The 119,841-nt window shown below is 40.4% G+C and overlaps 1 protein-coding gene across 3 annotated transcripts; it reads left to right on the forward strand.

Annotated features, from left to right (window-relative positions):
- The first annotated feature begins 7,975 nt into the window (after nt 1-7,975).
- On the forward strand, nt 7,976-82,758 carry col5a1 (procollagen, type V, alpha 1). 3 transcript variants are annotated; one of them, XM_038732961.1, is made up of 66 exons: nt 7,976-8,385; nt 25,357-25,524; nt 31,771-31,984; nt 32,391-32,553; nt 43,295-43,426; nt 44,224-44,331; nt 44,448-44,858; nt 45,316-45,882; nt 46,004-46,060; nt 47,671-47,712; nt 48,240-48,302; nt 48,390-48,464; nt 50,317-50,409; nt 50,938-50,994; nt 51,144-51,197; nt 51,811-51,864; nt 52,053-52,106; nt 52,228-52,281; nt 52,388-52,441; nt 52,877-52,921; nt 53,658-53,711; nt 54,274-54,318; nt 55,172-55,225; nt 55,312-55,356; nt 56,100-56,153; nt 57,181-57,225; nt 57,444-57,497; nt 58,736-58,780; nt 59,179-59,232; nt 61,233-61,340; nt 62,583-62,636; nt 63,114-63,167; nt 63,970-64,014; nt 64,207-64,260; nt 64,342-64,386; nt 64,496-64,549; nt 64,657-64,710; nt 64,800-64,853; nt 65,516-65,623; nt 65,790-65,879; nt 66,437-66,490; nt 66,792-66,899; nt 66,996-67,103; nt 68,222-68,275; nt 68,430-68,483; nt 68,595-68,702; nt 68,790-68,843; nt 68,973-69,080; nt 71,343-71,396; nt 71,594-71,701; nt 71,897-71,950; nt 72,067-72,120; nt 72,249-72,302; nt 72,412-72,465; nt 72,581-72,688; nt 72,887-72,940; nt 73,055-73,108; nt 73,354-73,461; nt 73,711-73,764; nt 73,872-73,907; nt 74,025-74,078; nt 74,239-74,506; nt 75,529-75,641; nt 77,340-77,408; nt 79,757-79,990; nt 80,191-80,337. In XM_038732961.1, exons 1-66 carry the CDS (start codon nt 8,286-8,288, stop codon nt 80,335-80,337), a joined length of 6,060 nt encoding a protein of 2,019 aa, XP_038588889.1. In that variant the 5' UTR covers nt 7,976-8,285. The 3 variants fall into 3 exon arrangements, with proteins under 3 accessions (XP_038588889.1, XP_038588890.1, XP_038588888.1); XM_038732960.1 differs by lacking the exon at nt 77,340-77,408 and adding an exon at nt 77,206-77,274 and having other exon boundaries at nt 7,977-8,385; nt 80,191-82,758; XM_038732962.1 differs by lacking the exons at nt 68,595-68,702; nt 68,790-68,843; nt 68,973-69,080; ... (2 more) ...; nt 71,897-71,950; nt 77,340-77,408 and adding an exon at nt 77,206-77,274 and having other exon boundaries at nt 80,191-82,758.
- Nucleotides 82,759-119,841: the final 37,083 nt, after the last annotated feature.

A 119,841-nucleotide genomic window follows, 5' to 3' on the forward strand; every position in this document is an offset into this window, starting at 1 on the left:
CAAGCAGGAAGATGTTTGATGGAAAAAGGAAGGAAACTCAAGTGGACCTAAGAGAAAATAACAAGGTCTGATAGAGCTGTCATTCATCATGCTGATAGCAAGTCAAAGGTTACTTTCATTTGGGGTGTTTTAGTGCAGTTCTGAGCTCTAGTGCAAGATTAAAGGAGGTCACAGATTGTAAAAAGACTTCAGATGAGCTCACAAGGTCTTAATACTTTTTTCAGTGGAATAGAATGGAAAATGGTCTGAAGAATGAATATAATAGAAACTGGTCTACATTTTTCACATTCTCCAGGGTTGACTTCTCTAACAGAAATATGTGTATTTCCACAAGATCTCAGTTTCATAAACAGCTTGGAGTCTAAATTCACAATCAAGTACTCTACTGGGTGAATACCTATTTTAATCATTTTTCATCACCTTTGAATGTGGCAACATTTCACAAAAAGTATCCTGACATCTAAAGTAGATAGTGCTACAGAATCTCAGCTTAGACTCAGCAAACTCACCCACTCACTCTTTGTCAACCACTTATCCTGCGTACAGGGTCGCAGAGGGGCTGGAGCCAATCCCGGCTGGCATTGGGCGAAAGGCGGGGTACACCCTGGACAGGTCGCCAGCCCATCGCAGGACTCAGTAAACCTTTTGAGTCAATTGTGGAGTTGAGCTACTTAAAAAAGGATTTATTCTTAAATCAGCCCATCACTGTTCTGCTTTTACAAATGTGTTTTTCATTTATTTACATAAATATCATACTATTGCACCTGTAATAAAGTGAACTCAAGATCAAACCTCAGTGGACGTAGAATAGTAACTTGTTTGCGCATTATCACTCTTCAGACCTTTGCAATTATGTGACGAGTTGTCTTCACCACTGAGAGAAGAACATAACGAATGGGTCTTGTTAAAACACATGGGTAAGAACTGGCATCCGTAATTATAGTCACCACTACAAACAGCCGACAGGGTGGAGCTGGGCTCACAGGGGTGGGGAAGGAGACATGGTTAGTTAATTCTTTAGACGACAGGCGACAACTTTGGCACTTTTATTCTTGATGCTTTGGTTGAGAGATTAATTTAAGGGAGTTTTAGGTCTCTTCGCTGGAGAGGGGAACTGGGTCCGAACCCAAATCTGGACAATATGTGATTCAGCAGTTTAAGGAAAAAAGCTTAGCCTTCAAAAAGTTGTACAATGTATCTTTTATACTGATGTTTGTAATTTGGGAAAACCTTTGCAATTATATGTGAGATATTCCTCTTTACATTGTTATAACATTGTGTAATTAAGTCAACTAAGGAATAACCTTCTACATAGCAGTACATTCATGATGGCAGACACCCTCAGCTAATTAACATCTACATCAAAGCAAGTGTAATGACTCAAAGTGTAATTTGTGTAGGCCTAAGTGTTCCCCTCAACCTTCAGAGGAAAACATGTATAAGCTTGCTCTTTTTTCTCATTGTTTCTTCTTGAATGTTTTGGCAACTCTATTACTTCAATGGTTTATCCTTATGAACTCCATGTGCCAGTGCTCAAGGCTTTATTTGTGTAGTTAAACAGGTTTAGATTTTTACTTTTGCTGCTAAATTAAGAAACATTAGGAAAACCTGGTGGAGCCCAACAAAGTACTACGTCACTTAACGTTGTATGGTCACATCTTTGACATAACTCTGAGGAAAACTGAAAAATTAAATTGCAAAAAAATGTCCCCAGTTAAATTTCATTGTGGCTTTGCAAGTTACATTTGACACCTGTACATCTATGAATATATATTTGAAATAAAAATAAAAATTAACTCTCTCATTTGAGAGTGGTGAAAATTATAGAACACACTTATTATAGGAAATACGTTATGTTAAGTGTGTATGTTACATTTTATTCATACATGTATTTTATAAAAACATATAATATACACAATCTAAAATTTCATGACCCTTTTTTACCAAGAACATCAATGTGCAAAAGGTTTTATGAAAATTAGCCATAATTTTATAAGAAGAATATATGTAATAGCTCCACCTTAACAATGAAAAATAACTGGCTGATGAAAACATCAGTGAGTCCTCAGAAGCTAACACTTTCGAAGAGTGTAAGCAGATGTTCTGCATTTCTTGAATAGCACAAGTTGGATCAAGCTCAGTATTGTTAAACAGGAAGAAGGTTGCAGCCCTACTGAACTCAAGGCTTGTGGAGAACACAACAGTTTGCCACATGGGTTACAGTATAAACTTAACTCCTTGTTGCTCTCACCAAATCATGTTGGAACCTTTTGAGAAAAAGAGCAACAGTTCACTGTCAGTACAAACAATAATGCTCTCTTAGGTAAAATTATGCAGGACATATAGACATATAGTACAAGGCAGTACATGCATGGTTGTCTTATTTTGTTTAGTTAATACTCACTGATTGATTCATGTTTGGCATCAATATTTTTTTGGCCTGCTTCTTTGTACAAGATGGAATCTGTTCTTGCAAATCTTTTCCAATACAACATGTTGAAGAAAAGATGAGCTGCAGCTGGGAGCATGAGCAGACAGGTGATAGTGACTCATTAAACACCAGGGTGTTTTTCTTCTCTGATGACAGACCTTTAATTTTTTTGCTGTCATCCAAGTATACATATACAGGAAGTACTCTTAAGATTTTTTTTTCTTTCTAGACTTAACAGTCATGTCTCTTAATGCTCCAAAATGTCTTCACAGTGGGTGTAGGGATGTTTGCAATGATAAAATCTGGCACGCTATGGAGTCACACATTGTGGAATGGAAAATATGGTGTCCTGCCATGGTGCGGCATGCCAAATAGGCTTTAACAATGCAAAACAACACCAGTGTGCATCTGACGGAGAAGGGATTCATTTTCTGTCGAAAGGCTCTACTGCTTTCTTCAAGATTACAAAACCTACTTAAACACTATTTTCACAAAAGCTTGTTCTGCAAAGTCTTAACAATCTAATAAAGCAATGCAACACCACAGATTAAAATAACATGTGCAATTTGACCCAGAGACATTGCACATTTGTGTTTCAGATGGCTGTCTAAATTAATTACCCTTGATTGCGATTTTCTTTTTCTTTTTCTTCTTTCTTTTCATTTCTCTGATAGTGCAATTGCCTCCGTTGTATCCAGGACTTGCTTCTGTGCCAGAAACACAACAAACTCACACTGTGGAATTGTATTTTCAAATACTCCTTTTGTTACTCCCAGATTCTTGATCTACAGCACAACATCCTATATTGCGTAAAAATCTAATCTGTGTTTGGAGCTTCCAGGACCTGCTCAGTGCCAGGATCCACGATTTATTTGATCTTTGGTGTGCTGAATTTCCTCCTTCTGGCTCCTTAGCAATCTATCATTAAAGTGAAACCACAGAATCAACTCCATTCTGTTATTCATCTCCATCACAAAACTGGAGAATGATGTTTTGATGTAGTGTCTGTGAAAAATGATTGGGTGTCTGGGAAATGACTAAAAGGCAGACTTAAATATGTGTAATTCAGCTTGTACATAGTTTACAAGTTCTTGACAAATGAAATGCCTTGGTTTACAGGGAACATGAGGAGGAAGAAGACGTGCAGATGCAAGGTCCGGTCTGTGTAGACTTTTCCTTAAAGTTTTGACTATAAAGATGTCTTTCTAAAATCCTCCATGTATTTTAAGATGCTATACTGTCAGATTAAAACCTTGTGTATTTATAAATACACATCTTTAAATGCAGACAAAACACGATTTTTTTCAAGTAAAAATCTTGCTTGTGACAAGTATTCAAAGAATGTGTACCATATGATTGTGTCTTCAATGGTAGCTGTTCTGGATTCGGTTGCACAAACATTTTGATCTATTTGTACGTAAAGTCCGTCCTCAGGCTACGCCAATAAAAAGTAAGGAATGTCTTAGCTTGCAGTGACTTAAGAAATGTGCAAATTGGTTGATAGAAAACATTTGTAGCTCCATAATATCAAAAGCAATGAATCAAGGGCATTAAAGTAGCATCACAAGCCATAGCATAGCTCTTAGCAACAGCTTTAGGAAGCCAAACAATATATCAAATGTAACTACCAATCCTTTGTAATTAGGTATAAATTTGTTTTATTTATGTCTGCATCCATGGGAAAATATATCTGTTTCAGAGTTAGTAGTTTTTGGCACAGTTTAGAGAGAAATATCTGAGAATGCTGATCATGTAGTAATTATGCTCTACACTTTTGAACTACATTTCCCATAATTTGGGCGCTTTGGGGGCTGAAACAGGAACTACAATGTTGCCATGGAGCCAGAAACCTAGCTGTGGGCTGTTTGTTTACATTTTGGCAAATTGGAACCATTAAAAGTATGCCGAATTAGCTATTAGCAGTTCATGTTTGCAGTGTACCCATGGGTATACAGATAAATATCACTGAATTACTTTGATACTGAAGAAAACTTAAAAACACAATAATTCTGAGGCAAGTTCTGGAGTAATAAGGAGCGTCTTATTTGTGTGGTTTCTCAATGGATACATGGACGTTTATTCAAGATGGAGGTATGATATCTTCGGAAAGTAACTTATGTTGAATCTAAACATGTGTGTATTATGTCTGTGTGTTCAGATTTGACTGAGTTATGACTCCGAGAAAGAGTACAAGTAATTAGCGGCAAGTGTTTTGAACTTCCTTAATTCCATGAACTGTCACACTCACTGCTGCTGATCACGTTGGTGGTAACCATAGACTGTATGGTGGTAACATAACGCTGTTGTTAGAACCGGAATGTACCTGTCCCATTCACCCCATGGACTAACGTTATCTTCATAATACTTACCTGCCGGTTGTCTGCATAATTTCTAAACAGCGTTTTAAGCAAGTGTTAGATCGATGTGTCAACCATATTCCATTCATTTTTTTACTCTTCAGTCTAAGTGGGTGATGTATTATAGCAAGCTAAGATTAGCTTTGTCAATTGGTAAAGTTAGCTATTCAATGGTCTCCCATGGCAGTTAATGGGTGTAAATATTTATCAACCACTAATATATAACAACAATTTTATCTGGTGCAGCTGGTTTTAATTTAGTGATGTGTCCATCGGTACTCAGTAACACATTTATGTTTTAACAAGGCTAAGTTTAAACCTGCAAACAGCTGGTGCGACCTGCTCCTGGTGTGTGTATACTGACATAACTGTCAAGAGTCTCATCATCTGTAGGTGTTGCTTTAACAGTGGAGGACAGTGGATTGAATTAGGTTCTCTCTGGCTTTCAGATACAGCCTGAAACCCGGTGAAAGTGGATGTGGAAGATAGGACAAGAAGAGGGGACTGAAGAAATGGCTTGGAACAGAAAAACTTAAACTAAATCACTCTATCTATCTATGTATACTTCTCAATTTCAGACTGTATATATATATATACACACACGCACACACCATATTCTTTGCATCACAGGGATTTATTTTGTGAAAGATTAGTCTCTCTGGAAGTCTTCAAATCACACATAACTGTTTATGGACCAGTTTCAGATAAATTACCATGTTTTTGGTTAAGTTTAAGGGAGCAAGTGTAAAATGTGTACAGGAGTAGTTTGAGAGCTTTCAGATTAGTGTGGAGTAGGTGTAAAGTCACCCTAAATACAGGGCTCAGGCCATAATTTGAACCATATATCTGACCACATAACCATTACATGGCTAAGTGGTTAGTTTAGAAAGGTTAGTGTATCCTTGATGTAAATATATTTTCCTCTTTAAAAGACAAGCTATTCATGTGATACTATTTAATCAAAAATTTAACGCCTTTAATCCCAGGCTAAATAATAATAATAATAGGCTAAATATAAGGTAATAGGGATTACCTGAGTTAAAACTGCTGTGAAGGCAAAAGGTTGATATTCTTTGACATGGCTATACAGCACAAATAGTACAGTAATACAGTCTGTACACTGCTGACATCTGAAAGGGGATTCCAGGTGCGTACTTTTCCTTTTGAGTGTCACATAAGGTGTTACTTTCAGATGCGAATTTGGACCACTCATGTTAAAGATCGTCTACAGTTGGTCTTATTTTTTAACTTTATATCTTCCAAAGATTTTGAACAATGTTACTAACTAAACAGCAGGATATTAAAGCTGCTCCACTTGACAATAATTTATGTTAATCGTGTTTTATGTTGCAGACTGGACAGTTACTGTCCAGAGCATTGTCCATATCCAGTCTGTTTTAGAGATGATCTAATTTAACATTGACCCCTGCACATCCACATTCAAGCTCAATGTGACATGGTGTCAGATGGAAATAACCAACCTGCTGTTTCTTTTAAGCCCCTTACTGTGCTTAAAACCAGCTTTTACTGGGCAGTTAATGGAAGTCTGCCCCCCACTGGAGCAGCCAGACGACAGCTTATAAAAGACAGCTGACATTTGCGGCCGTTCTTGAGACAACTGCTGCACGAGCTTGTGTTTGAGAGTCATTGTGGCTCCTAAAAAGTTTTTTTGTGTCTTAATTTTCAATGTAGTACAGTAGCAATAGGTTTTTTGTGATTAGGTCACGTGAGCTATTTTTTTCAGTGACATCTCACATTATACAGTCTCCAGAAGTGTTTTGCTTTGAATGTTGGTGATAAACTGTTAAAATCTCCCTTTAAATTTTGTGTTATATTTCAAGAGACTAAGTACAGTGTTTCTAGCCCATACTGGATGAAATTGCTGTTACAGTTTTTTGGACTCCCCCTGTACAAAAAAAGATATGTGTGCAAAAGGGTGAAAATCACTTGGTACTTAAGCATATGTGACTGCTTCTATATACTGTAAATATTATTATATCTAAATATTAGATAACATTATATAACAGATAACATTATATTATATGTGGACTATAGAGCAGCAGCTATTAGGTTAATCCAGCTATGGCTGGATTAATCTGTTAGCAAAAACTTGCTGGTGGGCCCCTATTGACCCCTGCACCTGCCGCCCTCTGTGCATTGTGTACCCTGTCACCTCCAAGTTCCCATCAAGTACAGCTTTGTAATAGCTTGACATAAAAAAAAAATTAACTCAAGGTCCACTTAACAGTTCTAGATTTTTCCGGACCTTTAAACATTGGATGGAGTGAGTCAACTCCACAGAGTTTGAGCAATTTTCTGTGTCAGCTGATTTGTGGTAATTTAATTAAACATTATTTAGGAATATGCACCATAGTCCCATATTGGGCAAAATATAAATCATGATAAATCAAAAATAATTAAGGTTAACATTCTGACACAGGACTCATCTGACACAGGCCCCAGTGCAAGAAGTTGATGTCTGTTAAGTCAAGTCACTTTTATTAATATGCCTCAAAGGGGTGTTACAATTTGTATGGCATACAGCGCCCTCATTTGATTAAATACAACAATGTGAGCACAATATAATAGTGAGTTAAACCCTGATATGGCCACAAGAAAAGATAGGCCACAGTATTTTTGATATATTGACTAGTAGTGCACATTCTCAAAACAAAAATCCTGCTTTGTTGGGTTTTTTTTTTTTATAAATAAAATAAAATAATAAAGTTAAAGTTATTAAATAAATGAATAGTTGATTTTCCTGCTGTGTGTGGAATGTTAAATAGTGTAGTACTCTTCCACATCATCAAAATAATGTTCAGTATGATACTGGCTCAAACCTATATTGTAGGTATGGACAAAAGTGGTGTCTGTTGACACAACACAATTTCATCATGACTCCCAACTTTACACGCCTTTGTCTATTATTTGTCTCAGATGTAGTTTGTTTTTTCCCGCTATGACAATTTCCTCTGGAAAGAGTGGACTCCATGTAAAAGAATTCAGAGCGCAAGAAAGAGGCGTGAAACTTTCCCCTCAACTTTTCCTCCCACCCATAGCCAATAACAGGGCTGGCTCTAATGTATGGACTCCTCTGATTTGCCCGAGTCTCCTGTCCGCGGAGTGAGTGACAGCCTGGGGGAAAGACTTTTTTGTGTGTTGCCCTGTTGGACTTGAAGGGGCTTTACGTGACGACTCAGAGAGGGGGCAACACTTCTGAACGGAGGCGCAGCCGTGCAGGACAGTTCAGAAGAGCAGAGAGGAGAGGAGCTGTGCGGGAGAGACGGGTGCCCATCCGTCATATAGCTGGAGGAACGCACACTAACAAACCCTTATGGCTGCTTGAGAAATAACGATAAACCCCCCCTTCCCCTTTTTTTCTCTTTCTCTGGGACTTTTGGCTTTTTAGTATTGGCCTGACCAGAAGTTGTTGCACGTCTAATTAGTTGCTCCAAGTTGAAAAGTGAATCCACTTGCCGTGGACGTCTCTGGCGGTCATGGATACCCCTATAAGATGGAAAGTTAAACGGAGGATAAGGGATGCCCAAGTCACTTTAGCGGTGATTCTGCTTTTTGTCACATCGCAAACGAGTTCAGGTAAGATGCAGCTGAAAGATTTGTGGATACAGTTTGGAGCTGCGCTGCACTGAAACGTTTTTTTCTCTTTGGTAGTGGATCACTGTGGTGGCCGCCCCTCCTCCTAAACTCATCTTTGTGCCTTTTTAATGTATTCAGCTCGGTCTGCCGAAACTATGGGACTTGTCAAAGTATCAAAAGGCTGCACAATGTTTGAGAGAAAGCGTTTTCTTTTGAGAAAGACTGATATGGAAGTGGCCACTTATTCTGTCTATGATATGGAGGAGCTGGTGTGAAGTGAAGTTTTGCCACTGCAAAAAAATCTGATAGCTGATAATAAAATAAAAGGATATAGAATATATACATGAAGGCATGTTGTGACAGGGTTTATATGCATAAGATGGTTAAAGGATGTACTGTACAGTCTGTCCCTGAATTACAAATAAATGTATTTTTCAGATGTCACTTTTTGTCACAAGTTTTGCATTTTACAGACTTGTCACTATGTTGTGATAGCCCAGGAATGTTGCTGTTGTGCAATTCAAGAAAGTTTAAAAAGTTTTCTATAGCTTTTTCTTTCTTTCTTTTTTTAACTGATGAGAGGGATGAGCAAACTTTTTAGAAGAGGGAGGGGTTGGAGCTCCTGTGTTGTAGGGTGGAGCCGCCTTATGGACTCCAACATCAGAAGGCACAGTTTCTAAGGGACAGGGCTGTTTGCTAAGGCTCAAACCTCCATATATTTAACTAATTGCAGTTTGCAAATTCTCCTTATGCTTGTTAGTAACAGTTATAAAGCTCAGAGTATGAGAATTTTAATGTTTGGTAAAGTTTGGTATGCCACTTGAATATCAGTTAAAGGCAGTCCCTATATAGGCTTGAAGCAAGACATGATTTTTATCTCTCTTGTGTGGCACTGTTGTGTCCCATGGGTCTTCAGAGGTCATGAAGTGCTGTGGTAGTGGGGCTGGGGTCTGGCCTTCGTGTATTATTAGCACCTTAAGACTGCCTTGCATGGTTGGTGGTCTGCTGTCTGCTGTGAGGCTCTGACACAGGTCTTTGAGGTGAACAGGTGGCGTCTTCTGCTTCACGGACATTTAGAAAGTGTCCGGTATTGTGCTGATGGTACAAATATGATGTTGTGCCTGACCGAGCCAGACACTTGGTTTAAAGCTCAGGCCGTTGTAGAAAACATATTATGATAATGAAAAGCAGATGCAGTTGAAGTGGTTTTACATGCTCGTATGGGCCATACTGTTAAACATATAAAGGAATTACTGCACCCTGTTTATTTTCATGTTGCCTGTTAACACTGGTCGTTAACTGAACACAACTTAGGTCACTGTAGAATGGTTGGATCCAGATCTGGGTCATTTTTGATTACAGAGGAGGAGTAGGACTAGAGTTTTGCTAGGGTTGTTGGAGAGCATGGGACTGAATCCATTTTGATGCTGCAGGCTGGATTTAATCAGCTCCTAAATACCAACAGAGAGCAATCATAGTCTTGTAAGTAATCCTCAAAGGTGCCGTACAATTCCTGAAACGTGACCTGTGACACATGCTGAATGAGAAATACATGATGGCTTGGTGCTAACATGCCAACTACATGCAAGTTTTGTGAAAACTAATAATCTTGTTCTTCAAGTTTAGGATTTTTACTTGGATTCATCTTTATGCTCATTTATGTTCAGTTAAGCAATTAGTAAAGTATTGAATTTAATTCACACTAATGTCTGATTATGGTAAAATATTACATTTTAGCATGTGTCTTCCCCATCATCATAGACAAATGGTAATTACAGACAATTAGCCAGTTTTACAGCTGTAAAAGATCCATCTGACCCAAACCATATGACCTCTTAGCCTCAGGGAGGACCTGGATATACGTTCATCTGAAAACTTGCAGAGGCCTGCCCAGACACACCATTACTGGTTATCTGGGACTTATCAAGTCTATATCTATAATTTTTTTTTAAATTAATTTCATAGTCTTGAATAATACAATATTGAATATAATATCAATATTGTTTTATTAATATTTTATTTATATATTTCGATTTCCTTAAATTGTGTGATTTTTTACATCCCATTGAAATTAAAACGAAAGAGTGACTGGGCAACTGTAAAATCTTGCTTTAGGTATTCAAATGTAAAAATTTGAGTTTTAGTTTATAGAGCTGTATTCATTTTTTCACCACCTTGAGGCAGCAGAACAACCTGAAGTCACTGACATAACTTTATAAAGCTGTTGTGGTAAATCTGCTAGCAAACGCTTACCTATACATCCAGCAAACACAAAACAACATTAGCATGCCTTTGGTGTTGTGTTACTGTCCACCTGTAGAAAATATGTTTAATATTAACTACTTTTAGGTCAGTCTTAGTCTCCACTAACTCCTGATGAAAATACCCGGCTGTTTAGCTTATTAAATGTTACACCGTGCTAACAAGCTAACTAGTTGCTAACATTGTGTGCCATTGCATGCTGGGCAGGTAGCGTTCGGTTGGTATGCTACTAAAAAAAGCTTCCTGCTGCTGCTTGAAACAAGGCTAATGAGAAAGGTGACCGTGAACAAAACAATAAAGTTGCAGGCTTTAAAACGAAAACAGTTAATGGAAAGATGCTAAATGCTCAGTAGAGCTAAGGCAAACTGGTGATTATTTTCTGTGAGTTTGTCACACGAGGGATCCCTTTCACATTACACATAGTCATTTGTTAATATAAAAAATATTAGTGTAGCTTTAAGGTTGTACCGATGCTCTGAACCAACAAGGTCTGCATGTTAGCTTGTTAGCTTAAATTATGTAATTTATGTAATGTTATGTAATAGCATTTAATAATATCATGAAATAGCATTTTAGCCACTGACTAACCTTATAGTAAAGAAAGAAAGTAATGAAATAAGTCTCTATACTTGCAGCATGTAAAGTGTAGTGTATGTAAGTGTTGAAGTCAACACCAGCAACTTGTGGCCATAGAAAATCATGCGCAATGAATGTGAGTCAAGCTTTATTATAGAGAGTGAGTGAAGTCATATGGTCTGCATTTCTGAAGGGAGGTCATCTTGCCTTGACATTAATGAGGAAACCTTGCTTTTAACCCATGTGAAAAGTGGTAATAACAGAAGGCCTATAAGACATAAGGTTAAGAATGAGAAGAGGGGTCACAGGTCAAAGGTGAAGGTCAGGACTTTCAGATTGCCACTGCTGTCAGGTTTACGGTTTCACTGCCTGAAGAAAAGAATTCTTGCTGTTGAAGCTCCCTTGTTTACTTCAGTAAATTCTCCTCTGAATCTTGGAGGTCAAATAGAAAAGATAATGAGTAATGCTTTTTATGAATTGAATCTCCTTAGCAATTCCATTGCAGTTTTTAGCATGACAGGCAGAATTGAAACTCATTTAGGGAATAAAGGTGTTTTGTCTATCTAGCTTCTAGTTAGTGGATGTTTTCAGGTATAACACACATTCGAATGTAATAGAACACCCTGGCCTCCTAGCGTGGGACCTCATTTGTTTTGTAGTTTTATGATCACCATACCTGCTGTAGACCAAATCTAGCTTATTCTCCAAATGGTTTCCTTTGTGTTTGTGCAGAGTTGCTTTTCCTACTCAGTTTCCTCAATCAATGGACTCTTTTCACAAGTCTTAGAAAGTCTGTTTTGAATCTTTTCACTGTGGTTTGTTATTATTAATTAACCAAAGGGTTTTTTGGATGGTCTATGTCAGTTACAAACATCCACACATGACCAGAACCTACTTGCTCAGAGTACTTTAGTCATCAAAAATACTGAAATAACATTCTTTGAATACCTTGTGCAAATGAAAACAAGGATGGATTTTGGCCAAAACCACCTATAGTAGTAGATGACAGTATTAAAGGACAGTGGATATGCTAAGGAATCAGGAAATATGGTCATGATTCAAGAATTCTGTTGTATATTAGGAGCTGATATTGGTTTTATCATTATGTACATTTTAAAGGGGTAAACAGAAGAAGGCCTCGCTGTTTCACTAAGCGCCTTCACATCTGGAATCGATAAGGTCCATTGTGCTGTCTGCTAAGCCCTCCAAAAAGCAAGAAAAAATGTCTTCCAGATGTTTTCTTCCCATTTGTGGTGGAACAGGGTACCATGAAAAAATTACTGTTGTATTTTTCAAAAGAAAATACACTATTCTGTGCTGGTTTTAGAGAAAATTCCTAATCGAATAACATCTGCAGGCTTATAGCTGAGTTTGTAAAAATAATAGCAGTGTGCCTCACATTTCAGCCAGGTTTGCACACATCCAGGGTCATTAAAAGGTTCTTTTTGTTTAAACGAACCAACTTTATGACAGGGTTAAAGGTCGAATACAGCTGGTCTACAGCTGTTTTTCATTTATAGTCTCTTTATATTTGGACAACTTCTCTTCTAAAGGAATTTATATGGATAAGTAAATTTTGCCTTTTTGTCGCATTGTATAAAGTTCATGAGACCAATTAGAAAACCGCATAGAAATGATTGACCCCATGCAGAATTGAACAAATAGCATAACTTCCGGTGTTTTTTAATTTGTACATTTTATAGGATGCTAACAGCTGGTTGCCCTGACGGATGCTATAGAACTGAAATCCTTCTTATTTTGTTAATGTCATACCCATTTATAAGACTGAATGAAAGGACAAAGAGACAGTTGTGTGCTTATTTCCATTTAGAACAGTTGGTTTCATTGGGATCTATCAAAATTCAAGGTGAGAGGCAGTCACCAATGTGCCTTTGCATTATCACCATGGCATTATCAAGTCAGGAAATGACATCACTCGCTCACATTAGTATTGACCTTTCAGTCAGATATACTGTACACTAAAACATTTTCAGTCAGGGTTTGAGTGGGTTGTTTCTTACTCACCTTTAAGTGGCAATCCTGAGGTCTGTACACCTCAATCAGATAAGTGGCAGTGAGTGAAGTGGCTTCTTGTGTGTGCCTATTGCCATGGCACAGAGGAAGGAATCTGAGTTAGTTTGTGGACTGTGGAGAGAAGCAGTGACCCTGCAATTGCATGTTCCACTTAAGCCTGTAAATACATGCTTTGTGGAAAGGACTATACATCAGCCATAATTCCTGATAACAACCTGGGAGATAAAACGAAATATGCAAGACAAGTTTTTGACCCTCTGTCAGAGTTTAGGAGTTTTCTTTGATGCACAAGTAGTGCATTATTTGACATTGTCTGGGCAGTATATTGTCTATTCCTTTCCAGGCGAATCAAGGGTCAAATAATTGTTACGGCTAAATGGGGCTCTCTACTAATTGCACAGTGTTCTTGATTTAAAGCCAGATGCAGATTTTTCTCTAATGGTGTGTATCTGCTAAAACACATGGACAAAGATGGATCATTTCAGTTCAAAATTACAACTGAAAGGGAGGTCATGTTCTCTTCTCCCTGACAAACCAAAAAGGGAACAAAATGGAGGCAGTGGCGTTTAAACTATCAACACGAACACATCATTGATGTAAATGTTGGATGTGTTACCTCATGATGCCACTCCCACTTCTGTTTTAGATTTTTAACAGAATGCCTGGTTGCAGCATGTAGTGAGTGAAACGTTAAGTCTGGTCCAGCCTCACAAGCCGAGCATTCACTTCAGCTGGGAAACAGTGCTTTTCTCTGTAATGGGGTATTATAATCATTGAGCATGGAAAGCAATGTATGACTCATCCTTTCCAACCCCATTCCCCCTTCCCCAGCCCAAGCTTAGCCACAGCCTGGGCAGTAGAAATACTGAGTGTAAGCATTTCTTTCCAACTATGGGAAATACAATGGTCTCTGGTCACTCCAGAAACCTCACGGTCGTCAGATGTATTCTGTTTGTACTTTATTAGGTGATGAAATTAGTAAGAGCTGCAATGGAAAGGCAGCATTGAAGTTAGACATGTTTTTGCTTGTTTAGCAGTATTTTGCAATTAAGCCTTGGCCTTAATTAATTTGGTTTTGTTGCAACAAAGTACCAAGCTAGAGTCTGACCGCAAACACTATACTAGTATCTGCTGAAGCAAGTTGAAGGAGATGTTTTAGACAACTAAAGAAACAACTCAGTGGTGTTAGAGCAACACGGTCTCTTAGGAATTACATTAATATTTTACTAATGTGCAACAGTAAATTAAGTCAAAAATGCAATGTTGTCTGGATTAGGTTATCCACCAACATAATGAGCAAACATTGTTAATGAAAGTATCTGCCAAGTCGCATGCTTACTAACATGTAACCGAAATCACGATCCTTCCCAAACCTAAGCCAAAATGCTATTGTTGCGCAAAACTAACTGCACACAGGACTCTGCTAATCCATGGCCTCCTGCACAAAAAAAACAAAAAAGGAACATAATCTAGGCAGTAATTACAATTCCTCATGAAACATAATTGGCAAAACAATGTAAGTAGTAGCCTATATAGTTAGAAGTAACTAGTAATTACGGTAAGTTAGTAGTCATTTCCAGGAGACAGGGTTGGTGCATCAACTCTCCGTCTTCTCTTGAAAAATGTTTTCTCATTTTACAAAAATATTTCACTTAACCCGGGACTTAAAGTCTGAAGCCGACTTTGATCATTCTTAGTTGTTGATTCAGGTGAAGTAGCCTACTGTCAGTCAGGCAGTTTACTCTCTCACAGTGACTTCTGTTCACCCACAGGGTTGATGTTACTCAAGTACGACACTGGTTGAAGTGTCAGTAGGAGAATTTATGGCTGACTTGGCTGTCACTGCAGCAGGTTTGGCACTACGGGCAGCAAGCTTTCCCTACCCCAGGCTGCAATTACAGTGTGTGTGTGTTATTATCACTATCACAAGAACAATGATTGATAACCTAAATGTTCGATTTGTTTTTCCATTTTCAAGTTTCGTCACTCTTTCCACACCTCACTGAAGCTGTGCCATTACACTTTTTTAAAACTCCCATCCTCTCTCTGTGATTTCCTTTCCTTTTAGACATTGTTGACATGATTGGATGTGCATGGTGACAAGGTTGCTTTAAATGTATTACTTACATCAGCTACAAGTTGTCAGCATTCAGTGATGGCCTCTTCTAATGAAACATTATTTCTCTAGAAGCATTACTGGAATTTAATTAGGAGTTGTTATGCTTTTAGTCCTCGTAAATCATTTTTTAATGTTGTGTTTTCATCTACTGTTGTTGCTGTATATTGGTGTTCATATACTGGTCATGTGGACTGGGTGAAAACATTTCTTTGCAAATGTTTATGGGTCATTGAGTTCACTGATAATGATGGAACTCTTCCTTTGTGAGAAAACATTGCATATTTGGATTGATTCCCATCATTAGCTGAGAGGCACAGCACCTCATTGAAGTGATGGAAAATGTGCCTCTTAGATTTGATAGGCCTTAATGTGTGTCAGTTCTGCATAGTCCTTAATAAAGGGAAAGGCTTCACTGTTGTGCAGGATTTCATATTTATTAGATTCAGTTTCATTGTTTTGTGTCAGTGTGTTGGTGCTGGAATAATGGTTATGTGTGAGGCAGGGTGAGAGGAAATGGTTCTGTAATGTCAGAGCTGCAGGGCCCTAGTTTATCATAGATTTCTCTGCAGTCAGCCATCAAAACCATATCTGCTGTGGGTAAGACAGAATGAGGAAAAGGCTACAATTCAGGAAAAGATAAAATAGACAGAGGAAATAAAGTTGCTAATAGAGGTTAGAAAGTAAAACTGAATGAAGCTGGTGCAAAAGAGAACAAAAATACAGAGGGTGGAATTAGAAGAAGAGACAAAAAGACAGCCATTGGTCATCACACATGTGCCTCAGAAGCACTCCTGTTGTTACTTGCTGTAAAATGAGCATTCAGATGTGCACTGTGGAATCTTGACTAAGTTTTTCCATCTTAGTCTGTGGTGAACGGCAGACTGTGATTTATCTTCACTGCTGTGAGCTGCAGCATGGAGACAGTGAAGTAAACCATCTGGTATTCCCCCTGTTAAAGCAATAAGAGTGAGGCTAAAGCACTGAGCCTCTGAGTGCACAAGAGAAGCTCTGGTCAGAAAATCTCTCTGTGATCATCTTTCAGGTCTGTGTGCTCGTGTTTCTGTGTGTGAGTCAGTAGGTCTGTGGGTGTAGGAGAGAATAAGCAAGAAAATGTCTGCAGATTGTGGCTGGATTATTCTGACTGACCATGTGCTCCTCTCTCCACAAGTCGTTTCTTGTCTTCTAAATTCATCTTGCTTGTTGTTTCCCATTATTTTGTGATTAGATTAGAGGCTGGGGTTAATCTCTGACTAACTCATGATGAACATCAAAATGAGTTGACCATGACCAAGGGAATGAAGACAAAAAAAAAAGATCTCTCTCTTTTCATTTCCTCCTCCGCCTGTTCATCCCTGCTGCTGCCTGAACGTGCAGCTTTCAGCCAGGTCTCTGGGTCAGTGTCCTGAAAAGTCTGAATTAAAGCTGGCTAACTTAACTGTTGCTGCAATGTGAGGTCATTTACAGACTTAATTTTGCTCATGCTGGTGTAAACACTGTCCTTAGTTTCCTTTGAGACATGTCAAAAAGCACCCTGTCATATAGCCACCTACTGGCATCTATACTTCATCTTCATTCAAAACAAAGCAGCTGACAACATGATGACTGCTATTGCAAATGCTAACACTTTAGCATTCTAGTTATAACTTTTGCTGTACACTGCCTACTGTGGCCACAAGTGGTAATAGACAGGCCAGAATAGACACGAGTTGTAAAGTCAATGACCTATTACTGTCACTTACACAGTTACCAGGCCAAGTAAGGCTGTGGCAACAAAACCCATGTGTGCATTAAATTGAGAATGAGTGTGCTTTATTGCCTATGAATTCAACATTTCATTTTAAGAAAAAGAATGTGTTTTTTTTCAAAAGTTACAAAAGCTCACTTTACATCATCTCCTCCCATTGAATCATTTTCTCAGAGAGCCCTTTTAGCATAGAAATATTATTTTTTTGTTGTCTTTCACTTTATTGTCATTTATCAATATTAACATAAATGTTTCTTTCAACTTCTTTTTTTGTCGTAACAACCAGCTCTTGATAGGATTTTACTGCGAGTTGACAGCCACTAGCATGTCAAATTCACATTTGTATTCTAGCTCTGATCTCTAATTCTGATCTTGTCTTCACTTGCTTACGTGTGGAGGAGCAGTGATTGCCAAGAAATCTCTCTTGACCGTGGTTTGGTAGGTTTAATTAAGCTGCGGTGCAGAGGTGTGTGTGATTTCTCGCCATCTTGCTAACTGACATCCCATTTGGGTTTGTGCTGGCGTTCGTTTACTCATGAGTTGCACATGTGCAGTAATGTGTGTTCTCTCACCGGATGTCCATACAGTGTATGTAATGCGTTCAATCTAGCAAGCGTAATGCCTGCAGTATGATTCCCATGTCTGGTCACATGAAACCCAAAAGCAACAATTTAGTGTGTCTTAAGTTTTTTTCTTATCATATTCTTGGACCTGACATCCTTTAGTATTTTGCAGGAGTGGTTTTTTAATCGAGGTTTCACACTGTTTTTTATAGCAGAGGTGGGCTGCCTCACCTGAAACAAAGACCACTTTCCCAAACTTAATAAAAGTTAATAAACTTTTATGAGATAAAACTTGAGCCTTTAAGCCCTGGTTCCCAAAGCAAATATGATATATTTAATGAGTGTTAGTAGTGATTAGGCCTTGTGTCATGATCCAGGTGGATTACGATTTCAGCTAAACAATTTCCTGAGGGAACCCTCCTGATTTTTTTTAGACTTTAAAGCGAGCCTTTGGAACTTTTGCACAACAGCAGCTACTGGTGCCACAATTGGCAAATATGGTATAATGAGTAATCAACATATCCTCATACCTAAAAGACAAAATAGGTTGAATGACATAGATGGCCACGTTCCAAAATGACATATATCTCTATTGCAAAGTACAATGACATTTGTTAGGAAGTTGGTGAAATGTCCAACAACCTAAATGAATCGGCCGAAAATAACCAAAAAAATACTTTCGGTGTTTGGCCTAATAAGTCAAAAGACCGAATAAATTTTACTGAACAATTACATTGATATGTCGGCAGTGTGGAAGCATTTTAAAGTGTCAGAGAAAGACGCAAAAATCACTGTTTGCAGAAACTGTTCTGCTGAATTGTCTCCTAGCACATCGTGCTGACAGGCAGGTTAGAGATTCTATCCTGTCATTTTCTCTCTTTACAAAGACTAGTGTTGCAGTATGAGAGTCCTACCTGAAGAGAGGCTGTGAAGTCTTCATGTTACGCGATACGAGAACCACATACAACATTATTTATCAAATTGTGTTGGACTTGATGAATTTAGCGCAAGGATACACATGAGACAACATCCGGTTTTCAACATAAGGTGTCTATACAGTATGAAAATAGGATTAATTGGATTATATTCACAGAAAGTATAAAACATATTACATGTGTCCATTAACAGTAAATGGACACCTGTAATTTACTTTACTGGACCTTCGGACCCACCCACCATCATCTCTCCAAATCCTGTGGTAAACACTGAGTAAAAAGCACATTTTGACTATTTAATTTATGCAATGGTCAAAAAAGGAACAATTAATGGAAAAAAATTTGAAATACCTTGTTTGGTGTTCGATATTCGGGAATGTTTTTCATTATATTCGGTTTCTTTGATTTCGGTGGATCCCTAACATTTATGACTTACATTTACTAAGTGAGTCACATGACCAAAGTCACATGTTTTGGCAACAAAGTCGAGTCATAATAAGCAGCTGCATAATAAACCTATACGGCTGTGTTTCTGGTGACAACGGCCTGTGATAAGTGCTTAAATGAAGTTTAACTGTAGTACATGTAAAGAATAATTAGTTACACAGTCAAACACAGTAATCTAAAAATGTTTAAAAAAGCGTTAAGGCACTGGTTATGATATACCAAGTTAGTAAGCTGCAAAACCCCTAAATGTATTGAACAATAGTGTGTTTTATTGCTTATGAATTCTACTTTTAATTTATAAGAGAAAAAAAAGTGACTTGATCTTTCTTTATGTAATTAAAGTCAAGGCCTTAATTGTAACCTGCTGTATTCACAGTGAGGCTCCAGCTTCACAACAGTTGGCTTCAGTTTTATAACAGAATCAGGTGAAATAAAAAAAAAATTCACACCCTCCCTGTCTGTGATGCGCTCTAGGAGGGGGAAGTCTCTCATTGGGCATTCTTGTTTTTGGCTGTGCTGGTTTCCAAGAGAGGCAGGGTCCTCTTTATGGCTGCTAATTACTCTTTGTCCTCAGCGCCAGGTCAAGCATGTGCCTGGAGAGCTAGGCCTCACTTCAGGAAGGGCTGGAGAAGGAGGATAGGGGGCAGGGAAAGAAGGGAGGAATGTTAATCTCCCCCCATGAAAAAGTCCTAATTCACTGGTCCGGCACCCCTCCTCCTGTCAAATGAAATGGTGCCGTCTGGAGTCACTAAGTGTTGTTACAGAATGTGTGTGCTTGTGTCTGTATGTGTGCATTTGTGGAAATCAAGGGTAGATGGATAGGTTAGGGGGAATGGGATCCACCACAGGATTGGCACTGAACCAAGAGCAGGATCATAAATCTTGCACTCAAAGCTACTGTTCAGAGAAAGAGAGAGAAAAAAAGGTAGAAACAAGTTTAGTGAGGTAGGAAGGGGAAGATATTTGCAAACCACATCATACCCACTTTTCTCTGTAACAGTCGGCTGTAATGTTGTAAGTTTCACCACACATTTAAAAATAATTCACACATACACTTTTATGATTTCATTATCCTTTACTATGCTGCAACCTCATCCAACACATGTCTGACAAACAAACCCATAAAAGGCTGAAAACAAAGTTAACCACTCCTCTTTTAGCACATCACATCAAAGATACAGCGCTTTGTAAGGCACTAATTTGTACATTACACTTACAAGTTTCCATTGTATACATCGGAAGCCCGAACTGTGGGAGTAAATGCGGATACTTCACACTCCATCCAAGAGTTTTATTTTTCAGAAACAGTGAACATGAGTATTAAACATTTGAATTGTGTAGAGTTTGAGGAAGACAAGCTGGACTTGGATTGCAGTTTTCATCAACTAAGTAAGGATTAATTAATTTTGTGTGATTCTGTTGTTGACCTTTACACTTTAGAAACAGCCAAGCGCCCTTATTTTCAATGCTCCTTAAACATATTATGTCCTTGGTTGCATTTGCATCTTGTAATTGTGCTGTAAATGCATTTACTGGTGGACAGCAGAGGCCGTAGAGGCAGTGTACTGTATGGATAACACGAGAGGCGAAGGAAAGAAGAAGACATTTTCATTTACACATGAAAAAGCTTCGGCTTAATGGATGCACTGTATTTGCAGTATAGATTTTTTTTTGTGCCAGGCTTCGTTGCATGAAAATCCTTAAAGCAGCAGAAGAGGGAAAACAGACTGGCAAAGAGCAAAAGTACACAAGACTGTGTCATATGAACAATTTCTGTGTAAATGCAGAGAGCCTCGCTCTTGGATGTGAGGGGCTGTGGTCAGAGGGAAGTATTTTTAGCATCTAGCGCCAGAGGTGTTGGTCTCTCTAGGGATCTGCCATGCTAAGTGGGTAAACATCTCAGCTTAAGAAGGTGTGACTGAGACCCATACTTGTAGCTTAGGATGCGGTCAGGACAGCTTCCGCTGGCAGGTCGACTGCCAGTGACAGAAATTCATGAATGAAGGTGTGATCATTTTTTATTTCTCTCTTAGACTCTCTGCATCGAGTAAGTCATCACTTTATTGGAAAAGGTATTTGCTGTTTCTCAGATGGGTTTTCGATAGGCCTGTTATTTTGTAGTTTGGTGTCTGGACAGAGGTATATTATGCTATCCTTTCACCTTCCTCCTCTTTTCCTGTAAGCTGCTAATTGGCCCTGTCCACCTGGCTCACCTCCAGGTGACCCTGCAGAGGCGCTGTGGTCGCTTTTAGATCCATCAGGGGATCTAAAACCTTGAAAGAAAAAAGAAAGGCAAGGAAAAAGGAAACTGGGAAATGGAAGCAAGAGAGTGAAATAGCTTGATAATATAACAAACTGACTAATGGAAGGAAAGAGTGGTTAATAGATATATCTGATGAATTTTTTTGTTCCCAAAAAGCTGCTGATCTCAATGGGATTACTTTGTGCCAGTGTGGATTAGCAAAAGCAACACCCCTCAGCAGGGGTCGTGACACAGTTAGCATCGACTGGATGCTCCTTACAGACTTCCCCCTTTTCTTCTCTCCCTGTGGTGCTGAGCTAGCTGTTATAATGTTGCTCTTATTGTTTTTATGACAGCCATATTGTTCTGGTGCGCTGTGAGTGTAGACTGCTGTTGCCTGAAGGAACTTCTTTGAAGCATTTATCACCGTCTGTGTACTGTTGTCATCTGTAAACTAATAAAATGTACGTGGCTTGTTGGGAACATCTGATCAATGGAGGTAGTTTGCTAACAGTGACTGCGGATGTTTATCTGTCAGTGTTTAGTCTGGTGTGAAGAGAGACTTTACAAAAAATGTTATAAGCATGAACAGCATTCTGAGCACCTTTACGCACAGAGGCACTCACTATGCTAGCTAATATACTGCCATGTTGACAGAATGATCTTGAGGAAACACCTTTTTTAAATTTTACAGGCAGGGAAATAATTTTGTATCTTGATTATATGAGGTACAGTAAGATATGAAGTGAATGTTTGTAGTTGTCACCACCAGAGTCACTAGTGGCAGGGCATATTCAAGGTTGTGTCCATATAAGGAAATTGGGAGATGGTGTAAAGATGATGGAAAAGGCTGGTTGGACTCACCCACGTGAACGTGATCAACCATTAGCACATCTTAATATTGCAGCTTTTTATTCTGGCGTGTATCGACATTAGACAGCGGCGACTGTGTTCTCTATTGCTGTGAACAGTTATTTTAACACCTTGTATGGGCTCCTTCTGTGCAACCGCCAGCGAACGATTGATTTATCTCCCAACAGATACTGTGCAGGTTAAAGGGAATCACTGTCAGGCAGTTATGGCTTTCACAGGGAGCTTGTGGCTGTCTCAGAAAAGGGCAAAACCAGTGAGCTTTGCCTTTGGTGAAACATGCTCCTTGTTAAAAACAGTGTTAAATGAAAAAGGTTTGTGTGCCAATGTGTTTCATTTACTTCTCTTATATTAGTGGTTAGCTCCCCATGTATTTTCGCTGGAGCTGATTTTGAATTTAAGGAAGCTCTAGCAGGATTTTTGAATTGTTACAATACCCTATTACGTGTCTATGCAGCATTTATGCAAGTCTTTTTTCTGAATTCCCTGCATGTTTTTCTGAGGAGTTACAAAGACGTTGGTGAAAAAGCAGGTCTATGCTATTGTAAAAAACATGTAGGGATTGTTTTCTAATAATTGTACATGACTCTCTCAGCCAGCACCGGCCAACTAGACCAAATTATAAACAGAAGTTATAAGCTTTTAGCGTATGTCTATAATAAAATTTCAAAGGTTAGTATATTTATTATTTTATTTGTTTAGTCTGATAGTTATAAACTAATTTTATTTTACTTTTTTGTTGCCAAAAACATTAGGTGCATGCAAAAAACCTTCCAGGGCTAAATGTAGATGCTGTAATTAAGCAGATGTTAAATCATCATGCTTTGCTGGGTGCTCATTAGTACCACACCCCCCAAATGTTTCAAACCCTTCATTTCCGAATCATTTTGTTGGATTGATGGTCATTACTCATTTGAACACACAATCCCGTTGTTTCCCTGAATCAGAGTCCCTGTGCTTTCATCTTTATCTTCTGTCATCATGCTGACACTTTTGCTCTATTTCGTAGAAATTTATTGCAGGCATTCAGGACCCCTGAACGCCTCAGTTCCTAAGCCACCAGTGTAACAAGTTACATCAAGTGCATCACATTTTTTCATTTATCATATGATCACCTCTCACGATCTTCCGCTTAAAGACCAATGATTTGATGATGATGTTGAACACAGTTTTTGACAGATCAATCAGCATTCCATCACTACATTTCCCATCACTTTGACAGTCTGACATATTACCACACTGTTGGAGAGCACTGTGAGACGAGCTCATTAAATGAACCTCTGTCATCATGCTGAATGATAGCTGGTGAGTGAGCTTCTGTCTGTCTCTTCATTATGAGTTGATGATAGACAAAGCTGTCTTTTTGTTTAGACCCTTCACTTGCGTAGAGACTCTGCCATTCTGTGGTATGCACTTTCAGGAATATGAATGTAAGTTATCTTTTTGATGTGCAAAAATGCTGGCCTAGGTGGAACAGATGGGCGTGGTGCTTGGATTTGTATATTTCTCTTAGATGTGCTGCTGTTAAAGATCGGGGAACTGCTGCCTAAATACATCCTCCAGAGCAATGTCACCTTCTGCAGGGTTCCACATGCATGTGTGTAGAAATACAATTACAGAGTTTGGGATTGGATAACAGGCTTTCTACAAGACAGGGAGAGTGGGCTGGCTTAGGAGACAGTTAGGAAAGATTGAGATGAGATGTGAACATCCTGATCAGAACATCACCACAAACCAAACCATTCTGACTTAAAACCCACATTTTCTCCTGAAATGGACACAGACTCGTTCCAGGCTCTTGAGTGTAAATTTGTTTGTATAAACAGGTATAAACTGTTACAAGTGTGTTTATGTCTTATTTCATTTGTTGAGATATCAGAAAAGAGTTGCTCCATGACTGATGTCTGCGCTGCAAACTGATGTTCTTGTGAATGCGTTTTGTATTTGTTGTCAGGAAGATGGTTTGCAAATCAAAGACCTCAAGACTCTTGGTCTGGAATGCTCTCAGTAAGCTTTCTTTAGTCTGATCTTTGTGTTACTGATAATAAGATAATAGGCAGCATACAATCAGGTTTCAGCTACAGCTGTGGACGAACACATGCAGCCAAAGTGTTCTTAAATGAGTCCTCTGTTCAAGAATGTTTTTTTTTTTAATTGATCTGCATGAGTCATGGGTAATGACATCCAGCTGGAGGTTGTTGCAGGGTAACGCAGAATGTACAAACACTCGTTCTGCCTGCTCCCCTTTCCACCTTTCCCAGCATCCCTTTCACTCTCAGATGGATGGGGCTATTGAAAGTTTTTTTTTTCTGAACGGTGTGTGTGGTCTTTGTAGCCTGACACTAGGACTGCTGTACCTGTGTGTGGGTTGCCTTTGACATTCCACATACACATAATACCACAGAAATGCATCCATCAGAATACCCCAGCATACTTGCTTTTGTCTTACTTCTTAGACTCCTGTGTCATAAAATCCTTCTGTTGTCCCAGTTTGCTCCCTCACTTTAGTGTTTGCTCTCCTCTAAAGACATGACCCAGTGTACTTTTCTGTCCAGGCCTTTGCTGGATGGCTGGATCCTGATGGGTGTCATTGTGAAGCTTCTTGTGTGTGCATCTGGCTGTAGGAACAGCTGTTTGTCCTGGGTGGTTTTGGCATGCAAGGGTGCGGTCCAGGGTCAAACCTCATGTCACATTGTTCTGACCCAGTGTACTTCTGTGGTGGCCTGGTTACAGACGGGACGACCGGCCTGAAAGTGTGCTAATTGCATGGTTGTGGCGTAGGGAGGCAGTGGTAGACTTAGTATTGCAGGGAAATGGATGGAAGCATGGGTTTTGCTGCAGCTGTAACCCATGATCATGGTGATCTATAAATGGGCACGTCTCTGTTTAGCGCCTAAATGGATAACAGAGATCTTCTCTGAACCACAACACTAAAATCTTCTGCTGAGTAACTAGAGATTCTGAGTCAGCAAAAAACTGAAAATAGAGGGAATGATTAAAATAACGGCCATAATTAAGCCTTATTTGACATGCATAAACAATATGAAACACGGGCTGTAAATTTAGCAATGTGTACTATGGAGTCCGGACAAATGTCGAGACAATTTAAGTGCTTTTTCAAACTATTTTTAAAACAAATCTAACAATCTTTTTTTTATATCCCTGTCTCCTCTCTGTAGCGGAACCAGCCAACCTCTTGAAGATTTTAGATTTTCACAGTTTACCCGAGGGTGTTACAAAAACAACGGGTTTCTGCTCACATCGGAGGTCAACACAAGGACCCGATGTGGCTTACAGAGTATCCAAAGACGCCCAACTCAGCGCCCCCACCAAACAGCTGTATTCAGGTGAGTATCTGCTTCAACGTACATAGTATCACTATACCTCTTAGAACAAATACCATCATCTCTTTCTGTTCCTTAAAGCTTTCCTTTTTACAAACCACTTCAGAGCCATTTAAATCTAGTCATTTTTCCATACTGCACTCCAGGTTCATCACACATCGCAGATGTTGTGGTTTTTCCAAGATCTTTAACTTATCTTACAAGTCACACGCAGTCTTGCCATCTGGTCAGCCTTATAACCGTTTACCCCACATTATAGTAAACTGGGGTTATAACATTTAAACATGGCTGGACAGCATTTTCTATTTGTTCCCACCTAGCCCTTTCCTTTCCCTCAATGTAGCAGTTGTATTGGCTCCTATAACTTCATTGTTTATGTCATCTCTGTTTGATTTATGGGATTTTAGGCAGGGTATGCCTGCTGTGTCATCTTTCACTCCTCTGTAATCTTGTTTACCCCTTACTAAAGCATATACTGAATGTCTACAGCTTTTACTGTAAGCCTTGTACTAGAAATGAGAGATGTGTAGCACTTGTGGTAACTGAGTTAGTCATGTTGCTAAGTCACACACAATGTTCAAGAAAATCTATAATGCATGCTGAAAACACACACCAGATGCATGAGAATATCCAGCCCTGTAATATTTGATGCTGTAGGAGGAGCCGGACAATGGAAAAACAGTGAAAATGGGGCTGGTAGAGGGGAGGGAAGTCTGGGGTTCCACTTTTGCCTTGTTCTATTGTGCTGACGTGGCTTTGGATTGCTGTTTTATGGTGCGCTGCAGTAGTACTTTCCTCTCTCTCCTCCTTCTACAGCAATCTTTCCTCGCTGTTCTCCCTCCTTCTCTCGCTTTATTTTCCTTAAAGCGCCATCATTTTTCCCTCTATCATTTCGTCTTGACTGCTGCTGCCTCGCTGTGTTTTCTCCCTTCGTGTTTCATCTAAATTCTGTCTGGTGAGACTTGTTATGTTCCCAGGACAGATATTCAAAAATAATAATTCGGTGAGCCAGACAACTAAGTTCTAAAATTCTTGTGATTTGTTTATCTGCAGCTTAAAGAAAGAAAAATCAAGAGCAAGCAGTGATATAGTTTAGATGCAGGAAAAAGTGGGAGAAATTACAACCCTTCCTGTGAGCAGAGCTCCCACAAAGCTTTGATTGGATGACAGCCCCATTCGTAGTCCTCTGAGACATTGCATTGGCCTTAGTGGACCTTTGATTCATGTCATGGCTCTTCTTTGGGGCTTAAAGTAGAGCCACAGGGCTCCTATGGCCTGCACGCCCTGTCATGCTCTCCAATCAAACAAATATTGTTCACTTTGAAGCTCTATGACAGCAGAGCCCATATGAGCCTCTGTTTAGATACACATGCTATAATTACACACATGCTACTCTGGATCATCCAAAATAACAGTCCACATTAAACAAACCAACTTGGAGGAGTTCCTAACAGGCACCACATAGTCTTAAGGTGCAAACAGAATAACAAGCTGTCTGTGGCTTCAAGGCCTTAAAATCTAGCAGAAACATCTGAGATGTGGTCGCTCTCTCACCTCGAGATTAAGAGAATGTACAGCTCATATATTCCAGAAGGCAGCTAAACTTGTGAGATCATTTTGTCCATTTCTTTTTTTCCCTCTAACTAAGTATGCTACTGAGTTATGACTTTGGCCCGTAGCCTGGAGGTACAATTTGCCTAAATTATCGACGCAGCATCCTGCCTCCTAAAGGTAAAACAGTGCCACATAAAAGAAAACAAAGACATGCAAACATACTCGTTTTGTTATGACTATAATGTTGGTAATAAAACACAGTAGCTCTGGTTGAGAACACCCTGGCCCGTGACCCCATAACCACAGACAGTCTGTGATGATGTGTTGGAAAAGAGCAAGTGCAGACATGCAATCATTAGGCAAACATGTGGAAGGGATGATTCATTTGAAACTACTGAGGCGCTTAAAACAGATGAGTCCTTTCTTACCTTTATTAAGTGAATGAGAAGTGAAGAAACAGGTCAACCAAGCCGTCTACCTTATTTAACTCTTATTCCACACACTTCCAATGTCTCAGAAGTCTGTCCTCATCTAGTAACTCTCTCTGCATCCAAATAAATCCATGAGAAATAGCATGCAATTTCAAATTGCCATTAATCTCTGGCTGTAGTTTTGACAAATTGGGAAGTTTCTGCCGAAGAGTTTTCTTTACCCCCTGTTTATGTCATAATAGACAACAGTCAGCGTTGGCACACAGCAAGGAAATGATGATGCAGTGGCTCTTACATTGTCTCTGAATGAAGTAAGCTGTCGCTTTGCATACATACTTGTGGTCTGGACAGCTGTGGCTAGATGGCACTGGCCACTCAGTGAGGGTCCTCTGCTGTGGCTTACGGTGAGATTCAAGTGGCTAAGCCAAGATCACAAGCTGTAAAAGCAATAATGGTGCTGTTGTTTGCTAACATGGCTCAGTAGTGACACAGTCTATCAACATATTCTGTAATGCCTTGGGAAATATTCACTGTTGCACTTATTGCAGCACTTTGCTTGTATTTATTATCTTAGAAATATCCCTATGCCACATGCATATTATCATATAGCAGAAACCCGCTTCTATTTGTGGCTTATTACTGATCAATTAAGAGAATGTATAGATGCACAACACAGCAACATGAGGTAGCTGTTATTCTATTACAAAAAGATCATTAACCAAATGATTATAATTATGTGATTCTACCTGAGTTAGTAAGTACGGATGCATGATAGGGTACGTTTTGCTGATGTCTCTGGGGTATTAATTAAATTATTAGAGTCTTAACTTCAGAGTGTTTTTTTCCTCTCGTTTCTTTAGGATATTCAGTTTATCACCCTTGAATCATATCCTTCTGGCCTCTGGCAAGAGAGGTGTGGATATTATGAGAACCAAAAGTAATCAGAGGTGGATCATAGAGAATAAGTTTGCTTCCCCTATTGATATTTTTGCACAGCATCCAAGTGAGCTGTTTACAAACAAAAAGACATAATTATATGTAGCTGTTCCTAAACAGAGCTTTAATTGCGTGATATTATTTGAGCCTTGAACTAGACAAACTTGTATCCTGAGGCCTATCTTTCGATTAGTGCTGCGTACATTCAGGGACACAGACATCCATCTTCCTCTCTTTTGCTCTTTCTTTGTCCACGTTTGCCCCTTTTTTGCGCACCAACCTACAGGTACACTTGTTGTCTCTGCAGCAGTGTGCAATCCCACTGGAATGCTGCTTGCCTTATACTGAAGGAGGGATTTGGGCACAGTGATGACTGAATGGCCAATTACAGGACACAAGACTTTCTACCCCATTTACCTGCTTGTATGCACTCTGACAGATGGTAGAGGGGATCAGTCAAAGTGCTGGCACAACTCCTGCCCCTCTCTGACTTTTGAGGCATTCTTAAAAATTGTGTAAGTTTGGTAGATGAAGAAAAATAATTGAGCAGTGAATGCCAAATGCCACCTGTGTGAAATTGGAGACCAGATGGCAAACCACTCTCTCTGTCTCTTTTAACTTGTAAATAAGACCACCTCTCTCTATGAACTCTAATGCTGTAGTTCCCCCACAGAATGGTTCAAGGAAAAATAAAAGCTAACTGTATAATACATGAGATAAATAAAAGACAACTTAAAAAGGTTATTTAATCTGGAGGATGTGGTGGCCAGAAGTCCCAGGACAGCCAATCCAATCCCACCAGGTCCACACACTAAATGAGGAATGAGGTATCTCTCATTTGGTGGCCTGAAGTAGGGGTTTGAATGATACATTCCAGAGAAACCCGAGCTTTTCTGACCCCCCAACCCCCCTTCACAATGAGGTCCTGAGGAGAGAGTCAGAAGAAAGGGACACCAACACAAGAGAGTGCTCATTTTAAATTTTTCCCTCTTCTCGTCCTTACTTTTCTATTTTTGTTAACCTCCTTCTTTCACCGTCCTCTACATTCTACATTATCATGGAGGTTCCCTCAGGGTTTCTCAGTCCTTGATGGCAGGGAGGAAAGGACACACTGCATAAACATAAATCCACAAATGAGAAACCTTGTGGTGTAAATACTACTTCAGTTCTATTCAGGGACAATTTAATTCTGGTTCCAATTTCTACCTTCCAAAAGGGAGTACCTTAAATTTGAAAATTAGTCATTCTCATTTCTTTCCTCCCCCTACTCCCTCTTCTTCTGTGCCATGGTGTCCCTTTCACTCCTCAGCTGACCCTTGACCTCCACACAAGCCATCTGTCCTGAGCCAGCGCTGAAGCTGATGATACACAGGGCAACGTTTTGAGCAATGTTGCTGGGCAATCTTGCTAGTGGCAAGTCCGACTATGTTTTGAACGGATAGAGGCAGTACGGGGCGGGTGGTGGAGTGGTGGGGGAAGGGGATTACGATAGTAATCTTTACTCATTTCCACTGACGCAACGTTACCCTGCACTATTGCTGTAAAAGTTGCTGTGTATATCATCAGCTTGAGTCCTTGTCTCTGCGACAGAAATGGGTCATGTGACAGCATGTCATGACAAACTTTCCTTTGTCCTTGTTCTTTTCTCTGTTATTCCCCACCTTCCTTTTTTGCATCATAACACTTCCATATCATTATATTCTGACCTCTAACTTTATGTATCTACCAGCAAACTCCACCTCAAAGGGTTTTTGAATGTTTGTCGGTCTCTTCCCCTTCTTTCTTGTGTTCTTGTGTCTGCCTTATACCATCCTGTCAAAGCATCTGTCAATTAAAGCAGTGTTTCTCATAAGATGCCAAGCTGAATTCCTGAGGGAGCACACTGCTAAGCCATGTGCTCTCCGCATGATGCGATTTGATGCCTGGCATTAATGGAAGAATCATGGCAAAAGGCAGACAGGAAGGCAAACAGACACCCAGACGCTGACTAGGTGAAAGACAATGAGAAAAAAAGAACAAAGTGAATGGATGATGGTGGCAAAATTTGGTACCAGAGCGTTTTTCTTTCCTTTTGCTCTATCTCTTCCTAACCTCAAGTTTCCACACTGCATTCCCTCTGAGGCGTCTTTTTCGCCACAGCTTCTGATTGGCTATTTAAACCATAGTCCCTCCAATTTAGCGTTTTCCAGCCCCTCTCGTATTATTCTGAAAATCGTGGCAGAGTAAGGGGGTTTGATGGCTGCACGAGGTGCTACAAAACCACTGCAGCCACAAACCCTGCCTCTCTTTTCCGGTCGTCTGGAAATCACACACTGAACAGCAAGGATCTGCTACTGGAATCTAAGTGGTTTCTTTGCTTATGGTAAAAATAATCCAGATAGCTGGTTTCTCGTTAACAATAGTGGTTTCAATATAGTCAGATTGCCTCACTTTTTTCCAAACCAAAATATCTGAAGCTCTGTTTGCCTCAAGTGTAGTCTGACCTCTACATAAGCGAGCGAGTCTCCTCAGATAGTTGGAAAGGCCGCGCTCTTTCTGGTGTCCTGAGAGCACCCCTCTATGGGAATTTGTCTGGCAGATGTGCCTCACACTTGAGCAAAATGGACAAAATAGTGGCTGCACAGTGGAACCATGCAGATGGAGGCAAACAGAACTGTCTTTTTCTGCAACTTTTATATGTTTACATACCAAATTATTATTGGTATTTTCTTTTCCATACTTAAGTTTCTTTTACTGTTTTCTCCTGTAAAATCTTTCTGCAAAATTTCCTCATCTCCAACCCTCTACTGGAGCGTCTCGGTGTCTGTTAGATCGATCAGCTGTGGGAGAAGAGAGAAGTGGAGAGGAGGGGTTTGAAGGATAGTTCGACAAAGTCTCCCAGGATCACATGCTTTTGTCATTATGCTTCTCATCCGGTGCTGCGCTGGAAATGCTCCACTTTGCTCTTCTGCTTCTGACTTTAGTTTTTCCCTCTGACCGGCTTCTAGTCTGCCAGCCATCCTTTCAGTTTAATCCTATCCTGTTACATTTTGGGCGCTCCCCAAATCGCTGATGTTTCCTTTCTGTTCTCAAAGCCCGTCTTCTCAGATCTTCCAATCTAAACTATCTGTTTTTGTAACATTTCTTTCCACTAGAAGTAATAATAATTACTTTTATACTCCCTCTTGACACCAGAGAGCACAGTCTGTCAGCTAAAATAATAACAAGGTTACAACATCCTGAACACAAATATAGTATGTCATTCCTCTTAAGATGATGAATGGCTACTACTACTTATACCTCTCCAAAACTTTTCTCTCTCTGTCCAACCCATCATCCGTCCTGCCAGGTGATGTGTTCCCGGAGGACTTTTCCATCTTGGCCACGGTGAAGCCTAAGAAGGGCAGCCAGTCTTTCCTGTTGTCTGTGTACAATGAACAGGGCATCCAACAGCTCGGACTGGAAGTGGGACGCTCTCCTGTGTTCCTGTACGAGGACCACACAGGCAAACCCAGCCCTGAGGACTACCCCCTCTTCAGAGGAGTCAACCTAGCTGACGGAAAGTAGGTGTAATCCATTAATTTCTCACAGTGTACAGGATACCTATATAAACATGTATCTGACTTTTTGGTTATGCATTCTCCTTACTAATTGAAGTCCAGGTTGGATGTGTCAGGCTTTGATGTTTAGTTTGTAAAGCAGCACCTGGCCCTGGTGTCCCTTTTGCAACAGATTTGTTATGCATGCAATATTCATTTGTGATGCTGTACACTTTATGTGGATTGAAGTGTCATCAAATTTGGATCTTTTGCTTGCAGGCACACTTTAGAATTCTGTGTCATTAAAAATAAGGGAATTTAATAAAATTGTAAAATGAGATTCTATTTCACTCCAGAGGCTCTTAGTAATGTGTAAGTGGGCAGCATGTAACCCAGTAAGTGTGTGAATTAACTTCACCTCTCCTTTCAGATGGCATCGAGTGGCCATCAGTGTGCACAAGCAGACCATCACCCTCATTCAGGACTGTAAAAAGAAGACCACCCAGAAGCTGCTCCGAAGCCCCAACCCCATTATCGATACCAAGGGAATTATAGTGTTTGGAACTAGAATACTTGATGAAGAAGTCTTTGAGGTAGGTATTATACCGTAGCTCCTAATTTATAGGTTTTTATTCTATGATTTATTAGATGATTGCACCAATGGCCCAGCGTTTGCACACTATGTTGCAGATGCACATTAGTTTTCCACTCATCTGTGTCCATTTGGCACCATTTGGTGACCCTGTGTGAAGTAATTGTGCCAAAGTGGGATAGGTTTGACACCTGATCTCCCATTAGATGCTATTTTCAAGTCTGCACACCAGTCCTTTTTGGGGCTGACACTAGGCTTTGATTTAAAGTCCTTGAGCAAATGAGATAAAAGCAAATTAAAGTCTTTATTCTAACTCCAGTACAGACACATGTGGCTGTGGTGCAAATGATGGTCATTCCCAGTCCCCATTCTGCATGTCATCGCATGGAATGGCGACTGTGGTAGCGGCCACATCCCCTCTATAGATGTGTGGATTTAGCTTGTGGAGCCCCCAGCATCTGATCCCCCAACCTCTGACAGCCACCCACACACATTCACACAATCGCAAATCACATTTAATTTAAGGTGCCGTATATTCCACATCTTCCACACAAAAACACAATGTCCCTGAATTATGTTCTGTTTCCAACTGTGCTGCATTTGTTTGCCGTTCAGCTCTGCATCTGTTGTTGCTATTCTGACGTCTTCCCTCATTGTGGCTACTGAATAGATAAAACCTAAGTAAAACTGTTGTATTTCTGTTTGTGGTTTCATGTCTGAATTCTTTGTCTGAATTAACTGCGACATTTTTGTTTACAGAGGCTTTCAGCAAGCGTTGACAGGTTTTCATTATTAGAAGAAAGGCTTTACTTCTTCCTTCCTCCTCTTTTTATTTGTATGAAGGCTTTGTGGCTGGAGATGAAAGATTGACCTTAATCTGACTAGTGGCAGGAAGCCTTGTGGGGTTTATAATACCCAGAGATACCTGATATCCGTCATAACATAAATATGTCTTGCTTTGACCTGGTGTGTATAATCATAATTAGATTGTATAGTGCCTAAAACAGGATTTTTTTGTGGACATTTGTGGCTCTTATATATGACCTCTGTAAGCGACAGACGCACACCTAAAAGCACACAGAGAGGCGCAAGGCACAAGGAATAGTGTTGTCTTTGTCCTGTCAGAGTTGTGCTTGTTTAAAGGGGGATTAGTCTGTGAGGCTGAGGCCCTCAATAATAATTAGTAACAGAGGCTGACTGATGTGACTGATGCTGAGCCAGCTGACCTTTAACCTCACTGCTGCTCAGTAAGAGAAGAATGAAATATGACATCATCCCTCCCCACACACACACAATCCCTGAAGTTGGTCTGCCAAGCCACAGGGTATATACATATATGATGGGATATAAAACTAAACTAAAACTTCACTTCTTACCCTCATTCATAAAACATTAATTATAGCCTTACAACCAAAGCCAGATTTCTATGTTTAAGACATATTTTATGTACCATACTGTATGCATTTGTTTCCACTGGAGTGTCAGATGTGGTGCATGAGTGAAGCAGGGAAATACAACACTTTTAAATTACACAGATTATATTCACATTTCTAGTGAAGTTGTTGAGTTGAACTATTTAACGAGGCATGAATACAGATGTTTAGGGTGTGTGTTCGTGTATTTGTGTATTTCCACTAAGCCTAATGGCCACTCGTTAATGCCTCCAGTAGCCAAGGGAATGACTGCGTTCATCCAGTACAGTTGTAATTCTAATATAATTTTTATTATTGTCTGTAGCATAGTCATCATGAGATTGAGGTGAAAAGGACTAATTGAAATCTTACCCAGCTATCAGGGCTGTGGTAACAGTCCAGTGGTTACCGTGGGAACAGACAGATATTTTGTAAGAGATGTTAAAAGCCCTCCTGCTGTGTGTGTCTGCCAGTTGGGAGACAGGACAGGCTCCAGTGCGTGCAGAAAATGGAAAATATGCCGCATAGTTTCCAAATTATGCTCAGGCTGCGCTCCTTCTCTTCTCCTCCTCTTACTCCCTTTTCCCCACTGTAGTTTAGTCTGATCCTGTGTGTCCAGAGTCAGTTACCACCAAGAGGTGTTGAGCATGAAAACACAAAAAAACTTATTTGATTTCACCGGCAGGCTAATTAATTCAGTCGACTGAGAGAGCCTGCAACTCCCAGTCAGTCTCTTTAGAAAAATGGCATGGAAAAGGGGAAAAGACAAGAAAAAGCCAAAGCACTTTTGTGTTGTCAGTTTGAGAGAGCTGGTTTTGACAGCATTCATTTGATTTCTCCCAAGTTTTCATTTAGAGTGACAGTAGATTTCCATGTGTCATAAGGAAGACTGCTCAGAAAGAATTTCCCATAAAGAAGCGAAAAGTGTTTAGAAGGATTTAAGAATACATAGTTGAATACAGAGGTGAGGAGCGACAGATAATCTGATTTATCGCACCTTTGAATTACAGTGAATGGTGTGTTTTATTTTGCTGTAAAGGTTTTGGGCCTTTTCTTTACATATAGCAGTCACGAGGCATCAAGTACTTACTGTATGCTGAGGTGGTTTGTGGTTTGGTTTCTGAAATGGTTATTGTGGTCACAGAGAGAGTGTCTACCCTCTGTAAGTACCATAATGGGGTTTTTTTGCGTGCAGCGTGTGCCAGTAAAGAATGTGAAGGTACTTAAAGTGATGATTATAGAAGAAGACATGTAGTTTACCTAGTAGTCAATGCTCAACTGTTGGAAATGAAATAGTGATTACTCCTTTATAATGAGTGTAATGTACGTGTTTTAAAAAATCAGTTTTTAAGCCATTACATTTAGCAAAGTCTAGCTAATGACTTTTAGTAATGTTGTTTTTCATCATGACTTTAGGGTTATGGATGATGACAGCATGTGTGTATTTTCCAGTGTATGGTAATCTCTGTTGTTCAGAAGGTAGGGCCTGCGTGACATAGTCCATTTGCAGAATGTGTCCCCTGATTTCCGTGTTCACTGCTGTTTCCCAGTGAGTGCGCCAAGAAAAACCACAGATAATTTAATGCCCATCCCTTGGTTCTAAGCAGCATTCAGCGAAATAAATGGCTGTGGTTGGTTTGAGGGAACACAAACGGGACAGGCAGACCACTTGGCCTCACTCAGAGGTAATCCGCAGGGGACCTCGAGTGAATCGAAGTAGCCGAGGTGCAAACACAGCAGTTCTTGTCTGGCCTCCATTGTTGCAGTCAATGCAGAGCAAAAGCACCTTTGTCTGGGATGAATGCGGGCGTTCATATAGTGTAGTTTTTATCACAGAAAGACATACATTTGGCATATTAGAGAGGTGGAGCAGAGTAGATCAGAAGGAGGCTTTGGTGTGGAGAAAACAAGATGTTCAGGACTGAGAGAGTGTGGAGGAGTGGGGAAGCTGGAGCACTAGGTTTGGGTACTGGAGCCAAAACTTTTGGGTCATACTCTGGAAAGAATGAGGAGCTCTCTCCCCACTGATGTCAGTCTTGGAACAGCAGCCATACCACATGACATCATCCAGAGGTTTCCTTGGTATCTGCTGATAGGATGTCCCAGATGTGCATGTGTGTGGGTGGGGGGGCGATAAATTGGGGAGGGATAGGTACGAAAGCATGATTGGCTTGAGAAGACTGAGGTTAAAGATAGATTAAAACAAAGGATTAGAGATGGAATTAGTGGAGGAGTTGGAGGCAATATGATAAAAATAAGAGGAGCAGTGAAAGGGTTGGGAGGCCTTTTATAGGGCTGGGATGAAGCTTGTTGTGGGGCTCTCGTGGTGCAAACAGAGCCAGGAAAAAGTTGTAAAAACATGCATCACATGAGCCTGATGCTCGTTAAGAGCTTTTATGTTGTGATGAGTTTTACACATCCTGTTTCCTCATCTTTACCTCAGGACTTTTCTTCAGTTTTCCTGCCACTCACTCAGCACCCCTTATTTACGGTTTCAGTCAACTAAGGTAACGATGTATTCACCTGTAGAGGTACTCCTGATTTGCAACTGTTTACAAAGAGAATGTACGACAGAGCACTCACACTACTCTCCGTATTTACACTAGATTTTCCAAATTCAGAATCCAATTCAAGCCCATTTTGACACAGTTTCTGAGGTAGTAGTAAAGTCGGTTTGACTGATGTTGCCAGGCCTTAACTAGGCTTCTGTTTTATTGTTTGTATTTATTGTAGTAGCTCTAATAAATGTTTTGAATCAGTGAATCCACAGTTTTCACAAATGTACCTGGACTCTTTTGGTTGTAAAAGAAAAACCTTCTAGGTGTCAAAAAGCAGTAATAGGTCTACCTTGGGTAAATAATGGTCTCTGTCATGGAGAAATATGAAGGGTATTTAGGTCCTTTGTTAACTATGGGTGTGCCAAAAAATTGATATACCACTATATCGTTATACATTTTTCCATGATACTGTATTGATATTCCAGGCCATCATATCAACACAAAAAAACCCCCAAACAAATAGCGCTTTGACGGTTAGCTCAATGCTAACATAATTGGAATCATTACATGCTTATGGACTTTAGCGTTGTGATAATATAATCTGAACATAAACTACACATTTTACTGCACATGCTCAACATCTTGAACCACATACTGTGCAAATACTTAAAGTAAATATATGTTTGCTGAGCTCTGTGTGAAATAAAAAAGAGCTGCTAACTTCACTGTCTTGATCTGCTACACTGCTTCTTCAGCACCCCACGCTGACTAGCTGCAGCAACCCCAAAGGGTCAATACTCAAACTCAGAATTGCCAGTGGCCTTAAAAGCACAGCTACCACTAGGTGGAAAAAGGGCAGCACAACACTGAGTCAGTGAACTGTTATCAATATAAAGTGATTTACATATTAGACTTAGGTGGTATGGGCAATTTGTATTGTCAGCAAAAAAATATGTAAATTCAGTGAATTTGCATTTTATGTGCCTTTTAGAAAGTAATGTTTTTATAATAATTTTTTTGCTCTATCGTTCTGTTGTTTTAATTTACAGACTGAAAAGCCTATGCTGCAGGATTGGGCCGAAGAAATAGAGAAAACTTAAACTTAAAATAGGCATTTTGTATTCATAGTTAGACAGATATCGTGATGTATCATTTTAGGATTGTCTAGCAATATAGTGATTATCGCAGAATCGCTGCATCATGATATTATCGATATTGTGAGCCGTGTATCGTATCGTATTGTGAGGTACCCTGTGATTCCCACCCCTAGTTTCCACAAATCGCTAATATGCATCTTATATGCTGACTTGTGCATTGCTGAAGTCGTGTTTGTCTGCATTATCTTGTCTAAGACATATGTCATGCTTCACTGTCAGAGCACACTACTTCTTTACATTTCAGGCTGAGAAATGGGACGTAGACTTCAGTAGCCCCAGGGAAGATGGAGTTTCCACCATGGATAATTAAGAGAATTTCCCTAACTCATGTCAGATGTTTGTCTTTCGCCCCCCTTATTCCCTCTGTTATTCCTTTACTGTGTCAGCAAGCCCTGAAGTGTGCCCTCAGCACTTTTTTTATGTAGATTTCATCAAATGGCCAAGCCAAACACTCAGAATCTACGTCTGTTAGACTAAGCGAGCTGCTCTGGTTTCCACTATCCCAAATGAACGGGAAATGGGAATATGGCTGCTGATAGTCCTTAGAGACGTGGATTGAAAGTCTTATACAGAAGCGAGCGTGACAGGGGCTGGGAAGCTGAGGGTTGAAATTATGCAGAGGCCTAGATGGGATCTAAAAACAGGACAACAGCAAAGAGGTGAGGGTTAAGGTGCTGTGTATTGGATAAGTGGAGTGGCAGACAGGCATGTTGCTCTTGGCAGCTGCTCTGAGCTACAGTCTGGAGGGAAAAGTGTATGTAGGTGAAAATGTACTTGATGTCTGGTCAAGCCTTCATTCTGTACATTTGTTGGACTGTAATTTCTTTGTAGGCATATGTATGTCTGTTTCAGACATGTAGCTTATGTAGTTTATTGTGTGTCCATGAAATTTTTTTTCTGTGCCTGTGTCCATACTGATTTATGGCCCCTGTGCGGCAAGCTGACCTCTGCAATGTGTTGCTTGGTTTTTGTGGTTAAGTTGGAGTATGCTGGTGTGGGTTGGCAGTGGGACCAAGGCCTGGCTCAGAGCTCAGGGGTGACTGTGTAAATATGTTGTGAAAGTAACTCACCTTAAAATGCAGTCAGAGCTCAGACCTCCCAAAGTCTCATCCTGGTCTGTGGGGCCCTCCTACCCATTTTCCTTTCCTGCTATATGACCAGAAAAAACGATGAGAAACTGGACTTGAGTTTTCCTTCTTTAAATTGTGCTCTTAGCGTTGTGTGAGGCGTTAAAGGGCGGCGATGGAGCAGAGGATAAAACACAGGTCTATGGTGTGGGAGACCATGGTGTTTGATTACCACTACCCTGAGCAAGGCACTTAACCCCAAGTTGCTTCAGAGCCGTGCAACCTCTGACACATATAGCAAATGTAAGTCGCTTTGTATAAAGTCGAATAAATCAGTAAATATGAAGGTAAACAGAGCCTTTATCAGGTGTCCCTGTGGATATGGAGATACAGTTAGCATTAGTGTGTGCAGTTTCTTTCATGCTGTGCCACTCTAAGCCAAGAAAGTGCAAATTTCATGGACGCTGAGCCCAGCCCCCCTAAACTGATCAGCAGGGCGTCGCCTGATGTCACCTGACATCACTTCAACCTTACTCTAATCAAAATAAGCCTTTGTTGGGCAACTTCCACCTCATGATTGAAGTATCTATGTGTGTAAGAAAGAAGAAGAGAGCACAAGTGTGCAGTTAATTATGTCAAGTTTTAGCCGCTTGTGTAGCAGTAATTTATCCCATTCATTAGCTGTCCGCTGTGATTTGATGATTTTGAGACTGATATTGCTTTCCATCCCATGCATCATATATTTTTATTCTGAAGAGGGGACATAATGAACTCAGTCCACCCTGTATGACTGTGGGTCAGGTTCAGCTGGAGACAAATATTTGGCTTCATGCTCATTAGAGCACTCTCCTGCCCCCACCTGGACGCAACCAGAACATCCAACAGGGATACGTGTCGGGGCCAAACAGGGTGAGGATTCGAGAATAAAAGCTGGGATGTGTCATTTAAGTAAATAAAATGTAGAAAGAATAGATGAATCTGAACATTTTAAGTGTTATTGATCAGTCTGGATTTGTTCTGCTTCAGTAATCTATCTGTAAGCTGCAGCCCTGTAATCACTAATAGATTCAAGTGCATTTTGTGTGTGCATATAAGTGTCTTTAGTTTCTTTAAGGTGATGTGAAGTGAGCACGGCTGTTGCTCACAACCACAGGCAATGGCTTTTCCACCAGAGCTCATCATGAGGAGCGCATTGGTCAGGAGAAGAGTCATATTTCAGCTGAGTCCAGGGAGATGCTGACAGCGGCAGCCCTGTTATTGTCTGAAAATTCTGCCTTAAGCACCACTCTGATGTGCCACATGATGCTTCAGAGTGAAAAATGTCACTGTCCCCTCTCAAATAGGAAAGATGATTGCATGTATTTTATGGTTCCCCCAGGGGTTTGGGTACAATTGTATAATTCCAGGGTTTTCTTTCCCCTTTGGTGTGCTCTGTTTGGGTGTGGGATTGGTGGTGCTTGTATGACTGTGTTTGCATGTGTCACAGTATATTAATCATTTTATATATAGCATGTTTCAGTCTGCTTATGTGTCACGTCACCTTCTGTTGATGTGACTTTTTAGGTAAGGAATAAGCTATAATTTCCTGTTCTTTCTAATTGTTTGGATTAACCAATTAGCCTTATCCAATTCCAAATCCCTAACTCTGCACATACAGTAGTTGCAGTGCGGTTTCCTGTCATCAAAATATAGAGAGATAGCCTTCATAAACAGTAAAGGAGTAAATATGTCATGCTTTATGGTCTGCTGGACTGAGTTGACCATTCAGTGCCAGAATGCTAAATAAAACAATTGGCATTAGCATACAGCTGGAGTACAGTATAGGAATATTTTCTGCTTCCCTACATCTGTAAAACAGCAGCTTATATAACTGTTGGCACTGGAATCTGTCGAGCGACGTGCGGTGAAAAGACAGATCTGGCGCAAATAAAGGAAATCAGAACCAGCTTTAGTGGTTGTCATGGTGGATCAAGACTTTGACAATAGTTTTACTGGGAAGGTGTGCAGTTTTCATGGTAAGGTAAGCACTGTATGCCTTTTTATATCAATGCAGAAATAATTTGTGTAAAGATGGAGGACGAAAAAAATATAATAAGCAAGCATACAATAATACAGGCCTTTTTGCACGTAGTTGCAGTTTTAGTTATTATAGTTTATATCTGACCAAAATCAGAAAAATAAAGAAATTTGCACTTTCAAATAATTGCTCTGGAGGACACTTTGTCAAGTCTGAGAAAACAACCCCCGATGATGTCATGGTGATGTCACCAGGGTTGTCTCGGATTGGGCTGGTCCACACATTTTATGACAGAAAGTTTGCATTACAAACTGGTGTGAAAATGGATAGATGTCAGCATTTACAAGGCAGGGAGGGGCTCATGTGGGATGCTTTAAAGTTGCATTATGGGAAATGTAGGGGCAGTGTTTTCTTAGCTTCACCCATACTAAGGACTAGAGAGGATATCTTAGAGTCTGCTTCATTGATTTTGACCATTCTTTTCTCTCTCTCCATGCTCCAGACTAAATCTAAGTGCAATTGTAAATCTATCTGCAGTTGGTTTTGTGCAGTGCTCAGTGCCTGGTTTCCCTTTTTATTGTCCAGAACTTTTAACACAGAATAAAACTTCAGACAGCTGGAACTGTTTGTGCTGAATGGTCCAACGGCACTGAGCACAGTCAAGCTCAGGTCCACGTTCCCTATTCAACTTCTTCCCTTTTTTCCCTCTCACATGCCTTTAGTTTTAGAGTTATTACAATCAAATGCAGCCATCGGCTTTTCCAGCCTCAGTAGGATCCTTACAACAGCACACTTATGTTTCTAGGCATGCACACACCTCTTTCTTTCTCTGTGTACATGTTACACATCATTGAACAGATTCTGCCACAGCGCTCTCAGTGCTGCAAGGATGTTCTCATTAACGCTTAGGCGTATGATTAATTATGTCATCTTTGTACAATTAGGATCACACCACTTGTGGTGAGGATCTACCCTGAGATTCCTTTGGCTGCTCTGGGAGATGAAGAGAAAGAGCGCAAGGAAAAAGAAAAAGGAAAGCAGAAGAATGGCATGTGAATAGGAAAGCAGTTGCATGCTCCAGACAGCAGGGCTGTTTTGTTGTACAGTGAGGGCTTATTCCTTATTGAATGTGGCCTCATTTCAAACACTGAATTCCCATCATCCCCATTCAACGCAGCTGTGACACATGGTCTTGCCAGGATAAGACTGGAGAGACAGACTGTCAAACTGATACCAAATCAAGGCGCCTAACGGATCCTGATTTTAGACAAATGGCTCAGAAGTAGCCATTTGAAAGTTTCCTGGGAACTCAGAGTTCATAGTTGAGCTGTGTAATCGTTACTCCAGGCTTTCTGTCTTGGAGGAATTATTTGGTTTTGTTTTCTTGTGTCCACCATAAACCCCCTCTGATAACATAAGCCAAGGATGGAGCAGGAAACACCATCTTGTGTTTTGCAAGGGTTATTAAAGGATCCGACACAGGGAGTTCTGTGTGGTATGTTCGAGTGTATACTTTGGGACTGGTGCTCCTCATTGAACTGTCACTGGTTAGACCACAAATGCAATCCATTTATGTTTGTCAGAAAAGAGAGCTATCCATGGAGAATTTAAGCTGGAAGGACATGTTGAAGCATTTCAGATTTTTGGCAATTGGACTTAATTAGAAACACTTCATACTCTGGCGGTTCATTCCCATAGCTTCATTATTCTCATACCCCCTGAAAATATATTTGTTTCAGCTACGTTGACATTGTATTTGATTGATGAGGAATGACATCATTGGACTTGGAAGTGTGATTAGGACATGTTTGGATAGATTCAACAGCCTTTTTTGGTGCCATGTGCATTCTGTTCAGAAACATGTGGCAAACACACACACACCCATCTCCCTATGTAGCCTGGGGATCCTTCTGAGCCTCTTCTTTTTCCCTCTTGTTCTCTCTTGCTCTTTTTCTATCAATCTTTTTGAGTTTTCTCTGTCCTTAAATCTCTCACTGCTGCTACTGTTCCACCCCGCCCCCCCCCATCACCTTGACTCAGTATGCACTCCTTTAAGACAAATGGGTCAGGTCAGCTATCTGTAACTGCAGGTCTGCTCATGTTTGCCATGTTGCACATGCTAAGTCGATCCGTTCATCTTACACAGTCAGCTCAAAGGCAAAATCACTCATGTCCGATTCGGATATGGGGCAGGACATTTGTATGCTGTTCAAAACCATCTTGTGTGTGTGTATATGTGAACCTGTGGTTGTGTGTGTTTGTTTTTGTCATCGTCCGCAGCTACATGAAGTCAGTTGTTCCATGTTCTTCTTGTAACACTCTGTTTGCTGTAAGCATTTTGTTTCACATTCTGGTGCTCAATTCTGATGCGAAACGACATTCTTGGACCCCAGACAAAGTTCTTCATTATTTAGTCACCCTTAGATTCCCCTGGCTTGAGCTAGTTTCAGGACTGCCTGCTCTGCATGTGGTAATGCCGCACACAGATGTTCCCCCTCATCCCTCTGTCACTGTTTGCTTGTTTATTGACATGCATGACTTGTATCTGGGTCCAGTGAGTCTCATGACTTCCTGTTTCTTGTGGTTTCCAGGGAGACATCCAGCAGCTAATGATTGTAGCAGACCATCGTGCTGCCTATGACTACTGTGAGCACTACAGCCCTGACTGTGAAGTGCCAGTGCCTGAACAGCCTCAGAACCAGGACCCCAACACAGATGAATATGTGAGTAATGAGACCTTCCTTCTCTTAACTTTAGGTTTTTATGATTGTAATATGGTCCTTTTAACTCAGAGCTCATAGTGCAGCTTTGTAAACTCAAGGCCATTACGTTGCCCATTACTAGAGGAACGAGAACCACAAAGTGTTCTCATAGCTGACCTTACTCTAGGAACTTCATTTCTCTTAATCCATAATTGTCTCTAATACTCAAATCAGATCTCGGTTGTATTCTGTGCTGAAAAGAGCCTCTTGGCATACGCAAGACAAGTGCACTCTGCCAGAGGAAAGTGCTGACTGGGAAGAACAGGGTTATCAGGCTATGCAGTTAGTTAATAATGTTTAGGAATGATGTGGTTGCTGCCTAAGCCTGCATCCCTGCACCATGCCGTTTCCCACACTGAATACCACAACACTTTTTGCATGCTAAGTAATGGTGTGTCAGAAGTGCTAAAAGATGGACAGGAAGCTCTTGCTCTTGACATTTTCCTTGCCCTGGGGCCTTGTCGGGTATATAAAAACGTGACCTGTTTTTTTCTAAAGATATGCAATAGATTCATTAAAAAAAGCAATGGAAAGGTAATTTGTCATTCAGTTGTAACAAGTTGCAACAGCGAGACACAGGATTAGGCCCGCAAAGTAAAAAGGCATTCCTGTGTGCGTCTGATCGATGGCCAGTCTGTCACACACATATCAGCCAGACCCAGCAGCAAAAGAGCAGTGGATCATATTTCAAAATCGTATTATTAATAATTGATAGTTTTTCTTTCACTCAGTGTAAGTGTAATATTTATTTTCTTCAGAACACAGAGGAGGACAGCTACTATTATGAATACCCTTACTATGAGGACGGGGATGGCAAGGCTCAAGAATTGACACCTGATACTGAGACAGCCACCACAGAAGTCAAGGTAGTCTACCAATATAAGTTTTTCCCACAAATGGACTTCATGTATTAATGTAACAACAAGCATATGGTTTTAAATGCACCAATGTAAACATGAACAATATCCCTTATGCCTTACAGGAGACAGATAGTGACATCGTGATTTTGAGGGGCAGTTCTGACAGCACCGGCGGCAAAGTCGTGACCTCCATCTCCACTAGCTCATCCTCTGGCACATCCTCCTCTTCCAGCGGCTCCTCAGCGAGCTCTTCAGGTACTGCCACTGGCGGAGGAGACGCCTACGGAGAGGAGACCAGCCCTTACGACAGCTACGATGGCTACGGTAACTACGAGACCTACTATGACGAGTCCACGGCATCGCCTGACGGGGACACCTCTCGACGTGTTCCCATCACCAGCACCAGCATTGGTACCGGGGGTGAGCTGGATCTCGGAGCAGGGGGAAAGATTGACTTAGATGCAGGAACTGGAAGGACGGTCATCACCAGTGGAGGAGGAACTTCAGTAATCATCTCCGGCAATAAGACATCAGTAGGTTGACATTAATCACTCACTTAATTGTCGCTGGTGAGGCCTGTTGGTCTAATAGTTAAAATACATTATAAATCCTATTCTTTACCTCATTACATACTCTGTGCAAGGCCTATGTGTGGGATACAAAAGCAGGGGCTTGTTCGGGCCAACATGAAGAAATAAATGCTTTTGTAGAAATCTCCATCATTGCAGCTTTGGGAAAAAAATAGTATGCAATAGAGCTGAAACAAGCTAGCCGATTTATCCATTAGCTGTTTGAACTATTTTAAGGATTGATTACTTAATAAAGACATTTCAAGTCCCATGTTTTAAAAATGTCATAGTAAGCTCAATATATAGGCAATATATAGGCAATGCTAGAGAACTAGCAAGAGACTACTTCAGGCCTTTGAATGATTCTCATCTTCCTATGTATCGTGTGATTTGTTTTATAACAATATCTGTGTTTTTATAGATAGGAAGTTCCTACGATGACTACACCGATGGATATGATTATGGTGTGGATGCCACTGGTGGAGGAGGCGGCAGTAGTAGTACAGTCCATCTTGGAGGAGGAGGAGGCAGTAGCAGCAGCAGTACAGTCCACCTTGGAGGTGGAGGAGGCAGTAGCAGCAGCAGTACAGTCCATCTTGGAGGTGGAGGAGGCAGTAGCAGCAGCAGGACAGTCCACATTGGAGGTGGAGGAGGCGGCAGCAGCAGCAGCAGTTCTACCATCACAATTGGGGGTGGATCTGCCGGAGGTGGTTCTGTGTCCGTAGGAGGTGGTTCTGCCTCTGTTGGAGGATCTTCCACCACTGGAGGTGGATCGGCAAGCGCCGGCACCGGAGCAGGGGGGTCCATCGCCACTGGAACTGGCCTTGGCTTGGAAGGCGAGGGTGACTACACGGATCTGGATGGGTTCAAGGAGGAGCACATCTCCAACTATGACGATTTAGACCCCTATGACGTCTATGGAGACCCCGATTATGGCGACAAAGAGGGCAAAGTGCTACCTGCTGAGACCGATCAGTATTATGGACAGGTGAAAAAATTAAAGAAGGACATACTGGCAATTAATCTGTGAAAATGAGGAGGACAGCGGGGTGAGGTTGATGAAGCAGAGGGGGGCTGATCATGTTTGTTTCTGTATGTTTGGTGTGTAGGTCGACGGAGCTCGCGGCGAGAAGGGACAGAAGGGAGAGCCTGCTGTTATTGAGCCTGTGAGTATCACTATTTGAACAACATACTTGAGCAACAGATGTAGGCTGCTTGTGCCTGTGTGCGTATGGATGTATGTGTGGATGTTAATATTTGCGAGTACATACTGTATGAATGATCCACATCTAAACGCAATCCTCACGTCGGAATGACAAACCAAACTGATGCCAAACACACTGATTAGGGCCTACCAGACCTTTCTCACAGTATCCTTGGGCCAGGGCCTTGCTCCTGGCTGGTCATCAGGACTACAGCGTAAACATTTGGAGAACAGCCATGCAGGGATTGTCAATAATCTCTAAACACAGTGTGGGTTGTGTGTAAACACATGGGGAGGTGGAGGGAGGGAAGGAATATAAGGAGAACAAAAGGGAGTAAGAAAGACTTTTTCTGCCTCTCTGCCAAAAACCTAAGTAATACAAACAGGTGGAGTACATCCAACTCTGATTCAGACACTCATATGTAACATCGTTAATTTGAGGACAACTCCTTTTGTATGTTTGCAAAGGTACATCAGACACAGAAAGCATTTATATCTCCAATACAGCTACAGCTGTTTCACTTCAAACAAATGTCACTGCATCCACTAAGTATACATGCCTCTGTGACTGAGTGTCTTCATGTTTATATATGAGAGCAGAACGGAGTGTGAGTCCACTTCCTATGTGAGCATTTGCGTATGTGTGTGTGTAAGCATGTTTGAGTACACATCACCACCCAGTGTGTCGTGTCTCTTGTAAACATGCAAAAAGCTGAGACAGACGTTATTACACAGAAACACGACCAGATACATGCTAGGTCTAGCCTCTTTCCCATCACACACACTGCAGGCGAAACAGAGGCATAACTTGGGGAGTGTCAAAGATCAAATGCTGTTACTTTATGATGAAAATGCTCAGTGGGTACAGCTTTGGGGTTGATATCCTGAGATCACATCATTCAAATAGGTTTGGATAATGTGTCCTAATAACAAAGCAGGAAGCCAATATGATGCACCACAAGAGCAAACAAAGCCAATATCTCTGTAGCTGCAGAGCTACAACAATACATCTGTAAGTCAGATGCTTGTGAGTTCACACCAAACTGAGATGGCTTGTTGTTTTTGCCTGACAGTATATTTTAGAAATACGTTTATATTTCCAGAAGATGCTATCAATATATTTCAAAGCACAAAGACATGCATGAACTGGTTTTATGTTGCATGCATGATCAGAGATCTGGTCCATCAGTAGGTACAAATTAATTATCACTTCAATTTTGTTACTGCTTCACCTCAGCTTGAGAGAACCTCAGGGCGGCTCTGCCTCTGTGTCTCTGCAGTCAGTCACCCCCCTGTTCTCCATGGATTAATTTCGAGCGTAACTGAAATGACAGGAAGGAATGTACATTAATCTAGCAAAGGCTTTGAGATGGAAAGCTGATAGGCAGGTGTGTTGGGACATGTATGCATATACACTTAACTCCTTTAACCAAAGCTCTTTGTTAGTGGACACAGACTATACTTGTGAGTGAATATGTACACTGTGAGGTTGTTGTACACAGACATGTACTAGTGAATAAAGCCATGAGCTAGCTGTGGGTATCTGATGATTTCTGTGCCTGTGTGTTTCAGGGAATGTTAGTGGAGGGTCCGCCTGGGCCTGAAGGGCCAACAGTAAGTCAATCTGTCTCAAAATCTGTCACTTTAAGTCTCTCTGTCCTAACTTCCTATTTTAATCATGTCGGCTCATGTCACCCGTTCTGCTAGAGTCTTTCTGCTATGTCCTCTGGATAGTAAAATGTAAGTTGCTTTGCTGTGAAATCCCTCGCTGCCTGATTCTTAATTCAAAGGGAGTGGCCAAAACAGTTCCCCTGAAGAGATATGACCCAGATGTTGAAGAACTAAATTATTTATCTAGGAACATTTTTCAGACACAGTTGCCCTTGACACCTTGCAGATGGAGTCCCACAGAGGCCAGTCATTCAAGTGCTGAGCTATAGACAAATAAAGAGTGCCTCACAAAAGGATTTACAACTCAACAAGCTGTCCCATATTGCCTCACGCATTCCTTTCTCCCATGTGTGACCACTTTACGAGATAAAGGCGAGAACTTTTAGAGGAGCAAATGTGCCTGTTTCTTTGTGTTGCATTATGTATGTATCATTGGTGTGTGTAAAATGAGATATTTTTGCTTAAAATAGGGTCTCCCCGGACCCCCAGGTTCTTCTGGCCCACCAGGCAGCTCTGGAGATCCTGGAGAGAGGGTGAGTGTAAATTGTACTTGTGCCACTTATTTTCAAAAATTTCTGTCTAGATGCATGCACTCATGTTTGTCTTATTTTATGCCTAAGGGTCCTCCAGGTCGTCCTGGCCTTCCTGGTGCTGATGGTCTGCCAGGACCCCCTGGAACTGTCCTGATGCTGCCTGTAAGTAAATTACAGTTGTTATAAGGAATAGTTAAAATAGCAAAATAGGAAATGCTGTCTTAAAGCGCTAAAAACATTTTCCCATGTGGCTTTACAGAATGTGCTTGTTTAGCCCCCCTTTAAAGCCAAGTGTGATGTATCTTTCTGTTTTATCAATAACTCTAACATGTGGTTTTCACAGCGTAGTGGAATGAAGGGGGTTTCCCTTGAAACCATTTTAATGGACCTGTTCCTGACAAATATTTTATCATTTAAATCTGTGCTTTAGCAACCCCTTGTGGTATGTTAAGTAAGTGAGAAAGCCCCCCTCTATCGCCTATGGTGCTCACTCTCAGCTTCTTACTCCATAAACTCAAATCTGCATGTTATAGGACTTTCTGTACCTAGAGTCCTTTAGCCAAAATCTATGCTGTCCTGTCTCATGTCCATCCAGGAAGTTGTCTAGTTTTAGACGGGAAGCAAAGCCATGCTGTTTCTCTCTGTAGCTTCAGCTGCATCCAATGATTCGACTGCGACAGTTACACAGCCATGCTAACAACTTCCTACTCGTCTACCTTTTTTCCTTGTACTTGGAGGATGTCTGAAACTTCTGCTGTTGGACCTGATTAGTTGTACAGATGTGAATTGTGGTTTCAGGGGTCCATAGAGCTGTCTGGGTGAGCCATGTGGCGAGCTCTGTCTGGATAGGAACTCAAGTCTTTCTGGTGTATCCACTGCCAGAAAGAACGACTTGAAATGTGATCCTTGAGCTCCAAGCCTAATGAGAAACACGCATTGTTGTTTCACCCTTCTTTCACCAGAGGACATTTTGGCTCTGTGTTGAAATGTCAACTGTATGTTTTTGCTTAGATTGCCCACTTGCATTCATCCACCAGTGATGCATCTTCTCTTTATTTTCTTTACAGTCTGCTCTATGATGATTTGGTAAATATAATGAATTTTCTCTTTCTCTGGCCTTGCTAGGCAACAATTTAATGTAGCAGACTGTTTTGTTCAAGTCTGATGATGCAAAGGGAATGTCAGTAAATAAACCATTTTTGGAGAAGGAATAACAGAAAGCTAAAAAAAAAAAAATAAATGAGGAGAGAAAGAATCAAAGACAGACCAAAAGGCTCACAGATTGGCAGGCAGAAAAAAAACAAATTGCTGCATATATTTGATTGTGACTAAGATAGCAAAGGGCTAATACTTAATCTCACTCAGCAGAAATGTAGCAAGAAGAAGAAACTGTAGGATTTTGCACAATAGTTGTGAAAGGTTGGTACTCTGGATACATTTGGTGTATGGTGGCAGAGCTGCAGTATATCTGAGTCAGCCCTGATGTTCTGAATCAACTGTTTGTATTTTGCTTCTCGGTAACAGTGTTTGTGTGATGGTGAAATCCTGCACAGTATTTTGCTGTTGTGTTGCTGTGCATCTGTCAGCCTCCTGAGGACTGTGCTCTGTAACTCAACCCAAAATGCCTGGCCCAAACAAACCTGTGTTGCACCGCAGGCCTGGATATTCACCTATGGTGCAATACCGGCTCATCACCACCAGATGCCAGTAGAATTCGAAGCTCATAGCCTGCAGGTGCAGCCTTTTGATGTTGCTGGTTTGGCAGCTGGAGGCTGGTGCTGCTTAACATCTGGGGCATAGATTCAAGATTGGGACACTGTATTTGAGAAATACTAGAGATATAGTTCGGAATAGATGTCAGTATTTAAACTACAATTTTTGCTTTGCTTAATGAACAACTCATTCCACATTTTTTCTCCCCACCTTATTAATTTTGCTTTTTTCCGGTGCCTGCTGTGTGCTGGTATCAACTTTGCTGGAGAGAAGTCTCACCAATCTGTGATTCCCTCCGTAGTTCAGATTCAGCGCTGGAGGTGACTCTGGACAGAAGGGACCTGCTATGTCAGCACAGGAGTCCCAGATGCAAGCCATCATGCAGCAGGCTAGGGTAACAGTTCACACATAAACACATCATACAGCAGTAGTTAATATTATACTGTACATACTTATGAATGTTTTTTTTCTCCATTCTCCAAACTTGCTTCTCTTACTTTACTTATTATTTTGTTAATGTTTAGATGTTTTTATTCATGTTTGCCACAGTACATTCTGGTAAAATATTATATTATAAAATGTTTGCTGTGTTTTAAAACCATCTTTTTTTATATGTGTCTCTTTGTATAGCACGTTTCATACATCATTGGTACTCATAGTATTTCATACTATTCGTGTCATTATCATTGTTACATTTCATTACCCTTGCTCACAAGCATGCATAATAACTATACAAATTCACACACAGAACACATTAACAGACACAAATACACTGTGAGTGCACACACACACACACACACATACGCAAATGGCTAAATCCATGTTATATCTGATCATAAATCAGCTAAATGTACAACAACCTTTTTTCCATAATATGTTTATAATTTGATCTAATTGCTAATCTTTTCATTCTCGTGTTCAGCTGGCTATGCGCGGCCCTACAGGTCCAATGGGTTTGACCGGAAGACCTGGCCTTCTGGTATGTATTTCAAATCACCTCACAGACTCAAAATTTTTATGTCAAAAATGTGATCATCAGTTATTGTTGGGTGCAGTACATAAAATGAACAGTTTGTAGCTGTGTTGGAAACCTCTATTGAATGTTACATTTTTCTGTCTTCTTCTCAGGGTCCTCCTGGTGTAGCAGGACTCAAGGGAGAGTCTGGAGAAGCAGGTCCTCAGGTACGGTATATAAAAATGTTAAATAAAGTTAAAATGTATTTCTAATAAACAGAAATAACTAAATCCAAGCGAACCCAACAAAATAACATATATTGTTAAACTCTTGTAGTATTGCAGTAGTTCTAACACAATATTTTTAAGCAGAGTTATATTTCCTTTTGGGCGGCGCGGTGGTGCAGCGGTTAGCACTGTCGCCTCACAGCAAGGTGGTGAGGGAGATTAGAACCCCAGTTGTCCCGGCCTTTCTGTGTGGAGTTTGCATGTTCTCGCCGTGTCTGTGTGGGTTCTCTCCGGGTGCTCCGGCTTCCTCCCACCATCCAAAGACATGCAGGCTAGGTTAATTGGTGACCCTAAATTGTCCTTAGGTGTGAGTGTGACTGGTTGTTTGTCTATGTGTGGCCCTGCGATGGACTGGCGACCTGTCCAGGGTGCCTTTCGCCCAATGTCAGCTGGGATTGGCTCCAGCCCCCCCGCGACCCTGTACGCAGGATAAGCGGTTGCTGATGGATGGATGGATATTTCCTTTTCTTGTTTTAGTGGATATTTTCAAGATGGAAACATAAAGAAAATTAAAGAAATGCCTCTGAGTTTAATGAAAGTGTTTTTGTTTCAGGGACCACGTGGACCTTTGGGACCCCCTGGACAACCTGGAAAGCCTGGCAGAAGGGTAAGTGTGACACAGTCGGAGTAGAAATCAGCAAGGCGTGCAACATATTACTTTCTGATACCAATCTACGGAATAGATTTCCAAGAGCTGAATTAAAAGCCAGGCATATTCTAGTCTTTGTAGTGTATTCGCAGTGATCCTACTGATCTGTTAACAGTCATGTTATGTAACTGCTGTTACTTTTACAGGGTCGTTCTGGATCCGATGGTGCCAGGGGCATGCCAGGACAGTCTGGACCCAAGGTACCTTGTCTACCATATTCATTATGCATGTCATTGCACCATATGTCATAATGCCAGTCAGAATGTGTGTTCTTGAAGCCTGTACAAGAGGTATGCAACTTGTTTTGTCTTTGCTCTCCAGGGAGACAGAGGGTTTGATGGTTTGGCTGGACTTCCTGGTGAAAAGGGACACAGAGTAAGTTGTTTGCGGTGCTATGAAAAGTGTGTCTTTGTGTAGTGTGCAAATGTGTGTATTTGTTTTGATGTGTGCCACTTTTATATCTAAATGGTTGTTGTTATAGGGTGAACCTGGCCCCGCTGGACCTCCTGGCGGCCCTGGGGAGGATGGAGAGAGGGTAAGATTGTTTTTTCCTTTATTTTCTGGCTGGTAGAACTAAAGAAATAGAAGAGGTATGCTCGTGTCTGATGTATCGCATCTCATGACCGTTATTGTTATGCTGCATAAAGACAGAAATTACTTCTTCCTCATACCAAACTCACCTTTATGTCAGCACCCCAGATTTTTACTTCCTCTTCCTCTCCCCTTTCTCACTCAGTTTTCTCCTTAATATATAATATATTTTTTATCTATGCACACTTTTATCTGCTTCTAATCTCCCTCACCATCCTCATTACCTACAGCTGATGTAACCTGATCCCCTCTTCCCCTGCTTTTTCTTTGTGCCTTCCCATTATCTCTTGATCCTTGTAACACACACACATCCTCACTTTCACCTCCATTATCCTTCACTATCTGTTCCACATTCTGACCCGCTCTCTCTCTTTCCCAGGGAGATGATGGAGAGATCGGACCCAGGGGACTTCCTGGTGAACCAGTGAGTGATCACACGTATTACCATTCAGTCTTACAATGAGAGATTGCATTATAGAGTTGAGAGCTCGGGCCCCGCTCTCAACATGTCACTGTGTTAGCGAACAATCATGTGGTCTGATGATATCATATATCATTTGCAGACTGCAGCCACTGTTCATATTCATATAAATGGAGATTTTTTTTTTGCCTTATACTGCTGGAAAGTGTGTGTTGATCAGGCTTTGGTACTGCTTCATCTATACAAGCGAATCTTTGGAGGTGAGAAATGCAGGCAGCTCACATCAAGCTGGTTATAATAGCCTCCCACTCTCACAGGCAGGATATTCCCCATGGAGGGGGAGAAAAAGAGGAAAGGAGAAACCAACAGAAAGACCCTTATATCTACTGTCATGACTTATTTTGTCCACCAGGGTGTGCTACATTGGTTTGAATTCACCCTGCCAGGACAATACCTCATGTTAGGTAACTGTAGCTGTAAGGCAAAACACAGGAATTCAAAGCATTGTTTGATAGGCATAGCTGTGGGGAACGAATGTGTAGTAAAGGGATAAAAGAAGGGGTTTCAGCTTTCCCTCACAGTCTGACTCTGTAGAACATCCTCAAGGACATTCGGGAAGTTAGGTTGTTTCCAGAAGTATAATGTTGAAACTTGATTTAGCTGAACGTGTTTAATAATTCATCAATCCTTTCACAGGTGCGATATCATTCTCAACCTTATTTCCCTCCTTTTTTCCTAGGGGCCCCGTGGTTTGCTGGGACCAAAAGGACCTCAGGGACCTCCTGGGCCCCCTGTGAGTCTCCCACCTCCCTCCTCTCACCTTTTCATAACCATGCTGTTACAATAGATTTACTGTTTAGAGAGCAAAATAAATTTTTTTTTGCCATCTCGTAGGCAACAAGAACAAAAGACACTGCAAACAACACCCACAGGGAAATAGAAAACTCAATATATTTCAGACAGCGTACACAAAGAGTAGCACATGTTATTGAGTTTAACTTCAGCCTTTCAGACAAGTGTCTACATCAGAGCAAAGCTTAAACCTAATGTTTATATTGTTTGAACAGATTTAATTTAGCACGGACTGTGCACATCAATCAAGTAGCTTATTTTGAACTGCGATCCCTGTGCAGGATGGAGAGATTCCCAAAACAATAAATCATACTTCAAATTCACATGGTGCAGACGCAAAAGCCAAAGTGTGGTTTACAAACACCTTTTTTAATTTGTCTACAGCTAAGAGTGACATTTATCAGCTAGAAGTGCAACTAAAATACTAATTGTTTTAGTTTATTACAGATTTGCTTGCCTGCCCTTATATGTGCTAAATGTTGTGTCCATCTCATCTGCTGTAGGGTGTTACTGGAATGGATGGCCACCCTGGGCCCAAAGGAAACATAGTAAGTGAAGCTGCAATTAATGAAATTCCTATATTCAGTATGAGACATTCTCCATTTCCCAGATAAAAACAAAAAAACACACACAACTATCATAGGGTTTAAAAATGCACCATTTTCATTTTCGTCTCTTTCTCTCTATTTTATCCTCAACCTGAGCCCTCTCTCTCCCTTACACTCTCACACACACACACGCGCACACAAACACACACATGTACGCACGCAGGCACACACATACACCTGTACAATCAGAAGATACTTAGCAGATAATGAAGAATAGACTGGCTGTGTTTAGATCCATTTGAGCAGTCCGCCATGGCCAGTTGTATCATTCCAGGTCAATTTCTTGTACCGCCTGGCCATAATGAGAGAATACCTGGCTGGAGCAGCTTGTCTGTTCTGTTGGGAATGTTCCAACTAGGTAGAGATGGAAGATCAACAGCTTTCCCAGACTCTTGGACTTGGGCAACATAATTGATTGCCAGTTATTTGAGAGGGAAAGTGTTTTGTGTTTGTGGTTCAGCAGTGTCTTTCAGTAGGGAAGTAGATGAAAGAGTGTGTACTGTGTGTCTGTGTTAGTGTGTGTGTGGCTTCTACATTGAGCCAGAGCAAGAAATGGTGCAATTTGTCTCATGTTATGGCCTGTTTAGGTATAAGAAGGTAATAATGCAGTGATGCGCTGTTGGACAGCTTCTAATTTATATCTGTTCAGAGCAACATTTCATTTTTAATGGACCATATGGAGCAACAAATCACTCTTGACATCCTTCACAAGGGAGGTTTTACTCCGGTAAAAAAAGTAATAAAGCTTTGTATTTATAATGAGGTTTCTAAAATGTGCATCATTTTCTTTCAGGGACCTCAAGGAGAGCCAGGACCTCCTGGACAGCAAGGCAACCCAGGTGCCCAGGTCAGTGATGAACAGGCTGTCTGACATTAGGTGTTTCTTTCATCCATCAAATAAAATGTTCTGAGGATTCTGTATCCTTTCCACAGGGACTTCCAGGGCCCCAAGGAGCCATAGGACCTCCAGGAGAGAAGGTAAGATATCACATGATAAGCAAACAACTATAACAATATCTGCAAATCCACAGGAAAAAATACTACCATCATGATAAAATATTAATAAACACAGACCCCAAATCTATAAAATTGCAGGAAATAGTCTGATTCATTTGCATGAGCCAAGTTGCTATCTTATTCAGTTCCAAATGCTTATCACACTATTATGCAAAAACATCCCCAAAGCAGGACCAAATAGTGCCTAGTCGACAGTACAGATAGATTTTAATCCTGATACATTTTAATCCAATTTCAGCTAAATCACATTTGCCAGCTTATGTAGAGGGTATTCAGTTTATTATGAGAGTGCTGGATTTTGAGAATGAATAATGTAGGTATTGTGTTTTTCCTGATAATGAATAAAATACTAGAAGGCTGTGCTATTTGATGAAGCAAAATTGAATGGAGTAAATTGTTTATTTGAAACTGTTGGTTCAAAGAGGTCTTCAGTAGTCCAGGTCAGGTTGATCATTGATCATAAAAACACAGACTTACTGGATGATCTGGGTGATTTAAACATCAGCATGTTAGCATTGTCGTTGTGAGCATGTTAGCATGCTGACATAAGCATTTTGCTCAAAACACCACTGTACCTACAGCCTCACAGAGCCTCTAGCGTGGCTATAGACCCCTTAGTCTTGTTTTTACAGACTCTTATGATGCCTTTAACCTTTGATGTGTTGGCCTACTTTGTCTGATTTGCCCTAACATCTTCTATGCAGGGTCCTACTGGAAAGCCAGGCTTGCCAGGAATGCCAGGAGCTGATGGTCCACCGGTGAGTTTATAATACTCCATATCCGAAATTTATACAAGTAGCAACAGCTTTTCTCTTTCTGCCTTTCTGTATTTCCTTTTGATAATTTGCCAGTTATAATCGGCATAACTGTGAGAAACAATATTTCCAAAGCAGTACATAGAATGTTAGTGTTTTATAACCACTTAACACTTTCAAAACACACTGAGATAATTATTTGGCCCAAACATATGCATGAGACAACACATTACCACAGCTGTGTGAACAGTGGAACAACCCACCCCCACACAGGCATATAGGTGCAAACACTCTCTTACCCATCTTTGCACAGACAGCAAAGAAGACACCTGTGCTAATGGCAGATGTGTCTTCGAAGGCTCCAGGTGGCCCCTAAGAGAGACGGAGACGAGAGGGGCTGTCAAATATGAATATGTGAAAGTAAAAAGATACACGGAGATGGTGGGAACAAATATGAGGGATTTGATGAAAGAGAGGAAAGAGAGATTGAGGGGAGCGAACACTGTACAAAGTCAGCTGGTCCTTTAATGGCTTTGAGAGTCTTTTTTGAATAGCAATAGCTGTCCACGATTTACACACTCAGCTTTTTTAATTCAACCATTCCACCATCTTCTATCAATCGTAATATTCTCTCTCTCAGTGCACCATCTTTGCCCCTCATTTCTGTCCTCTTTGCAGAACTCCTTTGTCTCATGAGAATGCAATCAATTTCCTTCCAACCGTTTTTTCTTTTTCTTTTTACTGTACATCCATATTAGATGGGTTAGGGTTTTTGTGTATGTATGTATTGTAAAGTCCCAAAACGGCAGTTTTGGCTTTTAGAGCTCAGTAATAGCTCTATAATACTGTGCATTAAGGATAAAAATCCTGAATGAGATTGAACTCCAAAGGCCCTTATTCCAATTTTCCAGTTTGATACTTCCTCCCATAGTTTTACAACGTAATCCCTCAGTTATAGGGGTTTTGTAGTATTTATGGTTGTAATTATTCTGAAATGAGATGCAATAATATTTCTCTTAATAATTCACAGGGTCACCCTGGAAAGGAGGGGCCTTCTGGAGAGAAAGGGCACATGGTAAGTTGTATTTCATTCTCTATTCTATCTTACTTCTGGATTTTTTCTTTTCTGAATTTATTTATGCTTTTCTAAGTTTCTTTCCCCTCCCTTCGTCCTAGTTGAGACACATTTGCATAAAACATTTTGCATTAATGTAGGCATTAACACTGTGGGTGCATGTGTGTACTGTAATTGTGTGTGTGCTACAAGCTCTCACCAAACATCTATCTCCCCAGGGCCCTGCTGGCCCTCAAGGACCCATTGGTTATCCTGGGCCCCGAGGTGTGAAGGTGAGATGATTATCAACCATTAAGAAATTAATTTGTGATATCATCAGCTAGTGGTGCCCTGCAATTACCAACTCTTATGGACTAATATTTGCCTATTATCTTATTTAAATGTCTCTGGTGGGAAAAAAGCTCTGATATTAATTCCAAGGTTTGTCCAACAACTACTGTGACTTTGTAAAAAGCTGTTGTTTCATAAATTAAAAGACCTAGTTTCCTGCTAAATTACCTTCCCTATAAAGTCTGGAATGGTGCAATGACATCTGCTTTTGTCACAGAGACATAAAAATGATCTTAGTGATACAAAGATTAAGACAGGAAGGTCAGCTTTTCAGATCTTACATCACTTGGCTCAGATCATTAAAGCTTTCACTGAGAGAGGGGATCACACAAGTGGCTTGACTTCTAGCTAACAGTCCCCCTGTTACATGGCACTAAGGTTAGTCAAAGGGGCTGATAACGGCTAAAGGCGCACAGCTCCTCCCTTGTTGGCTGTCATCAGTAGCTGATAAAACCAAGACAAAAGAAATCCAATTAAATAACGTCTTGGGATGAGGTTGTGATTGAACCAATCATTAAAGCTTCCACTGAGAGATGAGATGACACAAGGAGCTTGACTTCTAGCTAGCAATGGCCCTGTTACATGTCTGAGGTGTCTGCTCTCTCTGGGAAGATCAGACGAAAGAAAAGTAGTTAAGAGTATTTGAATTGCTTTCATAGTTACATTCTAAACTACAAAAATAAAACACATCTAAATGCTTTATACCCTCCGTAGCACCCAGCAAAGGCTGATTTTTGCTCCTGAGTGAAAGTTGAAGAAACCTGATGGTTAACTGTGGTTTAAACTCTTCTTTATGGTCAACACTTGAGGCCAAACAGTGGATCACTTCACAAATCTGAGGTAGAACATTCAAAACAATTATGATAAAATCTTTGTCATCAAATATGCACGTGTAAAATCAAGTAAAAACTTTTTTCAGTCCTTTTTTCTCAACAAATAAACATTTTAATAAACAAAATAAGACCTTATTTTTGTTTGATTCAAGTGAATAAAATCAAACATTTATTCAATATTTATTGAACATTTGTTATATTGTTATTGAAAAAAATTATACGGTGAAAGTTATTGCTATTCTTTTGTTATTGTTTTATTGTCCAGCCCTGAATCTTCTACAAATCCCTACTGTTTGTCCAATATGGACCTTTTTGGCCTGTAACGTCTGTCTGTTCATGCATCACAGGGAGCCGATGGTGTACGTGGTCTTAAAGGAACCAAGGGAGAAAAGGTAAGAGAGCTCAGACCATTGGTTTAGAAAGTCTAAGAAAGCAAATGTGTGAAAGGAAGAAACTTTGAACTTCGGAGAAATTGTCGCACTTGTACGAATTATACTGAACATTAATGGTGGTGATAATGATGGTAGTAGTGGTATTGCATTAAATGTTTCTTGCTAATGATGATCTCAATGACATCCTGTAAAACTGATCTGAATTGTGCTGGTACAGACGAAAAATAGGCGATCTAGAGTTTCTATGGCAACAGGGGATCTCGCCAAGACCCCATGTCTGTGCGTGTATGTGTGCGCTCGTCTTTGAGTGTGTATGAATACCACAAATTGTTTCAACATCTGCATTATCCCTTTCTTTCTCCTTCATTACCTCTCTGTCTCCTTTATTCTCCTGCCAGGGAGAAGACGGCTTCCCTGGCTTCAAGGGAGATATGGGTATCAAGGGTGACAGGGTAAGACTTCTTTGTTTATATTTTACTCAGCAGGACAAGTCAATCGCATCGAGTGCTGGAAACACAAATTAATCAAAGTAATTAGACCACTGTAACTCAAATTGTTTTGGGGGCTTACTTTTGTTTGGGGTGACCTTTACCTGAACTAAGTGAAAGTACTCCTGACACATTAGCCCCTCAAGGCCTAGGCCTCTGTGACAACTGTGGAATTGTGGGTAATGAGCAAGCACAAGGTGTTTGCCAGTGTTGTACCTATCGCCAGCTGTTAGTATGTGTATGGGCGTATGTGTTTACGTGACCAATTCCTTTTCTACCCCCTCTGCCACTTTCCAGTCAGTCTGAACCTCGAACAACTTCAGGAGAAAAGCACAAGTGTAACAGGAACAGCTTCCTTCTACAAACTGCATTAGGGATTTACAATGTTAAATAGTAGGAAAACCATCTTTTACATGGAGAAACATTACTCGCCCTAGCTCGTACTTCAAACATCTAACCCCCAGTCCCAGTCCAGGCTGTCTAAAGCCAGCCGACTACAGAAAGGAAGTCAATGGCACTTTAAACCCCTTCAAACCCGAGAGAGAGACATGGGGCTCCAGCCTGTTTTCCTCTGGAGATGTAGCAGATCCAGATGAAAGCAAGGATTTGAGGAGGCCCTCTGCTCTGGAGGAAACAGACATGGACTAGAATCTAAATGACTCATTTTTAAGCATGCCTACGAAAAGTGTGTGCCTGTGTGTGTGTGTGCTCAATTTAAAGTGTTCTCTTTGATGAGCTTGCAAGTGTGAGTCAAGTACAGTTTGCTTGATGCCGTTTTATTTGTACTTGAGTGTGGGTGTGTGTGCGCGCACTCGCTTGCTTGTTCAATTCTGCACAAGCCTTTAACTAGATACCTTTCACACGCCACTGGGTCTCCGTCGCAGTGACTGCTTGTCAGAGCGAGTTTGTACTCTGTCATTTTGTGTGTGTCCTGGTAGAAAGGGAGCACACGTACAGAGAGAAGCAATAACAGGATCGTTAACTGCTTTGAGGCTTCTTTTTTTTTAAAGAAACGTTACACTCACAACTGTTTTAAAATCCAACCTGAATTATTGTGAATAGAAGGACTTATTTGCTCAACAACAAAAATATATTATCTAGGTGGCAAAAGAATGATCTAATACAATGTATACAATACAAAATATGAATAATTTCTTTCTTAATATGACGAGCTATTACATGAAAATATACATATATTGGATAGCTTCATATGTCCCTGCTGAGAACTTGGTTTCAAATCTTTTCAAATTGACATTCATGTGGCAACATAAGTAAACAACCCCCAAACTGTCATCAGACATAGAATCAAATACTGCTACATCCTGATTGGTGAATGAAAATACTTGACATCAACTTTTTTCTAGCTCAGCCCCACCCACTTCAGACCAATAAGAAGAGCACAGACAAAAAACAAATACAGAAATCTCTCATGTGAATTACTTAAACTGTTGCATTCATGTAGGACACCATTGCTCTTAGTAAAAAGCTGATTGAGAGAATAGGTATTCAGGGCCTTTAACGGTACGCTGCGGGGTTTCTAACCACTAATAGTGTTATGAAGCAAGGTTTTGATGAGCGGACGCACATGAGCATGTGGGTGATAAAAGTAATAAATATTCCCGAGGACTCTACAGTGCAGTAATGCAAGTGTGCATTTCTTCATGCTACGGCAATAATGCGCCCAGAAATGTAGTAATGCACCAGCAAAAGGCAGAAAAGAAGAAAAGTGCTAGCTTGTGTGTACATTATCTAAACAATTCAAATATTAAAATATACAGTACACACAAAATTTATTTTAAGGAAACACATTGTTTGTAATACATGTTTGTCAGGCCTCAAGGATATACAAGGATATATGTTGTGAGTAAAATGTCAACAATGTACAAGGAAACTCCATGTAGTTGGATCTAGTGCATCATGTTGAATATACGACATGTAATTGTTGTGCTTCCTGTGCTTTCCAGGGAGAGCTTGGATCAGCAGGACCCAGAGGAGAAGATGGTCCTGAGGGACCAAAGGGCCGCTCAGGTCTCCCAGGAGATGCTGGTCCTATTGGCCCAACTGGTGAGAAGGTAAGCTCCTTTTGCGAGTTTGCCTTCACAACCAAAAGATATCTCACAGATAGTGTGTCTCTGGCCTACATTTTACACTCACTAATAAAACAGAGTAAAAAACCATTTTGTATCATTAGTCATGTTTGATCTAGAATGATAGCTCAGCAGGGCTTAACAAGGAAAGTAGTTTTTCCGATCGTTCTTTTCTGAACAGAAGCCAATATTTCATTGCTGCTGATCTTGAACCAGCTGGGAGCATAAAATGGATTCAGTTCTTAACTTTCTTTATTGTTAAATTGAACACTGGGTAAGCTTGTGCTGACAGTACTTAAGCCATTTTGTGGTTAAAAAAACAACCCCCCACAAAAAACCTCATTCTTTTCCAGAGGATGCAGCCTCTTAATGGTTTTTTGCTAAAGGCTTGAACAGATGTTGAGTATTATTGATACTGTGCTAACAAACTTGTGCACAATCTGATTTGGCAAGTCATTAGCCAAAGTTGGAGTGAAAACTGTACTGTTATGTTCAACAGTGCACATGTTTATTATTTATACAGCTTTCTCCTTATATTAAAGTGCTTGTTCTGAATCTGAGTTTTACATATATTTGCATTATCGCAGTAACACTGCATTGTAGATGTAGACGCTGGTCTGTATCTGGATCACCCATGAGGTAACAGCTGAGTCATTTTCCTTTTTAATTAGAGCCTGTGCAGCAGGCATTTCTAACAATCTAACACTGAGGCGGTTCTAATAATTGCTGCGGTGATTTGCAGGTGCTCGTTCACATTTCAATGTAGTTTTACAACTAGAGTAAGACTACTATTCTATTTGTTTACATTCACAGCTGTACAAATGTACAGTACAGTATAATGATACTGATTTTTATATGAATGCTGTGTAGAAACTGATAATTATTTATTGTTTTAGCTGTATTAGCTGAACCCACAAAGGACTATATTTCATGTACAAAGTCTCTCATATATTTAATGTATGCATCACAAGCACCATGCATTATGGAAGTGAATGCATTAAGGAGGATAAGCTCATAAGATGTTGAGTTGTATTATGTGAGTTGTAGGATCCAGGATTTTTGGAGGTTGACATACTAAAGACTGAAAGTTAAAAGATATGTGTCTTTTTTAAATTCATTTTGACCATTGTGTTTTTTTAATGTGTCTCTAATGAGTCCCCCAAATTTATGGAATGCTAAATCACTAGAGCAGCCTTTCAAGTGAATCAAAAATTCACTCATTTACAGGGTAAACTTGGAGTTCCCGGATTGCCAGGATACCCAGGAAGACAAGGACCAAAGGTAATTGCCGATATACATGTATTTCTAAAAATACTGTCTTTAGTTCACAGATTACAGTATAGAGAAGCCCTAAAACCCTATTGATAAGGGACAGTTTTTTCAGCACAAGTGTCACTACACTCATGCATATTTCTGTGTGTGTTTTAAAAGAGAATGGAAAATGCATACTGTACATGTGCATGTTACGGCTGCTTTGCTGAACTTTTGATGGCTCATCCTTTAGCCTCTCCGGGACAAAGCCGCAGTCTGACAACTGGACATGCTTGAACCTCCCTGATCAAAGAGCCGGGGATTTGAATATGCCTTTTGGTGTCAGCCCTCAGATCCTGATATGACCCGAATAAAACACTGTTATTTATGGTGCATTTAATATCCTGTTGCATTTAATATTCTAGGGATATCTCAGGGAATAAACAAAGGATACAATATTTAAGGTTTGTCTCTCAAATGATTAATTGCTCTCTTTGTCCAACACAGGGATCTCAGGGTTTCCAAGGTTTCCCTGGCGCCAATGGAGAGAAAGGAACTCGGGTATGTCAGATAGACTTCTTATTATTCTTCTCATTCCTACAAGGGTTAGATCGATACTGACGTAGCGATGGAGACAGGCTTCTGTCCCTGCTTCAGATTTATCAACCTAGAGGAAGCATGGCTGCATGGCTCTAAAATAAAGATTTTTACCAAGGACAGAAAGACGATTGCATTTCTTCTTCATTACCAGTTACACAACTCATTTCGAACAACCGAAAGCATTGTTTATCACTTTGTGGTAGTTAAGCAATGTTTCATTTTCTTTGTTTAAGTGATGGGCCATTAGCTCGCCTGCAAGAGTAATGGTTTTTCACCACGAGTGGAGCAAAGCACAAAAAGCTTTTCATCTTCACAAAACATTTGTGAAGTTTATGAGACCAAGCTCCCAGACAAAAAGGGATAATAGTGCCATTAACATACGTTCACAGTGCTTGTATAAAAACTTAAAAGCCACACATAAGATATAATTGTTTTTTCTCATTAAAGTTGTATGCAGCCACTGTAGTGGTAATGGTGCTTTAAAATCATTATATTGTGCATTATTGCTTATTAAAATGTCCTATACTGAGATAGTACTGAATCTAATGTAAGTGGTGATAAATATTGATGGTAATTTTGAAACTGGTAATTCATAATTATTTATTAATGATAAAAGATTATCACAGAGCTCATAAATGGCTCAATTCTGTTGAAATGTGTTCAGATGTTACTGTCTGCTGGCATTAGATTCATCCTTCTAGAGGATGCAGTCTCTAAATGATGTGAGTGTTACCCCTTTGATCATTGTTCTTCGTGTCCACAGGGAACAGCAGGAAAGTCTGGCCCACGCGGACAGAGAGGACCAACGGTTAGTCTTACTCAGCAGACTCGTGCTTATATACAGATGGCGAGCTTGGCACCTGAGTGAAAATGGAGGTTCAACCTGGGCAATGTTTGAGGGGAACCCACACCGATTCAGCCTTGAAGCGTCATATATTCATGTCACAAATACCTCCTGGGATCCTTTCTGTGATTTGAATCACTTTGTTTTTTTCTCAAGGGGCCTCGAGGAGAGAGGGGACCAAGAGGACCAACAGGAAAAGCTGGACCAAAGGTGCGTAAAATATTTCACGACCACTTTCTCTCATATATTGTGGTACAAGTTTACCATTTACTCCTTATTTTGTCTCATCAGGGTAACTCAGGAAATGACGGCCCACCAGGACCTCCCGGTGAGAGGGTATGTACCATCACACTGTCATCAAGGGTCACTTTATTCTCATAACATATATTGGTTCACATAAGAGACAACTGGTTATAAACCAGGAATCATTTGTTGTTTTTTCCAGGGTCTGCCAGGGCCTCAGGGACCAACAGGCTTCCCAGGCGGAAAGGGCCCCCCTGTGAGTCCAAACTCATATACAACACACCATTCTGCATGCAAACCCATCATGCCTTTTTCTTTGTCATCCTGTACACTGGCATTTATAGATTTGTATGTATTTCTCAGGGACCTGCTGGGAAAGACGGACTGCCTGGACATCCTGGACAGAGAGGAGAGACTGTGAGTAAACCAGTCTGATTACTCAGCTCTTCATCTGTTTTCCGCAGAGTCAGTTATGTGACCGTTCTGTTGTGTCTTCACATACACAGGGATTCCAAGGGAAGACCGGCCCTCCTGGCCCTCCAGGCGTGGTTGGACCTCAGGTGAGTCACAGTCACTGACCATATTGCTGCCTCACATGTATTATCACATATGGTTTATATTTGTATATTGATTGTATTTCTTTGCACAGAGACAAATCTCCATTAAGTTCTCAACAGGGCAAAAAAATGTTTGTATTAATTAGTGTTGAAAGATTTAAAAAAACGTGTTGTACATGTATTGTTCAAAATGTGTGTGCACAAAAAGTCAAGAGAAATCTACAAGTGATCATTAAAATTTGCACGAGTAAAGTTACCAGAACACTCTCTCCATTTTGTCTACTGGACAAAACAATGTATTTATCCTCATACCTACATCTCACGAGCCATGCCTTAAGTGTTATTTATCCTCTTTGAAATTAGTAATGGTCTCTTCATCCATTATGCATAAACATTTAACAGACTTTCCCTCCCAGCCGCTCTGCTAAAGCCAGCTGAGAGCACTGATGATAACGGAGCTGTATGTGGCCTTAATGACTAGTAGGCCTCCCACACAGCAAATGCTCTGCTTCTCCAAGCCACGTTTTGTAATAGATCGAGAAATTGTAAAATTTTGTATTAAATTGCTGATTTTGCTCACAGTGTTTCTCTTCTTCGCACCTCCTCTGCAATTGGGCTTTATGCTATAGCATCCGTGATATTACTTGTTTATTTTTTAATTGTAGGGACCAACAGGTGAGACTGGACCAATGGGAGATCGGGGCCACCCTGGACCCCCAGGCCCACCTGGTGAGCAGGGTCTACCCGGAGCTGCAGGGAAAGAAGGAGCCAAGGTGAATCCTGAAGCTTTTATATTTTATCTTTTTAGTGCCCCCATCAGCGTTATACATACCTGTAATAACTGGAAGTTATTAATTTAAAGTGGAATTTGGAACATAAAAATAAAAAGACCCTAACACCGCATTCATAGGGTTAATGGCATTTTGCTTTGACCTACAGGGTGACCCTGGTCCTGCTGGCCCAGCAGGTAAGGATGGCCCACCTGGGGCAAGAGGTTTCCCTGGAGAGAGAGGTCTTCCTGGCCCTGTGGTTAGTATTGCCTTTTGCTCAGTACAGTAGCATCACACAAATTCAATATCTCTCACAGCTTGGTTATTGCATAATAGTCCTGGGCTATTAAATTGTTGTAAAACTGTGGTAAACTTCAAGAAACAGACATGATATTGGATCCCTGAGTGGGCTTCAGAAGAGGAACAGTGTGCTCTGGGCTGTTTATTTTTTTTATTTAATTTTTTTTTATTCTAACTTGACAAAGTCGTGTCCTTGTAGTTATGCAATTCTTGCTATTTTCTTACTGCTGAGTTGTTAGACAGAAATCAATGGCAGAAACAGCTTTTTGTTTAACTCTAGAATGCAGAAATGATGCGATACACCTGTTCTTTTGTAATGAAAATCGATGTTTGCAGCAGTTCTGGCAAGTCACTGTTCTTCCTGTCTGCTCTCAGCCTCCACTCTTGGGACTATAGGAGGTTTTCCGTCTCATGCTGAGCTTGTTTGAAGATAGGGAGTCCAGTGTAAGACAGGAAGTGTGCTTCCCCAACAGATGTGTTTGTTTTCTGAAGGCTTCATTTTATTTTGTTCTGCAGGGGGCCCACGGCCTAAAAGGGAATGAGGGTCCACACGGCCCACCTGGCCCTGCTGTGAGTACAATTTACTGCATCCGCATCCTCAGTTTGTCTCTTTCATTCTCTCACTCTCGCTCTCACCTTCCAGATTCTGTCTCCATCTATGGGAATTATCTTCATAGCAAAGTTTCCACCCTCAGTTGTTCCAGGCGCTTACATAATATAATGATATGCACAGCTACTTACATAAGAGAGGTCTGACCTATTTGGTAGGGTAGATATGCCTGATAGTAGTGATTATGTTTCAGTGTTAAAACTTTGATGTCTTTGATATTTTTTGCTCAGTTACTCTTATTGCTGTGCGTTGGTGCTGTAGGGTTCTCCTGGTGAGCGTGGTCCTGCTGGCCCAGCCGGACCTACAGGTCTGCCTGGACGTCCTGGCCCCCAGGGACCTCCAGGCCCTGCTGGAGAGAAAGGCGGACCGGTAAGAATATCATATTATAGAGATTTCTGCAACATACAGAAACATTTCACAGATTAAGCATGGCTGACAACATGGTATTATGAACAAATATTTCAGGGAGAGAAAGGACCTCAAGGCCCAGCTGGAAGAGATGGCATTCAGGGACCTGTGGGTCTGCCAGGACCTGGAGGACCTCCTGGACCACCTGGGGAGGACGGCGACAAAGTGAGCCCATTTTCATGTGTTCTCCTCCAAGTGAAGAGAAATATAATAAAATTTAGTAAAGCTGCATGGGAGCTTTAATTTTTTGAGCACACACACTAATATACAGATCACGTACACTTACGACCTAACATAGACACTAAACTTTGCAGTTGAGCTCTAAGCCAGATACCTTCTCTTGTTTTTCCCTGTGACCTTAAACTTTCTAAGGGGAATTTGTCTGACAGAGTTTACATCGATTAACAGATCTTTAAAAGGCAAACCTGCCTTGTTTTAGCTTTGTTCCCTTCCATGCCAACAGACCGAGGAGAGGGAAGGATTTTGTGGCAATGACAGAATACGTGAAAGTGACCCTCCAGTATTCAGAAGCGAGACCAACGCCTCATCCTCTCTAAAAACATTTGCAGGAAGATCAGCCACGGAGATACTCAGAGGATAATCTCTTATCCTTTGAAGAACGCCTCAGCTCTTAACTGGCCTTACAATGGTCCCCGCGGTGCAGACGGACACAGAGAATAAAGAGGGTATTTGCCATGCAGATAAAAAGGATCTAGCAAGCTAATGTTTACACACATATAGACACTTTCTCATGATAAGTCAACAAACAACTCCAAGGCCTTTATTTTTAAGAGACTAATACTGCCTCACAAAAAGCATTGTCTGACTCAAACCCAAAAGTAAATGCCTTTGGCTTAGGCCGTTATTAACATTATTTCTCCAAACACCCACAGCATGTGGAGGCTTTGAAAGAATGGTGCAAGGTTCTTCGCTCTGGGAATGCTGGTGCAGGCAGGTTGAGATGGGACTGATTATTCTGTTTTGGCTGCTAGTAGCGCCAGTGACTCAACACTCATGATAAGCTCCCCTCAGATGTCATCTATATATGTCATAATTTGTCAGAGAACTCGAGATGTGCTTCAAATATCCATAGACAGATGTCAAAAAAATGTTTTATCAAAGGTGGGATTTAGCTGAGTTTAGGTTTTTATCGTGCTTTGAAATGTCAGTTTCTGTTCTGGGGAGTGTAATAATTTAACTTTATTCATTGTTACATTTTATCTCCCTGCCACTTGCCACAATTTCATATGTCTTCATTTTACACTGATCATTTTGTTCCACAGGGAGAGCTTGGAGAGCCAGGCCAGAAAGGAAGCAAGGGTGACAAAGGAGAACATGTAAGTTGTTTATTTGCAGCGTTATCATAAATATATAATTTTGCAGCCTGCGATCGTAAGGCTAATTCATTTAGATTCATGGGTTTTAAAAGGTTTGAGTAGTGAAGGATACAATCGTTGATCGTCCTTTTGATGTGTTCCTTCTCCTCTGCAGGGTCCACCTGGTCCTACCGGCCCTCAAGGACCTGTTGGAGCACCTGGTCCTGCTGTAAGTGTCTGGTTTTCATTTGGTGTTAAGATCATTCAACGCCTCATCTACTGCATCTGTTAGACCAGCAGAGCCAACAACCCGTGTATCTCCTGATTGTGACCACTTCAGGGTGCAGATGGTGAGCCTGGTCCCAGAGGTCAGCAGGGTCTATTTGGCCAAAAGGGAGATGAAGGATCAAGAGGATTCCCCGGACCTCCAGGCCCAGTCGGGCTACAGGTGTGAACTGCAATCAGAAACACACTGATGAACTATGGTCAAATGTTATCATTAAGAAACATTGAGACAATATGATTAACTCCTCAGGGCTTGCCTGGTCCACCTGGTGAGAAAGGTGAAACTGGAGACGTTGGTCAAATGGTAAGGGCTTGATTGAGAATACAGATTTTTAAACTTTTTAAGTGACTGTGTTATTATCCAATAGGTTACATTACAAGTTTGCAGCTGAAGTGTCTTTATTCATTAGACTATATCCTCTCCTCTGTGTAGGGTCCACCCGGTCCTCCTGGTCCCAGAGGCCCCTCAGGACCCCCAGGAGCCGATGGTCCTCAGGGACCTCCTGGTGGTATTGGAAACCCTGGTTCTGTTGGAGAAAAGGTAAACCTCTCTTCAGTTTGTAGTTCGATCACTTTTCCTGTGCTTGTCCATGTTCTGTAACTTTGTTGCTCCAGATGACCCCCAATTCTCTGAGGTGGGTGGTGTGGTGCAGCTGAGGTTGCGTTTATGTAGGTCAGGTAGCATAATGCTGTGTTGATGGCTTTTTTTAAGGGGGCAGGAAATTGCACCTGCCACGTCTTTAGTTGCCGTAAGTGTAAACACCGACATCTCCAAAGTCCCATAAACTCCTCTTAGTTATGTTGTTTGGTGCGTCTTTTCATTTGATGGTAATTGTATCTGTCCTGCAGGAAATTAAGGAAATCACTTTAGTAAACAAAAATTTTGATTAAAATGTATTTTATTTAACTTTATGCAATTCTGCACCCTAATCGCACATATCATTGTCTACCAAACCAGTTTTGTGCACATAATTATATAGAGAAATTGTGATTTAATTGTCTCCTGGAACATTTATTTTAACTGCAAAAAATACATCACCTACCCAATACTGTATTTGGACTGCTGTATAAGCTTGGAGAAGCTAGCATGGACTGAAACTATCTATGGCTTTTAAAGTGGACTAGAGGAGCTGTTGATGTGATTGGTCATTATGTAAGCCCACTCAATCTGCTGAAATGTATTCCTTCAATTGACAATGTATTCATCGTCCAGCCTATGTGATCCAGATTGCACCTGGCCCCATTCCAAAAAAGTGAAAAGTGCAATGCCCCTCTAGATGTGAAGTTTTAAAATATAGATTTTGCCGTTTTTCCCAAGAAGTAAACAACATAACAAAGGACCACAAGTTGGCTTAATGTTACAAATCCCAGATCACTATTGCACATGCCTGTGTGCCTGTGAGTGGTTTTTCTAACACTTTAGAAGAGATAGAGTCAGTGTGCGAACAGTTTCTTTGAGTGCTCTGTGGTAAAGACTGTGAATGATACCTCTTTAAAAGGCTTTTGCAGCCATTAATATTGCCCATGCTTATTTATTTGATACCCTTTGAAATGGGACATTTTTTTCTGCCGCAGACTGACAAATGCACTGCAAATCTACTGGACAGGCTGTCATCCCCGACAGTACTGTTGATAGGTGGAGAGTGTGTGAATGTATACTCAAAGTCACTGTACTTGCAATTCTAAGATGATAAATGCATTATTGAAGGCAAGGTGGCTCAGAAAATCAACTCCTGCTCTTTATTTGTTAAAGCCTTTTCAGCGTTTGCATCTGCTGGACTGCAGTGCTGTGCACCTTCTCCTCACATTTCTGTAGTGATGGTGTGATTTGTTTTATCTGGTTCAGTCAATAGAATCACCTTTTGGTAATTTATAATCTCCCTTAGGATAGCCGGCCCTTCTCCTGTGCAGACAAATACAGCGCTATTTTGACCTAATCGCTCTTTAGCTGATCTGGCGTTTTATTAACCAGCCCAGGGAGCTGGCAAGCAACTGAGGCTTTTTCTGAAAACACAGCCCTCATATATCTGTGATGAGCAGCTGTCTTTCATGCTCTTGTTTCCCTGTGCTCAGCAGCTTTTACTAGCAGCCCTGTGGTGAACATGAGCAGGTTATCTTAAGGATGGAGTCAACATGGCAAAATTGCATAAAGGCCAGTGTACACTCCTAATACAGCTGGATCAGTCTAAACAGGCATACCAACTGCTTAGAGTAGATTTCTTGACAGCAAATAGAGAGGTTTTGGAACATAGCCACACACTAAATTAGAGTATCAGTTGGTGTTAACAATACAGAGCTGTTGTTCATGCTAGAGAGAATCTGGGTATACTTATCACAACACATTCCCTCACAGCTTCTCATTGGCTCTGCAGAGTTGGTCTATCGATTGGCTCCCTGTCTCCCAAACGTGACATTGGCTAATATTTTTCCCTGAAACAGGTGTGGCAGACTGCATCTGCAGTACACCCCAGCAGGGAGGATGGTAGGCTTATGTGACAGTGAGTAACGGTAGTGCCTGCTGTATAGGTGAGTACACAGGGCAACTATCCAATATGGCAGGAGGAAAAGGACAAGATATATGTGCAGGGTCCAGGGAAAACAGTGAGGTCAGAGCCCTCCTGTGCTTCAGCCACCCAATCCGCCTTCACTTGATGGATTGAAATCTCTTGTGTCATCTCTTTCTATCCCCATATGGGTGACAAGGGCACTGGGACAGTTAGGGCTACTGTCAATGATGGGATTTTTAGAACCATGTTGGATCAACAGTCTCTCTCTCTCTCTTGCTCTCTCTCTGTCTTATCAGGGAGATGCTGGTGAAACAGGAGAGCCAGGTCTTCAGGGAGAAGTTGGCCCACCAGTGAGTTATCTGATTACTACTCTATTTTTACAAAGAAAAACTAATATTTTAATACCTAAGAAAAGGAGTCATTGCTGGTTAATAGCTATACTACAGTGACTAAAAAGTATAATGAGGCTTTTTTATGCTTTGAAGTTTACATGTTTTCAACTAGCATCTCTGAATTAGAATTACGAGCAAACCGGTTACTGTTCCAGGGCCCAAGAGGAGAGCGAGGAGAAAAGGGAGAGTCCGGTCCGGCTGGTGCAGCTGGACCTCCTGGCCCTAAGGGTCCCCCTGGAGATGATGGTCCCAAAGGCAGCCCAGTACGTCTTTTTTTCCACCTTGGACTTCAGCAAATACATTTTATTGTATAAATTAGTGAACTCTCACCACTGATTTGACCTCACACAAAGGATGACCATTGTTACCCTAAGCTAAAGAATTTTGTTCTTAGCTGGCTTGTGTGTTTAATAAAAGTAAAAAAATATATAAGTAATGCGAATGATATTGATTTTCAGGGTCCAAGTGGTTTCCCCGGTGACCCTGGCCCCCCTGGAGAGCCTGGTCCTGCTGTACGTATGGCATGAGTCATCAGCTTAGCTGCGAATGAATTGTGCAAACTTTATTCTTTACAGTTTGTTTCTGATTCAGTGCAGCACGACTGAGACTCTGTTCAATTCTTATGCAGGGGTTAGACGGTCCAGCCGGTGACAAGGGAGATGATGGAGAGCCTGGTCAGCCTGTGAGTGTTATGTAGCAATTGCACAGCTCTGTTTGTAATTTCCAAAAAAGGAAGTATTTTATGAAAATTGCCATTTAAATTACAACATGAATACTGTTTAATTTTCATGTCATTAAAATTCAAACTAGGGTTCTCCTGGACCCACTGGAGAGTCTGGTCCCTCCGGACCACCAGGAAAGAGAGTAAGTACTGTCCTGTGCTCTCTTGCAAAATCATATCAATGTCAAAATGGTAAAATGTTTAGTCTTTGTATTCCACAATATTAATCTCTGTGATACTTATTTTAAATAGGGCCCACCTGGATTAGCAGGACCTGAGGGAAGACAAGGAGAGAAGGGAGCCAAGGTAACACCTCCAACAAATACAGATTTTCTATTTACGTAGTACACCAACCATGTCAAGCAAACAACAAACGAGCAAGAATCAAATGGTTTGTGTGTATCCTGTTTTTGTGTGAAAGGGAGAGTCTGGCTTGGAAGGTCCCCAAGGAAAGACAGGTCCTGTTGGTCCTCAAGGATCACCCGGCAAGCCCGGTTCTGAAGGCCTAAGGGGTATCCCTGGCCCTGTTGTAAGTAGTGTTTTTCACATTCACACTAATCACAGTCATATTTTGCTGTTGTGTGGTATTGTTAGAACAGCTTATTGAGCATGTGTACATAAAGGGTTTTCAAGGAGCTGCTGAACATAAAGGAGCTTCACTGTTTATAGAAACGTGTTTTCTAATGAGCCAGAGCTAAAGACCCTGTGTAATTGGTATTCTCTGTAGGGAGAACAAGGTCTACCTGGTTCTCCAGGCCCTGATGGACCTCCCGGACCTATGGTGAGTAGAAGTGACTCCTGGCCTTTTAACAGAGGTATCTCACAGAATGTGTGCCACTGATCTAAATCCTCATTCAACAGTTATGTCCTCTCCAATGTGTCATCCCTCTCACAGGGACCTCCTGGTTTACCCGGTTTGAAAGGTGACTCTGGTGTGAAAGGAGAAAAGGTGAGCCACTCCAGCACCTGCCCAATTGAATGTTTTGATGTAGAGCTTAACTCTAATGCTCTAATAAGAGTAATGGACCTATTTACTAACAGATTGATTATGTCCGTTTTTTGCCTCCAGTCATCAAATCATTACCCTAATGATTAGAGGGTGTGCCAGATAGATTAGTATATGGCTAATGTTTGTGATGGTGTATTATTGACTTGTTGTATTGATGATATGTGCATGTTGTTCTCTGCCCCCAGGGCCATCCGGGTCTTATTGGTCTTATCGGACCCCCAGGTGAACAGGGAGAAAAGGGTGACAGGGGACTCCCTGGTCCTTCAGGATCACCTGGTTCCAAAGGAGATAATGTAAGTAAACAAAACTAGACTGGAGTTGTGTTGAAAAGCCTACACATGCACTTTCTGTACACCAAGAACAGACTGTGAATTTTGTAGAAGAGGTATTTGTGCCAATAATTAGCCCACTGAAAGTTATTGATAACCTTTAGCACAGGCAAAATGTAGTCACCACGGTTAATATGCCTCATGTGAGTCCATGCTGCTTCAGTTGTCACGCAACAGTTATGGATTCACACACACTCTCTTTTTTTCCTTTAGGGTATTGCTGGTCCTTCAGGTCCACTTGGTCCACTTGGTCCACCCGGATTACCTGTAAGACTATACTCATTATCGTGTCTTGTACAGCAGCATGTGTGTAACTGAATAGCGTCTAATGTCTGAGCCAATATTGATTACTTGGTCTTTTTTTTTTTCTGTAGGGTCCTCCTGGTCCCAAAGGAGCTAAAGGGTCATCAGTAAGTGTTTTGCTGAAAGCTGCATTCCATCTGAAACAGTAACAAGCATTTATTGTGAATCTCATCAAATCAATTTGTCGTTTAAGATCAATCATTGCTTTAATTTGTCCTGCCCAGGGTCAAACTGGACCAAAGGGAGAGACTGGTACACCTGGACCTCCTGGCCCTCCTGTAAGCCAGTGCACCAGACTTTTGAATTTGACTCCATCATCATTTTGTATCTTGTCCATAAAACTAAGGAGATAATGACTCACATTAAGGATATTTACATAATTGCCATCCATATCTCTGACTGCCACTTGTCTCTCGTCCTTTCATCTCTCCATAACAGGGCCCTCCCGGCGATGTTATCCACCCACTCCCCATACAGTCTAACATTAAGGGCAGAACTCGTAGGAACATCGATGCCAGCCAGGTGGTGGACGACGCAGCCGTGGATGCCAACTACAAGGACTACGATGACGGCATGGAGGAAATCTTTGGCTCACTCAACTCCCTTAAGCTGGAGATCGAGCAGATGAAGCATCCGCTGGGCACACAGAGCAACCCTGCTCGTACCTGCAAGGACCTGCAGCTCTGCCACCCTGATTTCCCTGATGGTTTGTACTTCATCTAAAATAAAGCATGAGGTCTATTGTCTAATCCTTCCTCTCCATAATTTCTGCACTGAAAGGGCAGGGTTTTGTAGAAATGTTGAAGATAAGAAAATCCCACCGGACAATACTTTCATGTTTATAGGCCCTGTCCATATGCTATGTGAATTAAAGCTCTCTTGTGTGGCTGCACCCATGTGAAATACATTAGTATACACCCAGACATTTATGAGCATCAGCTAAATCCAAGGTTAGCTAAATTGACATTCTGGGCACGGATACACAGGGTACTATGCCCTGTTCTGGATACACTATACAATATTGGGTTGGTAAATGGCCATAGTGGAATAGTGCTTGGGAATCAACTAGACCTTGATAAGTAAAAAAATAATATTTAAATAATTGGTTGCTATTTTGAATATATTTTTCTAACAAAAATGCCAAACTTTCCCAATTTCCAGCTTGTTATTTGTGAGGATTTGCTGCTTTATGAGAAATTGAATATCTTTTGATCATCTTCGCTGGCATTTTATAGACTAAACGATCAATCGATTAATTGAGAAAATAATCATCAGCTTTATCTTTAATGAAAATGATCAGTAGTTGCCACCCTCAATCAACCATCAATCATCATTACACGCTGGATTTTGGATATTTGAGCGGCATGTATGCTTGATGCTTTCAATTGTTTACATATGGACAAGTTAATATAAGTATTTCCATTTCTGTGTAATGTTTCATCTCTGAAGAATCAAATATAATAATCACAAGATGTTTGCTAAAATATCTCCAAACGTATGTATTACTTTTAATGCTGAATTTACTAGAAAACAATTAAGAATGTGTTGTATGTTGTGTTTCACAAGATATGTTATGTTTGCCTGACATTTGGTGACTTTTAGCACAGCCCATACAATGTTAGACTCTGCCTTGACCTAAAGGAGTACCGTATAGGCTTCAAGTCATACATGCCGCTCTGTAATTGTTCTCCTCCTCTCTGTGTTTTCTCCCTCTCTCCATTTCTGCAGGTCAGTACTGGATTGATCCAAACCAGGGCTGCTCTCGGGACTCCTTCAAGGTTTACTGCAACTTCACAGCAGGTGGAGAGAGCTGCATCTTCCCAGATAAGAAATCTGAAGGGGTAAGTCTGGTGGCGTGTACACAAACACTTGCACGCACACACACACAGAATGGGCAGTCAGGTTGAGGATACAGTTAACAGGAAAGGTGGGGACCAATGCTCACAAGATGATGTGGTATAAAAAAGACAAACAAAAAAAACATTCAGCCTCCCGTGTGTGATTTGATTGTCAGTAAAGTAATGTAAACTGAATACTCCAGATAAGTGAATAGTTTTCTTTTTTTTTCAACACATCTGGGACTAACCACCTTACATACTGTAAAAATAACCACAATATCTCAAGATAACGCTAGATGCAACAAACTCTATCGTACCTACACATGTAACCATATAATTAGCCTCCATGAGATTACCTGATGTGTTGTTACCAAGAATATGTGGGAGATGACTCGACAGAACTGCCTGCATTGCCCATGAGAGCCAAAGTTATTTTGCAAACATGCTAAATCTCAGTTAAGTTCTGACAGTTGGTAACTGCAGGGACACAACACTCGCATTCGCTCTAACTCATCCATACTCTATTGTTTCAGTGCCATTTTTAGATAGAATGCCATTAAGGACTTTATCACATGTAAAGCCTTTGGCAGGTGACAGCCACTTTGAGAAGATATTTGGTTCATTATGCATGAGTGTGTAGAGGAGAGGAGAGTAGCAGAGTGGTGAAACACTGGGAACACTGCCTCTGACAAGTCGGGGGTTGTGTAATAGCACAGTGCTACAGCCATTTTAATGATCCCACTCACCAAGCCTCAGAGGAGCGGGAGTTTGCTTAAGCTTAGAATAATGAAGCAGACTTTTTATAGCGTGCTGGTGATGGGCTGCTCTCATTTGTGTCCGGGGTAAAAAGAAAAGCCTGTGCTGTCACTCTTTGCACAGGGACTGCAGACACTCCCACATGCGTTTAGATTGGCACAGCAAGGATATATATTTCCTTCTCTACTCTGTCCACTCCAGTGAAAACAACTGAAGGTTACCTTCAAGGCAGCATGGGTCTAATGTATGCCACCTCCCAGCGTTAAGCGATCTCCGGCTCATCATTCATTAACGCATTAAGCTATTGATGACAGTTCCATATCAAACCCTGCTATCTAATTATAGAGAAATTCATCATTGTCATAGCTGAGACCATTAGAGCTGTGCCCTGTTGGTCAATTCACAGCTTTTAATGGCATAACAAAGTCAGTACACCATGGCTGCACAGCACCAACACTGAACAGCAGGGATAGAGGCCGTGGTATAAGCGCTCCTTGCAGGCGATCATTTCTTAATTAATCACTGTGTACTCATGAATTTTTCAGATGCAATTAGCTGCCAGCTACAGTTTGTACTGTACAAAATGGCATAATGGCTTACTAAAATATTTTGCCCTGGACCCGTTGGTCTGGTTGATACCACTGAATATTGTTTCAGGTCTGGAAGACTCCTCAGACGACTAACAGGAGGAGAAAGAGGGCAGAAAGAAAAAGCTATGAGGGGATGTGTTTCTGTCAGATCGGTTTTCTTTCTTTAACACTGCTTTTTTTCCCTCCTACTCCTCTGCTTCTCTGTCGATCCATGCCCCCAGGCTAGGCTCACATCCTGGGTAAAGGAGAATCCCGGCTCCTGGTTCAGTGAATTCAAACGTGGTAAACTGGTAAGCCAGACTTCCGACTTTCCCAAGTCTTTTTCCCTTCCCTGAATGCCTCTTATATTTTACAGAGCAAAATGGCAAAATGGCCCAAAGACTCGCCAGGCACATGGTATAGTCACTACAAGAGAGGTTCTGTGGTAAGTGGCCCCGCCTGCGGCCCCAGAGTCCTTGCTGAGGCCTGGACTCTGAGTGCCTAAGGCTCTGCATGGTTCTGGTTCTGCCCTACAAAGTATGTATATGCATTGGCACTGTGCTTGTTGGTTGTTCCATTATTGTGGTGCATGATTCAGCACGAGCAGCGCTCAATTTCAGTCCAACGACATAGGTGATGCTCTTACGAGACAATGAAGAGGTTGGTTGACCATACGGGCAAAATTTGCTTGTGGTGAAGCAATAAATTTGGCATCTAATGAAGTTAAACAGATGGAAAACAATGTACTACTCTTTCACTGTTTAAATTCTTGACTGTATATCCATTCTGTGACACCTCTGCTACATGGAGAGCATCTCCTAAGAGTGACTGTGTGCCTTGACACTCCCATGACTCAAGAAGCATTAGCATATTTATACACAGCTAATTTAATAGTGCAGACAACAACACCTGAGAGTAAATATATGACTTTCCAAACACATTAGATTTTTTAGTTGTAGATCTTCAGTTCCTGCCTCAGCAGGTCGTCCATCCTTCACAAAGGGAGAAAATAAGTCTCATTCAATCTGCGCTGCAGCCATTAATTCAGCTGCACCCACATTCCCAGTGTCTCCCTTAAACACTGCTTAGATCTGGCGGCGTAGTGAGTCAAACAGGTCAGGCACTCAGTCACCACCCAGGGGCATCTGGGAACTCAGTCACTGTTGACTTGCGGCTGTGATGATAAAGAGGTAATGTTTCTCTGGCGATGTTGGGCTGGATCCACACGCTGTGCGGGGCAGGGAGGAAGGGGATGAAAAGTGGTGGGGTAAATGAGAAAAGCATGGTACTACCCACCCACTCTGAGGATTTAAACATCAGAAGAGTTTTTACTTTGATCCACAGTGTTGACACTCAGACACACATTGCAGAACAAAGTCTTCCTTGTTTATATCTTGTGGTTAATTAGCTAATTAAATCAATCAGTGGCGCTAAATTGTCGCACAAATAGATGTAGAAGATGATTAGATCTCTGTTAATGTCAAGTTTGAGTGTCAGCACACTGGGTTTGTATATGCATGTGTGCTGAGGCGTGTATCTGTGTGTGTGTGTGTGTGAGCATTTGCTTATGTCCAAGAACAAGTCGAGTAAGAACACATGCAGACTCACAGACGGTTGGGTCTGCTCTGGCTGCATGGCACGGATGCTGCATGCGCTCTACTCTCAGTAAGTCCTGTTTGTCTGAAAGACGACGTGACCGTGTGGCTCGATGGGATTCCTGATGGTTGGTATGCAGAATGTCACCCGTGGACAATAAACTGAACCATGACTGGTTCCAAACCAGCTGTCTTATCGGTCAGGATTACAGAGCACTATAATCAGCTTATTAGATATCTCAGTTTTCTGTAACATGAGCTCAAAAAGCAAAATCTAGGTTAATTATAGGTTAATTACCAGGCAGTTAACATATCATTACTGTAACATATTTACCATTAAGATAATTACATTTTCATGTACTTGCCATAATTTGCACTTATTGGATATATATTTTACATAATTACATAATCAAGACTTAAATTAGGTGTTCAGTTATGCTTATTTTTTGTATTTTGAAGGCAGATTTTTCCATATTAAGCCTCACACATTAGTACAGCTTTCAGGCATTTTATCTTGAAAATATTTAGCACTCTTCCTCTATCATCACCCGATCTATTGTTTAAGAATGTGTACTTTATATGGTGGGTAAAATTCAATATTTTTTTATTGTCAACAAATCCCTATGAAAAGACCAAAACCAACAAAGAATGCACCTTTTCCCTCCTGTGTGAGTAACATTTGCTAGAAGTTGCCAGTATCCAGTTTTTTAAGGAAATGAGTCTTTTAAAAAATGTGAACTATATATTTGTGACAATAGGAATGAGTGAGCTTGGCGCTGAGTGCCACTAGCAGGATAGGTAAGTTGGAAAGCATAGCAGTAGAGAAAAACTCACACATTGTTGGTATTGGTCTTTTAATGGGATTTATTGACGGTAAGAAAAAAAAATAGAATAACCAGTCTTATCATTCAATGATCAGGTCAATATGAGGTCCTGTGTTTTCTAAGAATTAGAAGAGAAACACATTCTAGACACCGAAACACAGCAGTGAAAACAGGACTGCAAATTACTAGTCTTAAATTAAATTGGCTCCCAAAAGACAAAAAAAACTGCACAGTATAGATATAAAACTGGGTTCAGTAAATCTTTTTAGGATATTCAGGATGTTCTTCCTCTCAGCCCACTAATTCTTTACTCTGGTCCCTTCTCCCGGTGTTACGTTTTTGATGCTCAACCCCGTCTGTGTTCCTTTTTGCAGCTCTCCTACGTGGATGCGGAGGGCAGCCCCATTGGCGTGGTCCAGATGACCTTCTTGCGGTTGCTGAGCGCGGCAGCCAAGCAGAACCTGACATACAACTGCTACCAGTCGGTGGCCTGGCACGACCAGGACCAGGATAACTATGACAAGGCCATCCGCTTCCTGGGCTCCAATGATGAGGAGATGTCTTATGATAACAACCCCTACATCCGCGCCCTGGTTGATGGCTGTGCAGTAAGTCAAAGAGATGTGTGTGTGTGTGTGTGTGTGTGTGTGTGTGCTCCTTTGATGAATGCCGTCAGAAAATTATATTCCTCTTGTTTTTGTAGAGGCTCATTCAATAAGAGCCTTGCAAAACTGTGTGATGTTTTCATTTTTAAAGAATATCTTTGAACACTAAGTCTCCCTCCTGCTGTGTCTCTTCTCTTCGACAGTTGAAAAAGGGCTATGAAAAGACAGTACTTGAGATCAACACACCAAAGGTGGAACAGGTGCCATTTGTGGACATCATGTTCAACGACTTTGGCGGTTCCACGCAGAAGTTCGGATTCGAAGTGGGCCCTGTCTGTTTCATGGGCTAAGACTGTTTACTGAGCAAATGGAGAAAAAAAAGCATATAATTGTTTTCTCAGAAAAAAAAAACATTTGAAAAAGAATAGGACAATTCTATTTGTAAAAAAGTTACTTTTTTCCATAAAGCAACAAGTATGAGTAAAATGAAATCAAGTTGAGAATACAGTGAAATTCTATAGGAATAGAGGAAAACAAAATAACCTTGAAACCTCAGTGTGCCTTCTCCATCACATGCAAGTTTTGAAACTGGATGTCAGGTCCTGCCTCCTACACAACACACTCGCGCGTAACAAAACCCTAGCCCCATGTCATCACACTTGATTTAGCCTCTGTTTTTTTTTTTTGACCCAAACAACGAAGGCGACCCTGAGAGCTGCAGCCGGTCCAGATGCTCGCAGTATTTTCCATGGACTCCATCTGATTTGGCCCTTTTCTTTTCTTCAGTTCTGATCTCATGTTTTTCCCTCATCTCCCTGGCTTTTTTCCACTTGCCTGTTTGTTTGCTCATTCACTACAGGAGCTTTGTTTGTGCATAATTGTCTCCCCATTCTCTTAGAATGGATCTTATATATAAATATATATAAATAATTTTAATGTTTGTAAGTACATTCTGTATATTGTTCCTGGTAATGTTTATTGCTTCTGGCTTCAAAACATGCATGTGACTTTATTAATTGTGAGGTAGGAGACAATGGATACGGGGATAACATCTAAATTGTAGAAATATATCGAAAGTGAGGAAATTTGACTTGTAAATTGAAAAACAAAACAAAATTTGGGAAGTCCTGTCTTGTTGCAGTTGTGGAGCACACCTTGTTGTAATTTAAAAACAGAATGGAAATAAAAGACAAAAACAAGCTCTGTGATATTATGTGACAGTTTGATTTGCATAACGAACAAAAATAATACATTCCTCCTTTTGTGCCCTCTGAACAGAACACCTACCTTGGTGGCAATATCATTAACTTAATAAACAGCTTCTGTTTTTTTATACTCAACTATCTGACTATGCAATGGGAGATGATGTCACATTTTAATGAAAACACAAAGAAATCAAAACATAGGTGCTATTTTCTTTCTTCTGTGGTGCTATGTATTTTTCTAGTTTTTGTTGTTTGAATGAAAGGAAATTTGTGGTGATAATATTTCCATCACCAGCATCACCCTTGACTCTCTTGACCACCACGTCTGACGCAGGTGGATCTTTGCTGCATCCATTTTGTTTTGTTTTTTGTTCAGCTGTGGTGTTTGCATGCCATTTCTCTACATATCCACTCACAGATCAGTGCAGCATGGCGGCGGTATGTTATCTCCTGCTTCAGCGGACAGCACAGATATGAAACATGTACCAAATGTTGGAATAACAGGAGGAAACTAAGATGGTGCTGTTGGCTTTGCGTATCATTGCTCTAAGACGCTGCATTATGGCTCTTGCTGTTGGATCATCTGTGCAACATCAAACTGATGGAGTTGGGAAGTGGACATGTGGTGATTGGGCCTAAGGGATATGGTCCAAAGTTTGGTGTATGAAACCCTAAACACTGCCACCAAAGATTTTTACGAATATATTTAGCTTTAAGGGCCATGGTGGTTTGAAATATTTTATTTTTTAATGGGAAACAACTTGAAAAGTATTTTTCTTGATTTAATCACAGGAGAAGCAGGCCACCAAATTAGAAAGATGAAAGGGTTTGATTATGCAGTGTCAAAAATTGCTTGTTGGTCTACTATTTTTGCCCTTATTGTAATTATGCTCTGTTCAAACTATGCACTCTCTATGCTTATGACCACTAGTATCTACCACAGAATTTTACAGCCCTTCATACATAGGTTTGTTTCCTTTTTTTTATCTTCAAATATGTGACTTGAACCATTTCTATTAAGATAACTCAATATTGCTTGTAGATCTTTGGCTTTATTTGTCGTTGTGATGCAGTACACCTAAATTTAACACTTTGCTCTCAATAAAAAGGACAAACAAATTTTTGTACATTTCCAGAACCAGCAGTGATGCTGCCATTGTTTTTGTTTAATTTTTATTTTATTTTGTAGATTTCCGTTTATCTGTTTGTTTGTTTTCACAGTCTTGTCAAACCTGTGTAAGGATAAGAGGATAGAAGTTATATTGGTTTTTATGTCAATAAATTCAAGTTTACTGTGGCCATCCACTCTTGTATGTCTTTTGAAGCATTAAAACCTATCTGTATGCATGAAATTGTAAAGTTTTTTCTCTTGTTGTTATAACTGTGTAGAGTGACATGATCTCCAGTCCACGTTTTATTCATCAGGATACATCAGTTTTTCAATGGTCATGTCCACAATTGTGAAGTGGAGAGAAAATGATGAACTTGTAACTCTACCAAAGCCAATGTTCGTTTGTAGTATATTTATTGTATTATTTAAAATAAAAAAATAAATGTTAAATGATACCATAGTGTAAGTGTAAGAGGCCCCCTCTTTACATGCACACAGGAAAACAAAAGTTATTGTCAAAAGGTTATTAATATACCGCATGCTCTTTTACACAACGTATGAGCTGGAAATGACTCCTTTTAATGGAGCCTTTCAGAATGCGTTTGGCCACATCCATTTAAATAGATCGTCCTGTGTTCATGTTAACAACCTCTGGTCAATGTGTGTGTGTCTGTGTACGAGAGAATGTGTGCTGAAAGTTGATTTTAGGTTTAAAATTAATGAATAAATGTCTGTTTAAGATGCAAATCAGGTAAGGCTACTATTAATTGCGCTACAATTTCTGTTTTAATAGTGTCACATAATTCTTGCTCAACAGAAACTCAACAAGAAAGAAGTTCTTAGGCTGCATCTCGATTGGACATGCAGTCATCCATTGAATGTTCCCTGCTGGTGCCTCAACAAAGACTTCTTAAAGAATCATTTTTGGACAACTAATGTATGTATTTCTATCACTTCCAGCTCATTCTTCTACACTGCCTGCAGCAAATTATGATAAGCCATAAAATATATGTATTATAACTCCTCCACTGTGTGCATTACATGCAAAACTTACTCTGATCATTAAAATAAACATCTTTTTAACCCAACCATGCACCACTAATTTCAATAATCTATAATCTCTAAGCTTTGATCAAAGCGGTGGTGGTGAAGATGACTTTCAGCGCTTCAATTTTCTCATTAGCAGAAAACCTTCCACAGTGCACATTAAGCCTAGCACAGCAAAACAAAAAATAAAAAGTTGTGCATGATACCATGATCAATATTTAATGCAGTGTTTACAGGATGGATTTAGGACGATCAGAATGCATGGATTCTACTGAGGCAGCATCCTGGGTGAGTAAAGCAGAAACCAAAGCTAAAAGCTAATTCCTCATCTAAGCACAGAACTACTTACAGTGCAGTGGAGATAAGTGGGACATCAAAGTGGGTTGAGGATGGGGAGAAAAAAAAAATAGCAGGTAGGGATTTAGCTCCCTCCAATTATGGCAACAGGTGATTACAATCATACAACATTTTATCAATTTATTGTATCACCAAACAGTGAAGTGTGTCCTTAATGGTGAATTTTGGATAATCTTCTTTGGGCATTAAAGAGTTCATTAAATGAAACCACCTGAGGAGCTTGACAAGGATCCCAAACACTTTTTTTTCTCTAAGCGGTTACTAGCTTCGATGTCTAACATGTACATGTATGTTACAATCTTAGCATGTTTTTTTTTTTTATGTTAAATCTTAATTTGTAAATTATCACCCGGCTATAGTTGTCAAATAAATGTAGTGGAGTATAAAATTTTATAAAATGGTCCCCGCACATTCGTTCTCCGTACAATTCTCACTAAGAAGTGATGAACTTAGAATATGACAAAGGTTGTTTGGTGTATATGTGCCACAGACTTAATGACTACACTGGCTCATTCAGGAGCTAAGAGAGTCACTGCCTGGGATTACTGCAGGCCTTTTTTGAGACAGCCCAGAAGAATAGGACACCAACCTGAATTGACTCTTCGCTAAGCCACGCCCCGAATACACAGCTGGCCAATCACTCTCTCTAACTGAGGTCCGAACACTGTCATGGCTGCGCTCCATTGATTTTAATGCAAAATGAGTTGTTTTCTAACTTTTTTTGCTGTATTTTTCCAACATATGGCAGCTGTTCCTGGGGCACTTTTAATAGTTACAGTCACTACCCAGAGATGTTGAAAGGAGAAGTATGATTTATTTCCAAAACCTAAAACAAATCCAGGAAAATGTTGGCTATCTATTGTTTCTAGATTGTTACTACTGAATTTAACATTGTAAAACCCTGCTGTTCTACCATCAAAGAATGAATAGAGACCTACCCAGCTGTGTTGATCCTTAATATCATTGTCCTCTTTCTCAATAGTCAATAATAATATGGTGGTTTGACAGCCTGAATTCAACCTGCACAATGCAACTACAAAACTATCTGCTTCTTTCTGAGATCGTTTTTTCCAAATATTAGACAATATTTCTCCAGGGAGTGCAGTAATAGACTATGGCAACACCATGATAAAAGTCCTGACAGGTCCGACAGTTTGTCAGACTTAGCAACAGTAACTAAGGGGGGCGTGGCTTAGCGAAGGGTCAATTAAATTAAATTTTATTTATTCACCACCAATTCATTACAGAAGGTTCTAAAGGGTGGTAAGAGGTCGAGTTAGTAACACGCAACAATGGGATAAGAATGCATACAGATTGGAGAGGAAGGGGAGGAGAGAGGAGCTCAGTGCATCATGGCAGGTCTCTGGCAGTCTAGGTCGTGCATAACAGCATATCCAAGGGATGGTTCAGCACTCACCCAAGCGAGTCATAGATATAAGCTTTTACAAAAAGCAAAGTCTTAAGTCTACTCTTAAATTTGTAGATGGGTGTCTGCTTCCCGAACCAAAGCTGAGACCTGATTCCGCGGGAGAGGAGTTTGATAGCTGAAGGGTCTGGCTCCCATTCTACTTTAGGAGACTCTAGGAACCTCAAGTAACCCTGCATTCTGGGAGGGCAGTGTAATAGCTTAATAAGGTACGATGAGCTCCTTAAGATATGATGGTGCCTAACCATTAAGGGCTTTGTAAGTGAGGAGAATGATTTTAAATTCTATTCTGGATTTTACAGTGGACCAGTGCAGAGAGAAGCCATTAAGGGTGAAATATGATCTCTTGTACACGTGTCACAACATTCTCGATCGTTTTGTTGTATGTGGGCGTTAAAGGACATATCCTAATCAAAAGAATTCATATGCACTGTATTGTTATTTTATAACTGATCTAGCTTCCTCTATTCTGTGATTGATTGTTAAGATGTAAACTTATTTAATTATTATATTATATATTCATTCACGCCATTCATACAGTACATGGAAGTCTAATTATTAAATGGTAGAGAGTGCTGTTAATGTGTGGTCTGGGCTAGTTATGGAGGAGCTGAAGGGTCAAGCGACACACGTTAAAAGGGAAATTTGGGATGGAGCCTGTGTTAATGTGTAATTGCTTTGAGCCTGTGGATCTTCAGCTAACAGAGCCCATTCATAACCAGGCCCCGGCACCACTGACCTACTTACATACTAATCAGATAGCGGGAGAGAGAGAGAGATAGTGTTACAACACAGGAACTGTCATATTGGGATATTAATAACAGGCTTTTCCACTCTAATAGACTTTGAGATTGAGGAGTGGCTATAGTTCAAGATGTTGGTTTTGTAATGTGATTAGGGCTGGCCACCCAAGCATTACACATAGCTGTGTCTCTCCAAAATAAGCTTAGTTTAAGCCTCCTCACCATCCCATTTAAAAAAAAAAAAAAAAACACAGTGTGCTATCATCTCTAGCAGTCTGCATTTTTATGATTGACTCCACCCACCAGCACAGCTGCAGGCCCTCAGTCTTTAGCTGATCTAACTGGATGATGCACAAGGTGTAACAGTAAAAATCTACTACAGCCTCAGACCAAGTTATCAAAAATGTAAAAAAATACAATAAAACATGTAAACTTAAATGCATGAACTCTGTAGTTCATTTTATATATTCCTTCTCACAGTTTCCCCTCATTGTTATTCAGTATTGCCTGTTAAAAAATCCCAACACAAAGGCCTAAATGCTGTTTCAAAACTAGGCAAATATAAACAGATTAAAGTCTAAACAAGTTTTCAGCCACGCTAGCAGCTCTGTGAGGCTGCTTTGAGCTAAATGCTAACATTAGTATGCTACTCTGCTCACAAATAACATTAAAATGCTTATCTTAGCCATGTTTACTATGTTCAGTGTCTTAGTTTAACATGTTAGCATTCTTACATTTGCTAATTAGTACTAAACAGCTCTGATGCTGACAGGAGTGTCAAGTAATGGGCAAATTAAAAGTTTTTTCCTGATGATGTAGGAAAGTCTGAGGGTCCCCAAAGACATTAGGAATCATCATCTAGGAACCATAAATATCTACAAAATTTTGTGCCAATTCATTTCGTAGATATTGAAATACACTGTTTCACTGGATAAGTGATAGAGGGAAAATAGAGGGGATTACTAAAGTCGCATTCATCCTCTGAGCACCATGGACATGTCACCAAAAAACTAAAATGTCAACCTGCTGGTGGCACTATAGGAGAAGTCAGGGGTTCACCAAAGTCTGTTGTATTCATCCTCCAAATGGCATGGCAATCCATCCACTTTTTGTTGAGATATTTCAGTCTGCACCAAAGTGGTGGACTGATAGACCAACATTGCCATCCTTAGAGCCATGCTGTTAGCGTGATTAAAACATACTGAAATCCTCCCATAAAATACCCACCAAATAGAATAACCTATATTAACGAATACAAACTCCTTTTGGTAAAACTTCCAAAAAATACCAGGGATATGACCTCAGTGTCCCCAAGTATAGTAATGGTTTTACATCAATGAAATTCTACTGTTGTATTGTGGGGGGGGGGTTTGCTGTTGACATTTAGAGATTTGATACTACCCTGCCACCCTTCTCAAAGTTGTGCCAGAACCTCAACTCTACTTCAACTGAGTTGCAGACAAACATGCTTTTGTCACTGCTTATATCCAAATCGAGTAAATTATGAAAAGTTATGTACTTTGTGTAGCCATATGTTGCTGCATACATCAGACATCAGTTGTGGTGTAAAAGGAAATTGCTTTTTGCATCGCCGGCTTAGGGGAGGCTTGGATTATTATGGACATGTCTTCAAAAGTGTATTAAGTTCTGTCAAAGCCACTGCACACCACACAAGTATTTCAGTCATTCTGGATGATGACACCCAGTTTCAGGTTGACACTGGGGTGAACCCTTCCTTGGTGTTCGCTGAGAACACAAACCTCCAAGAACTTAAAACAAGTACGTTTTACTGTTAATCAAAAAAAGGATCTCAATGTCACTGTCAATCAAGCACAGTCTGTACACGCCCACACAGTGCAGAGAGATCTAATCAGCTAAGTGACAACACCTGTGTGGGTATGCAGAGGCTTAAAATGAGCTGCCACAGTCTTCAGAATTTTTATTTACTTTTGCAAATTCTTGCTCATTATCTAAAGTATTTAAGCTTACCTCAAACAAGTTTATTAACTACAGCTGTGTCTGTTAAGGCTGTGACAAGCGGTGGAGGATGTCTACCAAATGAAATGAATTATATACTATGGTCTGATTTTGAGATTAATAATATATTGATCATAAGATAATACTGCCCTTTGAGAGGAGGTAAAACCAGAGATAAGAGCAGATGGGAGAGGATCGGAGGAAAACTAGACAACAAAAAAGGAAAGCAGTGATGGGGAAGTGAGGGAGATGTTTGATGTGTAAATACACCACACACAGCCGGTGATGTTTTCCCTGCAGAAATGCAGGTAAATAACACATGAGTTTGGTTCATATTTAGAAAAATATTCAAATAAGTATCAGCAGATATCATCAGCATGCAGAGAATGAATTGGTCTCGTCGTTCCGTGCATTTTCTTTGTTTCTCTCAGCTATTGTCATGAAGGATTCAAACATCTGGGATGTCGTTAAATTCAGTTCCTTGGTAGATGCGAAAAAGCTCACGTCTCTAGAATTAAAAAAAGGTTTAACAATTTTTTAAAAGATTAAAGTTTGCCAGATTAACATAAATAGCACATTTTCCATACTGTGTCAGTGTAGGTGGATAAGAGCTTAAAATGCAAGATTGCTTTAAGGAATAATTCTTGGCATTGAACTGATGTGATGAATTCTGTGCCAAAAAGAAACAGCTAACAATATGACTTTGAACCTACTCTCAGCAGGAGAAGCTTGGTCCCGCTCATGTAAAACTTAGCACTTGATTTAATTAGATCATCTTGTTATAAGTCCAGAAGGAAGAGCATATGGTCCTGCACTTCCCCCCCCCCCTTCACTCACGTACAGTAGCTCTGTTCTATTTTCAGGATCCCAGAGTATCAGCTTTGAAGCTGCGGGCCTCTCCTCCACATTTGGTGGTCCCCTGTAGAGAGACAGGGTCAAAGAGACCTGTGTGGTACAGGACCCAAACAGCAGCCAAGGACGGGCCCACATTAACAGCATTAATTACTTCTCCTAGACACACTGTGAATGCAGCTTTTTTTCCTTTGATGTCATTCAAGAGAGACAATCAAGGACAGAGTGAATTTTTTACTTTTTTTTGTTGCACATTTGTGTGAGCAATGTGCTGCAAAAAATTGTGGCAACATACTAAGACCCTGTTGTTTCAAATGTTGCTAAATTCTTATTGGTGTGCGAAAATCGTCGCACCCACTTCTAACCATCACGAAAAACAAGGGCAAAACCACAACTACAAAAAAAGTACAACAACCAAAACTGTTCAAACTTTGGAGTTCACGTAGGACCCCACTGCACATACAGGAATAGATTATAGAAAATTGGTTTTCAGGGTCTTTAAGTTCCCTAATGTAAGCCATCAGGCAAAATAGGGCATTCACTTAACCTTTTATACCAGCAAATCTTTATTTATCTGTGCATAAGCTGAGACAACACGTGCCGTGCTTATTTAACTCCAATGGAAATGAACACTGTCAGTGTGCAGACAGAAAGGTTCAGTGGTGGAGATGGAGGTCTTTTATGGCTTGACATTTGGAGACAACAAAAAAACCTTCATATATTGAAGAGGCCTTACTAGGTCAATGAACACAGAAACCAATATTGCTTGCTCTCAGATTCAATTGGGAGATTTTTCTCTGTGGCTCTGTTGGCTGTCAACAAGCAATTTCTCATAATATTTCTTCGACTGTTGTATTCTTTGTCATCCTCTCCTCACAGGTGGTGCACATTTCATGCTGATGAAAGGTGGAAAAGAAATGTGGAGATGCTAATGGATTTGGGAGATGTGAAAATCATAGTGTCATCTATCATATTTTACTAGTTTAAGGAGAGTGCGCATGACTAAGTAGCCATTATTAGAAGATATTAACTATACCAGTGATTCTCAAAGTGGGGTCCGGGGATCCCCAGGGGTCTTTGAGAGGGTTTGGGGGGTCCCCAGGAAAAAGGGGAATAATATATATTCACTATAATTCCATCCATGAGTAACACAGTGACAAAATGTATGACTATTTTGGTCGTGGGTTTCATACACATTCTATAATAAACATCTAAAACAACAAAATCCTATCAGATGGGTGATCCTGGGACAAAATCTTATCAAATGGGGGTCCGTGGTCTAATTCGTGTGAGTTTAGGGGTCCTTGATGTGAAAAAGTTTGAGAAGCACTGAAGTATATGAATGAGTTCCTAGTTCTCAGTTTGCTCAAAGGTCCATTAAGACATACGGTGCATAGATAAATGTCAAAAGATTAATAATAATAATAAACATTATTTATAAAGCTCTCAAAGGTACAAGGTACAAAGTGAGAGAAAGACTATATAAGAATATAATACCATAGTAAATGGTAAAATAAATGAGGAAAATAAATTAAGAAATAACACTAATAATAAAACATTAAAATAAGCAGGATAAAAGAAGAAATAAAACGAGAATAAAAAAATAAATAAACAGGCAGCTCAGAAATATGGATATGCTTTCCTATAAAAGCACATTTTTATAAGAGACTTAAAAGAAGACACTGACTCCGATTTCCTCAGGCAGGTCATTCCAGAGCCTTAGGGTGCTGACGGCAATCGCTCTGTCAGCTTTAGTATTTAGACTGGCCTCAGGAAGAGACAAGAGAACCCTGCCCAAAGATCTCAAATGGTTATAAGAAGTTAAAAGATCCAAAATATAATCTGAAGCCAGGTCATGGAGAGCCCTAAAAGTAATCAATAAGATCTTAAAAACAATCCTAAAACAATGAGGGAGCCAGTGTAAATAGGCTAAAACAGGTGTGATGTGATCATACCGCTTCTCCAGTTCTCCAGAGTCTGTAGTCATTTCATGGTTTTTTGATTAAGACAAGAGAAAAATAGTATCTACTGCAAACCATTTATTAGCTATTGTTGAAGAATGTGAGGAGTTATTTTATTAGGAACATATGAGATTGATTCCCTCATTAGTGCTTACCTATTTTCTTGGGGTTGAGACCACATCTCTCAGTTTTCCATCAGCATATAGATTCAAATGAATCTGGTGATAAAATAATTTCAGGGCACTCAACTGAATATTTTATGATGCTGGCAAAAGCTAACATCAGCAAATCTCACATTCCTCTCCTGTGCTTTTATTTGCTATTAAATCATTTCCAAAATGACAAAATAGAATCCAGGCGTGGTCATTTGCAGATGCAAATTCAGTCACTAAAGCATATGCATGAGTTAGCATAGAGAGACTTGTATATGCATACCCCTGAATGTAGACACTGATTACAAATATTGACTTTATGTGCCACATATATTCTGTTAGGCTCAATATATCAAATACAAATAGAACACCAAGGCCCTTTTCTGTAGCTCTCTACAGACAGAGGCACTGACCTTAATAGCCACTAAAATAGCAGTTAGTTGGCTCCTTGGACTAACCTTGACCACATTCAGTGCCTGTGATATTTTAGTCTGTGTCATACAGATGGTCATTTAAATGATTTGTAATCCTGTTTCTACAATACATGGTTTGTCAATGCATGAGTGTTTGCATGTGTATCTGGCCAGTCACCCGAAGGTGTTATTTTGTATTTTGCTTGTGAGAATTGATTGTGATAACTTTTTTTTGTTTAAATTTTTTAATTTAGAAAAAACAACCTGCCCAAACTTGATTTTCCATCGATTAGAGTCACCTGGAATCATCCACCTCCACTGCATCCTGCCAAAAAAGAAGTTCAAAAAAGAAGAAGATTAAATTATGAAAGTGTGAATGTACCACCTGAGGTCACAGCACATGGAGGTAATTCATCACTGTCATTTCAACATCAACACCCTTCCGGCAGGTCAAAAGCTTCCTCTGATTAAACATCAAGTGGAGACAGTGATGCCAAGGAGAATCAAACCAGTGAAGCATCTTTGGCCTGCAGGAGACTCATTTTGCAGTCTGCTAAGCAAGACAGATCTCCAGTCCTATGAGAAATATTTAAATTATAATTAGGTTATATTTCTGAGCCCTCTTTGGCCCAAAAATAGAAAACTGCAACCTTGTGAACGATTTTGTTTTAGTTTTTTTACCTGTGGTCTATGGTAACCTTATGATTTAATGCAATACAAAAATGCCGCAAACTGTGGCCTCAAGAACTACAGTTGAGTTGAATGAGCACCGATATCTCAACAAAAAGGGATCCTCGTGCTTTGCAAAGCTAATAATTATTGAAGCCAGGGCAGTTATATTGGATTGTAGTATATTGTGTTTCCACCCCAATTACATGCCCATTCCCATAACATTCAAATTGTTCATATTCATATTTGAAACACAATAAATGAATGTGATTTAAGTGAATTTCTCACTATTATCAGATCACAAAATACATTTACCATTAGCATAAATGTATTTGGTTACGCAAATTGAATAATAATAATAAGCAGGAAAAATATTAATTCAGATCATGTTCCTGAACATATGAAGAAACAACTGACACTAACAATAACTTAATATGCAATATACTTCTCCCCAAAAACTATGTGTATGATTTTGCCTATGTTTTATTCTATGTGACAAATTCCCATTGTCTTTCAATGGTATTGGGATAAATAAGTTTTTCTTATTCTGATTTATGGCATTTTGGCATGTCATAGCAGGATAGGCACAAGTGTAATCAATAACTTTAATAATGGCTTGGTTTTATGTATTCTGGGTAACTGCCATTAAAGCCTGGTCACACCAGAAAGTAGCCCAGGGAAATACATCTGTGCGTCTTCTCAAAATATTTGGCTCCAGAGGCTAAATGGTGTAGGCACTAGTTGCCGGGCTGGTTGGTTAACGACTAGCAGGCTCACAGCTAACACTAACCATTTCAGCCACAGAAGATTCTTTTTCTATTCAATTATCTCTGTACTGGGTTCTTTACTCCCTCCTGACATTTTGTTCTTGGGACTATACTTCATTTCATTCAAAAGAGTTAGTGAAGTGAGAAAAGAAAGCTTGCTGAGTTAGCAAGCTTGCTAACTATCAGGTAGAGCTTATTAGTTCTGTCATTAAGGAGCAATGAGTTTGCACAGTGTATTCAAAAGAGAATTTGTACCATTGATGTTTGTCCAATGTGCTTAAGTGTCATAGTCTTCTGTTGAGCAGTTTATACTCTGACAGAGTAGGCTTAAAAAAAGTGGATGGTACAACACACCTGAAAAGCAACAATAGTGTCCTCCACTTTAGGTAGACTAAAAAAAATGACATACAAACACTCATGGGAATGCTAAAAAATAATTATTCCCAAGTGAAATACATCTTCAACATGCAGTCTTTGATCTTGACATCAGTGAGCCACTAAGAGGATTGGTGAGACTGGACCGGCTGGACTACAGCTTGTCAAGCTTATGCTACTCACAGTCCAGTGCCAGACTGACTGATGGGGAGAATAATTCATTTAATGGTATTAAGTTGACACTGCTCGCTGCTGTCATCACTCGTCTCCCCTGGTACCAGCAGAAGCCCAGACTGCTGGCTCTCCACACACACACATCCACGCAGACAAGGACACATTAATTTTTTTCACATAAAGTGCAGGGGGGTTGAAAAATGTACCAACTGCACCCCCTCAACTACCCTACATCTTCACTGGTTTCCCCCTTTCTCTAATTCACCCTCACTCTGACCTACAGCACCTACCTATCAAAAGAGTAAATCTATTAAGCACAATATGTTTTATACCATGTGGCGAGAAAAGGAATAAGCCATAAGTGGTCCTAACAAAAAGACAACCTCTCTTTGGTCTCAAACTGAGCACTGGAGCCTGATGGCGTCTTTACCTGTTGTGCCTCGGCAGCACAGCTCTTATCACCCTTGATTCAGTCAAATTGATTCTGTTTAAGGGCTGACTTCACATTACTTTTGTCAGTGCGAGTTGTCATTAACCGTTGCCAAAATGACAGCTGGATTAGGAAATGCCGAGCACACGTCGTTTGACGTACAACAAAGATGTTTCATCATCAAAACCCAGCTGGATCAAATAAACTTGGGTGATAAATCTTTAATGGCGCCCAGGCAGGCATCAGGAAGCATTAACTTTTTAAGGAATAATCCACCCTCAGGTATTCTTACACTGTTAGTTATACTCAATCTGTGACACTCCTGTGATGAGTGTTTGTAGGGTGCTTCCATTGTGTACCCACTTTACTTCAACCACCTTCTTTCTCGGTTTGTGATTTCCTGTTCCCCTGAAAGGCTTTCAACAAATCCCAGAGAGGAAGAAGGTTGTATTCAAAAGTGGGAATAAGAGCATATGAATATAGCAAGCTCGCCAATTAGTACATGCACATTGGTGCTTGTCTATCATTGCTGTCATGCCCTTTACTCAAAATGAAGGTACCTATTGCATTCTGGTCTATTGTGCCTACTGCTGGTGAATAAATAGTGTCTTTCCTACTTCTTTTTGTATGGTTGTGGATTATGCCATGCATCAATCCATTTTCAGGGTAGGACAGCCCAGACGTCTTTCTCCCTAGCTGCATTCTCCAATTTCCAATGGGGCATGCCAAGATGTTCCCAAGCCAGATGCCCCAGAGCTTCATCCTGATTGGGCTTACCTGTACAGCCTCTAAGGGAGGCATCCCTATCAGACACTTGAACCACCTCAACTGACTCTTTTTGATGCAAAAGAGCAGCAGTTCTACTCCAAGTTCCTCTAGATTTAAAGAAACTAATTTTGGCCGCTTGTAACCACAATCTCATTATTATGGTCACTACCCAAAGCTCATGAACAGTAGGTGAAGCCTGGAAAGTAGATCGACTGGTAAGCAAAGAGCTTTGTGTTCAGACTTAGATCCCTCTTGACCTTGACAGTCTAGTACATCATCTGCATTACTGCTGATCCGCCTGTCGATCTAAGGAAACAACTGCTGTTGTTGAGGCAAAAATAATGAGTGCTGAGGTCTTTTTCATAAAGAGGGTCCCCGTGTCAAAATCTAGTTTTAAGACCTTCATCATTTCAGTTTTGTGCTTATATTGTATATATTTCTAAATGAATGTGGTGAATCAAATTACCATTCAGCAAATATGCGGCCAGGTAGTATTTCAGCATAAAAATGCTGCACTCACATATCCATGCCAAAATCAGGCGTCAAACAACAACATGGGACCAGATATGCACAGCACAAAGTCAACAGCTGTCTTTTAAAAAGACAATATGGTGAATGCAGAAGCAAACATGCTGTTTAACATGATTTATTACATTAATCAAAGCAGCAGTATGTTGTGACAAGCTGTTTTGTCATTGTTTTTGAAAACAATGTGAGCCTATGACTTTCAGCAGGTAAGGCACACCAGCAACAGATGTTTCATTGAAGTGAATAAATAATTTGTGAATTTTTACAGGTTACTGGTAATAAGTAACTACTTGTAATATACTTTGAGATAGTTTAGGATAAATTCTTCAGGTGCCAGATGATTTGGATATCAATCTACTGAGTCTATTGGGAAATAAGATGAAAGCACCTCAGTGCATTCAGATTCAGATTCTTTAATGCATTTCTTTGCACTAAATAGATTTGGTTACGTTTTCATTCCTATTTCAATTCAATCTCCTGCTCTTACAGTAAATCTATCGAAATCTTCAACCATCTTAATCCGGTTTTATTAATATAGGTATGTCTATTTTACAAATAATTGCCTTTCTTAGTTTCTTTTTCTCTCCTTGACTCTCTTGCTCACACGCACATTCACAATTTACAGTCTTAGTGAATAATCACATTCCATAAATGATAAATCAAGAAGATATATTTCTCCCCCTTCCTTTCCTTCTTTGCTGTACAGCAAATACTTTCAGAAGTGTAACTTCTTTATGAGATAAAAGGGGATAAGTCTAATGAGCAGATGCTTTTCCTTAACTAATTAAAACGCTAAACATTAAATTAGAAATCCAGTTGGCCACTCATTTGTCATATGACAAAGGGTGGCAGACTGTCACCAAAACGCAGACGCTTCTCTATGCCTCTGCATCCCTCCTTACCATTTGTTGTTGTCACTAACTGGCGCTTTTCAGAGAACGGTGCAGCCGTGCCTGTCTGACATGTAGATGCTACTGAGTGCCAGCACAGGTGTGCAGTTGGCAACTAGTCGCACGTAGAAGCAGCTCTGACAGCTGAAAAGTTGATAGTGAATATCTCACTAACCACGTCAAAACACAAACATCATTCTACTGCATTTTAATAGCAATGCAATATAAAGTAGAAAATGTATAAAAGTCCAGTATGTGAGATACCTAGGGGCAGGGAATTTTATTGAGGATACAGTGTGAATTTGGAGTTTCTAGAACAAGTGAAATGTGATTCATCTTCTCTGAGGACCAGAAGAAAAAAAGCAGATAGTCCGCTGTGAATATTAATTACATTGTGGCCCAGTTTGGAGGATAACTCTGGGACAAAATGACCTACACCCAGATGCCTGGAAAAGAATGACAACTCTCTGCTTAACTATTCAAGCTCTTAATGCCAATTTACAGGATTCCACCTGTCGGAGAATTTTTGTTTGGGGTTCACAAAAGGTCCTTCAGTTCATTCACAGCTGTCAGGCCTTCTCTCCACCCTGCATCCATCTTCAGCGGGGGGATTTTGTATTAGCTTTGATGAGAGCAAAACCCTGCAGCAGTTGGGGGGATCATTATGGGATCCACGTCTCCTGCAGTAGCTGGTACCTACAGCCCTTGCTGTGGTGCAACTGCTGACAGGATGGAATTAAACCGAGTTTGAGCACTGAGAGTGAAGGCTGTGACCATGAGAAATTATTACGGCAGGGTCTCAGACATCACAGCGGTCCATCATGAGGTCTGTCCTCAGCAAAGAGTCCTGCATTGAATCAACTATCAATGGAGTATAAGAGTTGCAAGAATTGTGGGGGAATTGCAGAACATCTAGTGTAAAAATGGGCTCAATAATTGAGAATATGGATTGCCTCACAACGTGTGTGTGTGTGGGCAGGTTTAGCATTACTTGTGAGGACTGATGTGACATCCTGTCTTGTGAGGACATTTTGGGCTGGAAAGACATTTTTTTGCAACATTACATACACATTTTGAGTCTGCTGGTTTCCTGGCAGACTCAAGTCACTACGCCAAGCATAGAAAAGGATTAGCAGACAGGCCTTCTGTAAAACCACATCTTGTCATTTTTACACTTTGGTTTTTGTCTAGATTTAACAAACAAAATATAACATGTTAATTAGTTACCTTTAGTGGTGTTGGTAGGTGGATATTTATTTTAACCTTTGGACAGAGTCAGGGTTCCCCCCACTTCAAGCTAAGCTAAACTAATCATGCCCTGGCTGTAGCATTATATTAAATGGACTGACATAAGACTGGTATCAATCTTCTCATTGCACTCTCTGCAAGAAAGCGATTAGCACATTTTCCAAAATGTCAAACTATTGCTACTGCTACTAAAATCAACATTTTAAAAAATTACAGTCAATGAAAGTGCTTTTTCTTGTGCCCGCTTTGTGCTTTACATTATCAAGAAAATATACACAGTGACAAATGATGTCTGAATGACAACCACATCTTTGTTTTGAATTGTTATTCATGTGCGTGTTTGTATGTTAAATAGCTTGTGTACAATCTGTCTCACTTAGAAAACAAAAAGGGGAGGGTCATAGGTGATTGATTCACTACTGCTCTTGGAGTACACAGGCATAATAATAATAGAACAAGTCTGTTCTGCAATTTATGCATGACCCTGGAAATAGACATCGTCTATTATTAGACATAGACATAGTCTTTCAGCCATCTGTTTTTTGTTGACTAATTTCATGTCTCCCATATACAGTATGTCTTTCTTCCTCTTTCTCTAATTCACAATTTGATCCTCAATGATGTCCACAGTGCCCGATGCAATGTGCCGCCATTCACACATTAATGCCAAAGTCAATTGGAAGACGAAGGGAGCAAAATGATTTGCACAGGACCATACCAGTTAGTTGCATGGCAGTCAGATAACCTGGGGTTACATAGCAAGGAAATTGGATCTACAGGGAATGGGAGTATGCGTGATGTCATATATTACAATAGATTGAGGTGAAGAGAGGTACAGAGAGCAGTAAACACAGCTGAGCTTCTGTGTAACATGACAACTGGCTGCAGGAGCCATAAAAACCCCAAGAGGGTCTTACATGTAGGTGGCAGTAACTAACTGAGCAGCGTACTGTGTGGGTGTGATTCACCACCAGAACTATGAATCAGCATATTGGAGATAAGTCTGTAAAAACGCAAATCAGCCTTCATAATATTGTCAGTATCTGTATTCTTTATGCATTTGTATGTGTGACCTCTTTCACTTTAGGTTATTTATCATCTCATGTATCCCTGTAAGAGCAGCAGCAGTAGGCAAACAAAATGTCGAAGGCTGAGAATGGCTGTGTGGTCTCCATTTTTGCTGTAAATAAAAGACAAATCAGTGTATTTGCTTTGACGCAAAAATAGCTTTTGTACTGTGGCCCACATGGTTCTCTCAGTCAATGCATTATTAATGATGTTGTGCTGCGAAAACACTGCAAGTGTCCAGTGAAGGATGGGCTGGGACACAAAAAGAAAAATACTGTATTTGGCACCAAGATTTGGCAACCAGGCATCATTATTACGGCTTAATACTGATATTATTGTGTTAACTATTTAATAGCTGAACAGCTGTTTGAGTCCCCACTGAACACCACCTTGCATTAATTTCTGCATTTCAGTGCTTCAAAATGTTTTTGATGCATCTTACAAAAGAAAATGGAAACAGAGTTAAAACAATTGGTAGTCTTGGTTTGGTAGTAACAATAGAGGTATTTAGTATTATCATTCTGACACACTCCTTAGTTACCGGATGCAAATTGGACCTGTACAGCTCAGTGCCAGTATCCTTGTAAATTCAATTGGGCTCATTTAGGCATAAACTGGCCTCAGAGAGAGAATGAGGCTGGGGAACACGGAATTAGCTGGAAGCCAAGTCACAAAGCATTCAGCACCTGATTCTCAGCTAGGACAGATGGCAGAATTGCAGCACGATGGCACAAACATGCACAAAGAGGAAGAGGGAGAGGCAGAACACCACACACACACACACACAGTCATGTCTCAGTGTTCCCTTAGGCGTGTGGCCAAGAAACTCAATGTTTCATGAGGATTAAAGTCTCTGTATGAAACCTGCGACTGAACATGAGACATTGGATCATGATACATTGCCGAAACAGCTGTCAGGGGCTAGTCACGGTACCGGCAGTGAGTCACAGTTCCTGTCCACAGGCCATTTTTTTGTCATGATATGACGATGTGAAAGAGATTTTCAATTCAGCGACCATCACGCTTAGCCCACCATGTTCCAAATCCTCCTCCACCAAAACGTCATAGACCTCTGAGTTGTTGGACTTCCTGTGCTGATGGCGCCCAAGCAGTGGCTGTCCAAGAGCTGGTTACTGTAGTTTGAGGATCATAACGGTTTTCATATCATGGCCAAATTTGTTCGCCAGTATTAGCTGTACCCAGCTTAAGCTCCCTGGTTTCTCAGGGGCAGTGCTAATCCATCAATACCTAGATCTGTTTCCCCAGTGCTCTGTGATCCAAGATGACGAGCAGAGCTAATGAAAGCATGGGCAGACAGAAGCTGGTGATAACACATTATCCTCTCAATCTAATCCCCCATCTAATTAGAGATCCTGACTTAGACCAAGAAAAAACAACAAAACAATGAAAAATGTGAAGAGCCAGAGCCAGACAACCACTGTTTTTTTTATTTATTGTATGAACTAGTCAATTACCGGTCCACACTGGCTGATTTGTATGTTTAAGACCATTAATTACACATCACACACTTAATATTACTGTGGACTGTTTTTAAAAGCACACTCAAAGTTTTTAGATTGATTTAATTCTTTCCAGGCACCTAGTAGTATCCAGCTTTTGGTTTCATTTCAGTTCTTCATTAACTTGCAGAGAAATTTTAAAATAGCTTGCAATAGGTAATCGATCACAGTGAACTTAGTTCAATCAGGAGAGTTTTAGGTGAACAATGATGATGATATGGTATTAAAGGGGGTGATGTAATCATAGTGGTATAGAAAACCCCCCTGATGGAGTCTAGACACTGGCGATGAAGGGATGAACAAAAGATGGAGATCTGGATGTGATGAGGAGTGGGCTTCTGCTGAGCTTGAACTGGACCTTGCTCTGATGAGCAGGAGCTGAATGGGGTGGAGGAGGGCTGCAGCGATTTCATCCTGAAAGAAAGTTTGACGGTGACTGCATGATTGGCTGATGGAGATTGTGGCAAGAATCTGATAGGTGAGCTAAAGAGTGAACGCCCGTGGTCACCTGATTGGAGAGGCAGGAAGAGAGAGAGTGAATTAGAGAGAGGCCCAATCCCTATCTCCACCCTAAAGCGTAAGCTCTGAACCCTCACAGACTTAGTTGACACACCTGGTGTGTGCTTAAGTTCAAGAAGCTGCTAGGGCCCAATTGGTACTATGGGACAGCAAAGCACTTTGCAGCATATCACGTTACGTTACTTAGACTTATGCCTAAACAATTGTGGATATGGAACTTTTTATTTTACATTTTTACTTTCTTCACAGCTGAGACGTCCAGGCTTTTATCCATAGATAAGTTTCAAATAATTAGTTTAGTTTTTTTTTAAACGCCGGCTTCCTCTGGTAACCCCCATGTTCAATGCACAACGCTATGAACTGTGGGTAATTCCCTTGGGCAAAGTCTGCAGAGATGCGGACTTAGAAAAAGTGTGTATAATGACTGGAGAGCCCTCATGCAACTTGCCCTCATGAGACAGCCCTAGACCCTTACGGACTCCCAGGAACGCACCTCAAAGTCCATGGGTGTGGAGATTGGCATTCAGACACAGAGTTGTGAATGAATGAAGCAGTATTGATTCCTGGTTGAACTTACGCTGAGCTCATATTTTAAGTCGTTATTTAGGTACCGAGGTACTGTATGTTATAAGTTGGGACTGATTTATCCCCTTGTTGGAGTATTCATGGACACTGACATTTAAAGCTGCACTATAACTCAGTTTTTTCTTTTGCTTGATGGCAAACACACAGAGAATTGTTTTCCCAACTCTACAAAAGTTCACAGAGCCTTTTAGCCTCTTTTAGCTAAATGTTTTGGTTTTCAGGTATGCAAACCATGCTCTCATCAACCTAGTTTACAGCTGTTTCAGCAATAAAAGCTCTGATAAAAAAAAACATATGCTATTTACCCAGCACCAAACAGCAGACGGACAAAGTAAGCAACCAGCTGGAGAACATAGTGGATATTTTTCTCAGGAGCTGGTGTAGACCAAAATAGAGCTAAGAGGAAAATGTATGTTATTTTGGTAAGATGGCAACAAATCCTGAGTCATCACACATTACTTGTTGAAAAAGTAATTACATTACTTTACTAACAACTCATTAGCAAAAGTAATGCCTTAATTTCTTGTACCTTTACCAATGGCTGCCAAAGGAAACAACTCCAAATCCTCCACTCTTACACATTGCATCTTTTGTGTGTAAAAATAGAACAAAAGACATTGCGATTTAACAAGCGGGCGGCCCTACCTTTCGGAGGGATTTACTGACCATCCAGCAGCTAGCTTAGCTTCGGTGACTGCACTCAGCCTCAGTCTGGACCTCCGACCTTGGCTCCTCAGTTTAATTTCTCAGCAAGTTCATTGTGACTGAGTGCACTGAAGAGAAAACAATGGTTACTTGGAATACAGCACTGTTGACAATGTACTGCTGGTATGGATCAGTTTTGGGAATTAAGGGAAAAGACGAACAAAAACAGAAAACAATAAGTTGTTGAGGCAGAGAGAAAGATAACTTCTATCCGTCGCCTTTATTGTTTTCTAAACCTGATAATGAGGAGAAAGCTGTTTTTGTTTTTATTCCCACCATTTCCCCCTTGTTTTAATCACTCTCTCTGTATTGACTTTGGCATGAAGATGCGCAATCGTCTATGTATTTGTGTGTGTGCATATCTGTCACTTTTTGAGAAAGAGGAGAGAAAGGTAGAAAGATGCTCCCGACACCATCTACTCCTGTCACTCACCTCCCCTCTACATTATCTTTTCGCAGGCACTCCATACCCCTCCGCTTTCTCTGGCTCTCATATTTTGTCTTTCAATGAACATTTATTGCTCTGCTGAATTTAAATCCCTCTCTCCTCCTGCGCTGCATATTCTCTGGTTCCCTCTGACTCTTTGTTTACTTTCCCTATCTGTACTTTTACCCACCAATTTTCTCTCACTCCTCTTTTTTATTCCATCACTCACTGTGATTGTCTGCTGCTCTCATCCTTGCTGTGTGTGGTTGGACATTGTTGTTTCCTAAACTTTACTCTCCCCCTCCCAAGCTGAGGTAGGTTTTATTTTCTCATGTCTTAGGGGGCCAAGATGTTCATGATGTTACTATAGAAGGTTGGAGTAAAAAAAGTGAAATACGTTTTTAGCTTCCTCTGAACATTTGAGACGTAATTAGTTAAAAAAAAAAAAACAAATTAGGATGCAAAATGCTACGTGAACTGAGTGGACAAATTGTGAACATTTTAAATAAATGGAAAAACAGCTGAGTTACAATGAATTAAAAAATTTTGTGACCTGGAAAAGCATGGCAGCTACATTTTAAAAAGAAGCTACTTTGTGAGTTTCACAAGTTAACTTGCCCAAGCTGCTGATGTTGTGAAGATACTTTGCTGAGCCCAGAGAATAGACTGAGGATAGTAGATGGCCTAGTGAAGGCTTTTTGAGGTGTTACTTTAGCATCTCTCTCTCTCTGAGCATGTGTCCTCTCTCTCCAAGAAACACACTGAAGCACATTTACTTGGACAAATCCTTCTCTAACCCTGGCTGACGCCCAGTGTCAAGAGTTGTGTCAAGAGTGCTATGGAGGGAGTGATCTCTAATTGGCTCGGCATGCACTCCCAGTAACTTTTATAAGTTAGAGTAGCAGGAAACACAGATCATAGATGTCAAACGGTAAAAGTATAGCAGGTGAGGAGGCTCTCTAGGCTCTATCTAATAAACCGGAATTGATATTTTTGTATCATGACTGTTTATCTCTTTTCCCATACACTAGCTGCCAACCCATCCACCACTCACCACCCAAGAATGAACCACCAAACTCACCATTTGTTTATTATTTTTTGCTGTTGATGGAGTCAGCGAGAAAGCCAGACAGGCCCAGAGGGTGGTGATAACAGACCTATCATCCTCTGCTGATACACAGCACTACTACTGACTGCAGGTAAAGCAGTTCAACAATATACACTTGTTGGACAGAAAAGCAAGAGCCTCCATTTTTATAGAGTATCCTCTATATATCACATGAGAGGTGTTTCTTCAGTTGCTCTTCATTTTTAACCTTCCTTGGATAACTATGCACTGGATGATCTATGCCAGTGGAATGTGGCTATTTAATATCAACTGAGAGCAGCATTAGCAGACAATATAGCTTAATGAAGGCAGCGTATCATCCTGTGGGGAAACATGGCTTCGCAGACTATTTGGCTGAAAGCTGCATCATCTACAGGAGAGGGAAGTCTCAAGTTACCCCGAGGCAGAGAGGAGCCTGTCCACTTTCACTCCAGGCAAATCCTCAGCTTCTCTCTCGTCTCCTCCCCTCACCAAGTGCCCAATTGTCTAGAAGCGTTGACTTCTACTAAGGTGGAGCAAGTACAATTATTATAGAGAAAAAATGTGTTAGTATCCGTTTTCTAAAAAAGACTAAATAAAGCAAGTTCCGTTAAAAACATTTTTCTGTAAATACGTAGCTCTCTTACTATTCAAAAACATTGTTCTGAAGCTCAATTCTGAGGCAACCTTTGGATTTATTGATATGATGAAGCGATGTACATAGAGCATTTTAAGAGTTTGGAGGGCTGTGTAATCCAAAACCAAAAACATAACAACGCAATTGTATGGAATTAGGATCAGGTGTGGAACAGGATGGATTTGTGTCCCAGTTATGTGTTCTCTCTCTTGCATTGTGAAATGAGCGAGGCACAAACCAGTATTTTTGGCTCCAACCAGCGATTTATTCTGGTAACAACAGAATAATATTAGATCTCCTACAGCCAACTTTGTGGTAACAAGCTCCAGAAAAAATACACGGGGAAGGATACTGTTGACTGATATTGATTTAAATGTGAACGAAACAAACATGAAGTGCATACCTGTCAATATCAGAATCCTATTATATAGGATATATAGGTATAAATACTGTATATAGGGGCCCTGCGATGGACTGGCGACCTGTCCAGGGTGTACCCCGCCTTTCGCCCAATGTCAGCTGGGATAGGCTCCAGCCCCCCGCGACCCAGTGCGCAGGATAAGCGGTTGATGGATGGATGGATGGATGGATGGTATATAGGGCTTGCACAGCCAACTTCAAGGAAACAAGCTCCAGAAAATATTAAAACAAAGAATGAAATAAGCTAACAAAGTCACTGATATGGCGGTGTGCTGAACAAATTACTCACAACCAATATTGTATGTATCACAGCAACATTTGCTGTGTTAACTGGGAGCTCTATTTAACATGCAAAGCACAGAAAATACATTTACCAACAAAAAGAAACTTGGTATTTTAACAGAGCTTGTTACTACTACTACTACTACTACTATTACTACTACAGGATACAGCAGACTGGTAAGAGATTTGGGGCATACACCTCAACAGACCACTGGCACATCCACTGTGTAATATGGTATTCCAAATGTGTTATGTTGGAGCCAATACGGATGCTACTACTGTATAGTAGTTTATTTGGGCAATGTTAGTGGATCTGTCCTCCTCCTCCACTCCAACTAAACTTGTTAGCTAAGACAGATTTACGTCAGCAAAACTCATCTGTTATCCACACCCTAAAACCTTTTTTCTAGTGAAACATATTGTTGAAAATGGAGCAACAAAATATAAATGTAACATTTGTGGTGCTTATCCAAGTATGTTCTTCTATAGTAAGCATACAAACAGGCTTATGTTAGTACAAACAGTTTGACAGTCTTACATTTTTCCTTATAATAATATAAGGGCTAACTAACTTCCCTGCAATACAACAACACGCCCCTAATATTCCAGTGTCTTCCACAGTTCGCTAACATGCTGACTTTTTGCCTGGAAAATGTCCAGTTGACCTTGACTTTAACCCTCTTTGAACTATGACCTGGGTGACTGAGAATCTTCACAGACATCTGAAAAATGTAGCTTTAGCCCAAGTCTTGTATGTAGCAATCAGGAGCATATTTAAGACCTTTTTACAGGATTCTCTTTTTTAAATGATTCAGCCGAAGACTGAGTTCTGAGCCGCTAGCTTGCAAGATATTTTTTTCTACCTCTGTAAATCAACGTCACTTTAACATCAGTTTTTTTAAGGTATTTACTATAATGAATTATACACAGACTGAAATTAGATGTTAGAAGAAAAGAAAAGCCATCTTGTTTGTCATAGAAGTTATTGCATCTGCTCCTGCCTGCAGAGTTTGAGGGGAAAGACTTTTTGTCTCATCATAAAAAGGAGCAACACTCTCCCTGTCTAAAGATTCATAAAGGCTGCTAATGATGCCCAATGTGATGCAAATTACTCATTCATAGCAGCCTGGCTTCTCCTAGAATAGATGGGGGGAAACTCAGACCTAATGATGTTTGGATGGAATCTCTGTTCTGAATTAGGGCTCAGATTCATTTGCAAATACAATATCTTTTTTTTATACCATTACAACTAAATCAAACACAGAGAGGAATCCCGTTGAAGCCTGCAGATGCTTGCTCAAATTGCATTAAAAATTCTATTTCAAAATGAGCAGTCTACAGTGCCCGGCCTGCTCATCATCACACTGCCAGTTTACCTCCCCTGCCTATTTGAAGGAGCTGAAGAAGCTGAGCGTATTGTGTCAGATTCATTCAGAGAAGTATTGGTGCAGTTTAATTTTACATGCTTTGGGCATCAATTTAGGGTTGGGTTGCGTAAGCAGATCAAAACTGTGCTATCAAAATCAATTCTGTAGTTCCTTGTTCTCACAGACATCAAATAAACAATCCCACGCAAAAGATAATAGTGAGTGTTTTTGGCAATATGAAGTAGGATTTATTTACTCAGTGTCCAGTTGGAGAAATGGATATTAAAAACATCTCTCTGTTCCCTGACAGCTGCAGATCAGCACACTCTTACATGATGTGGATCTGTCAACACAAATCTGACTTAGGCATGCACTCAATTCACATACAGCACTGATATATGAAGATGTCAGTAAGAGACCCACAACTTCCTCCTATAAAATGAAAAAAATATGTCTTGTCAAAAGCAGCTCTGCAGGGTTGTTGATTTACTCTGTTCACTGTTCAGCCTCCTGAAATAATAGAGAGGCGGTGACTTTATAGAGTAATCATAACAGTTTGATGCCTCGATGAGAGTATATCTGCTGGCATGTAGTTTTAATGCTGGATTGAAATCCCTGTTTGTTTACAATGGTTTAATAACCCCAACTGGTCTAAGAAGGGCTTTCGGAGAAAGCTTTGTGCGATCAATTGATTCAGTTAATCGCAGTGTGGCTGGTGTATAACTGTGTGTAAGATCTGTGAAGGAGATGCACAAAAATACAAACGTGCAAATCAATCAACTAATCTTTGCTAAAAAAAGCAAAAAAAAAAGGATTTTGACTCTCTTCATGTGACAAAGTACAGCTACACTGCTCATTCGATTACCAGACATATTTTATCTATATGACTCCATCAATAACTGAGAATTTGAAGATTGCAAGCACAATGCAGAAATGATATCCGTGACATTTGTTGGTGAAAAATAAATTATTTAGAGGAACCCTGACCCTAATACATGTTCTAGCTTGCATACTGTAAATAAAAGTATTGTTGTACTGTGGTCTTGATTTAACAAGACATTGTTGAACAGCAACCGCATGTTTGCTAACTAGCATCTCTGCAAATCTGTAGAGAGGACGGCTGCTTGTCTGTGTTAGCCAACAGAAAGGGGGAGGGGTGGTTGAGACTGATTGTTCCTCCACTGTACTGGAGCACTTTGGTCTCTCTCTCGCTCCATCAGCATGTGTTATTGTGAGGTTTTCAGAGGGATAATGCTCCTGTGTCCATGCCAACTAGGAAGATGGATGCTTGCTGCTACACAGGTGTAATTGGATCACGCACCTGCCTCTGGTGTGGTTATTGATCTCTTCCCATGTGGGGCCCAGTATTTAAGAAGGGAGAGCTAGGAGACTGGGCTCTTATTGATTTTGTCCTCAAACTGATCATGAGTCTTTGGGTAGTGTGATCAACATTGATCTGTGGTGCTGCACGATGGACTGGCTAACAAGGGCCCAGCCATTACCTTTCAATAGGTCTTCACTCAGTGCAGATACAAACCTAAATGCAACATACATAACTGCAGTTAAGCTGCTCTACTGTCCATATGAAATCAAAGACATTGTATGTTGACATTTGGCTTGATTAGCGCAGCAACATATTGATATGTCAGGGCTGACTGGGAGGAAACAGGACAGAATATAATCTGCGATCATAAAGGGTTCAGAAATTTCATTTTACTCCAAATATAGGATGAATTATAATATAAAAAGAAGGCCTTTGCAGGGGCCCATTATGAGAACCACTAAACCACGTTTTTTTTTCTTCATTAAATTGAATTTATAACAGTGCCATCAAATCAAACTGCCACTTTCCATCATTTGACTGCTGACTGTGTGGTGACTCTGCGCTTGTCTCACATTCAAAATAATCGTGTGCCAGGAAAAGGCTCTCAGCGAAGCATTACTTGACAGCCACACTATATTCTTACCTCACTAACATACTACATGTGTCCAGAAAATACTGTTTCACTGTAAGATATCATTCAGTGTAATTAACAATTTATTACACTAACTGCCAACCTAAACAATCTCTATGCACAAGTGCAGTAATTATAGCACATCCTACTGTATATGTATATTTTATCTGATGTTGTTACAAAATGATACAAACCACAGAAAATATATAGGAAAATAATGTCACCCCTAAGGAGTGCACATTTTGACATCTAATTATATTTCTAATGTATTTTTAAAAAGGAAAATACACAGTCAGGCAGGTTTGGAACTAAGGATGATTTGTCCCTCTAGATGACATTTACTTGGCTTTAATGGCATTCACACGAACCCAGAGGACTGCATTGCCTGGGGGGCATCAACAAAGCAAACAGTTAAACAGCATCATTATCATCCACAGAGCCGGGCAAACTCATTTAATTTTTAATGTGTAACGGTGTGTCTCTGTTTTAGTGTGTGGCACAAAGGCAATAAACAAGTCAAAGGAAATTACAATGAGACAGGCAAGCCACTGGCTTTCTATGTTACTGTGTGTGTGTGTGTGTGTGTGTGTGTGTGTGTGTGTGTGTGTGTGTGTGTGTGTGTGTGTGGCCATAATTGTGTTTAATGTGCTTTGGAATTTGTGTGATGAACATGTATGTGGTGTAGTACAAAACATATGCACTAAGTACAATTTTGGTGCACATAATATACATATTTGAATGCATGCATGTGAAGCGCAAAAACATGGTTAAAATTATTGTTTTTATATATATGTTTAAAGTGAGATTGTGTTTTCTTACAGATACACACACAGCATGTGCATACACTGTATTTGTGTACATTGTGTTCATATTAACTCAACAATACTGGAGTCATTTAACTGAACAATGATTTAGTTGTAATATGCATATATTCATTTGTTTTAAATGTGATTGCAAAATGGTTTAAAACAAACAAAAATCTTCACACAGGTAGTAGACAGTTAGACATGCTATGTGTGTGTTAGTGTGTGTGTGTGTGAACCTCTCCCCCAGTCAAAATAGTATTCCTGAATAGCCATATCTTTCATATCTGGGAGTTCCACCAGATACTGCTTGATTTTTCTCTTTTCAATGATGCTCTTTGACCGGCTGCATAAGTTGCCTTAGGCACCCAAAGCAGAAATATTACAACCATGATGAATATCGAAAAAATGCAGTGTGGGGTTTTTAACAAGTGCTTATACACGGTGTATTAGGATGATGAATTCCCCTGCCTGGGCACCCTCCAGATACAGCACAAAAAGATGAAAACTATGTCACACGCAGTGAAAGGGGGGCATAGATCTAAAAAGGGGGGAAATACCAGGGTTTCTGCACAGTGTCTGAACTTGATTAAAGATGCACTGTCAGGAGAGGTGGACAAAATATTAGGCACAGTTTATAATACACTGCAATCCATTGTAACACCATAAACAGCCTTAACAATGAAAATCGAGTTACATCACCATCTCTCTGACACAGTCTCTCAACACAAAAAATAAATGATAAGCTTCACAGAGGCGCATTAAGATTGTACAGTTGTTGTACTCGAGATTGTAACCACCCCCTGCAGGTTCTAATGGCATCAACTGTCAAAAACTGGAGCATAAAGAGTACGCAGATAAAAGCCAGACCTCTTTTGGATGTTAGAAAGATTATCCTCATACAACACACTGACGACATTCAACTCTGTCTGATTTATGGGCTGTCTTCCTTTCTACACTTAGGGAATTTTGTCTTTTAGTTTCTACGGCACCCCAGTGTTCAAGCCAATGGAACTTGCCGTTGCAACTTTGAAGTTGTAACACTCACACTGTGATGTCTCAGAGAAGCAAATACATCACTATAATCCGAATGCTCCCTTTGATGGGCTTTGAATAGTGTTTAACTGAACTCCACAGTGCTAGTGTATAATGTTCATGTAGGAATCCTGAGACGCATTCAAATCACTATTAAACTGAGAGGGCAGTTTTCGCTCTCAAGAACAAATCACACATATTCACCCTCCATAAATCACTGCAAGCAGCTTTGGCAAAGTTTCCCTGGACCAACTTTGAATACTAAGTCGCTTTTCTTGTCTACTCATCTCTGCGTTCATTTTCTTGTTTGGGTGTGCTGTTCAACCAATTTCACTTGTAATGTATAATTGAACAATTTATGTATTAAACTCTTACACAGTGTCAGACTTGCAAATCCAATTTCCAGACAATAATAACTAGTGAGATATAATTTGCTGAGAGAGATCAACCAAATCTTGTCAACTGATTGAGGTTCCAACAAAGAGACACACATACAGTCCCCTCCAAAAGTCTTGGAACAGTAAGGCAAGTTCCTTTGTTTTTGTTGTTCACTGAAGACGTTTGGATTTAAGATCAAAAGATGAGTATGAGACAAGTGTTCAGAATTTCAGCTTTTATTTCCTGGTATTCACATCTGGATGTGTTAAACATCTTAGTACATATCACCGTTTGTATTAGACCACAGCATTCTTAGGGGAGCAAAAGTAATGGAACAAATAATCTTAAAGTAAATAACATTTAATATTTGGTGTCATAACCCTTGCTTGCAATAATTGACATCACCAAACTGTTGCATTCTTCATTTGTGATGCTATTCCAGGCTTTTACCGCAGCTTCTTTCAGTTCTTGTTTGTTTTGGGGTGTTTCTCCCTTCAGTCTGCTCTTAAGGAGGTGAAATGCAGCTCTATTGGTTTAAGGTCAGCTGATTGACTTGGCCAGTCTAAAACCTTCCACTTTCTCCCCCCTGATGAAGTCCTTTGTTTTGTTGGCAGTGTGCTTTGGGTCATTGTCCTGCTGCATGATAAACTTCCTTCCAATTAGTTTCAATGCATTTCTCCGTAAATTGGCAGACAAAATGTTTCTGTCCACTTCTGAATTCATTCTGCTGCGACCATCATCAGTTACATCATCAATAAATATTAATGAGCCTGTTCCAGAAGCAGCCATGCATGCCCAAGCCATGACATTACCTCCACCATGCTTCACAGATGAGCTTGTATGTGTCGGCTCATAAGCAGTTCCTTTCTTTCTCCACACTTTGGCCTTTCCATCACTTTGCTAGAGATTAATCTCGGTCTCATCAGTCCATAAGATTGTGTTCCAGATCTTTTGCATCTCATTACTGTACTTCTTCAGTGGTTTGCATCTTGTGGTGTGGCCTCTATATTTCTGCTCTCTGAGTCTTCTTCCAACAGTGGATTGTGATACCTTCACCCCTGCACTCTGGAGGTCGTTGGTGATGTCACTTACTGATGTTTTGGGGGTTTTCTTCACAGCTGTTTTCTGTCAACTACTGTTTTCCTTGGCCGACCTGTTTGACGTCTGTTGCTCAGTACACCAGTAGTTTCTTTCTTTTTCAGGATGTTCCGAATTGTTGTGCTTGCTATTCCCCGATGTTTATCCAATGGCTCTGGTCGATTTCCCTTCTTTTCTCAGCTTGACAATGGCTTGCTTTTCACTCATAGACAGCTCTCTGGTCTTCATGTTGGTTTATCCTCTTTAACAGGAAATGCAGTCTTTCTAGGTTTGAAACAAGGATGAAAACTTAGACTAGTCATGCAGAACTATTTAATGTTTGGACAATCAACCTAAAAGGCAACAAGAAACATCTGTCAGTCACATGTTCAAATAGTTTTGCACACTTGAAAAATGGGTGGGTTCGAACAAAATGTGGTATGTCCTGAGTTGTTTAACACATCTAGATGCGAAATGGAAATGAGAGCTGAAATTCTGAACTCTTGTCTCATACTCATCTTTTGATCTTAAACCCAAATGTCTTCAGTGAACAACAAAAACAAAGGAATTTGCCTTACCGTTCCAATACTTTTGGAGGGGACTGTACATATTATATTAACTGTCATGAATGAATTCATAGATAACAGACTGTTTTGCTAACATGTTAGCAAACAGTTGCTTATTTACACATCTAGCAGATACGGAGCACATTCAATTGGAATTGTGTTTCTGGCCATCTGATAAATGTTAGTCCAATATCGTCTTTCCTTTTACCGTCTCTTTAGCTGCCAAATGCTAAAACCACAACAGTTATGTAAAATATGCTAAAACACTACGCAGAACCAAGGGGATCAGCAGATTTGGAGGATAATTATCTGTGGGTTTGTCCCTGCAAGCAACACCTTTTATATACAGTATATGTAATCACTTGATCCATTGTTTATCTGAAAATATTGATTATAGCAGTTTGAATCACCTCATAATTAGGAATAATGACAACAACAATTGCAAAGTACAATCACAAAACCAATGACAGAAAGTATTGATTATTCAGAGTGGTGGAATATAACTAAGTACATTTACCCAAGTACTGTACTTAAGTACAATTTTTATGTACTTTACTAGTGTATTTCCAATCCACTACATGTCAGAGACTTTTACTCCACTACATTTGACTGACACTGATACTTTTCCCATAAGACAAACGACATCTTACATGACATGACATAGTACTATGCTACTGACCTAGCCAGTGGTACATAAAGTATCTAAAATTGGCTCCATGTGGATTGGCTACAACATCTAAATATTTTTACACGTATTTGTTAGTGATAAAAAGAAAATAATCATATAATAGCAACATTAAACATTAAAGGTGCCATTCTGCATACTGAGTACTTTTACTTGTGAAATTTTGAGTACATTTTGATGATAATGCTTCTGTACTTTTATTTAAGTAACATTTTGAATTCAGGACATTTACTTGTATTGGAGTATTTTTAAACTTTGGTATTTCTACTTTCACAGCTACAGTAACAATCACTTAAATGCTGAATGCTAAAATACACTGCGTTGACCTTCAAGGCAAACACGATGATGAAATCTGGAGCCTAGCAATGCTATTATTTGTGGACATGCAGAAGGTGAGGCATTGCTGCGAGCTCATACAGCGTAATTAAGACATTCGCAAATCTGGCAACCTAGTAGGGTGGAAAGCACATTGCTGAGATGCATCTCCATCCTCTAACTACTGATCTGGCAACTGGCGGTATCGTCCTGTAATTAGCTCTGACATGAATACAAGAACCACGCAGAGATGCTGTGTGTGATGAGCAAACAAAGGATGGTACCGTATGACAGAGATAGTAACATCAATAATGACTGTGAGCTCTCCCCGTCCTTCCCCCTTATACTGTTCTCTCTCCACTGTCTTGTTTTGTTCGTCCATCAATCCGTCTCCTGCTGCATTTCTCTTGACTATTTTTTGGGTTTCTGTTTATCTATGATGGCCTTCAGTCTGTTCAGCCTCTCCCTTTCTCCCACTGCCTGCCAATGTCCCTGTGTGAATGTCTGCTGCATCATTCTGGCCTGACCTACATAACCTCTGGTCATCAATTTTGTATACAGCTGATGCACTATGATGCATGGATCTCTACGACAGAGATGTCCCTCCAGGGGCTGTGAGCAGCGCCATGTCACTCAAACACACGCAGACACATGCGCAGACACACACACACACACACACACACACACACACAAATCAAAGCCATAGCAGTTGTTCGCTGACATAAGCCCACAAGCAACAACACACACGAACAGCACTGCAGCCTATTCAGGGGCAGAGAAACATGGAGAACTGACTGCACAGACTGAGTGGGGATGATACTATCTCGGCACAGACACTAGATGTAGTGAATAAAGAAATAAATGGAACGGATAATTAAAAGATGAAGGGAGAATACACAAACCTTCATTTTAATAGAGGGTTGAAGCATCAAACTGAAGAGATACATTGGAAAATAAATAGGCTAATATAGACACACTGAAACCTTCTAAACCCATACAGTCACTCAACTGTAAAGATGTTTGACAGTGTGGTTGTAAGCAGCGCATACCATCATGTTATCAGACTGGAAGTGCTGAATAAAAGAGCATCTACAGTAAGCGTGTCGCAGAGTATCTTTTTGGAATGGGTACGTTTATGGCTGAAGGTGTACATGTCAGATGCACGGTATTTGTCAATTTAGGGTTTGTGCTGTTGCTGTAAATGTCTGCATTAGTCAAATCACAGTGCTTAGTCAGTGAATCAAAAGCAGGGCCTGAGGGATGGCCTGTAGCCTTCTCCACCCTGGGGCTTAGAGTTGCCTGTGTTTACTGTAGCAAACTGTGTGGGTTCAGCAACCCTCACAGCAGCCTACGCCACCTACAGAACAATCAGTTCATATCAGTGTCTCCAGCATTAAATTCCTGCAGCTGTACAAAAGATGGATAAAGGGGTAAAATGACAACTGTCGCTGGCAGATTTGATCATATCTAGCTAGGCACTGTAGCTAAAATACGTTTCCTCCATGGCTGAAAACTTTGTGTTTGGTTAGCTTGTTTTGAAACAATAATAAAACAGTCTTAAATATTATGTCTTTGATGGCAAGATACATGATATAACTGAAGACTGAGGCTAAAGAATTATATCCGAGGTAAAGAATCAACAACTTTACCAGTGAATGAGCAATGTAGAAGGCATGTAAATAAAGCAGCAGCATTGTTTTTGTACAGCAGGATAGAGCCAGTTTGCCCTATTACATACAGGCTACCCTGTTTGGATGCTTAATTTAAAGAAGAACATAATTTAACAGGTATGATAATCATGGGATTTATGCTTCATTGTTTGTATTTTCAAACTGTATTAAAGTGGTCATATTATTCTCATTTTCAGGTTCACAATTTCATTTAGAGATTGCACCAGAATAGGTTTACATGGTTAAATGTTCAAAAAACACCATATTTTTGTCCTGCACATTGCTGCAGCACCTCTTTTCACCCTGCGTGTTGACCACTCTGCTGTAGCTACTTTGTTGGGAGTTGCACATGCACACTACCTAGTTAAAGACTACTATCCAATCTTTCATACGTAAATTTTTAACCGTGCACTGTCTCTACATCACAGTAGGGCTGTCCCCGACTAAGGATTTACATAGTCAAATCAGAATCGTCAAGTCCCGCCTATAGTCGAATTATGTGTGTTTTTGTGCGCGGCCGGTGATAAATGATCCAAAAGTTCCGCGATGTGCGGACAACTCGCCACAACACCAGTGAAGCTGGGGCTTGGTCTCTTCAGCAAGTGTTCCTCTTCTGCCACTACACACATACACGCTACGCCTACACATGGGTTACGGAAGTAAAGGCTGGACTACATTTGAGCGGTTTTCAGGTAGTTCAAATTGAAATTATTGAGCAGGACACTAGTGACAAATGTAACAAGGTAGTGTGTGGAAGGTAGAACATTACCTGTGTTGACTGTGAGTAATTGATCCATAGGTGTCAGTGAAACTGATGGAAATTGTGGTGTTTGACCCCCCCAAATCAGTTTGTTTTCTTAAAGTTTAGCAAATTTTCATGTTCTTTTCCTCTGACATTCAGATTGACTGACTGGCCATTTTGGGATATTTCATATATGTCCATAAAGGTTTTTACTATGCATTGAAATGCATATTAGTGATGTTTTTACAAGTTATTGTATCATGTCATGAGGTTTATTATTATCTATCCTAACATTACAGATCAATTTAGTCTTAGATTTTATATTGATTATTGAAATTATATGCAAATAATGTATGAGCGGTCAGAATGACTGCATTCTAGTAGTTTCTGGTAGTTCTAGTGTTAACGTTACAAGAGAAAAGACTTTGAGAATGAGGACTAATCAATATTTTCAGCTAACATAGCGCCATCTCAGCTAATGACTGGGCCAGTGTCAACTAATGACATTGTTGCAGTGTCAATACCCAAAGTAAGACAGATATTCTTACTTTCCACTAAACACTGATCGGATTTAAATTTACAGTATATTTTTTAATCTATTCCGTATGTATTACATATATTTTCTTCTATGCAGTGGGTAAGTGCTACAGTGGATGTCCCAGTCCTGAAGGGGGCTTTTAATGATGTAACCCTACAAAATAATGTTAGCTGACGACACCCTAAAGTTAATTACCCTAGAATTTGCATAACTCACTGTTTAATCTATTCCTCAAACTTTTCTTCTGTATTTTTGGTTTTGGAAAGGCTTATAAAAAGCCGAAGTTGAAAGTCTTTCTACAGCGAGTCTCACTCTTGTAGTGCCCATGCACACTGCTTAAACCTGTGGAGAAACCCAAAGCTTGATCTACCATGACATGTTACAGTTGTTAAGCTATGAATGAACAATCACTGTGCGGTTGAAACGAATTGTTTATTGCAGAAATGTCTAAAACCGTTTCAGTGTTCTGTAAAAGTCCTCAGCTCTGTTTAGTGAGATATTAATCCATCTTCAAATAAGGAAAGCTTCCAGCGCTTTGATGAACGAGGTTAGGTCATGGACGTTAGATGTTAACGATCTAATTCATCTCTGTGATTCTGAACTTCCCATAAAGCTTTAATGATTTTTGGATGTGGTGATTGGACAGGCCTTATAATGTGTTTGACTTCATTCCTACATAGACTCTTGAATTGCTCTTGTAGCAGTGTATCTGGTGGATTTAACACCCTGCAGTACGGGAGCACCATGAAGGAAAGGTATTTGCCTTATTGTCTGCACCTGATGCTGTAAACACAGTCTAATATCCCTCAGCTGACATATATATTCATGTAGAGCAATCACAATCATCGCATCTGATGTTTCGCAGTAGATGGTTGTCTGTATCACTCCAGACCTAAAACCATGTTTGACATCTGGCATCTGATAATGAACGTGAAAGGCCTTTTTGTGTGTGTGTGTGTGGGGGGGGGTTCATTTCTCTTTTCCCTCCTCCTCCCTTCCTCTTTCCTTTCTCATTCTCTGTACAGCATTTAGGCATTTTCTCCTTTATCCTCTCAAGGTCTGAAGGCTGAATGCTGATGGAGTGATTATCCAATGCATTAATACTGACTCAAGATCAACACACGTGGGACCTTAGAATCACACTTTTATGGAGCTCTCCCTGTAGGCACGGAACTGTTCAAGGTCCTGGACGCATCCAGACCACGTTTGCAGTACACTGAATAAACAGAGACATAGAAGCGTGAAAAAGATCTCTAATATAATCTGTAACATCAACCCTGCAGAAAGCACAAGGAGAGAAAGTGATGAAAGGGGGAAGTAATGGCAGCATGCCTGAGAGGAAAGACACAAATTGTATTAGGACCTAAATTTAAACTGGAGCTCTTTATTAACTCACTTTTCTGTCTCTCACTCCCCTCTTTTTCCACACACACACACACACACACACACACACACACACACACTCTACTCGCAAAACCTAACTGGGAAGAAGAAAATAACTCAACTTGTAAAAGAACTGGGCACTTTCTCAAATAAGGACACATTTTGGAAGGTTAATATTTTTTTTCTGAGAAACTTGGACAGCTACGCCAAATCTCACTTTTTTAGTTAATTTTGCAATCACAAATGAAGTAAAGAGAGTGAGAGACACTGTGTATGTGGCAGTAGTGGAAGAAATGCTGACATTTTTAAAATTAAATCTCAGTAGCAATAACACAAAAGTATATGTTCTTTTTTATTATTTTATTCCTGCTTCATTACTGTCCAAGCAACATCTGAGTGTTGAATGTTGTCATGGTAAAACATTTTAACTCATTTAAATTTGTATATATTGCTGGGTAGTGGGTCTAAAATCTTGATCTGAAAAGTAACTAGTAACTATACCTGCCAGATAAATGTAGTGGAGTAAAATGTACCAGAGTTCCCTCTGAAATGTAGTAGTAGTGGAGAAGAGGTATAAAGTAGCATAAAATGGAAATACTCAAGCAAAGCAGAAGTACCTCAAAGTTGTACTTAAGTACAGTAATTGACTACATGTACTTAGTTACACCACTGGGTTGTGTGTGCAGGGACTGGTGTCTCATCTGCATGCAACCAAGACAATCCAACAATTTGCATTTTGAGCTCAATGGGCAGGAAATAAATCTTGAGGAGAAATATCCATACAAGCAGCCACATTAAATCAACATCCCTGTTCAGCTTTGCTCTGTTTGAACAGCTTTTTCATCAAATTCTTCCAAATCACAGTGGTGCTCCATCATCTCCTATTCCCTGTGTTGACATTCAGAATCTTTGATTTTATTTTCCATTCATCACTTGTTCACTACTGCCCTCATCACAATCCTCTACTAGTATACTAGGAAGTGAGGAGATACATTATCTTGTCCTCACTTCACATGAACTAGGGTGCATAGAATTACCAGACCTGTCAACATAATTGGATTTTTATTTTTGCAAAAACTGCAAGGTAAAAATATGCCAGGAACTGCTGTGTATTAATTAATCTAACTGGAGCTGGGTGTTTTCTCTCACACACAAGTCCTGCAGTAAAAATCCAAAGACAAACAAACACACATGCACTGTCCCTGTTTTCCTTTGCAACTCTTAATAACATTTCATCAGGCATGATTAAAGGGTCTGCTGTGCTTAGTGGTATCCACTGTAGCTTCACGCTTCTGAGACAAACTTTAATATTGGCCAGTGAGATGTGTCTCCTGCTGTCCAGTGTGTGGGCTGTGTACCACCACGCAGGGAAGGGCTCCTGCCGCCAAACAAATGTTCCTCTTTCTGTCTGGAGCATTCCACTTTCATTACTCAGCGATCTCATTCCCCTGCCCCATAATCAAATCCTCATTGAGTGAGCTGAAACTCAGTTAGTAGCACTGCTAGTAGCACACAAAAACACATGCGCTTATGCATGCATGCACACGCCTGTGCCGTAGACCACACAGTCTATGTTCTGCACACATTCAACTTACCAATCTGATGGAAAGCATCTTGGAAGCAGCAAACACAATCAGAGGCACAGGAAGCAGGTGTCGTGCACTCTAACACACTATCCTGATAATCATTTTCCTAATGTTTGAACTCTTCTCAGTCTGGCCCTGTATCGCTTCTTTCACAGACCAGCCAAAATCTGCTGACAGACAAATGAGAGTCCGCATTAGAGAATACGGATATGAACTTGCCCTGATGCCATTACCAACATGAGTTATGCATCTTAGTGCCACCAGAACAGAATTCATTTCAGCGAGTCTATCTACGGACCACTGAGCTATTAGCGTATAATGTGGTTCAGACAGTCACAAGGAAGAAGAAGCAGAACAGCTTCACAACCACATGACCACCCAATTAAGAGCATATTGTTGACATTCACAATGGCATAAGTACTGGACTGCCAACAAAAAAACACAGTGTCTAAGTATTAAAGTAATATTCTACATAGCTCTAGACACAAAGCATAATGTTAAACTGACACACACACACAAACTAGTCATTTTCATTTAACCCCAAAATTTCAAATGAAAGGCCTCGCACACTCACCTTATTCTGTCTGATGAGACCTTTGCTCATGTTGAAGTTGTGGATTCAGTTAGCTGTAATGGGAATAATATGAGGTCACTGGACTTCAATAAGAAGATAAAAATGTAATTTGTCCCGCCCTTACAGGTGCAACAAAGTTAACAGGAAGGTCAGGGAGATGCCCAAACACTCTAAATGGCTGCATTTATATAGACCTCTCATTCACCCCTTCTCACACACACACTCACACAGCTACTGTGCAAGGCAACTGGCCTAACTATCGGGAGCAATTTGGTGTTCAGTACCTTGCCAAAGAACAACAGCGAAGGAGGAACAACTCTGTGATCAGTGGATAACCTGCTCTACCTCCTTAGCCACAGTCACGTCTCATCAGGCAAAATAATTAAATTCATCATCTCTATACTCAATTCTAAAGCCTGAAAGTAACACATTCAAGTACTTTTTTACATTGTTGAGCATTGCTTAAGTATTTCCATTTTATGCTATACTTTTATACATTTCAGCTAGGAATATTGTACTTTTTACTCCATCCCATTTATTTGTCAGATATAGTTATTCTGAAGATCGAGATCTTTCATACAAAACATTTAATCAAATATGATGTTATACACTGAACTCCCCAATAGTATATAAACAAAGTCAAATTAGCTTCAACTAAACCTGATAAAAAATACATAATGTCTCAGTAACAACAATCAAATGATATAACTTTAATAATTAAGATGAAATCATTTTGAAGGGAAGTATGACTCTTTCATTTCCCCCCTGAAATGTAAGCATCCATGTATGTGATCAGTATGAAAAAGGTTGAAAGAAAGAAAATACTCTAAGAACAAG

This window comes from Micropterus salmoides, unplaced genomic scaffold (genome assembly GCF_014851395.1).
Source record: "Micropterus salmoides isolate LMB-PRFRI ecotype aquatic unplaced genomic scaffold, ASM1485139v1 Ms_hic_scaffold_20, whole genome shotgun sequence".
Classification (NCBI taxonomy): Eukaryota; Metazoa; Chordata; class Actinopteri; order Centrarchiformes; family Centrarchidae; genus Micropterus; species Micropterus salmoides.

Bases quoted from the DNA above. Each gene is read 5' to 3' on its own strand.
- col5a1 (XM_038732961.1), top strand. From the start codon at position 8,286: ATGGATACCCCTATAAGATGGAAAGTTAAACGGAGGATAAGGGATGCC. The intron at 54,319-55,171 runs GTAAGTGAAGCT...ATTTTCTTTCAG, and splicing joins CTGGGCCCAAAGGAAACATA to GGACCTCAAGGAGAGCCAGG. The intron at 67,104-68,221 runs GTGAGCCCATTT...TTTGTTCCACAG, and splicing joins CTGGGGAGGACGGCGACAAA to GGAGAGCTTGGAGAGCCAGG.